General features: G+C 34.6%; 1 non-coding gene across 1 annotated transcript; it reads left to right on the forward strand.

Moving 5' to 3' along the window:
* The first annotated feature begins 58,512 nt into the window (after positions 1-58,512).
* LOC131163160 (small nucleolar RNA R71) lies at positions 58,513-58,618 on the forward strand. The gene has a single exon (XR_009138939.1). It is a non-coding gene; the product is annotated as a small nucleolar RNA R71 (small nucleolar RNA).
* The last annotated feature ends 85,561 nt before the right edge of the window (positions 58,619-144,179 follow it).

The raw sequence follows: 144,179 nt of genomic DNA on the forward strand, positions 1-144,179 counted from the left end.
TAAGGGTATTATTGACGGTTTGGGAGAACCGTCACTACTAATAGGGCATTAGTGACGGATTTGGCAACCGTCACTACTAAAAAAATTTAAGTTCAGACTATTAATGACGAATTTGTAGATTCGTCACTATTGACCCTTACTAGTGACGGTTGACAACTGTCACCAATACTACCTATTTTTAAAGAATTAAAAATATTAGGTTGGCGAATTTATGAATTCGTCACTATTTGTCCCTTATTAGTGACGAATTTGGAAACCGTCACTAATAATTCCTTTTTTTTTTAAACAAATTAAAAAAAAATTCAATTTAGAGTATTAGTGATGATGTTGTATATATTCGTCCCTAATAAGGTACTAATAATGACAAATTTCTATATTCGTCACTAACACTTCCTTTTTAAAATAAAAATAAAAAAATTTAAGTTCAGAATATTAGTGACGAATTTATAAATTTGTCACTATTGGTTTCTTATTAGTGACGAATTTCTATATTAGTGACGAATTTGGACCGTCATTAATGCGATGTTATTTATAAAAAAAATAAACGGAGAGTAGTAGTGACGGTTTTGAAACCGTCACTAATGTCGAGAATATTAGTGACGAATTTGTAAATTCGTCACCATTGGTGTTTTATTAGTGACGAATTTCTATATTAGTAATGAATTTGGACCATCACTAATGCTTTGTTATTTATAAAAAAAATAAACGGAGAGTAGTAGTGATGGTTTTGAAACCGTCACTAATGCCCAAAAACCCTTATTGCTGTCCGCGGGTTATTTTCCCTCCTTCTCCCAGCTTCTTCCCCTTCCCCTGCACTTGCTCCCGCGAATAGAAATCCCACTCGATCTCCCGCTGCTCTCCGTCGCAAGCCATCGTGCCAGCTCCTCCTCTTCCCCTCCTGCTCTGGAGATCGTCTCTCCCAGTCTCCCCCTGCTTTTGATAGACCGCAAGTTCGCTCCAGCTCCTTCTCTTCCCCTCTCATCCTACTCCGGCGATCCTCTAGATCCCTCCCAGTCTCCCCCCTACTCTCGGCAGCAAGCCCAGGTTCTTTTTTCTTTTTATCTTTTTACTTTCAAGCATAAATTTTGCTCATTCAATGTCAAGATTCATGTTGTACTGTTGGTTTTCCTCATTTACTTGAAGGATGAGGGGGCCATGGTTTCTGTTAATTGATGGATCCTCAAATTATCATGCATTTTTCTTTGATTTTTGTAAGAAAAAATGGTTGGTCGTCATCTGTCCCAATCCTACAAAATGTGGAGCAGATTATTAAACTCAGATATTGAATTACCCTATGTGTGTGTGTGTGTGTGTGTGTGTGTGTGTGTGTGAACTTCAAAGAAAAAATGGAAAAAGTAACACCCAGTGCACAAGGCTCCTATGCCATCTAGGGTTCTAGGGTTAGAGTTTCACTATATGCATGAATTAAAAATACAATTGATAAGAAACACACCAATAGTATCAGAAAATATAATGAAATGAAATTCCAGATCAATGTGCAGTCAAATACAAGAAATATAATTTTATTTTTTCGATTTAATGGAAGTAGACTCGAATTCCTTTTCTCAGCAAGAAAAGGAAACTCAAGTAGGAAAGAAAATCATAAGAAAATGAAGATATAAATTCATCCTTGATGAGGTGGTCAGCAATAATTAAGGATGATGAAGATGCATGTTGAGGATGTTTATATAATGAGGTTGTGGATATTAGTGTCATTTGCAGGAAGTACAATGGCAATTTGAAATAGTCCAAAAATTTTAAAAAATGACCTATCACAGTTGTGAAAATAGATACTTCGCAATGTTTAGGGAGGTGGTATAGCTGACAAAGATAAAATTGTATACCTTGCATAAAATAATACATGAAGAATCAGAGACCCCAGCTCTGTTGCCGCGTTCCTTTCTCATCATATATGGCATTTGATTTGAAGTGACGAATCCTGGGTTGCTTTGGGGTCATATGGATATCACCACATTTTAGATATGGTGTAAAAACAGCACTACATTGAGGGGATCCATGTATGACCCACACCACCAGTTATTTCATTATTTTCTGAAACAGAAAAAGCAGCTTCCTCCTTGGTGATACCTTGTTTCACCAACATAGGAACCTTTTCAACCAGTTCTTTTGCCTCCTTCAATCCAAACCTTTTAAGACTTGTGAGAAAAATAAAATATGAATGCTTTAATGGTCTATAATTGTGTGTGTGTGTGTGTGTGTGTGTGTGTGTGTGTGTGTGAGAGAGAGAGAGAGAGAGAGAGAGAGAGAGAAGACCTGAGTGGAATTTTAAGATGTTGACTATATTTGTGAGGGTGGTGAAGACCCTAGGAGAGGAAACTAGTAATTGGGCATCTTTTCTTTCTTTCTTTTATTTTTATTTTTATTTTTTTATTGACATGCTCCACTTCTATATATTTATGGTAGAATATCTTAATTTTTTTCAAGAGGATTAGTGTGGTCCTCCCATCAGACCACACTATTTTACATATATATATATATATATATATATGATGGATTTATAGATAATACAATTTGAAATGGAGAATGGAACAATTTGCACCACATTATTAATTTGTACTCTTTTTCATTGTCAAATGCTCTCTCAAGGCTTTAATAGGTTACTAAAAAGTTAACCTATGGGCAAATTATTTTATATGAACATTTTTCAAATTTATACCCACCAAACAAAATCTTTTCTTTTTCTTTTTGAAATTTTATATACAAATATTGAAAAACTTGAAAAGAAAATGACATTTTGCAATCATTGAACAATTAAAAATGAAAAATATTTTCCACAATTGAATAGACAGTTAATTCTAACCACTAAAATTCTAACAATAGATTGGTATAATTATTCAGCTAAGCTTTGACAATGCTCTCTCATTTTTCTAACATCTAAAATAGCTCACAAATTAAGTCTATCAAATTAAGTCTATTTTACCTAAATAGTCTTTGCATTTCTATTTCCATTATTTGTTCCATTCTCCGTTTCGTTTTCCTTCTCTGCGCTTATAGTATTGATGATAGGTCATGGAAATTTTTGGGATTAAATTCATCAATATAGTATTAAAAACATATTTATCTATATACTAAATGATCATATGAGGATTATTATGATTATCAATAAAGAAAAAAAAAAGGAATCCTAATGTGTTTTTGGTAACAATATGTAGGCCATGTTAGAATCAAATCAAGTAATCTCAAATTCACAAGTTGATGTTAATAAGTTTGTTTTACAATTTGAGTATGCTTATCACATCTACTTGGTACTAATACAATATATTTTCATAGCATACGCATTACAAAGGTGTATTCTAGTTTAGATACTTTCATAGGGCAAGTAGTATTTTGATAAATACTATTGACAAGACAATATGATACTTCTCTATACTTAATTTTTAAAGTATTCTTAGCCATTGGATTGTGAATTAAGCATTGAAAATCTAGAAAGACTTGAGTATGTCCTATCTGTCTTATAGGGTTACTTGTTAGAGAGTACGATAAGCACAATTACATTAAGGATATATAAATTTAGTTACATTGCCTGCCAATTAGATATTCTCTTTAATAGTTATACCAGCAATCATTAAACTTTAGTATTCATTTTTTTTTTTTTGGGTATTTAAGCTACACACACATTTCAATTATATGATCAATGTGTTATCTGAGATTGCCCTTCCAATGAAATTGTAGTATTTTGCTTCAAGGTGATGGAATAATGCTATTTTATTGTGTTTAATTCTATTGCTTGTAAAATTATGCTATTCCTCTATCTATATTTATATTTCTTGTGCAATTCTACTAGTTTTTAGTATTTTGGCATTTCACTTTGGTGCGATATTCCCTTTTTCGATTTAGTAAAAATGAAAGCTATTCTCCATTCAAACTATTTTATATCGAAAATCCTTAAAAAAGGAAACGAGTTTACACCACTTTGAAAAAAATGTCATTTTAAGTCATCCATTGCATTAGATAAAATTGATCGTCCTTACACATATTATTAAAAAACAAATGCGTACATGCAATGCATAGATAAGTTTTATATTCCTCAAAACCAAAGCCTACAATCATAGCCCCTTGCATGTTTTTTTTTTTTTTTTTTCAACTTCATGTATTCATTGAAGCTTAGACCCATCCAAGAATGGTTACTATATATTCATTCCTAATCGTACATGCGAGACAAATCAATTGTTATATTTCAATTGATTATTAGTCATACTATGTTGACTAATAATCACTTGAACATGTTAATTATTTGTTTCACTTACGATTAGTAATGTTTATATTTCAACCATTCTTGGATTGTCCAGTGTGGACAGTTCAGGACATTGTATTTACATTGTTGTCATCATTCGCGCTTTGTCAATTTTCATTATATATTTCGTGCGTGTCTCTACTTGTGTTCTCTAGGTGCATAGTGGGGTGTCGTGACAATTTGTTAGTGATGGAAAACTAGCAAAATTTTCACTTCCCCCATCTCGTGTACTTGGAGATCCATGAGGAGATGCTGCCGAAATTTATAACGACTACGACGAAGGAATTTGAGCGATTAATCGCAATGTAAATGCAACATTCCTAAATGGGATAGGATCTGTACCCTTTAGAGTATGATGGTTGATTATAGGATTCACGATACATGCATGATAAACATTATAAGAATATAATGAACACCATTTACTTGAACATATTATAGGGTAATTAATGAACATGGATAAGAGTTGGATGAACACTCGGGGTAGGTTTTTTCCAGAATACGTGAAAAGGGTACATGATTTCATAGATTTTGCATGTCCTCATGCAGACAAGCTAGTAGAATAAGGTGTCCTTGCAAGAAATTCCAAAACATAACATTCAAACACATTGATCTGATCCATTCACATTTGTTAGACTTTGAAATGGAGAAATGGTACACAAGATGGGCGTTCCATGGTGAAGATTACGTAGTTCAGAGCGATAATGATGATGACGAAGATGAGGGGGCAAATATAGTAGGTGGTGATACACATTCAGAAGGGTTAATCAAAATGTTAGGTGACTTGCAAAGGTCCTTACAGTGGACACGGGTGATGTCAGTGTGTCGCGTACTGGTGATGAAACTACTTTAACGGGTACCATACCTTGTGATCCTAGCATGTTGAATCAACTCAGTAAACCATTTTCTAATCTCATGAGGGATGCATAGGTGCCCCTATATCCAAATTGTAAAAAGTTCTCAAAATTAGAGTTTTTGATAAAGTTGCTTCATGCAAGGACAATGCATGGGTTATCTCAGAGCGCATTCAACATGCATTTAAGCCTAATTAAGGCAGCACTGTCTGATGGTTTCCCAAGTTTGTTTATGAGGTAAAGACATACATGCGTGAATTGGGTCTCGGTTACACTCTAATACATGTGTGTAGGTATGATTGTGCACTTTTTATGGTGAACATGAAAATGCGAACGAGTGCCCAAAATGTGGTGAACTGAGGTATACAACTAATCAGAAGAAAGGTAAAAAGATCCCTAAAAAAGTTTTGCGATATTTTCTATTAATCCCGCGGCTGCAACGATTGTATATGTGCAAAAATACTGCTACAGATATGAGATGGCATCAAGAAAAACGTCTTCAAGATGGAAACACCCTTAGCCGTCGAGCGGACTCCGAAGCGTAAGCCGAATTTGATAAAATGCATCTGTGGTTTTCTAGTGATCCTCACAACATCAGACTTGGCCTTGCTTCAGATGGATTCAATCCATTCGGTAACATGACCAACCCATATAGCATGTGGCTAGTTATAATGATGTCCTACAATATGCCGTTATGGCAATGTATGAAAGAACCTTTCATTTATATGTCTCTGCTGATTCTTGGACCGAGAGCACCTAGTAATGATATTGATGATTACCTGCGTCCTTTAATTGATGAGTTGAAAGAATTATGGGAAAAAGGAGTGGAGACATTCGATGTGGAAACCAGGATAGCATTTCGGATGCATGCTGTAGTCTTGTGGACAATTAATGATTTCCTCGCATACAGAAACCTGTCAAGTTGGAGCACAAAAGGTTACTTAGCATGCTCAGTATGTAATAAGGATGTTGGGTCCTTATCCTTGAAGCATGACCACAAGTTATGCTTTATGTGTCATCGTCATTTTCTATGAACTGGACATCCTTGGAGGACTTGTGGCATCAGAAGCTTCAATGGAAAACCTAAACGAAGGTCACCGCCAAAGCAACTAAGTGGAGAAGAGATATTAAACCAGTTAAGGTTGATCGGAGATGTGAAATTTGGGAAACCACCAACCAGTAGAAAAAGAAAACGCGCTGCGTGGGAGTTGAATTGGACAAAGAGAAGCATCTTCTTTGAGTTGTCATCCAAGAAAGATCTTCTACTACGCCACAACTTGGATGTTATGCACATCAAAAAGAACATTTATGAGAATGTCATTGGTACATTGCTTTATATAAATGGGAAGACAAAGGGCACTGCAAATGCTTGCTGAGATAAGGGCACTGCAAATGCTTGCTGAGATATGTAAGACATGGGAATACGACCTGAGTAGCACCTGTTTCGTGATGGGGAAAAATTCTCATGCCATCAGCTTGTTACACATTTTCGAAGGATGAGAAGAATAAATTCTTCGAATGGTTGAAATCAGTGAAGTTCCTCGATGGATATGCATCGGACATAGCTCGATGCATAAACACGAAGGAAGGGAAGATGCTAGGAATGAAAAGTCATGACTGTCACCTCCTTCTACAACGGGTTCTACGCGTTTTCCTTCATGGAAACTTGACTGAAGATGTTCATTCGATGCTGATTGAGCTGGGATTCTCTTTTAGGCGATTGTGCTAAAAAAAATTGAGTGTAAACGTACTTGAACAGTTAGCGGATGACATCGTGATCATATTATGCAATTTGGAGAAAATTTTTTCGCTAGCATTCTTCGATGTGATGGTCCACCTAGCTGTCCATTTACCAAGGGAGGCCATAACTGGAGGACCAGTTCAATATCGTTGGATGTATCCTATTGAGAGATAAAGTATTAAGTCCTTGTATAATGGTCACGTGATTTCCTTGTTTTTATTTATTTTTTATTGTGTCTACAAGTATATAATGCTACGTAAAATGCACAGGTTCTTGTCTACTTTGAAGGGGTACATATGCAATAAGGCACGGCCGAAAGGTTCAATCATTGAGGCATACATTAACAGTGAATGTCTTGCATTTTTCTCAATGTATCTACATGATATTGACACAATGTTCACTCGTGACAAGCGAAATGTAGACGTTCATGCTATTAATGCCGAAGATGAAGAGCCTAGGAGCTCTATATTTTGAGAAAATGTTCGGTCTCTCGGTGCACGAGTTTACGATTTCATTAATATGGACGACCTAGAAAAGGCTCATTACGTCCTCAACAATTATGATGAAACTGTTCCATATATCGAGTACGTGGTTCCAAACTCCTTATTTTGCATTGTATTTACATATGCATAATTATTTACTTACTTGACATTAACATGTACTACTGTTGCATATAGCAAACATAAAGCTGAACTCCTAACCCAAAATGAACGGAATGTTGACGAAAGACATAAAAATGAATTTATCAACTAGTTTGGGAGTCGTGTAAGTAACAAAAACTATTTGAGTGAGAAGCAATGTATGTTTTCACTATTGACAGTTTATTCTTCTAAACTCCTGTTTATTTAATAGATGAAATTCATGTTTTACAACAAGGAACCAACGGAAAGTAAAGATTTGTACGCTTTGGCATATGGCCCCGATCAACGAGTTAACTGCTACAGCGGTTGCATTGTTAACGGGTTACGATTTCATACAAAGTCCCTCGAACTACATAGAAGAACCCAAAATTGTGGGGTTACGGTGCTAGGCACAGAAGGAGATGAAGAAATTGACTACTTTGGTGTGTTGGATGACGTTATAGAGCTTAGCTATGGAGCAAACAAAGTCGTCCACCTGTTCAAGTGTACCTAGTGGGACATCAACAACAAAAAGACTGGGATAAACACTAATGCCTACTTCACCAATTTTAATTTTAGTAAGACCTGGTATCAAAATGACCCTTTCGTTCTTACTATGCAGGCAGAACAAGTGTTTTACCTTAAAGACACCAAATTGAAGGGTGAATGGCATGTGGCCCAAAAGATTCCTCCCCAAAGTTTGTACACTATTGCAGAAGTTACAGATAGTGAGATGAGTGCCAGTGAGCCTACATTCCAAGAATATAAGCCATTTGTCCACGCAGCAGCGCAATTTGCTACAGATGTTGTCGAAGAAGGCGCTGATCCTATACCATTGCATAGGGATGGTGCCAGGGCAGAACACGTAGGGACTGCTGACATTACAATTGAACCTTCTTTAAACGTTCACTTCATCGATGATGAGGAAACTGATGAGGAAGATGAAATAGGGGTCGAGTACTGTAGTGAAGAGGAAGACACTTTAGAAAGTGAGGATGATACCGATATTGAGGACGTATAGGGGGGTAAGCATGTTATTTTTGTCACTATGTATCTGACATATGTAAATAACTTAAAAATAGATGTATGCTACATCCATCTAATATTTGAACTTCTTATATTTACTTGTCTATTAATTTGCAGATATGGCACCAGGAGGCCGACATTGGAGAAATCCTTTCAGGCACATGAGTACATCGCATGAGGATGATCCGACATCCTCCAGACTGGAGGACCCCGTCGGTCCTGATGTTGTAGCACCATTGTCTGAGCCATCAGAACCTTAGCCAGACATGGATACCACTTATGCGACTGACACGCAGGGTGAGTTGCTGACCGTCATGAGTAGTGTTGGTATGGATACGACTAATTTATTTACATGTCAACTATTGATGATAGTTATTCACGTGTATGGTTATAATGTTGTTCTTAAATTAACTCTACTTTTAGCATCTACGTCCATGGTCAGGTCAGGCCATGGTGCAGCAAAAGAACATGTCACTGAAAAAGCAACTGGATAGGACTAAACAGAGGATTCAGATCGACATTCCTTCAGGATACACCGCCCCACTAAACAATTGGTGCACCACGTGGATGAGGGAGCTCGGCATTATGTGCCGACAGTATGCTCCAGTCACCACATTCAGATAGCCACAGGTGACTCAGGAGCAGCGCATGGTTCTTTACATGTGCATTTTGGTAAGTTCCCAAACCCTATAGAGCTATTTTTAATTTAAATATTTTTTTTTACTTTTAATATACTAGCTAATTAACAACTGTCTAACATTGTAATTATATTACCTATCTATACATGAGGCGTTTGATATGGACATCCTTGTGGATGATCATGTGAGGAGGGCGGTCGATGTCCAATTGTGAAATAAATTTAAGAGCTATCGCTCGAAAATGCGCTCCCGTTTTCGAGCGATGGGAGATGAAGTAGAACCATAGCCATATGATAAGATATCCCAAGAAGATTGGGATGTGGTGTGTCGCCATTTCCGCGACCCGCGCTATCAGATGATGTGTTTGTATTATAATCACTAATTTTTCATAATGATGTCGCTAATATGTCATCATTACATCTTCCTTGTAGGCTATACGTGAAACAAATGCTGCGAATCACAGCAAACTCCCTACGATGCATTGCGGTGGATTGAGGCTATTCGTAAATCATCACCAAGTAATTACTATATATAAAATTATCTGACCATTACATGACATAATACTAATGATGTCATATATGATAATGTAGCATGATCCCGAGATTGGCGCGGAGAAGCCGCTGCCGGATCTATATCAAAGAACACACCAACGGTGATCGGGGGAGTGGTGTGACAATGCGCAGGACAGACATGTAAGGGAAGCAAAAGATTTAGTTTTTTACTTTATTCAAAACATCAAAGTTGTAGTCTTACTTATTCCTTTTTATCATTTTCATGATTAAAATTAGGCACGGATGGTCGAGCTAAGGGATGCATCTGTTTCAGAGGGGAGTTAGCACATGACAGATTTCGAGATCACTTCCCAGGTGCTTGGGCAACGAGCGGGGGCTGGGTGAAAGGTATTGGAAGTGGTTACATCGCCCCAACAACATCATCATCCATGGGTGCGGCAGCTTGTGTAGAGATGGAACGACAGCGTCGAGAGGCCGAGTATGATATGTAGAAGATGGCTCAACAGATGCAGATGATCGTTATGGAGAACGTGGAATTGAGATTGGAGGTCTCCAGCTTTCATGCCCAGATGCAAGCCATGATGGATAGGCAAGCGCGGTTAGAGGAAAGGATGTGCCAATCTGGACTAGATGATGCGGGTTGCTCCCCTGATTAATATAAGGTATTATGATCATAAATTGAGTTTCATGTTAAATCATGCTAGTCTAGAATGCCTCCTGCATGGCGGATGCAGTTGATGTGTATTGCATGCTAGTAATGGATATAGGTTCTCATGTGCCTTCAACTTCTTATAAATGATCTATTTGAACCTATCAGGTGTAGGTTTTGTGGGAAAACGTCCAATCTACAGATGGTATACTGCCGAAATTGTGTTAAAATTTTCCTAGACAAAAAGAAAAGATAGGCTTAGTTTAATGTTAAAATATTTTTGAAAGGATGAGTGAAACTTAGGAATTATAATAAATGAGGCAATGTAGACTTGGTTCATTTAGAACGGATATTCATTTATATCTTTTTGGTCTGGTAAACTTAAAGCATTCATTGCCATGCCGAAATCATTAAAAATATTATATACACTTGGCTGAGGATTTGAAAATTTGAAAAAGGCATCCGTTGAATATATACATAACTCATAGGGAGCATCAGTTTCATAATTATTTAAATTAAATGCTCTCATCATCTCATAATGTTCATGTCCAAATGCCTGGATGAATAACAATACTACACTAAACCTAATACTATCCACTATTCTTTACTATTTATACTTTGAATTTAAGATATGGTTACATGTATTACTTGTAACGTCCTCAAAATTTTCACCATTTTTTTTTATAATAATAATTTACTCCAACACCTACATGAATGGGCATCCTTATGCAGCGAAAAAACATAAATTTCATAACCACACATACATGTATATACAATACCTAAATTCAGTATTTACAACCATAGCTTTATAATACATCTCTTTCCCCAGTGCCCACTACACAAAAATACAAACCCTACGCAAAACTTACCCTCTAAACCAAGGTAATCGATATACTCTCTATCTGCGAGCCTGATCTACACGCTCAGCTGTCTCACCTGAAAAATGGTAATATAATAGGGTGAGACAACGCTCAGTAAGTGGAAATATGCTATTACTAGTGTGTGGCGATCGAGTCATAAACTTATAATAATAATATTTAAAATTGCATCATCTGGGCTCTCTATCATTCATACTGTTATAATATACTAATACAATGAAAACTATAAATCTGTATACGTATATATATAACTGTGTTCTTTTCCTTGAGACTCTGTATGTCATATGATTTGACCCCTCATGACAGGATTGTGCGGCCCGTAGGCGGGACTTAACCTGCTCGGCCTTCCAGGTAAGTCATCATACTCTATACTACCTTAGCTCGGCCAAACTGCATCCACTCCTAAGTGCGGGATTGGCCGCTACCTCGTCTAACCGGCCCCCTCTACCCAGTGTATTAGGGAGCTGCATCCCCTTCGAGCACGGTTAGACGGTACCCACACACTATCTGAGATATGTGGTTGCATTCTATCTGTATATAGCAATGGTACTATGCTCTATAAACTGTATCTATCTGTAATAACTCCATAGGGATATGATACTATATAAGTACATCTATATATATATATATATATATATATATATATATATATATATATATATACCTTTGCTATTTTCATTATGTTTCCAAAATAATCATAACGCTATAATTCTTTATTGTAAATATTGAAAATTCTGAATAACTATAGCATCTCAATGCTATAACTGTATAATTTATTGTTATAAACTGTGTGTTATGGTATTTAGGAAAACATAGGATTCTGTATAAACTATGATATACTGAACTAAATAAATCCTGTATAAATCTATCTGTTAACCATCTGTGAATAACTATATATATACATGCTATATAACATATCATGCTGAAGTACTATATAAATTTTACATCAAGTAAATATCTTCTTAGGCCACACAACATTAAAACATTCGTTCTGTAAAATCTGCATAATAACTAGTATATATATGTATCTATGAAAACTCTTTTAATATTCTTAAAATCCTAGCATAGCATATTTCCCTTACCTTAACTTTGAAAAGCCCCTATAAAATTCTAGCTCTATACTTGCAGGGTTCCTAGCTCAACATCTGGAAAACATAATCCCCCAGAACAAAATATAAGTATTTTCTTACCTACAACATTTCTTATAACTGAGGGAAAGGCAAATACTGAATAAAATGTCTTACCCTGAGATTGGGACGAAATCCAACCCAACTTTTCTATCGATCAGCTCTGACAGACTTGTAAAGAACTTTGCCGGGAGCGTCGTGGTAGCCTCAAAATTTTGATCCGGCGAAAAGCAGGCCTGAAAAAGAAGAGAGAAGGAGAGAGAGTCATAGGAGAGAGAGAGAGAGAGGGGCACTGAAATGAGATAAAAATCCGATTTTTCCTTATTTATACTGTCAGATTCGTCGACAAGACACGTCACCTTGTCGATGAGTCCTTCATTAAATTCGTCGACGAAACCCTGTATTCATCGATGAAATTTAGAGCAGCCCATATCCATCTCTTGGTATTTTCTCATCAAAAAAACCCTATATTCGTTGACGAATTTCTTTATGCACTAGTCAAAAAAACCCTATATTCGTCGACGAATTTCCTGGCAATTCCTTGAAATTGTTATTATTATTATTATCTCAAAAATGCGATGTCCATGTTCATCGACGAAGTTTACTGCCTCCTTCTGTTCCTGTTTCCATTTACCTCTCTCTTTAATATTTAAATATCAGCATTTTCCGGGTTGTTACATTACTATTGTGAATATGCTACATGATTGCATGCTAGTCTAGAATGCCTCCTGCATGGCGGATGCAGTTGCTGTGTATTGCATGCTAATAGTGGATATAGGTTCTCGTGTGCCCTCAACTTCTTATAAATGATTTATTTGAACCTATCAGCTATAGGTTTTGTGGGAAAACGTCCAATTTATAAACGGCATGCTGCTAAAATTGCGTTAAAATTTTCCCAAACAAAAAGAAAAGATAGGCTTAGTTTAATGTTAAAATATTTTTGAAAGGATGAGTGAAACTTAGGAATCATAATAAATAAGGCAATGTAGACTTAGTTTATTTAGAATGGACATTTATTTATATGTTTTTGGTTCGGTAAGCTTAAAGCATTCATTGTTGTGCCGAAATCATTGAAAATATTATATAAACTTGGCTGAGGATTTGAAAATTTGAAAAAGGAATACGTTGAATATATACATAACTCATAGGGAGCATCAGTTTCATAATTATTTAAATTAAATGCTCGCATCATCTCATAACATTCATGTCCAAATTTTTGGATGAATAACAAAACTACACTTAACCCAATACTATCCACTATTCTCTGCTATTTATATTCTAAATTTAAGATATGGTTACATGCATTATTGTCGTGAATATGCTACATGATTGCATGCTAGTCTAGAATGCCTCCAGCATGGCGGATGCAATTGATGTGTATTGCATGCTGGTAGTGGATATAGATTTTTGTGTGCCTTCAACTTCTTATAAATGATCTATTTGAACCTATCAGGTGCAGGTTTTATGGGAAAACGTCCAATTTACAGACGGCATGCTGCCGAAATTGCGTTAAAATTTTCCCAAAAAAAAAAAGAAAAAAAAAAGATTGGCTTAGTTTAATGTTAAAATATTTTTGAAAGGATGAGTAAAAACAATTGCCATGTCTGAGAAAAAAAAAATAAAAATTGCCACGATCTAGTGGCTTTTAAGCTATTGAGTGAACACTATAAATCCCTTGGACTATCTTTAGTTTGCAGAATGCTTATTTCTAGGCATAGAGATAGTTGTAATAGAAGAACTTGATAATTTGTATTAAAAATGTATTATAATGCACAAGTGAAAATTTATAATTTCTTATCAATCATAGTAAAGAGAATACAAGGAATGGGTATAATTTCATCATAGATATACCTTCCATATTCCATGTTGAGTGTAAGAATGATGAATAAATATGAAATGACTATTTTCTCTATTTCTAGATATCTTCTTGTATTCCGTCCTATTCGTAGGAATAGTTATTCAGTGAACCAACAAAACCTCAATGTATTTGGTGAACTTTTATGAGACATCCCACTCATCATCCGATGTCAATTGTTCTCATGTGGTGAGGTGCCCTATTGTTGTTAGTTGTTTGTGGTCAGCTTGTGAAAGTAGCTTAGACTTGTTTAGTTGTCAAAAACAAATTTTTATTTTTCATTTCTAGATTTAAAATGACCAAAATATAACCTTGTTTTGAATTAATATAGAACAAGGAAATGTGCTGACATTTTTTATTTCATTATATTTTGAAAATAGAAAATAAAAATTATTTTCCAATACTAAACTAGATGTTACATTTTCTGATACTCAACGATAAGGGGGGTATCTTTTGCATGGAAAATTTGTCAAGCATCAATTAATACTACTGAATATTGTTGTATTTTTTTTTATTTTTCTTTTATGTTGGGCATCTCAGCTAAATGCATTGGTTAAATGGTTTTACAGATATATTTTGGAGGGGAAAGAGCTAGAATTCTACATGAAGAAGATCCAGAGGAAGAAGGGAAAGAAGGGAAAGGGAGCAAGTGCTGCCTAAAGTTTTGTCGCCTATAGATCGTTTTCATTTTTCTCAATCCCATATCTCATTTTAGGCATTGGACTCTCAAAAGATTTCCAGATGAATTTGTTTGTTTATCTGAACTTTGTTTCTTGTGTTACTGTTCAATGCCTCATTAGAATATATCAGACAACATTGTCTATTGTAGTTTTAATTGTTATTTGAACAAATGGAGTTTTTGTATTTTAATTTGAATTTGTACTAGTATTTTGTATTTGAATTTTGAATATTTTTAAATAATTTTTGTTATCTGAACATATGTTATTTCTTCATTTTAATTGAATTTGTATGAAATTTTGAATGGTTTCAGTTTATGTATTTGAAAATGTAATTATAGATTTTTATATATGAATTCATGATTAAAAAAAAGATTAGTATTAAAAGGTTGTTTGATTGAATATTCATTATTGTGGGCATTTCTCATTGCATTCAAAAGCTTATACTCTCACCCATTTATTCATTTTTGAAAATCATTTTTTGAGAGTAAGCTTGAGTTTTTCCAATTTTATTCCATTAAAAATATTCTTGGGAAACCTCTTTATATCTTTTGGCCTAACAAGGCTTAGAATCTTATTTTGATGATAACGACATAAGGGTACTTAACATGTTGGGTTAAGTGACGTTTCAGGGCTCGAATACTTTCATAAAGATCAAGATCAATTGTGTGAAGAGATTGGATGATGATTATGCTCAGGGACATTAGTATAATGGAAGAAAGAAGCTCAAGATAAATACAAAGAACGAAAACAAATGCATGAAGACTTAAGGCTTAGAAACACTACAAAAAATCAAGGTATTAGTGACGAATCCATTCCGTCACTAATAGTCATAAATTCGTCACTAATACTATCAGTGACGAATTTATGACTATTAGTTACAATTTTAAAATAGTTGCTATATGTGCCTTACTACTAACTTTTAGTGACGAATATAACTTTCATTACTAATAATGGAATATTAGTGACGGATATAATCCGTCACTAAAACCCTAACATCGTCACTATATAGTATAGAATGACTCAACTCAAATTCGTCACTAATAGTAGGGGTATTTGTGACGAAATAGAAATTCGTCACTACTAAAAGAGTATTAGTGACGAATTAGAAATTCATCACTACTCGTAGAGTATTAGTGACGACTTAGAAATTCATCACTACTAGTATGGTATTAGTGCCGAATTAAAAATTCATCACTAATAGAAGCCGTATTAGTGATGAATTAAAAATTCGTCACTACTAGCATTGTATTATTAATGAATCTGAAATTCGTTACTAAAAGTAAGTTATTTGTGAAGAATTCAAATTCGTCACTAATAGTATTCGAGCCCTGAAACATCACTTAACCCAACATGTTAAGTACCCTTATTTCGTTATCATCAAAATAAGATTCTAAGCCTTGTTAGGCCAAAAGATATAAAGAGGTTTCCCAAGAATATTTTTAATGGAATAAAATTGGAAAAACTCAAGCTTACTCTCAAAAAATGATTTTCAAAAATGAATAAATGGGTGAGAGTATAAGCTTTTGAATGCAATGAGAAATGCCCACAATAATGAATATTCAATCAATCTTTAAGTCCAATAAATTTGCAAATGAACAATGAGAATCAATGCTCTCTTTCTAAGATGATTTTTCAACGGAATATGAGAAAGAGATTGAAATATGCTTGTATATGTGGGAATAAAAGAAATAATAACACAAAATATTTTTAGAGAAATTTTAAACTAATCTCTTTTTTATTATGATTTAGAACAATCTATATATAGAGCTCCCAAAAATTATGATCGTTGGGGACACGCTCATCATTTTAAAGAAGTTTAATTAGAAAATTAATAATGTTTAGCACTGAAAATATTGGGCATCCTAAAAGGCTCGGTCGACAGGGGAAAGGGTCGGTCGATTAACCTAGGGAAAAATTTTGAATTTTCTTAGGGGTTCGGTTGACTGAGCATGAGGTTGGTTGGCTGGCCACAGGTGATTTCCTAACCTTCGTTGATTCGGTCGACTGAGGCGTTTCAAAAGACAAGTTGTCTGGTCTTAAGGAGCAAAAATGAGTAAGCCTTAATAAGGATCCCCCTTACAACAAACATAATCTTAACAATATTTGTAATGTAAAACATATATCATATTAAGATAATGAACATATCATGATATCATCAATATATTAATGTCATGCTTAGTTTAATGTCATGTTCAATTCAAGCTCAGAGTTCAAGATCAATATCATACTCAAGTAATGTCATGCTCAGTTTCTCAATTCATATTAATGTCATAGTCTATATTTCCATGCTCAATTTTGCATGTGAAGCTCAATATGGCAATGTATCAATAGAATGCAATAACATACTTTATCATGCTTTCAATGCAACATTGTACTTTATCATGCTTTCATCAAGGCTAAATTGTTGCTTTACCTTATCCTCATTTTGAGATCAATCAAAAAGATAAGACCAATTAGAAAAGCTTACAAATGTGAAGGCATGTAGTCATCATGAGCACAAAATCATAACCATCCAACATGCATAAAAAAATAAAATAACAATTCCCAAAATAGTATGAGAAAAGTCATAAGAGCATAAGAAAGAAAATTGTATTAGAATTATATATTACAGCCAAAATATGTTTAAGCTAAGTAAAACATCTAAGAATCAATTGCATCTTCATCTTCATCTTCTTCTTATGCATCATCTTCACCTTCACCTTCATCTTCAGATAAGTGTAATTATCTTGAAGAGATGCATAATTCTCCAAAAGTGAACTAAAACCAGAGCGCATTTCACCACGAAAATCAGTGAATTGCTTCTAATAGGCAAGGAACCAAGAAGGAGTGTCGTCTGCCTAGGGAGTAGGTTGCTAAGCTGGTTACTGAATAGATGGTTATGGTTCCTCAGCCTGTCGTTGTATCTGACCAAATTTAGGAAACCATCCTTGATCATGTTTTTCATAACCCATTTGCTTAAGTGTGGTAGAGAAAAAAAAAATCATAATGGGTTCTCTTTATGAACAAGGAGGATGGAGTGGCAATTCTAAAATGGATAAAAACAAGATTTAGAAGTGCTCCATATGGAAGAATAACTCAATGAGCTTCTTCTTTAGAGATCATCCATTTCAAAATTAAGCTTGGCAAGTCAAGCTTTTAACCTTCAAGCAAGCACCTTACGACAAAACAATCAAGATAAGAAATGTGGTCTTGTGATTCTACTCTTGGAAAAATATTATACGTAGTAAGCTTTTATAGGATCCGAGCCTGTAAGTTTAGTTAGTTATAAAGTGGAGGATGACCGAAGTATACAGGGCCTTCAGACACAACTAGAAGAAAAAATTCATCATGGGAGAATTCTTGAGCCATAATCCAAGATTTTCTAACGGATGGACACTCAAACTCACCTTGTTTGATATTTAAAATTTTGGCCATTGTTTATGGGGTAAAGGCAGTTGATTTCCCCATGACCTCAGTAGAGGATACCTTGTCTCCTTTGACCATATTTGCATAATATAGTTTAACCAAATTTGGGTTTACTCCCTTAGCTTGATAGGTAATGAACTTCTTCCATCCTAACACTTTGAACATAGGTAAAATGGTGGGAAAATCATTTTCAAAGAGGGTAGTGTCTAATACTTTACCGAAAAATAGGTTTAGCTGATCGAAGATACTCTATGTATAGCTTCTTTGCATGAGGAGTTACAATCCATTTCTCTATGTCATTACTGTCATCGTTCCTAGAAGAAGATGCCTTGTTTCCAATGGTTTTTCATTTGTGGCATGATTGATATTACGAAAAATGAATGGTGAAATACTTTGAAATCGTGTGAGAAAGAAGTAGGATGATGATGTTTGAGGTTTAATCAAAATATTTTGAGTGATGGAAGACTGGTAGATGAAGGAGGAAAAGGTTTAGAAGAAAGGAGAAGTAGGGTTCGTAGACTGAGGATTTGAAAAATTAGGGTTTTTGCACTGTTGGTATATAAACCGCTGTCCGTCAATCGACTAATCTCGAGGAGTCAATCGTCTGACAATTTGTGTTTTTTTTGAATTTTTACCAAATAGTAGCGAGTTAGTGGACTGTGCCTCATAGAGTTAGTTTCCCGATCTTACTGATTTTGAGAACTTTAGCAAGTCAGAGAGGGCTCAATCAACTGTGAATAACTTATCAGTCACCTGACAGCACTTGCTAGCTTAAAATTCATCCAATTTCTCTTCTCTAGACTACTTCTCTACTATGCAATAAACATAGTTCACATCTTATAGAGATAAATCTATCTTATGGAAGAGGTTTTGTAAAGATATCAGCCCATTAATCACTTGTATTCACAAACTCAAGAGATATATCCTCTTTTTACACATGTTCTCTCAAGAAATGATGCCTAATATCAATATGCTTGGTTCTTGAATGAGATACGGGGTTTTTGGAGATATTGATAGCACTGGTATTATCCTATTTTATAGGTATAGCGGAATACTAAAAATTAAAATCTTTTAACTGTTGCTTCATATAGAGAGTTTGTGCACAACAGCTACCTGTTGCCACGTACTCAAATTCTGCAATAGATAGGGCTATGAAATTTTTTTTCTTGGAGAACCAAGACACAAGAGATCTTACTAGGAAGTGGCAAGTACCACTTATTCTTTTTCGATCAATTTTACAACCAGCATAGTCCACATTTGAATAGTTGATCATCTCAAAACATATATCTTTAGGATACCATAGACCTAAGTCGATAGTACCTATCAAATATCTTAAGATTCTCTTGATGGCTATTTGATGAGATTCCTTAGGGGGTGCTTGAAATCGGGTGCACATACATACACTAAACATAATGTCTGGTCTACTGGCTGTTAAAAAATGCGTACTTCCAATCATGCCCCGATAGTATTTCATATCTACCGGTTTTCTTTTTTCATCTTTATCAAAATTTAGGGACGTACTCAATAGGGTCCCCAAAGGTTTTCCACCTTCCATATCGAATTTCTTAATCAAGTCTTTTATGTATTTTGATTGATTTATCAAAATTCCATTTTTAGATTGCTTAATTTAATGTCCAAGAAAGTAAGTCAACTCACCCATCATACTTATCTCAAATTCTTCTTGCATGCACTTTGCAAATTCTTTGCATAGCTCTTCATTTGTACCACTAAATATTATATCATCCGCATATATTTGAATAATGAGTAAATCTTCATTTTTAGATTGAATAAACAATGTGCTGTCCACTTTTCCTCTAGAAAAACCATTTTCCAATAAAAATCCACTTAAACGAGCATATCAAGCTCTAGGAGCTTGTTTTAGTACGTATAATACTTTTGTTAGTCTAAACACATGATCAGGGTAATGAAAAACCTCAAATCCAGGAGGTTGTTCAACATAAACTTCTTCATTTATAAATCCATTTAAGAATGTACTCTTCACATCCATTTGATAAAGTTTAAAGTCTTTGATAGATGCATAAGCTAATAGCATTCTTATGGCTTCCATTCTTACTACAGAAGCAAAGGTCTCCTCATAGTCTATTCATTCTTCTTGATTATATCCTTGAGCTATGAGTCTAACCTTGTTACACACTACTATGCCATTTTCATCCTTCTTATTCCTAAATACCCATTTGGTTCCAATTACTGAATGATCAGCGGGTCTAGGAACTAGTTTTTCAAACTTTATTTCTTTTAAATTGATTTAGTTATTCATGCATGGCTACTATCCAAGAATCATCACTTAATGTTTTATCTATGTTCTTGGGCTCCTCTTGAGATAGGAACATGGAATAACTATTCATATTTTTCAAAAAGGATCAAGCAGATACTCCTCGTGAAGGTTCACCAATGATTTGATCCTTTGAGTGATTTCTTACAAACTTCAATTCTTTAGGTAGTTTGGATTGATCTAGAGGTCTATCATTTGAGCTTGATTCCTAACTCTCATATTTTACTTCTTGAATTTATAATTCTTCTAAATTTTGCTTTATTTCAACTTCCTTGATATCAGATGTTTTAGAAAATGGATTGGCCTCATTGAAAGTTACATGTATTGATTCTATGATTGTGAGGGTCCTCTTGTTATAGATTCCAAAGGCTTTACTATTCAATGCATGTCCTAAAAAGAATCCTTCGTCTGATTTCACATCAAATTTTATTAAGTCTTCTTTATCATATAATACGAAACTGAGAACCTAGGTATTCTCCTAAGAAGGGGGGGGGGTGGGATTTAAAAATTCTTTCCTTACTTTGTATTTAGAAATGCCTTGGTTGAATTTTACTTTCAACATTGTTTACTTTTAGCAAGTAATCAACCCTTAATTATCACATTATTGATAATTAATCAAGTTGAATTAACATTTAATTTCAAGTTCAAATCTTTAAGCTAATTAATTTCAAAAAATCGGATTAGGCTAGATTAGAAATAAAACTCAGATTTCAGTTTCAAAACTTAGAGTTTATTCCTTTACTCTAGTCAATGAAGTATGATTTTCAGATATTGTACTTTTGAAAAATTTCATTTCAAAATAACTTGCTACTATTTTAATCTTCAAATATCAGAACTTCAAAGAATTTATCAATCCAACTGACAAGTTAATGTATGTTGAATTTAAATATGCTTTTAAAACAAGATTCCAGTACTGCCCAAAGTTTAGCAAGATATAAAAATCAACCACGCAGTTAATATACTTGCAAAAAATAAAGAGAGCAGAGAGAAGAACTTAAAACCATATTTTTTGCAAAGTTCGACCTACAGCCTATGTCCTTGCTCCAAGCAAACGCTGCGAGGATTCCAACTTCTTTATCATGAAAAGTTATAACCTCTCTCCTTCTCATCTTGAGATCCTTATCTATCAAGAATACCCCTTTTCGTCAGCCAACAATTAACAACCCTGAATTGTCAAAAAAAAAAAAAAAACACAAAATAACAAATTTGTTGTCGTATAATGAATATTCTCACTTAGTGCTGATTTGTACTAGTTAAAAGCACAATATACTTTATAAAATAATCAATATAAAGAGATGAAGCTCAAAGTAAATATCATCGGGGTTTTTTAGATTTGAAAAATCTCAGTTAGTGTACAAGAACCTCAAGCTTTAATTCAACAAATACTCAACAATAGCTTGTTAGAAAATATCAATAGCTAATTGCTTGTAATTGTTGATATGTGTAATCCTTGAGTTTAGTATGTATTTATAGATAGAAAAAGTAATATTTCATGTTCCCTAAGTTTACTTGTAGTATTCCCCAAGTTTTTACAAATTTTGGTGGCCAATAAATCAAATTTGGAAACTTTCTCTCGTTGTCAAAATACGACAGTCAGTCGACTATATATATGGGTTAGTTGCTTGTCCCATTTGAAATCAACGTATTTTTCAAAAACAGAAGGGTATCAGTCACCCATGCCTTAAGGGTCAATTGCATGTGCCTACTCTGTCTGTTCAGTTATAACAACATATAAATCATCAGTCACCTGAGGGTGACTTGTTAGTCGCCTGGCCTGTTTTTATTTGTCAATTTATTTAGCACTAAATATATCAGTTGCCTGATGGAGTAGTATTAGTCGCCTGACATTTCAAAATATGTGTGTTGACTTGATAGGTCATGCCCAGTTTTGATCATGACAAATACTCTTGGTACCGATGGTTATACTAAGGCTTGCATGCAGGTTCACCATGCACATGTATTCGGATTGAAAGACATACCATAATGGCGTGTGGTGTTTGTGCCAAAGACTGAAGAATTTTGTGCTGTATTTGTATTTATCTTTTATTTTCTTCATTCTGGGAGGTAATAGTTATTATGGACTGTACAACCTGCGTCTTGTAATAATTTTCATCATGCATGATTGATAGGTATGCTCAGAATTGCCATAGGTTGTCCTTAGGGATTGAATGACCTTAGGGATTGAATGACCTTAGGGCACCCTTTGGTCGACCATCGGTCGACCGACGCTAGGTTTTTTGGTGTACTTGAAAAGACCTTAGGTTCCAAGACATATGCACTAATAAGTCCTTATATCACTTATTATATCAGGGGAATCAATTCAAGCAAAAATGGACTTAAATTGAAAATCTTGAGAGGGTTCGGGTGACTGAACCTAAGCCATGTAAAACGGCTCGAGCGACCAAACAAGTCAATATGTTGACTTTGTGTTTGGGCACCCGAACCTGTTTTGAGCGTATCTTCCTCGGGCACCCAAACCTATGTTAGGTTCCTTTTCAACTACTCGAGCGTCTGAACGATCACACTCAAAAAAGGCTCGAGCAACCAAATTTCTTTGTTGGGTTAATCGAACTTGGAACCGGGCACCCGAATTTACAAACAAAATACTACTGACTTGTGTTCATCCGACCGACCATTTCTTCGAGCACCCGAACCATTAAATTTTGGATTTTTGATTGAGTCTGTTCGGGCACCTAAACCTTGTGGGTTAAAATATTTTTGACTGATTTTTTAATGAGGTAAACTGGGTTAATTTTATTAATGGATTTTAAAAGAAATTTAATTATTACCATTGTGTCCCCAACGGTCAAAAAATCTTCTTTGCCTATAAATACCTATTCATTTGTCATAATTAGCAAGGATTAGCATTTTGATTAAAGCCAAAATTCTCTCAACTTCCAAAATCCTATTTTATTCAACACTACTCCCAAATACTCATACACTCCATATTTCTTGATCTTTCAAGTGTTGTGAGTATTTCTAAACTGATTGTGCTTAGTCTTACTAGCTAATACTCTCATTTGGTGCATTGTTTGATTTATTTTATTTGAGAGTATAGCCTTAAGTTCTTCCACTGATTTTACTTGATAAATCTTGTGTGGGAAGACTGAGAAGGTTGTGGTTCTTGCATTGTCATTGCAAGACACCTTAACCTATATTTTTGTGTGCAAAAATCCATTTCAAAGGCTTGTTTTTTAAACAACTCCATTGTGCTTTGTATATTGAAATATCTTATTAAGTTTTTTTGAATCAACTTGCTTAGCATATTTGAAACCCTGATCTGGTTTTGTATCATTCACGTGTTGTGTTTCAAATCATGCTTTGATATACACTCTAGATCTATACTAATAATCTATACTTGATTAAATGTTTAGCACATATTAGAGCATTAAGCATATTTACATATCATTCTTGCTTGCAATACTGATTGAGTTGTACTTGTGCACATATTTGTTTGTGTAGAAGCGTATTTCTGTGTACAAATTTTACACACATTGGTTGTATTCTAGGCATGGGCTTGAAGAGGGAAACTAGCCCTGTTGAATAGTCCCGGACTGACTTAGACCCGATTAGGAAAGTTAGGTACACCATCCTGGTAAGGCGTGTTGGTTGAGGTCAGCCCTTTGAATTGACTTGGTTGTAATCAAAGCTGCTCCACCCGTTAAGTGAGCAGTAGTGGAATCCTTGTGCTGGTGTGGCCAAGGCGGGGACATAAGCAATTTGGCCGAACCTTGATAACATATTGTGTATTGTTTACTTTTCCGCACTTTACTTTTATTGAACGTGTATGTTTATTTCTTGATTGCGTAGACTGACCCTATGCTGTACTACACTATTGATAAAGCTAGCTAACCTAGGTGATAAATTTTTAAATACCAAATTCACCCCCCTCCCCTTTTGGGGTTGCACCAAAACTAACAATGTGCTTTTGACAAATTACTTTCCAAAACCTTTTAGTTTTCATACTTGGCATATTAATTTGAGACTTTTGAAAATTTATTTTCTGGGGTTTTCAAAATCAGGTCTTTAAGTCAATATTGAATCCTAAGGGCTTTAAATACTTATATTAAAAAAATGTGAAGTACTTACATAAGACTTTTAAACAACTGTGACACTTATATTCACTAAGTCTTCATGTATAACTTGACTTCAAGTTTCGATAGTTTTTAGCTTCATAAAATCTTATAGCATCAAGTTTGAGCCTCTTAATAGACTTTGTCAAGCACTTGTTCTTGATTTGAATTACTTTGAGTTACTTGAACTTGAATAGTTAGGTCTTGAATCATCACTTAACCAAACATGTTAAGTTCCTCTGATTTGTTATCATCAAAACAATATTCTAAGCCTTGTAAGGCAAACAATCTCACACTTTTTGATGATGACAAAAAAGGAGTAAAATGGTGAGTAAGCCTTAAAATGACTCCCCCTTACAATAAGCATTAACTTAACAATATTTGTAAGGAATGTCATATATATCATGCATGCATACAAACTGTTAGCTTTACCGTGATCCCAAGAGGGTGAGGCGTATTTTTAAAATTTAATCCCCAGGTAAATATTCTAACAGTAATATATTCACAATCCTATGGTCAATCTAGTGCAAGTAATGTAAATATACACTAGAAAGTAAGTGAATCAATTTAATCAAACACACATGCAGCAGAAAGCAGTAAAGTAAAGGTGACACCCAGAAATGTTATCGAGGTTCGGCCAATTGCCTACATCCCTGCCTTGGCTAACAAGCACAACGATTACCACTATACTTGCTCACTTAAACGGGTGGAGCGGCACCTAAACAAACCAGGTCAATTAACACATGGCTTACCTCAACCTTTACAACTAATCCTTACCGGGTTGGATTACCGCCCCCTCAGACCACGCCTAGAAACACTCATATTTTACAATCAAAGAATATTGGTACAATGATTGTGCTTTCGTGTAAAGCATATATGTACCCAACTACGCTCAGTCAAATACCCAAAAAATGATTTAATATGTAAGCTTAGTGTGGTATAATATTTCAACTCTCAAATATATTTGCTATCAATGTAATGAGTGCGTGAGAGTGTCAACATGCAATCTTTGTATCTCAAGATATTCAATCAATGTGTTCACACAAAGATATTAAGCAAGTCTCAAGGACATCAATCAGCAGGATATTTTAATCATATGAATATTAGATAATGTATATGCTTGGCTTGCAAAAGATATATAATCTTTGGATTCAACAAATGATATGTAAATAAATATTACAACAAAGATTAATATCACATAAACAAATATCTTTTAAAAACTATGTCGAAATAAATCACCCAAGATATTTGAGAATGTTTTTGAAAAAAATTTTGCAATCCGAAAACAAATACAAACTTCCTAATTTATGGCAACGAAAATGCATTACTTGGAAGTTCAATACAAGTCTTCTTAGGTGAGACTTATTAGCAAAACCCCCAAAGAACACTTAGGTTTAGCTCTCGTAAAAATTGAATCAATCAATCAAGGATGGGACAGCAAACCTATTAAAACAAACACTCAATCAACTTACGGAGGATTTAAGCAATCGAAGAGGGTAAGTATGAGTGATTGGAGTATAGAAATTGAGTAGTTGAAAATTTTTGGCTTGAGAGAATTTTTAATATGGTTTGATAATCTTGTTACAAATTTTCCCAAATGAAGGGGTATATATAGACTCCCCGGAAATTATAACCGTTAAGGACAAGGTTGGGATTATTATAAAAGTTTTAATGACATTTAGTTATTTTAACCCTATTAAAAAATAGTTAACCAGGGTAAAAATGTAAGGCACCCCGAGAGCACCGGTCGACCAAAACACTTCCAGTCTACCCAAGTTCATATGGTTCGGTCAACCGGGCCAAAAATGAACTGCCTAGGTCGGTCGACCAGATATGTATGTTGGAGGCGATTTTTCCAATTTTGTGAGGTTCAGTCGACCCATGTCATTTTGAAGTAAGCCTGTCGGTCATCCAGACCGTTGAGTTTCCACACATGGGAACTTGGTCGACTAGGTTGGTGGTATACAAATTTCTCTTGGTCGACCAGGAAGTCAAAATGTTGACTTCAAGGAGGTTCGGTCGATTGAGGTCAAATGAGCTTCAGAAGCTCGGTCGATTGAACTGTGATAAACCGATTAACCCAGACCAAGTTCGGTCGACCAGGGGCAAAATGACCTGTATAGGTCAGTCGACCGAAGGTGCACATTTCGTGAAATTAGTTCCTATTTGATTCCACAATCACCCTATTCAAGTGCCTAATACATTCAAGTGCAATGGTGAGTGTCCTAGGGTCTTTTCTAGGTCCAGTTTTAGTTATTATTCAATTTGAGGTTACCTATTAGACCATGCATGTGATGTGTGTGATTATTGCAAGTAAAAAGCCCTAATTACTATCACAGACCAATTGCATAAATGAAATATATTACAATGTAAAGTAACTAGATCTTCAATCTACACTTTCTCTATGTGGATCTTGATCTTGACAGCCTAGGTTCCTGCACATAGTTTCAAACACCCATTAGATATAATGAGTATTTGTCATAATCAAAACCAGGCATGATCAATAAGGTCAACATTCTCCCCCTTTTTGATAGGGACAAATACAACCGAAAAAAAATATGAGAATAAGCCTAAGAAGGTTCCCCCTATCAATATGCATCCAATTTATTTTAATCAAATTATTTTTGCCCCTCCCTATCTCCCCCTTTTGGCAACAGTAAAAAGGGCTATAAGAGTTAAAAACTCTAGGCAATGGGTATGTGTTATATTTATACATTATAAATTTTGGAAAGATTTTTGAAAAATTTCGACAGAGTGCCGTTCGTAAAGTGAACTTTCCAAAACAAATCCTGTATAAATTGTAACCTAGTTGAGTTTATATATCCTAGTATTTATCCACAACTACTAGAACAGTTCAGTATGATCCAACAATCAAGTATAAATTCTAATATCATTATGAAGTGAACAAAAAAAAAAAAAAAATGTGAATCACAAGCAATAATCAATATGCATAAAGTCCAATATGATCATACAATAGATATAAGACATGTGCACACAAGCAATAATCAACATTCACAATGTTTAAGGCAATAAGATAAACCAACAATGATGTTGGTTGCTAAGACTTATTAAATTTCACTTGAGAGCTCCCCCTAAATTTATGCAAATTATGAAACATCTAAGAAGCTTCTCTACTGTGCATTAAGCCTAATTCACGTCTAATTTGTATGAACCTATCATCGGGAAGTGGTTTAGTGAATATATTTTCCCACTCTTCATTAGTGCATACAAACTCAAGAGTCACATCTCCTTTTTACACATGATCACGAAGGAAGTGATGTCTAATCTCAATGTGTTTAGTTCGTGAATGTAAGATAGGATTTTTAGAGAAGTTAGTTGCACTAGTATTATAACATTTAATTGGTATTGTATGATAGTGCAATCTAAAATCCAAAAGTTTTTGTTTCATATAGAGAGTTTGGGCACAACAACTTCCAGCCGCAATATATTCAGTTTCGGCTGTGGATAAGGCAACTGAATTTTGTTTCTTGGAGAACCAAGAAACAAGATATTGTCCTAAATAATGACAATTGCTGCTGGTACTTTTTCTATCAACCTTACTACTGGCAAAGTCAGCATCTGTATAGCTAACAATCTCAAAGCTAGTATGCTTAGGGCACCACAAGCCTAACTTTGTAGTCCCAACTAGATACCTAAGGATTCATTTAATAGCTTTTAGATGAGATTCCTTAGGGGCAACCTGAAACCTAGCGCACATACACACACTAAACATAATGTCAGGCCTACTAGTTGTGAGATATAGGAGACTTCCAATCATGCACTGATACAATTTTACGTCAATAGGAATTCCTTGCTCATCTTTATCAAGCTTAATGGAACAATTCATAGGTGTACCAAGAATTTTACAATCTTCCATATTAAATTTCTTTAGAAAGTCCCTGATATATTTAGATTGGCATATGAAAGTTCCATCATTAGCTTGTTTAATTTGTAGCCCTAAGAAGAAACTAAGTTCACCCATCATGCTCATTTCAAATTCATTTTGCATGCATTTGGAAAACTCATTACACAACTCATCGTTAGTTGCTCCAAAAATGATATCGTCCACATAAATTTGAACAAGGAGCATATCATCATTTTTGGATTTGATGAAGAGTGTAGTGTTAATTTTGCCACAGGTGAACCCATTTTCCAATAGAAAACCACTAAGCCTCTCATACCAAGCTCTAGGAGCTTGTTTCAATCTATACAAGGCCTTATGCAACTGGTAAAAATGATTTGGATATTTATGATTTTCAAAACAAGGTGGTTGTTCTACATATATTTCTTCATTATTATAACCATTTAGAAAAGCGCTTTTAACATCCATTTGAAACAATTTAAAATTTTTAAAAGCGGCATAAGCAAGTAGCATACGAATGGCTTCTAATCTAGCAACAGGAGCATATGTTTCATCAAAGTTAATCCCCTCCTCCTGCTTGTATCCTTGGGCAACTAGTCTAACCTTATTCCTAGTTACTACGCCATTTTCATATTTTTTGTTTCTATATACCTATTTAGTTCCAATAATTGTGTGATCATTATGTCTACGAACTAGAGTCCACACTTTGCTTCTTTAAAATTGATTAAGTTCTTCTTACATGGACATCACCTAAGACTTGTCATCTGTGGCTTCTTTAATATTTTTAGGTTCTTCTTGGGATAAGAAAGCATAATGATTCACTAGATTTCTTTAGGAGGATCTTGTGGCTACACCACGGGATGGTTCACCTATGATTTGATCTATGGGATGATTTCTAATGAATTTCCAATCTCTAGGCAACTCCTTATTTTCATTATCTTCATATAATTTTCATTTTCTTCTGGGTTTTCACTTGCATTGTTTTCAATAGATAATTTATCTAGGCATTTTCTAATATCAATGTCATCTTCATCATCTTTCTTAGAAAATGGATTAGATTCATCAAACACAACATGAATAGATTCAATGACAGTCAGTGTTCTTTTATTGAAAACCCTATATGCTTTACTATTAAGTGCATAACCTAGGAAAATACCTTCATCAAATTTAGAGTCAAATTTTCCTAAGTGTTCATTATCCCTAAGAACAAAACATTTACAACCAAACACATAAAAATAGGAAATATTAGGCTTATGGTTGTTCCACAATTTATAAGGGGTTTTATTTATTGACGGTCTAATCAACACCCTATTCATAACATAACATGTAGTATTAATGGTCTCGGCCCAAAAATATTTAGGTAAGTCATGTTCATTTAGCATAGTTTTTCCCATTTCTTGCAGTGACCTATTCTTTCTTTCTTTCTGCCACACAATTTTGTTGTGGTCTCCTATGTGCAGAGTTATGTGATATGCCCTCTAAGTCACAATATTTTTCTATGCTCTCATTTTTGAATTTCGTGCCTCTATCACTTCTTATATGAGTTATCTTATATCCTTTTTCATTCAGAATTCTCCTACAAAGTTTGGTGAACTGCTCACATGATTCATTTTTATGTGCAAGAAACAACACCTATGTGAATCTAGAAAAGTCATCCAAAATTACAAAAGCATATGATTTAGTACTAAGACTTTTCACAGAATTAGGTCCAAACAAATCTAAGTGAAGCATCTCAAGTGGCCTAGTAGTAGATATGAATTTCTTTTTCTTAAAACTAGACTTTGTTTGCTTACTCATTTGACATGGATCACAAATTTTATCCTTTACAAAAGACATCCTGGACAAGCGTTAAACTAATTCTTTTCTAACAAGTTTAGACAATAAATCCATCTTAGCATGTCCTAAGCACCTATGGCATAGCCATCTAGCTTATTTACAGCAGAAAAACATGTCACTTGTTGTGAAGCTAAGTAATCAAGAGAAGTGGTACAAAAATTTTCATGACGATCGACAGTAAAAAGAACTTTGTGATATGATTTATTTTCTACTATGCATTTGTCATTTTCAAAAGATACTTTATATTCTATGTCACACAACTGACGTATGCTAAGTAGGTTATGTTTCAGCCCATCAACTAATAAAACATTATCAATAGTAAGAGAGGAATCTTTACCCTCCTTACCTAGCCCAATGATGTGTCCTTTTGCATTGTCATCGAATGTCACATAAACTCCATCCTTGGGAACGATTGAAGTGAATTTTCCCTTGTTGCCGGTCATATGCCGTGAGCACCCGCTATCAAGGTACCACCAGTCCTTGTAGGAAGACGATCTTAGGCAAACTTGCAAAATAAACTAAGTAACTAATGCTGGTCCCCAAATTTTATTGGGTCCACGGGGGTTAGTAGCCAGATCTCCCTTAACTACCCATACTTTCCTGATTCTAGCATGCTTATTCCTAAGTGGACAATCAAATTGAATATGACAAATTTTTTTACATTTAAAACATCTTAATCTAGACTTAGGATCTTTAGGAGGGACATGAGACATTGACTCACGTGTAAAATGTCCTAAGTAAAGATCAGGTCGTCTAATATTTTCAATAGCATTAAAACCAAGACCCTCTTTACTTAAGGAGTTTCTTTGGGCACTAAGTAGTTTTTCAAAATTTCTTTTGCTCTCGGTGAATTTAAAAATGATTTTGGAGCTATCCTCTAATTTTCTCTTAAGCTCAACAATAGCAGCATCCTTTTCTTTTAAAATGGAAGCATGAGAGGTTTGTGTAATATTAAACAATTTTGACCAATTTTCACATTTCTTTTTCAAATCATTATTTTTTTTGGTCATTTTACTTAACATTTTAGATACACGAAGATATTCAAATTGTAACTCTCTAGATGTAGGCATGCCATTAGAATCACAATCATTAGATGAATAATATGAAGACAATGAGCTAAAGGAAGATACCTCATCCTTGTGTGCCATCAAGCACAAATTAGTGACCTCTGAGTCATTGTCGTATGATTCTGAATCACTGCTACTAAGTTTGTCCCATGATGTCTCAGCCTTCACGGCTTTCTTCTTTTTCTTAGCCTCCTTTTTCAGCAGTGGGTAATCTGGTTTTTTGTGCCCGACCTTGTTGCAGTTATAACACGTAGGAGCATTTGATTCTTCTTTTCTTTTGCTGGACCCTCCCTTCTCAATAGTAGACTCTCTATATTTTTTATACGACTTCCTGTTCTTTCTAAAGAATCTGCTAAATTTTCTAGTTAGCATGGCCATTTCGTCATCAGTGTCAGATTCACTACACTCACAAAATGTATTAGTAGAAGTTTTCAATGCAGTCACTTTCTTAGCGCTATTATGCTCATTAAGTCTCTCTTTTATGGCTAATTCATAAGTGATTAGGGAACCTATCAATTCATATAGGGTCATGGCCTTAAGGTTTCTACCCTCAGCAATGGTCGTAGCCTTGGCTTCCCAAATAGGAGGTAAACCTTTAAGGATTTTCCTAATCATCTCATATGTGGGATAGGTCTTTCCTAATGCATGAAGTGAATTTATGATGTGTGTGAATCTAGTGTACATGCTCTGAATGGACTCACCTACATTCATCCTAAATGCCTCATATTCACTGGTCAACATATTTATCCCACTATCCTTCACATCTCTAGTACCCTCATATGTGACCTTTAACTTATTCAATATTTCTTTTGCAGTAGAACATGTCATAATTGTGTTAAATTCATTTACATCAAGACTACAGTACAAAATATTCATAGCAGTGGCATTTAGGCTAACTTTTATATCATCATCATCATACTCATCCTCAATCTTAGGAACCCTATTTGCAACCTCAGTCTTCATAGAGACATAGTTTCCCTTAAAGACAATCCTCCACACCTTCCAATCAGTATTCTGAAGGTAGATGTGCATCCTCTATTTCTATAAGGTGTAATTAACACCACGGAAAATAGGAGGTCATGTAGAAGATGGTCTCTTAGGGGGTCACGGAGCTATGAGCCATAAGTGATACCAATTGTTTGCTTTACCATGATCCCAAGAGGGGGGTGAATTGGTATTTTAAAATTTAATCCCTAGGTAATATTCTAACACCAATATATTCACAACCCTATGGTCTATCTAGTGTAGGTAATGTAAATGTACACCAGAAAGTAAATGAAGCAATTTAATCAAACACACATGCACCAGAAAGCAGTAAAGTAAAGGTGACACACAAAAATGTTATCAAGGTTCGGCCAATTGCCTACGTCCCCGCCTTGACTAAAAAGCACAAGGATTACCACTAAACTTGCTCACTTAAAAGGGTGGAGCCGCACCTAAACAAACCAGGTCAATTAGCACAGGGCTTACCTCAACCTTTACAACCAACCCTTACTAGGCTGGATTACTGCTCCCTCAAGCCACACCTGGAAACACTCATATTTTACAATCAAAGAATATTGGTACAGTGATTGTGCTTTTGTGTAAAGCAGATATGTACCCAAATACGCTCAGTCACATACACCACAAAATGATTTAATATGTAAGCTTAGTGTGGTCTAATATTTCACTTCTCAAATATATTTTCTATCAATGTAATGAGTGCATGAGAGTGTCAAAAAGCTATCTTTGTATCTCAAGATATTCAATCAACGTCTTCACACAAAGATATTAAGCAAGTCTCAAGGATATCAATCAGCAGGATATCTTAATCGTATGAATATTAGATAATGTATATGGTTGGTTTGCAAAAGATATGTAATCTTTAGATTTAGAAAATGATATGTAAATAAATATTACAACAAAAATTAATATCACATAAACAAATATCTTTTAAAAAATATGTTGAAATAAATCACCCAAGATATTTGAGAATGTTTTTGAAAAATTTTTTGCAACCTAAAAAAAAAATACAAACTTCCTAAGTTATTGCAACGAAAATGCAATACTTTGAAGTTCAATACAAGTCTTCTTAGGTGAGACTTATTAGCAAAGCCCCCTAAGAGCACTTAGGTTTTTCTCTCATAAAAATCAAATTAATCAATCAAGGATGGGAGAGCAAACCTACTAAAACAAGCACTTAATTGATTACGCATCAAAACTACGTAATTGGACATCTTAACCCGGGCTTTACGGTTTATATTTTTAATTAAATGTCCAAATTTGTTCAATATTTTAAAAAAGTGCCAAAATTATCATTCTTGAACTTTATTGCACTATTTATGAAGTTTTGGTAATTTTTTGTTGCAAGAAAAATCTCGGAAACCAAAACCGACACCTGTTCGTATTTCATGCATAACTTTTCCGTTCGAGCTCTAATCGAGATGATTCAAATTTATAAAGAAAGAGAAAAGTATTATCTACAACTTTTATGTTTTGAGTTTTGCAAGAAAAAGGCTCCAGAAGAGTCAGATTTGTGATGAACAGAGAATGAAAAAAAAAAATATATATATATATATATATATATTACAATTCGGGTTGGGTCAAGTTGCCAGGTCAGCTCCAATTGGGTCGGGTCAAACCGGGTCAAGTCTCTCACACGGATCTTAGGGCAAGCCTCCTCCTCTATTTATTCTTTGTTTTTTCCCCTGTTCTGCGTGTGCCCTGCGCACCAACACCTTACCCAGCATCCTCTCTTCTTTTCTTGTTTTCTCTTCTCTTATCTTCTCTTCTCTTCTTCTTCCCCTTCTCTCTTCTCTTTACCTTGATTTTATTCCTGTCCTCTCTCTCTATTTTCTATTTTTCTTTCTTATTCCCTACTCTCTGCTTTCTCTCTTCCCTCTCTTTCAATTTTTTTCAACTCTCACTCTCCCCTTCTCTGTTCCCGACCTCTTCCTTCTCTTCCCTATACTTTCTCTTCTCTCTTGCTCATTCTCTCTCCTCTAATCTCTTCTCTCTGCTCTCCCTGAACTCCCCTCTATTTTCTTCCAGCCCAGCTAAGCACTTTGCTCCAGTTGGAGCCACCATAACAGCTTCAGCTTCCCTCTGCTGCTGCCATACCAGCTACCACTGAGAGCACCACAGCCTTCCATCAGCCTCGGCAACATAGCATGATAGTTCCAGCCGAGTTCCTCCACAGCATCTTTAACTCTGGCAACATTAAATCATTTGGCCACTTCAGAGCTCCCAATAACCAGCAATCTTCCACAGCAGAGGACAGCAGCCACCATAGCAAATCTAGCAAGCCAAGCACCCGAGAACACCACAGCATATCCAGCAGACCCGAGACCAGGTGCCCGCCCAGCCACCATCTTCAACACCTTCAAGCCTCTGCTCCTTGGCTCACCATGGCTTTTTCTCTCTCTCTCTCTCTCTCTCTCTCTCTCTCTCTCTCTCTCTCTCTCTCTCTCTCTCTCTCATCTTCTCTCTATCATTACTTTGATTGTTTATTTAATATTCTCTTAGTCAAATTTTGCTATAGATTTAATTAATATTTGAATTATTTAATTAGTTTGGTAAAGTTTTAATTATTTAATTTTTATCGTGTTTTGTCTTCATCGTTAATAGTTTAATTTTGGTTTGAAGTTTTATCTAGTTAAAGGTTTGATTTTGTTTTTGTGCGTGAGTGTTTAATTAAGTTTCCATTGCGTGTTTTAATTCTGTATCCAAAGTTGTCATCTTTAATTAGTGCGTGGTCCAATGTTTCCTTGAGTAGGTTAGGGTTTCCATTTTTGCTCTTTAAATTGAAGCATGCTAGTTTTAAGACTTTAATTTAAGTTTTTGTTTAAGTCTCCAAAATTCTGAAAAACCCCGAATCTAAACTGAGTTCAGTACATTTTTATTTTCGATTGGACGAATGTAAATTTTGAGATTAAAAAGCATTCCCTGAGGAGACGATCTAGCCCTTGGGCTTAATATTACACGACGTAACTCCTATACTTAGGATAGCTTTCGAGCTGCTCATTTTTCGAGTGAGTCATTAATCAACTTACAGAGGATTTAAGCAATCAAAGAGGGTAAGTATGAGTGATTGGAGTATAGAAATTGAGTATTAAAAAATTTTCAGCTTGAGAGAGAATTTTTAATTGGGTTTGCTAATCTTGTTACTAATTTTCCCAAATGAAGGGTATATATAAACTTCCCTGAATTTATAATCGTTAGGGATAAGGTTGGAATTATTAGAAAATTTTTAATGACATTTAGTTATTTTAACCCTGTTAAAAAAATAGTTAACCACAGTAAAAATGCAGAGCAGCCCGAAAGCACCGGTCGACCAAAACACTTTCAGTCAACCCAAGTTCATATGGTTCGGTCGACCGAGCCAAAAATGAACTGCCTAGGTCAGTCGACTAGACATGTATGTTCGAAGTGATTTTTCCAATTTTTTGAGGTTCGATTGACCAAGGTCATTTTGAACTAAGCCGGTCGATCGACTAGGCCATTGAGTTTCCACACGTGGGAATTCGGTCGACTAGGTTGGTGGTATACAAATTTCTCTTTGTCGACTAGGAAGTCAAAATGTTGACTTCAAGGAGGTTAGGTCGACCGGGGTCAAATGAGCTTCAGAAGCTCAGTCGACTGGATTGTGATCAACCGATTGACCCAGACCGAGTTCAATAGACCAGGGGCAAAATGACCCGTATAGGTCGGTCAACCGAAGGTGCACATTTTGTGTAATTAGGTCTTATTTGATTCCACAATCACCCTATTCAAGTTCCTAACACATACAAGTGCAATGGTGAGTGTCCTAGGGTCTTTTCTAGGTCCAGTTTTAGTTATTATTCAATTTGAGCTTACCTATTAGACCATGCATGTGATGTGTGTGATTATTACAAGTAAAAAGCCCTAATTACTATCACAGACCAATTACATAAATGAAATATATTACAATGTAAAGTAATTAGGTCTTCAATCTTCACTTTCTCTTTGTGGATCTTGATCTTGACAGCATAAGTTCATGGAGATAGTCTCAAACACCCATTAGATATAATGAGTATTTGTCATAATCAAAATTGGGCGTGACCTATAAGGTTAACAAAAACTTAGTGTAAATTTCAAGAATCAATTTCATACTCATGTATCAAAATCATATCAAGATTTTTTCTTTATATATCACATCATAATTCATGTTCATGCTTAATAATATCATGTTTAGTTCATGCCCAGTTTATCATACTTAGTCAGTTTATAATTATGTATCATGCTTAATTGCTCAATTTTTGCTGCCCAAAAATACTCCCCTTTTTTATATCAATCAAATAGAGTATAACATCCAGAAAAAGCATATAAGTATGAATGGCAAAAAACAATCATAAGCAATAATCAATAACATGCTTAAAAAGATACACAATAAGTCTAAAATGCATGTAAAACAACAACAAACAACCAAACATAGTACACAAAGTTGTGTTCAATACAGATTCAAATTGGTCAAATAAAAATAAATCTGAGCATTTCTAACATTTGCATCATCATCAGACTCTTCATCTTCTCCTTCTTCTAAATCTTCTTTGTCACCATCGTCAGACTCAGCTTCCATCGGAGCCCTTCCATGTGAAGAGGAAGTGCTGATCATATACTATTCAATCTGGCCAAGTCTCTGGTCTAGAGAAGTATATTTTTCCTGAAGAGAGATGTAATTAGAACGCATTTTGGTACTGAAGTCCACGAATTGCTAATGATAAGTAATAAACCATGATGGCACATAAGTCAGAGGTGCAGCTTGCTGAACCTAAGAAGGAGTTGGGTCGAGTATCTACCTACGGCGTCTGCCATGTTTAGGAACCGATTCTTGGTCCCGTTTTTCATAATGCATCTGTTTTAGAGTCATAGTTGAGAAGATGTCATAGTGGGTTTTCTTAACGAATGTGGATGCAGGAGTAGATACTGGTAAATGTGCAAAAAAAATATTTAACACTCCACCATATGGGAGAATGACACTATGTGCTTCTTCCATGGTTACCATCCATTTTAAAATCAAACTCGGCAAGTCCAGCTTCTTTCCTTTAAGGATGCACCACATGAATAAATAGTCCAAATAGAAGATGTAATCATGAGATCTAGCTCAAGGTAATATGTTGTAGGTAATGATTTTGAGCAGAATCTGTGTCTGAAGGTTTAGTTGATTGTCTAGTGGAGGGTGTCCAAAATATATAGGGTTCTCCTTCATGAATAATGGCAAAAAATTCTTGTGGCGTGAAGTCTCGTGCAATTATCCATGAAGGTCCAGTTTGAGGACATGCAAACTCTCCTTACTAGATATTCATGATTCTAGCTAATGATTCGGGAGTGAGAGCTATAGAATTTCCCATTACTTCAGTAGAAGTAACTGTATCACCCTTAACCATATTGATGTAAAATAACTTAAACAAGTTGGGGTAGTACCCTTAGCTTGATATGTGACAAATTTCTTCCATCCAAGGGTATTAAATATACGTAATATTTTAGGAAAATCAGTGTAAAAGAAGGTGGTAACCAGAATCTTACCGAAAATTGGTTCCATCGAGCGAAGATGAGCTCAGTATAGTTGCTTGGCATGTGTAGATACCAACCATTGCTTAATTGAAGAGCTATTGTATTGTCTTGAAGACGATCCTTTTTTTCTAGCAATTTTTATTCTTAGCATTTTGATTTTGAGAGCAAATCGAATGGTAGAAACCCTAGAAATCCGAAAAGGAATGATGTAGGGTGATGCGTTTTGAAGTTTAATCAAAGGATTTAGAGTTTAGGTGCACTTAGGTTCAAAAGGATAATGAAGGGAAGAGAGAAGAAAAACAGAGTCAGTTTATTGGGGGCTTGAAAATTTAGGGTTTTTCGAGTGTGCGGTACTTAAATTGCTGTCAATTAGTTGACTGACTTCGATAATGTTAGTCACCTGACTAGTGTAACTCTATATATTTTTTAGACAGAAGCGAGTCAGTTGAGTATGACTAAAGAGTCAGTCGCCTGATGAGCTTTGTTCTTCTAATTCTACTTCACTACTCATTTAATATCCTCTCTAAATAACTTCTCTGCTATGTAGCAATCCTAATTTTCTTCTTATAGATATAAACCTATCTTTGGGAAGAGGTTTGGTAAAAATGTCTGCTCATGGGTCACTTGTGTTTACAAACTCAAGGCTTATATCTTCTTTCTGCACATGATCTCATAGAAAATGATGTCCAATATATATGTGCTTGGTTCTTGAGTGAGATATAGGGTTTTTGGAAATGTTAATGGCACTTGTATTATCACACTTTATTGGTACAACCGAATACTCAAAATTAAAGTTCTTTAGTTGCTACTTCATATAAAGAGCTCATGCACAACAACTTCCTGCTACCACACACTCAGCTTCAGCAATAGATAGGGCTACAAAATTTTGTTTCTTGCACAATCAAGACACAAGTGATCTTCCTAGAAAATAACAAGTACCACTTGTGCTTTTTTCTATCAATTTTACATCCAACATAATCTGCATTCGAATAGCTAATCATTTCAAAGCTTGTGTATTTAGGATACCGTAGCCCCAAGTCAATAGTACCTATTAAATATCTTAAGATTCTTTTGACGGCTATTTGGTGAGATTCCTTAAGGGCTGCATGAAATCGAGCACACATGCATACACTAAACATTATGTCTGGTCTACTAGCTATCAAACATAGTAGATTTCCTGTCATGCCTCAATAATACTTCATATCTACCAGTTTTCCTTATCAAGAGTTATAGATGTACTCATTGGGGTTCCTATTGGTTGGCTACTTTCCATATCAAACTTCTTAAACATATCCTTTATATATTTTGATTGATTTATGAAGGTTCCATTTTTAGCTTGCTTAATTTGAAGTCCTAGGAAGTAAGTCAATTCTCCTATCATACTCATTTCAAATTCATTTTGCATACACTATGAAAAGTCTTTACATAGATCTTTGTTTGTAGCACCAAAGATGATATCATCCACATAGATTTGGATAATGAACATATCATTTATCTTTGATTGAATAAATAGTGTGCTATCCATCTTTCTTCTAAAAAAGCCATTTTCTATTAAAAATCCACTTAGATGCTCATACCAGGCTCTGGGAGCTTGTTTCAGTCCATATAGTGCTTTTTCTAATCTAAATACAAGATCAAGGTTATGAACATCCTCAAAACCTAGAGGTTGTACCACATAGACTTCTTCATTTATAAATCCATTTAAGAATGCACTCTTCACATCCATTTGATAGAGTTTGAATTCTTTGTCAGATGCATAGGCTAATAACATTCTTATGACTTCCATTCTAGCTACGGGAGCAAAAGTCTCATAGTAGTCTATTCTTTCTTCTTGATTATATTCTTGAGCAATTAGTCTAGGTTTATTTCTTACTACAATTTCATTTTCATCCTTTTTATTCCTAAATACCCATTTGATTCCAATTACTAAATGATCAGTGGGTCTAGGAACTTGTTTCCAAACTTTATTTCTTTCAAATTGATTCAACTCTTCTTGCATAACTACTATCCATGAATCATCTTTTAACACTTCATTTATATTTTTGGGTTCCTCTTGAGATAAGAATACATAATTGCTGCAAAAATTTCTTAAAGAAGTTCTTGTTGATACTCCTCATGAGGGTTCACCAATGATTTGGTCCTTTGGATGATTTCTCACCAACTCCCATTCCTTTGGTAGTTCTAATTGGTCTGCAAGTTCATTTTCAGAAGTTGAACTTGGTTCATTGTTCTTGTCCTTTGCTTTTGGAATTTTCAATTCATCAAGTTTTTGTTTAATTTCAACTTTTTCAGTCTTCAGCGTTTTTGAGAATGGATTAGCTTCATCAAAGGCTAAATGAATAGATTCTAAGTTTGTGAGGGTTCTCTTATTGTAGATCTTGAAGGCGTTACTATTTTGAGCATAGCCTAAGAAAATTCCTTCATTTTATTTCACATCGAATTTTCCTAAGTCATCTTTATCATTTAATACAAAGCACTTGCATCCAAATATATGAAAGTAAGATATATTTGGTCTTCTTCCTTTCCATAGTTCATAGGGTTTCTTATCTAGTCATGATCTTATGGAAACTATGTTCATCACATAGCATGCGGTATTTACTACCTCAGCACATAAGTACTTTGGTAAGTTGTGTTCATTTAGCATTGTCCTGGCCATTTCTGGGAGGGATCTATTCTTTGTTTCAACAACTCCATTTTGTTGAGGAGTTCGAGGTGCTGAAAAATTATGGCTTATTCCATGTTCATTACAAAATTTGTCAACTTCCTTATTTTTAAATTCCCTTCCTCGATCACTTATGATATTTAGAACTCCATAACCTTTTTCATTTTTTATATTTTTACATAGATTGATTAACATATCACAGGCTTCATTTTTGGAGACTAAGAATAGTACCCCTATAAACCTTGAGTAGTCATCAACTATCACGAAAGCATATTACTTTCCACCTATGCTTTGAGTTCTAGTAGGGCCAAATAAATCTAAGTGAGTAAGCTCTAAGGGCCTACTGGTGGAAATATGTTCTTTCTTTTAAAGCTAGTCTTAGTTTGCTTTCCAAGTTGGCATGCATCGCAGATTTTGTCTTTTACAAACTTAGTACAGGGTAGTCCTTTGACTAAGTTTTTCTTAGCTAGTTTAGAAAGTAAATCCATACTAGCATGTCCTAGTCTTCTATGCCACAGCCAACTTGCTTCATTTATAGCTGTTAAGCATGTGACTTCTTGAGAGATCAAGTTTTCAAAATTTATGCAGTATACTTTATCAACTCTTTTTGCAATGAAAAATATTTTATTCTTATCTTTGTTTTCAACTATGCATTTTTTTCATTTTTAAATATTATTTCAAATCCTTTATCACTTAGTTGACTAATGCTGAGTAGGTTATGTTTTAACTCATCTACTAGTAAGACTTCATCAACAATTAAGTATGGTTCTTTATCTACTTTTTTGATACCGATTATTTTACATTTTGCATTGTCTCCGAAGGTGACATATCCACCATCCTTAAACATTAATGTGGTAAACTTGGACTTTTCTCTGGTCATGTGTCTTGAACACCCACTATCCAAGTACCATTTGTCTTTTGATGGAGTGGTCCTGAAGTATACCTACAAGAAGGTTTCAAGGTGTTACTTTTTGGTATCCAGACCTTCTTAGGTTTTTTCAGTTTTAGTTTTAGCTTAAGCTTTTACTCTCCATAATTATTTGATTTTAACATTTTTTCTTTTAAATGAACAATCAAACTTTATGTGTTCCTTTTTCTTGCCCAGGAAGCAAATGGTATGTTCATAAGCATTAGTGGAGGATGTGCTAGCATAGTATTTTGATTCCTTTACAAAGTACCCATGTAAAGATTCTTTTTCCTTTTGTTTTCAACTCCATTGAATCCTATTCCTTCTTTGTCCAAGGACATTCTTTGTAGTCCAATAAGTTTATCAAAATTTTCTCTCTCTAGGTAAAATTGTAAATGATTCTATTTTTTTTCTTCAATTTTACTCTTGAGTTCAGATACCTATGAGTTCTTTGTATTTTCATCATTTATTTGTAGCTTTTCTAAATCTTCAGACATTATATTTATTTTACCAGTGAGATCATCAATGTGAGAGTCTTTTTCTTTTCAGCAAATATTAAGGTTTCTAGCTGGTTCTTTAGCTTTTCATTTTATTCTTTCAAAGCTATGTTTCTTTTAGTTACTTTTATAAACCTATTATGTAAGGCAAATAGTTTAGCTTGAATTTCTCTATATGAAGGCATACTATCACATGAATCACTGCATGACTCATCACTAGATTCTTCAGATGAGCTAGTATAGGAGTTTACCTCATCATCTTTTTCCATGAAGTAGATGATCGCCATGTGTTGATCGCTTGATTCATCCTCTAATTCACTTGAGCTCGAGTCATCCCATGTAGCTTTCATTGACTTCTTTTTCTTCTTCTTAGCATCTTTCTTAAATTGTGGACAATCAGGTTTAATATGTCCAACTTTCTTACAATTATAACAAGTAGGGGGTTCGTTCTTTGTTTCATTTTTACTTGTTTGCCCTTTTTCGGATTTTGAACCTTTAAACTTTTGAGTGAACTTTGTTTTCTTTTTGAAAAGCTTTCCAAGCCTTCTAGTGATGAAGGTTATATCACCATCTTCTAATTCATTATCTTCTTCTTCACTAGAGCTATCTTTAGCAGCCTTAAGGGCTATTGATTTCTTGCTTTTATTATTCTTAGAATTTCTTTCATTTATCGTCATCTCATAAGTGAGGATCGATCTTATCAATTCATATAGGGAAGTATTTTTCAAGTTTCTTCCTTCTGTTATTGCAGTTGGCTTAGGTTCCCAAATTGGTGGTAGTCCTCTAAGGATTTTTCGAATCATTTCATAAGTTGAGTAATTTTTCCTTAAGGCATTGAGGGAGTTAATTAAATGGGTGAACCTAGGGTACAATTCTAGTGATGGTTTCATTCGGGTTCACACTAAAGGCCTCATACTCGCTTATGAGCATGTCAATTATACTATCTCTAACATCAATCATTCCTTCGTAGGTTACCTCTAGTTTATCCCGTATTTCTTTGGCTAATTTGCATCCCATAATTCTATTAACTCATTTACGTCAAGAGCACAATATAGTACATTCATAGCACTTGAATTTACTTGCAACATCTTAAGATCATTGTCAGTCATCTCTTTTCTCTTCTTTAGGTATTTCTTTACTATCCATGGTTTTAGTAGGGATAAGGTCACTATGTGTGGCAACTTTCCATGCTTTCCAATCCATAGTTTGTAAATGAATTCTCATTCTTTGTTCTGAAAAGGTGTAGTTTACATCGCAGAAAATAGGAGGTCTATAAGAGGATTGACCCTTGGAAAAGGCACATACACCCAGGTGTGCCATAGGGATCTTTATGTAGCTTCTTGTTTAAGATCTACTACAACCTAGGGCTCTGATACCAATTGAGAATCTAGGTATTCTCCCAAGAGAAGGTGGTGAATTGGGATTTAAAAATTATTTCCTTACTTTGTATTTAAAAATCCCTTGGTTAAATTTTACTTTCGTTAGTGTTTACTTTCAGCAAGTAATCAACCATTAATGATCACGTTATTGATAATTAATCAAGTTGAATTAACATTCAATGTCAAGTTCAAATATTTTAGCTGATTAATTTCCAAAAATCAGATTAGGATATATTAGAAATAAAACTCAGATTTGGATTTCAAAACTTAGATTTTATTCTTTTACTCTAATCAATTAAGTATGATTTTCAGATATTGTATTTTTGAAAACTTTCAATTTAAAATAACTTGCTGTTGTTTTAATCTTCAAAAAATCCGAACTTCAAAGAATTTATCAATCCAACCAACAAGTTAATGTATGTTGAATTTAAATATACTTTCAAAACATGATTCCAGCACTCCCCAAAGTTTAGCAAGATATAAAAATCATCCATGTAGTTAATATACTTGCAGAAAATAAAGAGAGTAGGGAGAGGATCTTAGAACTGGATTTTTTACAAGGTTTGGTCTGCATCCTACGTCCTTGCCCCAAACAACTGCCATGAGGATTCCAACTTTTTTATTAGGTAAAGTTACAACCTCTCTCCTTCTCAGATGGAGATCCCTCCCTAACAAGAATACCCCTTCTCATTAGCCAATGATTCAACAACCATGAATCGTAAAAAATAAAAAAATAAAAAAAATAAAACAAACAAATAAAAAATAGCAAACTTGTTTTCGTACAATGTATACTCTCAATTAGAGTTGATTTGTACAAGTTAAAAGCACAATATACTTCATAAGATAATCAATATAAAGAGATGAAACTCAAAGTAAATATCATAGGGTTCTTTAGATTTGAAAAATCTTAGTTAGTGCACAAGAACCTCAAATCTTAATTTAGCAAATACTCGGCAATAGCTTGTCAGGAAATATTCAGCAAGAACTCTTTGAATGTGTGAGAATTAGATCAATAGCTAATTACTTGTAATTTTTGGTATGTGTAATCCTTGGTTTTAGTATATATTTATAGATAAAAAAAAAAGTAATATTTCGTGTTCCCCAGGTTTACTTGCAGTATTCCTCAAGTTTTTAAAAAGTTCAGTGGCCAAGAAACAAAATTTGGAATCTTTATCTCACTATTAAAATACAATAGTCAGTCGATTGTGTATATGGGTCTATCGACTGTGTATAGGGTGTCAGTCACCTGTGACCTAAGGGTCAGTCGCCTCTACCTATTCTGTCTATTCAGTTAGAACAACAAATAAATCATCAGTCCCCTGAGGGTGACTTGTGAGTTGGTAGGCTCACCAAGGCTTGGGTCCTTAACTACAAAAGATAATATTTATAAAACCTAACTATTCCCAAGTTCAGTAGAAATTGGGGAAGTTAGGTGTCAATCCATATGGACTAAACCGTGCAGTTGTTAACCTTTTCTCAATCAGTTTGTTAATGCCTTGTGTAAACAGAAAGTTAAAAAAATTATATTTTACAATCGGTGAAATCTAACCATTTATAGGAAAGCAAGTAGAAACTATATTACCCTACTCCTACAAAGCAGTGCTGAGATTGTGATACAGGTGCTGGACTTCTTGCCTCTAACTACGTTCAACCAGGAATACATAAGAGTACTAACCTGAGCCATCTCAGGCTAAAATAGGAGAGGGTCATTCAAGGGCACAGGGTTGCAAGGGTGCACCAATTGTCCAGAGCACGGTCGAGAACCGAAGTATTCTTTGTCTCAACAATCACGAACACCTTTGTGTATCTATAGGCAACTACTTATCATGACTGAAGCAATAATAGTGTTATCCCTTATTGTGACCATTAATCATTCATCAAAACAATAAATCAAAAGTGGTAAAGGAAAGCATGTAAAAGAAAGTAGTAAAGAGAAAGCACATAAAAGATCAATCCTTTGTATTCTGTACGTCTATCACCAATGCTAGAAGGAACAAGAGAATGATCATGTAATATACACGGAGACTACAAAAATGCCGTCGGTTGTCACAAGCCCTCATACACTTTGTGCACACACTAAAATAGGAATTGAAATCTAGTATACTCCTACTCTAACTTGGCTCTCAATGACATCTTAGGTCTCTCACTAACCTAAGAGAGGCCAAAAGGGAACCCTAAGCTCATGATCATAGTGAATACTTATAGGCTCTAGGGTTTACAAAGTTTTTTTGATAGTTTAGGAAAGTCTGCAGCAAATCTGGCATAGAAGATCATCCTATTGACCAAGTCACTCCTATGTCTTCCTTGTGCGCGCCCTAATCGATTCTCTTAAAAAAACAAGGATTTGAATCTTCAGCATTGTTGACTTAGTCGCGCTATGAAGTCTTGCTAGTCGGTTGATGGTCGAGGCTTGCAGGATCTTGAACTTCAGGGAATCTTAGGCACTCGACATCGTCACCCCTCATGATCTCTCTTGTCAAACACTTTGTCGAGGCTCTTAGTAATTATGATCTCGGTTCTTGCTCTGTATCTCGACGTGGTCACCCTGGAGAGTCACTTGGTTGAGGACTTGGTCGATCCTTGCAGCAATTCTTCATCAGTCTGAACCTGGGAACTACGAGTAAAAACTAAGTCGCCCCTCTTATGCTGCTTGTCCCACTACTTGTTTGAGCAAAGCCTTATTGTCCTTTGATGATTCAGAGCTTCAGGAGTTTGGCTAAGAATCTGATTTGAGCTTTGTGTACCTCCAAACTCTATCTTAGCTTCTCGTACACCTAATTTCTTGGTTTTAACTTATTTTTCATGAAAATACAAACAATTTGTGTTAATCTTGCTATATAAACTCTTGTATCTACATGGCATCTCATAAATTCAAAAACACACGTCCACATGACTCATAGCACTTAGGGGTCCTTGAGAGCCCCTAGAGAGCACCCGCGGTGACTATGACACCTTATGAGGTACTGCTCAGCCATTTTTTGTTCTTTTGAGTTTTGATGTCAACTTAAAGTTTTTGAAACTCAACTTTCCTAAAAACTAAGATGTAGTCCCAAGAGGGGGGATGAATTGGGTTTTAAATTTTCTTTTAATTCCCTTCAAGAATCTTTAACCTCTTTTAAATATTTTTAATGAATTCTTCTTTTCTTGTTGTTTTATCAAATACACAATAGATATTCAAAACAAAATTCAATCCACAACCACAACACAAGTACTTAAATAATGAAGTAACCAATCAACCTTTCAATCAACCACACTATCCAAACCAATCAAACACATTCAATCAAGATATATGTTGCAACTTAATGAAAATTCTCAGCTTTTTCAACTTGTGTGCAGCCCTGTTGTTAATGCAATCCATTTGATAATGAATTAGCTTTCTCAATCAACACAATATTCACACTCTTCCCAAAATTTAGAATTGAAATAAACTCTTAGTTAATTTATCTTTGGGTGTTAACCAAGTAACATACCCCCTTATGGTTTCCGCAAAGTATGGTTTAACGAACGTACTCCCTTTCGGTTACCGCAACCCAAATCAAAATTAGACTTTAAGTTTACTTGATTTTCAAATATATGTAGTATATATGATTACCAATTAAACCATCCACACAATTTATATGTGCTTAAAATAACGAGTAAGGAAAATAGAGAGTGAGACCGGGATTTTTATGAGGTTCAGCTTATACCTAGCCTACGTCCTCGCCTTTGACAAACTACCAAAGGATTCACTAAAATTAGTTCCTTTTCCAAGCAGAACAACACCGTTTACACCCTTCTTCAGGAGGCTAGAGCCTACCTCTCCAAACGATGCACCCTCCTTCAGTCACTCCTTCAAATAGGCTAGAGCCTGCCTCTCTAAGCAATATCCCCTTGCTTAGTATATGATCGAAACAATCCTTGTAATCATCAATCTACAAGATACAAATAAAATAGATGTACAAAGAATGCTCTCACAAAGAGCTGGTTAGTATAACTTTAGCACAATATACTAAATGTAAAAATATCAATATGAAATAGGATGAAACTCAAGTGTAAAATTCACCAATATCCTTTTTAGATGACGATTAGCAGTAGGAATTCAGAGGAGTAAGGATCAGCATTTCAAAATATCTCAGCAAAAGAGTTTTGCAATGAGTGAGCAAGAGTACTTTGTAAGAACAAGAATGCTTTCTGCTTCTCAATCAGAATTTTCAATTCTTGGCATATTTTGATTTGCAGAACCATGTATTTATAGCCTTTCAAAAGGGTTTTTGTGTTACCCAAGTTTACTTGGAATATTTCCCAAGTTTTTAGAAAATTTGGGGCTCAAGCAACTAATATTTTAAAAATAAAACATTTAAAAAATTTTTTCTGTTAATAGTGTTCAGACGACTAACCTTCGAGTTCAATCTTTTGAAGTTCCTTAGCCTTTGAAAATTTTGAACTAGATAGAGGGTCAGATGACCGAGTTGAGGGTCATACGACTAAGGTGTCGAGTTCAGATGACTGAACTTAGACTTCAGTCTTATGAGGTGCTTCTGCCAGTTTCTATCTTCCACCACAAATTCTTCAGACGACTGAACTTATTCTTCAGATGTCTGAAGTTATGCTTCAGATGATCGAACTTAGAGTTCAGTCTTCTAAAGTTGCCACTTCAGGCTTCTGAATAGAAACTTCAGTGTACTGAGGTACTTGTTTTCTGATTTTTCAATTCCAATTCAAAACATGGTTTGCTCTCTTTATTTAATCTTTTATAAAACATTTTTCGGGGATTTTAAATAGGTCTCTAAGTCAAGTAATTCTCTTAAAGAGCTTCAAAATATTTCGAACGATATAAAGAATCCTAAGAGTTTTCACATTCTAGGTACTTGAGTCTTCATGCTTTGTCTTTCTTTAAGCTCTCTCACTTTGTTTTTCTTTGGCTTTTTTGGCTTCTAACTTTTCTTTGGCTTTTAACTAATTGTCCATGTCCTCATTTTCTTCAAGCTTTAAAATATCATGTTTAAATCCATGCTTTGACTATTTTAAGCTTCATTTGATCCTTGTGAACACTTTGACCTTGCTTTCTCATAAATGATCCCTGAAATAACATTACTCACACAAATATGTTAAGTTCCACTTGTTTGTTAGCATCAAAACAAGATAACAAGATTTTAAGCCTTGTAAGGCCAACAATCTCCCCTTTTTTGATGATGACAAACAAGGAGCAAAAATTTGAGTAAGCCTTAAAAAGGCTCCCCCTTTCAATAAGCATCATTTTAACAAATTTTTTTAATCTCAAGGTCATTTTCAAAAATATTTTCACGTATCATGCTCATGTATCAAAATCACATTATTCAATATCAATATCAATCAGTATCAAGTACGTATCCTCCTTTTGATATATCATTTCAATAAGCTTCCAATTTTTACTATCATGCTCAATTTTCAATTTTTGCCCAAAACTTCTCCCCTTTTTGACATCAATCAAGAAGAGTAAGACTTTAAGTACTAAGGCTATGAGAAACCATAAAAAGTATAGTACTTTAAACTTTAGCATACATAATAATTCATGATACCAAATATTTATTCCGTGATTCCAATTTAATAATTAGGGAAGAAACATAATACAAGCAATAAGTCATAATACTCCCCCTGAATTTAATACATTCAGATTTGATACCAATTATGCTTTTAAGTTTATTATCCATGCTTCATATATTGATTCGTATCTTGTATGTTCTCAAGAACACAATCATCAAATACCAATATCATGTTAACATCATCAATATCATAACATGCTCATGACTTCAATTATGCTTATCATTCTTAAATATCAATTTGTGATACCAATTGAGCCTTTTAAATTATGATACCAATTAAAAATTTTAAAATGTTATACCAAAAATACTTTATAGATACCAAAGCTAATATCATATTGTGCATAGTTCATGGATATCAAAAATATCATTCATAACTCATGGATACCAATATAAAGAGTAGCACAAGACAAATTCATCCACTTGATTCATTATTAGCATGCATAGTCAAAAATTAGTTTTATATCAAGATTCATGCTCATGCTCAATAATCTCATGCTCAAACTTCATACTTCTTATATCAAGATTTAGCTTCATAATCATGCTCAAGTTTGGAATATAATGAGCCATATATTATTAATATGAGTCAAGTCATGATCATACATGTAGTATATATAGCAAATTAGCACAACATGTATTTCATTTTCATTTGCTTTGTCATATTGCTCAAGTTGTCTTTGAGTATCTCTCATTCTTAAAATATTTCTTATCAAAATATTCATGTTATATGCTTGATTTTTTATTTTATATGAATTTTCCCTCCAAATTTTAAAACTTTCTATTTTAAGCTTGTATGAATCATCCATTGATTTTGGCCAACAATTTTATTTGTGTTTTTATTTGTTCTAATAAATTCTTTGAGATTTTTAAGGCCTTTTATCTAGGTACCCATACTTTTTTGGGTCCAGAAGGTTTCATAAAGGATGTTTCTTTTACTCACCATATTTTTTTTGTTTTCACACCTTTCCTCTTAAATGGACATTTAAACTTTATATGTCCCTTTTTCTTACATTGATAGCATATAGTGTTAGTGTAGGCATTAGAAGATGCGCTAGCATAATCTTTGGATGCTCTTGAAAAATATCCTATGTAAAGATTCTTTTTCTTTTTATTTTTAATCCCATTAAATCCAATGTCTTATTTGTTTAAGGTCATCCTTTGTGAGCCTATCATTTTGTCAAAGTTTTCCTTTCCTTTTGTGAAGCTATAAATGATCTTTTCTTTATCTTTAATTTGATTTTTGAGATCATTTATTTCAATGTCTTTCTTGTTATCAACCTTCTTTAGTGATTTCTATAATTTTTGAGATAATTTTCTGATTTTATCCTCTAATTCAAAAATATATATGTTTTTCTCATATTCCATAGAGGATAGGGATCGAAGGTCTTCTATCATTTTTTCATTCTTGCTTTCTAATTCTTTAATTTTCCAGTCTCTACTTTTTTGTCAAGGCTTCATTCTTACTTTCTATTTTCTTGAGTTTTGAATCTTTATCATTTTCAGCATTCTTAATTGATTCTAGCTCTTTCATTATTCCATCGTTCTTTTTTTTTCAATGATGTGTTTTTTTTATTTACTTTGATTAGCATCTCATGTACTTTGAATAAAATATTTTGTAATTCATCATAAGATGGCATATACTCATCATTGAATTCATTTGATGAATCACTACAAGAATGATCTAAGGATTTGGATGACGAGGTTTCCTTATTGTCCCAAGCCATAAAACAAGTATAAGCAACCTCTTGGTCACTTGATTCACATTCTATAGTACTTGTACTATCCCAAGTAGTGGCTTTCATGGCCTTTTTGTTTTTCTTCTTAGACTCTTTCTTTAGTAGTGGATATTCCAGTTTTATATGTCCAGCTTTGTTGCAATTATAACATGTGGGGGTTTTATTTTTAGATTTCTTTTTTCTAATTTCTTCTTCCTCCTCTTCATCTGATTCAAACTTGGATTTTCTTTTGAATTTATTTTTCCTTTTTAGTATCTTTGCAAGTTTCTTAGATATGAAGGATAGTTCATCTTCATCCATTTCTTCTTCATTACTAGAGTTTTCTTTTGAGGTTTTAAAGGCTATTGACTCTTGGGCTTTGGTTTTTCCACTCCTTTCATTCATTGCCATTTCGTATGTGAGGAGAGAACCTATAAGCTCATATAGGGAAGTGTTTTTAAGGTTTCTTCCTTCCGTTATGGCAGTGGCTTTTGGTTCCCATATAGATGGCAGCCCTCTAAGAATTTTCCTTATTATCTCATAAGTGGTGTAGGTTTTTCACTTGTAAGCATATCAATCCTATTATCCCTGACATCTATAGTGCCTTCGTAAGTGACTTCTAGCTTGTCCCATATTTCCTTAGCCGATTTGCAAGCCATTACTCTATTAAATTCTGTAGCATCTAAAGCACAATATAAAGCATTCATAGCACTAGAATTAACTTGCAACATCTTATGATCTAAGTCTGTCATATCATTTTTCTCCTTGGGAACTTATTTTCCATCTATTAGTTTAAGGGGAATTAGGTCACTATCAATGACAACCTCCCAAGCTTTCCAATTTATAGTTTGAAGATATATTTGCCTTCATGTTTTTTTTCAAAAAGTGTAGTTATGTCCACAAAAGATAGGAGGTCTAGTTAAAGATTGTCCCTCTCCAAAGGGAGCTACGCCTAAGTGAGCCATTAGGATATTTTTATAGCTACTAATTATGATTTGCTATAACCCCTCTTTGATACCAATTGAAAACTAAGATGTAGTCCCAAGAGGGGGGGGTGAATTAGGTTTTAAAATTTCTTTTAATTCCCTTCAAGAATCCTTAACCTCTTCTAAGTTTTTTTAATGAATTCTTGTTTCTTATTGTTTTATCAAATACACAATAGATATTCAAAAAAAAAAAAAATTCAATCCACAACCACAACACAAGTACTTAAATAATTAAGTAACCAATCAACCTTTCAATCAACCACACTATCCAAACCAATCAAACACATTCAATCAAGATTTATGTTGCAACTTAATGAAACTTCTTAGCTTTTTCAACTTGTATGCAGCCTTGTTGTTAATGCAATCCATTTGATAATGAATTATCTTTCTCAATCAACACAATATTCACGCTCTTCCCAAAATTCATAATTCAAATAGACTCTTAGTTAATTTATCTTTGGGTGTTAACCAAGTAACGTACTCCCTTATGGTTTCCACAAAGTATTGTTTAACCAACGTACTCCATTTTGATTTATGCAAACCAAATCAATATTAGACTTTAATTTTACTTGATTTCTAAATATACGTAGTATATATGATTACCAATTAAACCATCCAAGCAATATATATGTGCTGAAAATAAAGAGTAAGGGAAAGAATGAGTGAGACTAGGATTTTTACGAGGTTCAGTTTATATTCATCCTACGTCCTTGCCTTTGGCAAACCACCAAAGGATTCACTAAAATTAGTTCCTTTGATGGGCAGAACAACACTGTTTAGACACTCCTTCAATAGGCTAGAGCCCGCCTCGCCAAACGATGTACTCTCGTTCGGTCACTCCTTAAAATAGGCTAGAGCCTGCCTCTCTAAACAATATCCCCTTACTTAGGCAAGGATCCAAGCAATACTTGGAATTCTCAATCTACAAGATACAAATCAAACAGATGTACAAAGAATGCTCCCACAAAGAGCTGGTTAGTACAAATTCAGCACAATATACTTAAATGTAAAGTTATCAATATGAAATAGGATGAAGCTCAAGTGTAGAATTCACCAATATCCTTTTTAGATGAGGATTTGTAGTAGGAATTTAGAAGAGTGAGGATCAACGCTTCAGAATATCTCAGCAAAAGAGTTTTGCAATGAGTGAGCACGAGAACTTTGTAAGAACAAGAGTGCTTTTTTGCTTCTCAATCATATTTTTCAATTCTTGGCATATTTTAATTTCCAAAACCATGTACTTATAGGCTTTCAAAAGGGTTTTCGTGTTGCCTAGGTTTACTTGGAGTATTTCCCAAGCTTTTAGAAAATTTGGGGCACAAGAAACTGATATTTAAAAAATAAAAATTAAAAAAAAATTTGCTCATTAACAGTTTTTAGACGACTGAACCTTCGAGTTCGGTCTTCTGAAGTTCCTTAGCCTTTGAAAATTTTGAACTAGATACAGGGTCAGACAACCGAGGTTGAGGGTCAAAGGAATGAGGCGTCGAGTTCAAACGACTGAACTTAGACTTTAGTCTTCTGAGGTGCTTCTACCAGTTTTTGTCTTTCACCACAAATTCTTCAGACGATCGAACTTAGAGTTCAGTCTTCTAAAGTTGCCACTTCAGGCTTTTGAAACAGAAACTTCAGTCTGCTGAAGTACTTGTTTTCTGATTTTTGAATTCCAATTCAAAACATGGTTTGCTCTCTTTATTTATTATTTTATAAAACATTTTCTACGGATTTTAAATAGGTCTCTAAGTCAAGTAATTCCCCTAAAGAGCTTTAAAATATTTCAAATAATATTTAAACATTAAAGTACTTACATAAAGACTCCTAAGACTTTTCACATTCTACGTACTTGAGTCTTCATGCTTTGTCTTTCTTTGAGCTCTCTTACTTTGCTTTAATTTGGTGTTTAACTAATCATCCATGTTCTCATTTTCTTCAAGCTTTAAAATATCATCTTTAAATACATGTTTTGACTCTTTTAAGCTTAATTTGATCCTTGTGAACACTTTGACCTTGCTTTTTCGTATATGATCCCTGAAATAACATTACTCACACAAATATGTTAAGTTCCACTTTTCTATTAGCATCAAATCAAGATAACAAGATTTTAAACCTTGTAAGGCCAACATTTCCCTTTTTCTAAATATTCTTTGTGTACTAGTCTTATTTTTGCATTTTCTATCCTAGAGGTGATATCAAGTAGGGAGATAGAAAATTAGGTCTTGTAGCCTACTCAATATGTGATGGCTGAGCCATCCTTAGAGATAAACTTATTTCATGGACTCCTGTTTGATCTTAATTCTCATTGGTGGTATGAAGACAACAAAAGAAGTGTAACGATTTTCCTAACTAACTATGAAAAGAGAGAAACTGAAAAATAAGTGGAAGAAGAAAAAGAAATACTCCACATTAATATGCAACGTACAATAAAAGTAAAGCTAGAGACACAACACATGTTTTACACATACAAAGACTCTTCAGCAGCCCAATTCCTCAAATATATTCATGACTGGTCTTTGAAAAGGTTGATCTAGGGTGTTCTTGGTTGGATATGTCGAGCAAGTGAGAAGATGCTAGGGTGAAGGACATGAGACCTCACAAATAGGCTGGATCCCTTTTCTCAAACTAGTCCACTCCATACATTTAGTGTTTGTTCCTTACAATGTGTGGGATGTTTGATCATGACACTCCACTTCAAATATGATGAGTGAACCCATTTTTTTGAGTGTTTTTGGGAGTCTACCAAGGGCTGAGTCAAGATGACTATTTTATAGGTGTCCTTGGATGTCTTTCGTGTAAGGAGTCATGCACTTTACACATGCTTTGTAACTTCACCTATTTATACTTGAATTCATATGGCTACATTAACTCTAAATTGTAATTGTTGGTTGGCGTTATGTGAGGATATTGTTCTTAATAACTATATAATGATGAGACTTGCATGAATAACTTGCTTCAAAGTTGAGTGCATAGCAGAGTTGTGAAGGAATGAGCTCGCATGTAATTAGGTGATATTCTTGTATGTGAAATGGTATATCTATGTTGTATGTGTATTTTCATTTTATGTTCATTGAAACTGGTGGTTGTGGGTATTGCCCTAAAAACCCTCAAGAGTCTAGAACTTGTCCACTAGGATCAACTTAGGGGTTTAAAGCCTTGTTTTATATGGTAAATGCAACCGTGTTTCCCACAAAAGAGGAGCTAAATAGGATTTGGTAGTTTTCTTAGTCTTTCCTTTGCTCGAGGACTAGCAAAGTGTAAGTTTGGGGTTGTGATGAGTCCCTAAAATGCATGATTTTAGACCCTCATTTACCTTTGTTTATCCTCATTTTATTATGCATTTACCCAGAGTTATCAATGTTCTGAACTATGCAAAGGGTATAAATTAGTGTTAGTCATGGCATATTCCAAGTGTTCACTAAAAAATTTAAATTTCTATCAATTTGTGCTAAAAGATGCCATGCAGTGTGTCCTATGCCCTATCCCCAACTTAGAACTTCAGTGTTGTCACTGAAGTATAGAAGGAGAGAACCTGGTGTGCATGGGAGGAAATACCACATGGTGCAAATAGAAGCACTCTATGTATCTATATCAAACATATAGAAACCAGCAACAACATGGATGCAAGAAGACACTGTAGCACAAAATACATCTAAAGCATCCAAAAACACTATGTATATTTCATTCACGTCAAAAGGCAGTACAATCAGTTAGGAGCAGTGCAAGTGGTTGGCCTGCCAATCAAAAACATGATGTAAGGAAATAAAGGAAAAGAAAAGAAAATAAAAATAAGCAAAAAAGTGTCGCAGAAGCACAATACACGAATCAAGAGAAATCAAAATGACTCTATAGATCTAAGTTGGAGTCAAAATCTAAATTAGATGAAAATAGCAATGGTTTGGCTAATGTGGCATCACGAGCTAGCACTGTCTCTCTCAGGTACCGAAGCTGATTGAGGAAAATATGAGGACATAAGCAACGTGGCAAGAAAGCCTGGAGTGGCATTTTCTGGTTAGGCAGGGCCACCGGTGGGAGTGATTGATATGATGGGAAGGGATGCAACAGCTTTTGTTGGTTAGGCTTGGCCGCCAGGGGTTGGACAATAGGAGGTGGCACAGAAGAATGCAGCAGACGCAACTGCAAGTTTGCAGTCGGTAACCATTGCATCTTTAGGGACTCTACTGAATCCTAGTCGTGGGGCCGATCCCCGTCATGAGCTTTGTCGCATCCGTATGCATGAAGCCCTTACTGCCCCCAAAGCTTCTTCCTATGCTCTTGAAGTTAGCTGACCCATTGTCGAAGAACGTCATCTTGGTAGGGCCCGAAGCCACAGACATTTGACGGTGGGTTGAGACAAGTCCAGAGATGAGTCTTGGGAAAATTCTTGCCCTGGGATAGGTAGAGAAGACATTTTTGAAGTTACACTACAGACAAATGGCTATCTAACTTAGATATGGTGCATCGGGGACCTAGTGACAGAGAGGGGTGACGACAATCACCCAAGTCACAACAATTGGTAGGAGTTGAAGAGTCAGGTGTGGCACTAGATTTTAAATGAGTTCTAATCATCCCATCCAAGTCGCACCAGCTCTTGTATTGGTCACACTTTAGTGTTTTGAACAATGGGCTATTAATTGGGAACTAGGTCGTGTGCTAGCTCAATGATGGTAGCGATCATGGTTGAAACATTCAATATTTTCAAATTTTAGAATAAGCAGGGGCTGGACAAGGTCGCCCATATTGTGCAAGTTGCCCTTCTAGTTATGCCCCAACGTTTCCTAAAGCTTATTCTTAAGACACTAAAGCCTGCTAAACCTACAATGTACACTTTAAGGAATCAAAAAGAAAAAAAAAATCCTTGGGTTGCCTCCCAGAAGTGCTAAATTTACCGTCTTTAGCAAAATGCATCAATGCTCATGTCGTACTCAACTTGGTTCAACAGGGAAGTTGTCCTCCCTTCTATTCTTGCCATCCCCTTTTTTTCATACCCCCAACTTTTCCTCTAGCCTCCAATCTGAATCATGAATTACAGAAGATTGCCTATACAGGTCCTTCAGGTTGGAGGTGGGGAGGCTTTTAGGCTAAAGTGTATCTTCCAAAGGGTCCCCCACCACTGAATTGAAGGGTCCTTTTCCCCAACATTTATATCAATTGAGTCAGTCCTTAGCTTGGATGACCATTAATGGGTATTGCAGAGCATGAAATACATTCAACCAAAGTTGCCTATGGCCCAAAAAGATATCCATGATACCTACCCTACATTGAATACATGCATTAGCCGTGGCTAAGAATGGTGAAGGACAGGAATCGGATTCTTGGAAAGCTCCATATCTAATATGATGAAATCAATAGGGTATTAGATTTATCCCACTTTGACCACCACATCTTCTACCATACCTCAAGGTTCTTTAAGGAATCCATCAGCAAGACTCATTGTGATCAGGGTGGGCTTCAGCTTCCTAAGGTTAAGTTGATGGTAGGCCGAGTATGGAAGGATGTTCATGCTCGCACTTAAATCTAAAAGAGTCTTATCAATAGTATGATTGCCGATGTCACATGAAATGGTTGGTGTACCGGGGTCTTTTAGTCTAGGAGGAAGGTGATTTATGGTCATTAAGCTCCTGTGCTTGATCAACCTCACTTGTTCATTCATAGATTCCTTTGATTCTTTCTATAACCTATACAGGTCCCTGATGATTTTTTCATTCCTAGGTGTTTTCATCATCGCATCCAAGAGGGGCTTGTTGGCCTGAAGCCATCTAAATGCGTCCAAAATGGACTTAGTTGTGGCTCCCTTCTTAGCTGAACAAGGCATAGGAAGAACTATGGGGCATGGTGCTAGAGAGACCTGAAAGGCCCTAAAGGGGGCATAATGTGGCTTGGTCCCTCCAAGAACGGATAACGAAATATAGGGGTTATGTTTTAAACTACAAGAATCGACATTGAGTGTAACCCTCTCCTCTTACTCATTCTCCACCTCGCTCAGTTGCTCATTAGCCCGTTTATCTACCATCCTCCCACTTTGGAGAGTGGTCAATGCTAGGACCTGCTCGAGGTATGATGAGGAGCCAGTGTCTAGTTCACATTCCACCCCATATTGTCACTTTGGGTTTGCTAAAGGCTGACTTGGCAATTTTTCTTCATCTCTCCAGCTCAAAACGGTAACTGGTTGCCCTAGGGTGGTTTCTAACTTCACGATAGACTGAGAGTGGGAATGAAGGAGTTGTTGATCTATTTGATGATCAACTTCAATGATTTTAAGGGCTTTCAGCACCGTCTCTAGAAATGTGTCACACTTACATTGGGAGGGAGACGACTATTGAAAGGTTGAAGATCTGGGGGCTAAATCAGGATGATTTTGAAAATTTTAGGATGGACGAGGAAGTGAAGCATTAGGGGCTTGTGGAGATATTTGGGATTTGAAACCCAAAGCTTGCGATCTCCATGATAAATTGGGATGCTGTTTCCACCTAGGGTTGTAGGTATTTGAATAGGGGTCGCCTATCATACCAATTGTGGGTGGTTTTCATTTCCTCTTGCATAAGTTCAGGCTGGGAAGGCGCATGTGGGCAATTATAAAATGTATTGGAAGGATTAGAGTAGATTGCTCAAACCTCCGCACCTGCCATTTTATGCGATTGCGGTCCTAAGGACAAGCATTGATCTAACTTTTTGGATATGGAGTGTAGGGTAAGGGCTAGGCCATGGCTTGCTGGCAACTCATAAACTCCCTTAGGTTTAGAAGTGGATGGGTTGGGGGGTCTACGAGTAGCAACCATATGTTGCTAAAAATTCTTAACTAGGTTCTCGAAAAGTTCCTATGCCTCATTCTCATGCTTTTTTAGGAAAGTACCTCTGCACGAGGCATCAACCATGGACCTATCTCGCTAAGCTAATCCTTCATAAAATTTTTGTATTGATTGCCACTTGGAGATCTGATGATGTGGGCATTTATGAAGTAGGTTCCTGAAAAGCTCCTAGGCCTTAAAGAAAAGTTCGCCATCCATCTATGTGAAACTCGTGATTTCGCTTTGCAGTTGGTTAGTCTTCCCAATTAGGAAGTACATTTTCAAGAATTCATTCTACATGGTGGCCCAATTGGTCATCGAGTTTGGCTCTAAGGACTTCAACCGATATTTGGCCTCATCCATCAAAGAGAATGGAAAAATCCTAAGGTGAAGGGCATCATCACTAAAATTAGATATACAGATAGTGGAGCATATCACCAAGAACTCATCTAGATACTGATAAGGATTTTCAGTGGGCAGCATCAAGATGATTGAAGTCTTAATCTCGAATTGTGTCACCTAAACATCCAAGAACCGAATGCAAGATGGCGAGGTGTATGCATTAGGCACAAAATAATCCCTAAAAGGCTGAAGGGGTTGCTCTCCAACCACGGGTAAGGAGGGAGCTAAGGGTTCCGTGATTTGTTCAATAGGAATCGATGGGTTATTTTTGGCCATAGCTTTCAGTTCAGACAACTCAGCTTTCTCTGGATTAGAGATAAGTTTCCTAAGAGACCTACGATATTTTTCAATCTTGGGATTTATGGGAACTATCTCAAGTTCCAAGGAACGTAGACCAAACATACATACTTTAAGCACAAAGATGCAAACTTCAACATGTAACCAATAAAATAAAAAAAAAAACAAAAATATATACAAACAAAGAAAAAATATCCTAAAAGAGGGATTGGCTAACAACTGTACCCCAGTCTCCGACAACGGCACCAAAATTTGGTAGGCTCACCAAAGCTTGGGTCCTTAACTACCAAAAATAATATTTATAAAACCTAACTATTCCCATGTTTCATTGTAAACCTTTTCTCAATCAATTTATTAATGTCCTACGTAAAAAGAGAGATAAAAACAAGATATTTTACAATGGGTGAAATCTAACCAACTACAGGAAAGCAAGTAAAAACTATATTACCCTACTCTTATAAAGCAGTGCTAAGATTGTGAATTAGGTGCTAGACTTCTTGCCTCTAACTACATTCAACTAGGAATACATAAGAGTACTAACCTGAGTTCTCTCTAGACAAAGCCGGAGAGGGTCGTTCTAGGGAACAAGGTAGAAAGGGTGCACCAACCGTCCAAAGTACGGTAGGGAACTAGAGTATACCCTATCTCAACAATCACGAACCCCTCCGCGTATCCGTAGCCAACTACTTATCCTAACTAAAAGAATAGTGTCGACTATATGAGTCCTATCATGTTTTGATAATGACAAATCACTTGGTATTTGACCTGTGAAATTGAGTTTGTGAACCTGATTATAATTTAGAATGCACGAACGGTAAGCTTGATTTGGAAGCCACAACGAATCTAAAGTACATATCACTTGGCCCAATCCATGGAACTAGAAGAATAAAAGGATGAAGAAGAAAGCTTCAAGTCCAAGATCTTCAATGGGAGTGGTTATTTAGAATTGATTGTATTTATATATGTCATATGATATAATTCGAAGCTTAAATATACACTAAATAGACCTTAGGACTCATGCATTTCATGAAAGATACATTTACATTAGTTATATGTTGAATAAATTTTTAGAGGAAAAATTTTAAAGGCCTCTTCGATGAACCCCATGGCCTCGTCAATGAACACATAAAGGCCACTCGGCGATGAACAGTTTTCTCTCGTCGACGAAAAAATATCGAGAGCCCAAAAAGTTTAGACAGTGCTCTCATCAACGAATGCATGGCCTTGTCAACAAACTAGTTTTGTACACTCCTCAAAAAATGTACCCTTTCGTCGATGAAGGTCGCGGTGCTAAACGGCATCTCAACGAGGATACGCATGGAATTTACTTAATCTAAATGATCCAACAACCAGAACTTAATCTAGGGTTGAGAACACATACAAAAATGATCTCTAAACCCTAGAAGAACACTTTTTTGCATATTATTGAAAGCCTTGAACTTTTTGCCTACATTTTGAGAGCCTTGAATCCTACTGCTAAGAATCTTTGCTTGCATTCCAAAGAATACACATTTGTCTGGGCATTCTCATCATCAAGATTCAAGTGAATACATACACAACTTCTGCTAATCTAGATTTGATCTTGAAGTTTGGAAAAATCTTTCATTGAGTATTCAATCTATTATTAAACGATATTCTTCTCCATTAGTTGTTTATATAAAAATATTCTTGGGAGTAAGACACTTATTTCCCCATAGTTATTTATTTAAAAAAAAAAAATCTTTTGGGAATAGCACTCTTAAGATTGAATCCTTGTGATATTCAAAGTTACATCTTTATACAAAGAGTTTTACATTATTGGTGCAAAAAGTACTTTAAAAACTATTTTTTTTAGATCTTTATTATATCCAAAAACATATCTTTATTCAAAGGTTTAATCTACAAGTTATTTGATAGTAAGAACTTAGATCTCCATATTATTCAAGACTTTTTTTAAAGTTCTTATTTGTTATTCTTGCATAAAGTGAGTTGAAATCAAACCCTAAGATCTCCAAGGTTTTTATTTTTAAGAAATTTTTTGGGAGATATTGATTAACAATAATTTTGGGAAGCATCACATTACTTATATAATGATCTTATCATTACACACATATTGAGCTTCATTATTTTCATATGAGTATGTACTAGAATTTCTATTGTACTCACTAGCTTGGTTAGAAGAATTTTGAGTTTTGCAGAAATTGTAATCTTTATATTGTATTCACGGTTCGAGCCGTCAACCAGGGTTGAGGAGGAAGTTACACCTCTTATAAGCAGCAGATTGTAAGGAAAGCTCTATCCCAGTTAAAGGAGCAGATTTTTAGTGGAATCCTTAAGTGGGTTACTCAAGGTGAGGATGTAGGCTGGGGTAGGCCCTCATAAAAATCGAGTTTGCATCTCTCTTACCCTTACCTCTATTTAATTTCATTATTTTGGTGAATATTGTGAATATTTTAAATATATAGTAGGTCTACAAAGTAATTAGGATGCTTAAAGATATACAAGCTACAAAAGTTTCCCAAAAATATTTATTAAGAAAATATATGGGAGAAACTTTAAGCTTACTCTCAACGATAATTTATAAATAAAAGCTTATGTGAGAGTTAATTCTTTTGAATGAAATAAATGCCCAAACACCTTCTTTCAACAATTCCTCAAATGCAATCGATTTGCAAATGAAAGAAGTGAAAGGATAGATTAAAGCTCTCTTAGAACAAGATTTTTCAAGTATAAATGAAGAGAGTATAAGAAATAAGGCACAAAATATTTGAGAGAATATTTGGGCTAATCCTTGCTAATTATGCTTATGAAAGAGGTATATATAGAGTTCCCAAGAAAAATGACTATTAGGAACATAGAGGGTATTTTAAAATTATTTAATTAAAAAATTAAACATGTTTTAGTACTGAAAAATGATCAAACCCGAGAGGTTCAATTGACTGAGCAAGGTCTTGGTCGACTGACCTCGGGCGATTTTCCAAACCTTCGAAGGTTCGGTCGGGTGGCCTAAAGATTCGATCAGTAGAGCCTTGAAGGCCGGTTGACTGAGCATGTTTTGTTCTTCCATGACTGATCGACTGAGCTTTTAAATATGGCAAAAAAAGGAAGTTCGGTCGACTGGTGAATGCACTGATTGACTGGCCTTAAAGCGTAATTTAAATTTTGCAAGGTTCGGTCAATTGAGGAAACTTAATTAAAAAAATGGTCGGTCAACTGAGCTTTGTAAAAGTTTGACTTCTGGCCTAAGGCGTCATTAGTCGATTGAGCCAAATAAAGTAGTCAAGAGCCAGTCGACTGAGGTATTTCTGAAAATGAGTTTTAGCCTAATTTGACTTTGAAGTTATTCCAAAAACATTTGTATGATTGTAATTTTTATAAAAAAAGGTCTTTGATGAAAGTGTTGGTCCCTAAGGTTTATCTATAGTCTATATTCAAGCTTAGCATCATATCATATGGAGCATGCATTATTACAAGCATATCTAAATGCAATTACAAATAAGAAACATGTTATCTTCTTCTTTCGCACTTCACTTTCCCATGGAATACGCCAGGAGTATGAGCTTTAAGTCCTTTATTGGATTTCATGTTTAGTCTCCTTATGTGTGTGTTGAATAACATACCTATTCAAATGCTAAATACACACATAAGGTACTTGTGTTTTGTCAGCATCAAAATAGGGATTGGACTCAAAAAGTCAACAACAGACTTAGAAAGAATTTGATGATTTTGAAGTGGGCGAGGAGGAGGAGCAGTGGGTGATTGTTGAGGTCTTTGAGCTTGAAAACCTGGAGCTTGTGGCTTTTAGGAGAAGTTAGAATGTTTACTCTACCCATGATTGTACTTCTTAGAGTAGGGATCATTGGTTGGCATATTGTACCAATTATGGGTGGCTTTAACTTCTTCTTGCACAAACTCAGGTGTGGGAGACACATGGGGCTAGTTATAGCAAGAATGAGAGGGGTTAGATCAAATGGCACACACCTTAGGTGATTGTCCTATGAACAAGACCTGATCTAATTTCTTAACAATGGTGTGCAAGGTAGGTACCAGGTCTAGGTCGATGGCTAATTCATAGACTCCTTTAGGATAGAAGAAGAAGTTTGGGAGGGTCTACGTGTAGCAATAGCATACTACTGAGAATTCTTAGCAAGGGCCTCAAAGAGAGCCCAAGCCTCATTCTCATGCTTCATGAGGAAAGTACCTCCACAAGATGCATCAACCATGGACTGGTCATGCTCAGCTAATCCTTTACAAAAAGTTTGAACTAATTACCACCTAGGGACATGATGGTGAAGTATTTTATGCAAGAAGACCCTAAAAACTAAGATGTAGTCCCAAGAGGGGGGCTGGATTGCATTTTAAAAAATTTTATTTTAATTCCTTTTAAGACTTCTTAACCTCTTTTATTTCTTTTAACCAATTCTTGACTTGTTTGTTTAATTTATCAATCACACAAGAACTTAGTTCCCTTTTTTACACTCAACAACACAACTATTTAAACAATCAAGTAACCAATCAATCAACCAAATCTATTATCCAATCAAACACAATATTCCAAACCGAGATATATAGGATACAAGATTTTAGCTTTTATTTGTTTGTAGCCCTGTTGTTAATGCAATCCCTTTGATAATGAATTAGATTTCTCAAAGTGATTTTGAACTAAAACATTCACACTCTTTCCAAAATTCAGAATTACAATAAGCTCTTAGTTAATTTATCTTTGGGAGTTAACCAAGTAACGTACTCCCATATGGTTTCCGCAAAGTATGGTTTAACCAATGTACTCACTTTCAGCTTACGCAATCCAAATCAAAATTAGACTTTAAGTTTACTTGATTTCCAAATATATGTAGTATATATGATTAAAAATTAAAACATTTATGCAATTTATATGTGCTAGAAATAAAGAGTAAAGGAAAGAAAGAGTGAGACCGAGATTTTTACGAGGTTCAGTTTATACCTCGCCTATGTCCTCACCTTTCACAAACCACCAAAGGATTACTAAAATCAGTTCCTTTTCCAGGAGCAACAACACTGTTTACACACTCCTTCAAAAGGCTAGAGCTAGAGCCCACCTCTCCAAACGATATACCCTCATTCGATCACTTCTTCAATTAGGCTAGAGCAGCACCTATCTAAGTGATATCCCCTCACTTAGCCAACGATCTGAACACATCAAATCATCCAAGAACTACAAAAGGTATGAAGTAATCTCTACGTACAATAGAACTCTCAAAACATAGTAGATTAGTACAATTTCAGATCTAGGTACTTTAACAATTTAACTACCATTAAGAAATAGAATTGAAGCTCAAATGTAAAATTCACCAAGGGTTCGTTTGTGATTTGAGAGAACTCAGTATAAGAACCTTAGGTTGGTGTTTTAGCAGGAATTCAGATGATTTCTCTTCAGCAAGAGTTTGAGAAATATAGAGCTTTAAGATAGATTGAGAGATTTGATGCAAGTATGGTGTGTGATTGCTTCTATGTAAATTTCTTGGGTTTAAAAGAGTATTTATAGGCATTTTAGAATTAGTTTCCTTGTTTCCCAAGTGACTTGGAGTGTCATCCAAGTTTTAATAACGTCCATATTTGAAAAACAAATTTTTGAAATTTTCCCATTGGAGTTTAAAAATTCAAAACCCGTGGAGTCAGTGGCTGGAAAGGCGACTGGGTAGTGTAATTTCACATGGTCAGTTGGCTAGACAGGCAGCCGATACCTTTCTGTCTCCAAGAAATTAAATTAGGAAATAAGTCAGTCTGCTGGCATGACACAGTTCATTTTTTGTCAGTCAGTTGGGTACTTTTAGTTTATTGAGTCAGTCGGCTGGACAATTATTTCAATTGGTGTTTCTCTGTCAGTCAACTGACTGAACCAAAGTGTTTCTGGTTCGTTGGCTGGGCAAACCTATTATTGATTTTTCCTCTTTGGTTTTTCAAATTTAGTTTTGCTCACTTATTTTGATCTTTCATAAAAAAAAAAATTAAGGGTTTTAAAATAGATCTCTAGGTCCACAAATATCCCCTAAAGAGCTTCAACAATATTTTTAAATATTAAATCATTTACATAAAGACTTCTAAGCTTTTTTGTAATTCTTAAACACTTTAAGTCTTCATGCTTTAGTCTTTTTATCATCTTCAAGCTTTAAGATACATTTCGTTCTCTTTAATATCCATGCTCTCATTATCTTAAAGCTTTAGTCTTTTGATGCTTAACTACTCGGAGAAGCTTTCAGTTGACTTGTCTTTGATTTTCGGCTTTCATCCATGACAAATGTGAGTGTTGAGTTATGTATTCCTGAAATAGAGTCACTCAACGGCATATGTTAAAACATCTTCATTTGTTATCATCAAAACAATATAGAAAAGCCTAGTTAGGCCAACAATCTCCCCCTTTTTAATGATGACAAATGAGAGGCAAAGATGAGGATAAACTCCCCCTTACTTTATGCATTCTTTAACAATGAGATATTAAATTCATATGGAGATGTTCAATATGCTCAAAGTCATAAATATTCCACTCATCAATTCCATACTCCATACACATCATTCCATACATCAAACATCATCATACATACACATATCAACATAAATGTTCCATACATAACATTTCCATACATCATACATAGTACTTCAATCTAACACTTCCATCTTTGCTTTTCACTAACTCTCCCCCTTTGGACATCAATCAAAAAGATGGGCAAATAAACAAGCAATGTGACCAAGCTAAGTGTTTTATCATATTACATGCCGAATTCAAAGCAAAAAGTTATAAATATTAGATTTTCAAGAAACACATTAGATTTTTAAGAAGCACATCAGTTATCATCAGCTTCATCTTCTTATTATCCTAATTCATCATCTTCACCTTCTTTAGAACCATACTCCACTTCTGTGTCTTCCTCATCATCACCATTGTCATTTTGGGAGTCCTCTTCATGACTTCCAACATTACTAGCAGGAGCATAACTAATATCCATAAGATCAGAGGGACGAGAGGAACTGGCTAAATGCTTTTCAATGCGACCAACACGTTCATCAAGGGAGGAATAATTTGCTTGACGAGCTGAGAAGTTCGTTTGAAGGGATTGGATTCCCGTTTGCATGTTTTGGCTGAGGCTTGTGAATTTTTGGTAAAATGGATAAAACCATGCAGGAGAACCTGTAACGGGAGGAGGTGGATGTGCTTGACCACCGCTACCCTTGATAATCCATCCATCATCATATTTTTCGTACCCCATTAATTTAAGAGTTGTGGAATTATAAATACGATAGTGGGTACACTTTACCAAGAGATCGAAGGATGAGGATATTTGAAATTTTGCAAAAAGCATGTTTAGGATGCCTCCATAAGGAAGGGTAACTCGCCCTGCCTCTACATGTGATAGCATTCATTTGAGCATAAGGCTCAGGAGGTCTACTTTCTTGCCCTTGAGCAAGCACCACAAGATGAAACAATCGGCATATGATATATAGGCATGGGATCCAGCTTGAGGAAGGATATTATACATAATGATTTTTTGTAGAATTTGAGCCTGAAGATTCAAATGCTTATATAATAGAGGCTTATCAAAAGAGACGGGTGTGTGTTCTAATACCAACGGAACAAATTCTTCCAGAGTGAAGTGTTGTTCTAGAATCCAAGATGTGCCAAATGTAGGACATTCAAAATTGCCATTTGGAATTCTAAAAATTTTAGCAAGAGATTTGAGAGTGAAAGTTATAGATTTTCCCATTACATTGGTCGAAAGCCCATGTTCTTCTCTAACAAGACTGGCGTAGAAAATTTTGATAAGATTCGGGAAGTGGCCCTTAGTTTGAAAAAGTACAAAATTTTTCCATCCTAGGGCTTCGAATAATGAAATGATATGCGGGAAATCAGAGGTGAAGAAGGAAGTGTCAAGAATTTTACCTAGGAGTGGTTCCATCATGCTTAGTTGATTGCGATAGAAACTCTTGGCATATGGGGCAACAAGCCATTGCTCAATGGTCATATCTTCAGTGTGTTGAGTCAGAGTGGAAGCTTTCTTATTTCCAACTGATTTGATCCTTGGCATTTTGAAGTTTCTTAATGGAAAACTGAAGATGTTAGTGATGGATTTCAGAAATGGAAGATTAAATTTGGTGGTTTTTGGAGGAGAAGGAGCTAAGGAAAGGAAGAGGACGAAAGAAAGGAAGAGGAGAAACCCTAAGTTAGTTGCCTGACAACTCGAATGACTTGTGTTTTTATAAATAAAGTTAGGGTTTTTCCCGGATAACTGCTCTCTGTTTCAAAAACTGCAGCTCAGTCAGTCAGCTGGGTCTCGGGCCAGTTAGTTGACTGCAATGTTTCATAATCATGTCTTTTTGCTTAATAGTCCAAACTCTCTTCTTTATCGATAAGCTCTATTTATTTTATATTTTCTTTTCTTTTAATTTTATTTAAACATCCAAATTTCATGTATCCTAATACTTTCTATTTTATGCTTTGTATGATTTCAGGCCGACAATTTTTTATGAGTTTTAATAAAATAAGCTTTTTATCCTCTATTTTAATTTTAATACATTTTTTTGATGTTCCATAAACCCAATATCAATTGGAATTAAAGAATTTAATATTTAATTTTTGGTACTCATCTTTTCTTGGGTTCAGTTGGTTTAACAAGGGATGTTTCTTTAATTTTGCAAACTTGGTGTTAGTGTAGGCATTAGAAGATGTGCTAGCATAATCTTTGGATGCTTTTGTAAAATAACCAATGTGAAGATTCTTTTTCTTTTTATTTTCAACCCCATTAAATCCAATGCCTTCTTTGTTTAAGGTTATCATTTGTGAGCCTATCATTTTGTCAAAGTTTTCCTTTCATTTTGTGAAGTTGTAAATGATCTTTTCTTTATCTTCAATTTGACTTTTGAAATCATTTATCTCAATATCTTTCTTGTCATCAACCTTTTTTAGTGTTTCTCTAATTCTTGAGATAGTTTTCTTATTTTATCCTCTAATTCAGAAATATATGTCTTTCTCATATTCCATAGAGAATAGGGATCGAAGGTCATCCATCATCTTTTCATTCTTGCTGTCTATTTTCTTGATTTTCAAGTCTTTTTCTTTTTTAGCAAGATTTTTAGCTTCTAATTCTTATATTGCTCCATCATACTTATTTTCTATTTTTTTTTTTTTTTTTGAGTTTTGAGTCTTTATCATTTTCAGCAACCTCACTTGATTTTAGCTCTTTCATTTTTCCATGGATCTTGTTATTCAATGATGTGTTTTGGTTAGTTACTTTGATTTGCATCTTATGTACTTTGAATAAATCATTTTGTAATTTATCAAAAGATGGCATACACTCATTATTGGATTCATTTGATGAATCACTACAAGAATTATTTAAGGACTTGGATAAGGAGCTTTCCTCATCATCCCATGCCATTAAGCAAGTGTAAGCAACCCCTTAGTCTCTTGATTCACATTTTGAACTAGTACTATCCCAAGTAGTGGCTTTCATGGCCTTTTTGTTTTTCTTTTTAGACTCTTTCTTTAGTAATGGACATTCTAGTTTTATTTGTCCAACTTTGTTGCAATTATAACATGTAGGAGTTTTATTTTTAGATTTCTTTTTGCCAATTTCTTCTTCTTCTGATTTAGAGTCTTGGTTTCTTCTTTTGAATTTGATTTCCCTTCTAAGGATTTTTGCAAGTTTCTTATACATGAAGCCTAATTCATCTTCATCCATCTCTTCTTCACTACTAGAGTTTTCTTTTGAGGCTTTGAAGGCTATTGTTTCTTGGGCTTTGGTTTTTCCACTCCTTTCATTCATTGCCATTTCATATGTAAGTAGAGAACCTATTAGCTCATCTAAGGAGTTGTTTTCAAAAATTTCTTCCTACCGTTATGCCAGTGGCCTTCGGTTCCAATATAGGGGACAGTCCTCTAAGAATTTTTCTTATCATCTCATAGGTAATGTAGGTTTTTCCTAAGGCATTTATGGAATTCATTATGTGAGTGAACCTAGTGTACATGCTAGTTATAGATTCATCTGGGTTCATCTTAAAAGCTTCATATTCACTTGTAAGCATATCAATCCTATTATCCCTAATATCTATAGTGCCTTTATAAGTGACTTCTAGCTTGTCTCATATTTCCTTGGCGGATTTGCAAGTCATTACTTTATTAAATTCATTAACATCTAAAGCACAATACAAGACATTTGTGGCACTTGAGTTTATTTGAAGCATTTTGTAGTCTATATCAGTCATATCCTTTTTCTCTTTAGGAATTTGTTTTCCATCCACTATTTTAGTATGAATTAGATCTCCATCCATGACTACTTCCCAAGCTTTCCAATCCATATGTTGACGATTGATTTGCATTGGTTTTTTCCAAAAAGTGTAGTTATGTCCACAAAAGATAGGAGGCCTAGTTGAAGATTGTCCCTCTCCAAAGGAAGCTACGCCTATATGAGCCATTAAGATCTTTTTATAGCTTCTATTTAAGATTTGTTATAACCCTGCTCTAATACCAATTGAAAACTAAGATGTAGTCCCAAGAGGAGGGTGGATTGGGTTTTAAAAAATTTTCTTTTAATTTATTTTAAGACTTCTTCACCTCTTTTATTTCTTTTAATCAATTCTTGACTTGTTTGTCTAATTTATCAATCACACAAGAACTTAGTTCCCTTTTTTACACTCAACAACACAACTATTTAAACAATCAAGTAACCAATCAATCAACCAAACCTATTATCCAATCAAAGATAATATTCCAAACCAAGATATATAAGATACAAGATTTCAACTTTTGTTTGTTTGCAGCCTTGTTGTTAATGCAATCCATTTGATAATGAATTAGATTTCTCAAAGTGATTTTCAACAAAAAAACATTCACACTTTTTCCAAAATTTAGAATTCAAATAACCTCTTAGTTAATTTATCTTTGGGAGTGAACCAAGTAACGTACTCCTATATGATTTCCGCAAAGTATGGTTTAACCAATGTGCTCCCTTTCGATTTCCGCAACCCCAATCAAAATTAGACTTTAAGTTTATTGATTTTCAAATATACATAGTATATATGATTAAAAATTAAATCATCCACGCAATTTATATGTGCTGAAAATAAAGAGTAAAGGAAAGAAAGAGTGAGACTGGGATTTTTACGAGGTTCGACTTATACCCAGCCTACATCCTTGCCTTTGGCAAACCATCAAAGGATTACTAAAATCAATTCCTCTATTGGGCGGAACAACACCATTTACACACTCCTTCATAAGGCTAGTGCCCTCCTCTCCAAACGATATACCCTCGTTCGGTGACTCCTTCAATTAGGCTAGTGCAACACCTTTCTAAGCGATATCCCCTCGCTTAGCCAACGCCAAACACCTCGAATCGTCCAAGAACTACAAAAGATATGAAGTAATCTCTACGTACAATAGAACTCTCAAAACATAGTAGATTAGTACAATTTCAACTCTAGGTACTTTAACAATTTAAATACCATTAAGAAATAGAATTGAAGCTCAAGTGTAAAATTCACCAAGGGTTCCTTTGTGATTTGAGAGAACTCAGTATAAGAACCTTAGGTTGGTGTTTCGGCAGCAATTCAGATGATTTCTCTTCAGCAAGAGTTTGATCAATATATAGGTTTGAGAGAGATTGAGAGATTTGATGCAATTATGGTGTGTGATTGCTTGTATGTAAATTTCTTGGGTTTAAAAGAGTATTTATAGGCATTTTAGGATTAGTTTCCTTGTTCCCCAAGTGATTTGGAGTGTCATCCAAGTTTTTATAACGTCCATATTAGAAAAACCAATTTTTGAAATTTTCCCATTGGAGTTTAAAAATTCAAAACTCGTGGAGTCAGTCGGCTAGACAGGCGACTGGGTAGTGTAATTTCACATGGTCAGTTGGCTAGACAGACGACTGACACCCTTTTATCTCCCATAAATTATATCAGGAAATAAGTTAGTTGGCTAGCATGACACTATTCATTTTGGGTCAGTCAGCTAGGTATAGTCAGTTGGCTGGGTACTTTTAGTTTATTAAGTCGATTGGCTGGACAGTTATTTCAGTTGGTGTTTCTCTATCAATCAGCTGGTTGAACTAGATTGTTTCTGGTAAGTCGACTGGGTAGACCTCTTATTGATTTTTCCTTTTTGGTTTTCAAATTTAGTTTTGATCACTTATTTTGATCTTTCATAAAAAAAATTTTAGGGTTTTAAAATAGGTCTCTAAGTCCATAAATATTCCCTAAAGAGTTTCAACAATATTTCAAAAGATATTTAAATATTAAAGCACTTACATAAAAGACTTCTAAGCTTTTTGTCATTCTTAAAAACTGTAAGTCTTCATGCTTTGGTCTTTTTCTCGTCATAAAGCTTTGAGATACATTTTGCACTCTTTAATATCCATGCTCTCATTATGTTAAATCTTTAGTCTTATGATGCTTAACTACTCGGAGAAGCTTTCGCTTGACTTGTCTTTGATTTCCGGCTTTCATCCATGACAAATGTGAGTGTTGAGTTATGTATTCCTGAAATAGAGTCACTCAACAACACAAGTTAAAACATCTTCATTTGTTATCATCAAAACAATATTGAAAAGCCTAGTTAGGCCAACAATCTCCCCATTTTTTACGATGACAAATAAGAAGCAAAGACGAGGATAAACTCCCCCTTACTTTATACATTCTTTAACCTAAAATATTAAATTCATGTGGAGATGTTCAATATGCTCAAAGTCATAAATATTCCACTCATCAATTCCATATTCCATACACATCATTCTATACATCATACAACATCATACATACACACATCAACATAAATGTTCCATACATAACATTTCCATACATTATACATAGTACTTCCATCTAACACTTCCATCTTTGCTTTTCACTAACTCTCCCTCTTTAGAAATCAATCAAAAAGAAGGGGAAATAAACAAGCAATGTGACCAAGCTAAGTGTTTTGTCATATTACATACTGAATTAAAAGCAAAATGTTATAAATATTATATTTTCAAGAAACACATTAGATTTTTAAGAAGCACATCAGTTATCATCAGCTTCATCTTCTTGTTCTCCTGATTCATCATCTTCACCTTCTTCAGAACCATGCTCCACTTCTGTGTCTTCCTCATCATCAACATTGTCATTTTGGGAGTCCTCTTCGTCAATCCCAGGATTACTAGCAGGAGAAAAACTAATATCCATAGGATTAAAGGGACGAGAGGAACTGGCTAAGTGGTGCTTTTCAATGTGACCCACACGTTCATCAAGGGAGGAATAATTTGCTTGAAGAGCTGAGAAGTTGGTTTGAAAGGATTGGATTACCATTTGCATGTTTTGGCTGAGGCTTGTGAATTGTTGGTAAAATGGATTAAACCATGCAGGAGGACTGGTAATGGGAGGAGGTTGATGTGCTTGACCTCCACTACCCTTAAGAATCCCTCCATCATCATATTTTTCATACCCCATTAATTTAAGAGTTGTGGAATTAAAAGTACCATAATGCATACGTTTTACAAAGAGAACGGAGGATAAGGATATTTGAAATTTTGAAGAAAACATGTTTAGGATGCCTCCATAAGGAAGGGTAACTCGCCATGCCTCTACATGTGATAGCATTCGTTTGAGCATAAGGCTTAGGAGGTCTAGTTTGTTACCCTTGAGCAAGCACCACAGGATGAAACAATCGACATTTGATATATAGGCATGAGATCCAGCTTGAGGGAGGATATTATACGCAATGATTTTTTGTAGAATTTGAGCCTGAAGATTCAAATGCTTATATAATAGAGGACTGTCAAAAGAGACGGGTGCGTGTTCTAATACCAAAGGAACAAATTCTTCCAGAGTGAAGTCTTGTTCTAGAATCCAAGACATGCCAAATGTAGGACATTTAAAATTTCCATTTGGAATTCTAAAAATTTTAGCAAGAGATTCGGGAGTGAGAGCTATAGATTTTCCCATTACATTTGTTGAAAGCCCGTGTTCTTCTCTAACAAGACTGGCATAGAAAATTTTGATAAGATTCGAGAAGGGGTCCCTAGTTTGAAAAAGTACAAACTTTTTCCATCCTTGGGCTTCGAATAATGAAATGATATGCAAGAAATTAGAGGTGAAGAAGGAAGTGTCAAGAACTTTACCTAGGAGTGGTTCCGTCATGCTTAGTTGATTGCGATAGAAACTCTTGGCCTGTGGGGCAACAAGCCATTGCTCAATGGTCGTATCATCAGTGTGTTGAGTTGAAGTGGAAGCTTTCTTATTTCTAACTAATTTGATCCTTGGCATTTTGAAGTTTCTTAATGGAAAACTCAAGATGGTAGTGATGGATTTCGGAAATGGAAGATGAAATTTTGTGGTTTTTGGAGGAGAAGGAGCTAAGGAAATGAAGAGGACGAAAGAAAGGAAGAGGAGAAACCCTAAGTTAGTTGTCTGACAACTCAAATGACTTGTGTTTTTATAAATAAAGTTAGGGTTTTTCCCAGCTAAAAACTCTCTGTTTCAGAAACTGCAGCTCAGTCAGTAGGCTGGGTCTCAGGCTAGTCGGCTGACTGCAATGTTTCATAATCCTGTCTTTTTGCTTAATAGTCCAAACTCTCTTCTTTATCAATAAGTTTTATTTACTTCATAGTTTCTTTTCTTTTGATTTTATTTAAACATGCAAACTTCGTGTATCCTAATACTCTCTCTTTTATGCTTTGTATGATTTTAGTCCAACAATTTTTTATGAGTTTTAATAAAATAATCTTTTTGTTCTCTATTTTAATATCAATACATTTGCATGATGTTCCATAACCTCAATATCTATTGAAATTAAAGAATTTAGTATTAATTTTTGGTACACATATTTTCTTGGGTCCGATTGGTTTAGCAAGGGATGTTTCTTTATTTTTCCAAACCTGGTGTTAGTGTAGGCATTAAAAGATGTGCTAGCATAATCTTTAGATGCTTTAGTAAAATAATCCATGTAAAGATTCTTTTTCTTTTTATTTTCAACCTCATTAAATCCAATGCCTTCCTTGTTTAAGGTCATCCTTTGTGAGCCTATCATTTTGTCAAAGTTTTCCTTTCCTTTTGTGAAGTTGTAAATGATCTTTTCTTTATCTTCAATTTGATTTTTGAAATAATTTATCTCATTATCTTTTTTGTCATCAACCTTATTTTGTGATTTCTCTAATTCTTGAGATAGTTTTCTGATTTTATCCTCTAATTCAGAAATATATATGTCTTTCTCATATTCCATAGAGGATAGGGATCGAAGGTCTTCTATCATCTTTTCATTTTTGCTTTCTAATTTCTTGATTTTCAAGTCTTTTTCTTTTTTTGCAAGATTTTTAGCTTCTAAGTCCTTTATTGCTGCATCATACTTATTTTCTATTTTTTGAGTTTTGAATCTTTATCATTTTCAACAATCTTACTTGATTCTAGCTCTTTCATCATACCATCGATCTTGTTTTTCAATAACGTATTTTGTTTAGTCATTTTGATTAGCATCTTACGTACTTGGAATAAATCATTTTGTAATTCATCATAATATGGCATACACTCATTATTGGATTCATTTGATGAATCACTACAAGAATTATTTAAGGATTTGGATGAGGAGCTTTCCTCATCATCCCATGCCAGAAAGCAAGTGTAAGCAACCTTTTGGTCTCTTGATTCACATTTCGAACTACTTGTACTATCCCAAGTTGTGGCTTTCATGGCCTTTTTGTTTTTCTTTTTAGACTCTTTCTTTAGTAATGGATATTCCAATTTAATATGTCTAACTTTGTTGCAATTATAACATGTAGGAGTTTTATTTTTGGATTTCCTTTTGCTAATTTCTTCTTCTTCTGATTTAGAGTCTTAATTTCTTCTTTTGAATTTGATTTTCCTTCTAAGGATTTTTGCAAGTTTCTTAGATATTAAGGCTAGTTCATCTTCATCCATCTCTTATTCACTACTAGAGTTTTCTTTTGAGGCTTTGAAGGCTATTGTTTCTTGGGCTTTGGTTTTTTCACTCTTTTCATTCATTGTCATTTCATATGTGAGTAGAGAACCTATTAGCTCATGTAAGGAGGTGTTTTTCAAATTTCTTCTTTCTGTTATGGTAGTGGCTTTTGGTTCCCATATAGGTGGTACCCCTCTAAGAATTTTTCGTATCATCTCATAAGTAGTGCAGGTTTTTCCTAAGGCATTTAGGGAACTTATTATGTGAGTTAACCTCGTGTTCATGCTAGTTATAGATTCATCTGGGTTCATCTTAAGAGCTTCATATTCTCTTGTAAGCATATCAATTCTACTATCCCTAGCATCTATAGTGCCTTCATAAGTGACTTCTAGCTTATCCCATATTTCCTTGACCGATTTGCAAGTCATTACTCTATTAAATTCATTAGCATCTAAAGCACAATACAAGGCATTTGTGGCACTTGAGTTTATTTGAAGCATTCTGTAGTCTATATCGGTCATATCCTTTTTCTCTTTTGGAATTTGTTTTCCATCCACTATTTTTGTAGGAATTAGATCTCCATCCATGACTACTTCCCAAGCTTTCCAATCCATATGTTTAAGATTGATTTGCTTTGGTTTTTTCCAAAAAGTGTAGTTATGTCCACAAAAGATAGGAGGCCTAGTTGAAGATTGTCCCTCTCCAAAGGGAGCAACGCCTGTATGAGCCATTAAGATATTTTTATAGCTACTAATTAAGATTTGTTATGACCCCGTTCTGATACTAATTGAAAACTAAGATGTAGTCCCAAGAGGGGGGCGAATTGGGTTTTAAAATTTTTTTTTTAATACCTTTTAAGACTTCTTAACCTCTTCTATTTCTTTTAACCAATTCTTGACTTGTTTGTTTAATTTATCAATCACACAAGAACTTAGTTCCCTTTTCTTACACTCAACAAGACAATTATTTAAACAATCAAGTAACCAATCAATCAACCAAACCTATTATCCTAATCAAACACAATATTCCAAACCAAGATATATAAGATACAAGATTTGAGCTTTTGTTTGTTTGCAGCCCAGTTGTTAATGCAATCCCTATGATAATGAATTAGATTTATCAAAGTGATTTTCAAAAAAAAACATTCACACTCTTTCCAAAATTCAGAATTCAAATAACCTCTTAGTTAATTTATGGGAGTTAACCAAGTAACATACTCCTATATGGTTTTCGAAAAGTATGGTTTAAACAATGTACTCCCTTTCGGTTTCCGCAACCCAAATCAAAATTAGAATTTAAGTTTACTTGATTTTCAAATATACGTAGTATATATGATTAAAAATTAAATCATCCACGCAATTTATATGTGCTGAAAATAAATAGTAAAGGAAAGAAAGAGTGAGATCGGGATTTTTACGAGGTTCGACTTATACCCAGCCTACGTCCTCGCCTTTGGCAAACCACCAAAGGATTACTAAAATCAATTCCTTTGTTGGGCAGAACAACACCTTTTATACACTCCTTCGGAAGGCTAGAGCCCGCCTCTCTAAACGATATACCCTCGTTCGGTCACTCCTTCAATTAGGCTAGAGCAACACCTCTCTAAGCGATATCCCCTCGCTTAGCCAATGATCTGAACACCTCGAATCGTCCAAGAACTAAACAAGATATAAAGTAATCTCTACATAAAATAAAACTCTCAAAACATAGTAGATTAGTACAATTTTAGCTCTAGGTACTTTAACAATTTAAATACCAATAAGAAATAGAATTGAAGCTCAAGTGTAGAATTCAACAAGGGTTCCTTTATGATTTGAGAGAACTCCGTATAAGAACCTTAGGTTGGCATTTCAGTAGCAATTCAGATGATTTCTCTTCAGCAAAAGTTTGAGCAATATAGGGCTTTGAGAGAGATTAAGAGATTTGATGCAAGTATGGTGTGCGATTGCTTGTATGTAAATTTCTTGGGTTTAAAAGAGTATTTATAAACATTTTAGGATTAGATTCCTTGTTCCCCAAGTGACTTGGAGTCCTCAATGTTTTTATAACATTTATATTTAAAAAACAAATATTTGAAATTTTCCCGTTGGAGTTTAAAAATTCAAAACCCATGGAGTCAGTCGGTTGGACAGGCGACTAGGCAGTGTAATTTCATAGGGTCAGTCAGCTGGATAGGTCTCCCAGAAATTAAATCAGGAAGTAAGTTAGTCAGTTGGTGTGACACAATTCATTTTGGGTCAATCGGCTAGGTACTGTCAGTCGGTTGGGTATTTTTAGTTTATTGAGTAAGTCAGCTGGACAATTATTTCAGCTGGTGTTTCTCTGTCAGTCGGCTGATTGAACCAGAGTGTTTCTTGTCAATTGGCTGGCGTGACACAATTCATTTTGGGTCAATCGGCAGGGTACTGTCAGTCAGTTGGGTACTTTTAGTTTATTGAGTAAGTCAGCTTGACAGTTATTTTAATTGGTGTTTCTCTGTCAGTCGGCTGACTGAACTAGAGTATTTCTTGTCAGTCGGATGGGCATACCTCTTACTAATTTTTCCTTTTTGGTTTTTCAAAATTTGTTTTGCTCACTTATTTTGATCTTTCATAAAACATTTTTCAGGGTTTTAAAATAGGTCTCTAAGTCCATAAATATCCCCTAAAGAGTTTCAACAATATTTCAAAAAATATTTAAATATTAAAGAACTTACATAAAGACTTCTAAGCTTTTTGTCATTCTTAAACACTTTAAATCTTCATGCTTTGGTCTTTTTCTTGTCTTCAAGCTTTAAGATACATTTGGTTCTCTTTAAGCTTTAGTCTTTTGATGCTTAAGTACTCAGAGAAGCTTTCATTTGACTTTTCTTTGATTTTCGACTTTCATCCATGATAAATGTGAGTGTTGAGTTATGTATTCCTGAAATAGAGTCACTCAATAGCACATGTTAAAACATCTTTGATTGTTATCATCAAAATAAAATTGAAAAGCCAAGTTAGGCCAATAGGCCCTAAAGCGTTCCCAGGTCTTGAAAAATTGTTCCCTATCTATTTGTGAGAAACTAGTGATTGCCTTCCTCAAGTGGTTAGTCTTCCCAATGGGGAAGTACTTTTTTAGGAATTCATGTTGCATGGTGGGCCAGTTGGTTACCTAGTTCGACACTAAAGAGTTTAGCCAATATTTTTCTTTGTCCTTCCGAGAGAATGGAAATAGTCTCAATTGGAGAGTTTTATAACCAAAGTGAGGGATACGAGTGGTTAAACAAATTTTGAGAAATTCATCTAGATGCTTGTATGGATTTTCAGTCAAATTCCCAAAGAATTTGGGAAGCATCGAGATGGTAGACGTCTTGATTTCAAACTACGTCGCCTCAACATCCATAAATCAGATGCAAGATGGCGAAGTGTATGCATTGGGTGTGAAGTAGCCTCTAAGAGGCCGAAGAGGTTGCTCCTCCGCCATATGTTGGCGAGGAACCTGAGGTTCCAGGTTGTGAAAGTAGAAACCAGTTGACGTTCAGCCATGACTTTGGGTTCAGAGGACTCGCCTAACTCGGGACTAGAGGTAGATTTCCTAATTAACCTACGGGATCTCTCAATCTTAGGGTCCATAGGCACTAAGTCAGGATCCAAAGAGTGCAAACCCAGTATATACACATTCAGCACACAATCAAGACTTTAAGTATCAAACAAAAATTAAAAACAAAAGAAAAGAAAGAAAAACAAAACACGTAGTACTCTAAACTAGAAATTGGCTTACTACAATAACTAAGTCCTCGACAATGACACCAAAATTTGGTATGCTTGCCAAGGCTTGGGACTTAAACTACCAAAAATAATATTTATAACCTAACTAATCCCAAATTCTACTATTATAACCTAACTAATCCCAAATTCAGTGGAACAAAGGAGTGAGTTGGGTGTCAAACTTCTAGGACTCAATGTAATTGTTTACCAGTTCTAACCTAATTTACTACGCTTTGCATAAAAGGAAAATGATGAGATTGGTGGTGCTTCTTTTAACTACGAAAGAAAATAAATCACATTAACACTACTCCTAGAAATTAGGTCTCAAATTATGAATCCAGCTTAGGCTGTCGTTCGTGATAGTTATGTCCGATCAGCTATCCGTACTAGGTTAGACGGTCAAATGAACCATTCGAGTGGCATAGGGTAGTGAAGGTGCACCAGTCGTCCAGAGCATGATCGAGAACCAGGGTATACCTTATCCAATTAGCAAAATAACACCCTACATGAACCATAACCTATTATGTATAAGTGACTGAATCCCTAGCTATGCTATCCTATTCCCTAGGATTTCATCACAATCAGAGAAGTAAATATGCAAGGAAATTAAAGACATGGTATTTAAAGTGTAGAATAAAAATCAAAGTAGAGTAAAGAACATGTATTGAAAAAAATTTCAATTATAGCTCAAAGGCTTATCATTAGTAATCAGGATTACAATCGAACACCAACTATTTATGTGGTAGCACCCAAAACTTGAAGGTTGTCACATGCCTTCGAAAAATATAAACACGAACCAGACAAGAAACTGAAAGGAAAGCTATAAATCTAATCTAAGTGGAACCCAAAGGTTCTCTAGATCTATCACTAACAAAATAGGAGCCAAAGGGGAACCTTAATATCGTATTTGAAGCTAGGTTTTATACCCAAAAGTGTTTACAAGCATTTGAATTCAAATTAGGAAACTTTTATAGAAAATATCGCGAAGAAGATTGTTGGGCTCGTTCCTGGTGACCTGGTCACACCATCTTCTTCCCCTAGTTGGGCTTTGGTTGAGACTCATGAGAATTCTAGGGTTCAAACTTTAGGCTTTGTTTACCTAATCGTGCTTATAGGACTCTTGGTCACACCACTGGTCGAGACTCTCAGGATCTCAGCTTTAGTCAATCTCTATTTAGTCAACCTAGTGGCCCCTCACGACCACTTGGACGAGCCAATGGTCAAATCTCTCAACATCTCAATTTCAGTCTAAACCTTGGAGTCTTCTTTCTATGACCTTGTCACCCTTTATGCTCATTGGTAGCACCATATGGTCAAGCAAGGTCTTGCTTGCTTTGATGAACTAAGGCTTTGGGGGCTTGGTTGAGCATCTGATTAAGCGTTGTGCTTCCTAATTACTCCCCTGGCTTCTTGTATTGCCTAACTCCTTAGTTTTAACTTCATTTTCTTGGAACATGAACAAACCATACATAACTCCGAACTATGATAAGAAAGGGTAAATATAAGATAAGTGAGAACAAAACATAGGTAAATAATGGCCTAAAATAGTGCATTTAAGGGACACATCACTACCCTTACCCAATGGGCTTTGACAAAGTACAGATTGAGCGGAATGGTTCACATGCCCCCAAAGACCTTGTCTCATGGGAGCTAACGATACTACACCCCTATCTATTCCTAAAAGGGAAAAGCCCTAGTATAGGGTTCATAAAAGTATAGTACTTAGAGAAAAAGCCTATCCCTTAATCCCAACACATCATCACATCTGGAACATACTTATCCATTAATTCACAATATACTGAAAAGAGTTGTATACATAGGTAAAATATTCATAAGTACACAGCAATTATTCATATTTACAAGTAAAATATCATGGAGTAATAAAAAAGACCATTAAATTCATATTTGGCATAATTCATAATTAATTAATTACTCAACTCTCTAAATCCCAAGTGGATTCACCAAGCTATCGCAATGTCTCGGAGAAGGGTCCGAAATGGCGAGGAATAATAATAATAAAAGTTTGATGGAGTTGCCACCAACCTGTTATTTTCCTAGGTGTGGTTACCTCACCTAATTACTTCTTGTTGATTGATCTCTAGATTAATCCTAAGGCCAGGGAACCAGTGGTCTTGCTTTACATTTACCAGAGTTATGCGAGGATTAAGGAACCAGTAGTATCATTCTACATTTACCAGAGTTATGCAAAGGGAATGTACTAGCACCGCCTACACCCGTTTTAAGAACAGTACCTAATTAATCATGAATTATTTTAAAATTGAATCTAATGTTCTTTAATTAAATTCCTAAAAAAATTAAATAAATAAAATACAAAATAAGGTGTGATTTATGAATGTATAATAAGACCTCCAAAGGAGGAGATCTTAATAGATAAAACCCCTTCAAAACTAATATAGGTGAAGTCTGAAATACATTTTTTACCAATTGTTTAGTCATTAAGATGCACACGCAAAAAAAAAAAAAAAAGGACTATATATAGATAATAATTAAAAAAAAAATCATCAAATTTGAGAAAAAAAAAAAGTCTTAAAAACATTCCTAGGTTTCCAAAATGTTTTAAAAAATTTTTCTAGAAATTTTCCAACATTTTTTTTCCCATTCTAGGATTTTTTTAAAAAATTTCTCCATTTTTTTAATTTTTATTTTCCATTTTTTGTTATCTGAGTCAAAATAACTCAAATAATTTTTCATTTATCTTTTTTGTTTTGTAAATATTTTTTGTTGATATTGTTTTGATTTTTTACTATTTTCTTGATTTTTAAAAATAAAAATTAATTTAAAATTAAATAAAATGAACGTGCAATTCAGAAAAGTGAGACTCGTTCAATTGGTTTGAAATGCGCTTGACCCATTTGGGAGAGAGTGGCCATGTAACAGCAATCGGTGGCAACACGTGACACTATTTAATTATTTATTTAGGTTTTTTTTTATTTCCAACAACAGGGATCATCAGCATGACATCACCCGCCACATGGCAGACACCAATTAACTATGGGAACTTGGCACGGATGAATGACGTGACAACGAACTAGCCGTCTAGAGAAAACACACATGGGATGCCAAGATTACGCCACGTCGTTCCATAGATACGCAGTCCTAGTTATGCCATGTTTCACTGTCCGTACAGTGACATGTGTCCCACTATTTATTTATTTTTTGTTAAAAAAAATTTAAAGCTCAATATAAAGAAAACCTTTTTTTGTTTATTTTCTTTTTCTTTCTCTTTTCTCCCAAACTTTCTCTTTTGAATTCCTCCTTCTTCCTCTTTCTCTCTGTCTTCTGTCTCCTCTCCCTCTCTTTCTTTGGTCTACTCTCTCTCTCTCTCTACCCAGATCCCTCTCTTTCTTTTTTTCTGCACAGATATCTCCCTCTTTTTGTTCTTTCTCATTCTTCTCTCTGTCTTATACTCTCTCACAAACTTCTCTCTCTCTCTCTCTCTCTCTCTCTCTCTCTCTCTCTCTCTCTCTCTAAAAGCTCTCCTTCCTTTCTCTTTTTCTTAGGATCCAAAAAGGGATTGGGGGTTGATTGACTTGAGTTCTAACCTAGGTTAGATTCTACTCAGGTTTGGGTTAAGGTTAGGGTTTGGTGAAGGTTAGGGTTATGTTAGTTCAGCTGGGTTAGATTAGTTGTGGGATCTTGGGCTAGGTTAGCCCAATTAGGCTGTGAACATATGGAATCTGGGATTGGGCCAACACATTAGCTAGAGGGATATTGGGATTATTAGGTTGTGGTTGAAGGACTTAACTAATTAGGTCAGGGTCAAAAGTCAATGGACCTAGGTTAGAATTGGTCGTGGGTCTCGAGTCTTCAGGTTAGCTAGATAAGATCTGAGTCAAGTTAACCCAAATTCAGGTCGGATCTAGGGCATTTGAATCTGGGTTATTGGATCCGAATATGAATATTGGAATCGAGCTAGCCAACATTCAGGTTTGGGCATTCCAAATTCGGTCAAATTTTGGATTTGTACTTGGTATAATTTGAGAATATCTATTTAAACATTAACTACAAAATTCAAAACTCAATATTTGCTAAAAAGCTTTAAAAGGAATAATGTGAAATTAATGTCCACTTACCTATTTTTATTTCTCTACTCTTCAATTCTTCCTTTTGTTAACTCTTGAAGTCTCTTCACTGCTGCTCCTTTACTGCTTTACAATTCAAGCTTCACATCCAAATCTCCATACTTGTCTTTTTAATCCTTACAATGCTTTCAAAAAAATCTCTCAATGAACAATTTTCTCAATCATTGTTCACTATCTATCTGTGTTTGTATGTCCATCCCCCTTCCTCCCTTAGAAGCCCACTATTTATAGGCTTAAGGGATCCAATTCAATCAATTTTAACATCATTTAATTAATCAACCCAATTTAAATTGATAGCTCAAATTATTCTTGCATTAAGCTATGATTTTACTCACGTGTTACTTTTACAAATTCCTACATGTGTAATTCCATTTTTTTTTTTCCATTTTGTGCTTGCGGGTTTAAAGATGCCGACCCACTAAATTTTTTTATGCATTTTCCTTCTCTTATATATATTCAATTTTTTTAATCTTTTTTCCATGTATTTAGAAATATATCTGTATTTTCTCATTTTATTGAATTAATGAATTTTGCCTAATTTTGTGTTGTATAAGCCCTAAACAAAATGGAGTGTCTACAATAATATTTACAATTGTCAAAACTTAACTAGTTCATCACTTATTATTTGCACATTCTCTAATTTGACAACTAGGATCACTCAACCTTCACAAACAAAAAATAAAAATAAAAATTAGTGGCCATTAAATTCGTTTAAGTAAAGCGCTATACTCTTTCATTTTATTCTAACCAGTGAATTTTCTCATGGGTAGATATTCCCAACTAAAAAAAAAAATTAAAAGAAAAAATGTACCTACATATAAAAGCATGCCCTTTAAAATAATTAAAAAAAATAAATTGTGGCGGTTTGAAAAATAGCAACGTCTATGATAGTAGGGGGTGTGAAAACGTGCAGTGCAATGATAAAGGCATTACCATTTCCCAAAAAAATGTATTTCTTGCAATCACCAAAGTCCTTTTGTTGAATGGTAATAATAAGGACGGAGACTGATTGTTTGGTTAACTTCCATTAAGTAATAGAGTGCCTAACGTAATGTAATAATCCTAGCTTTTTGACCTTAAGAATGGCATGCATATGAAACCAAATCCCATTCTCACGCAACGATTATAAGAATAATGAGATGGGTTTTGTTGCCTTTGCCTAATCGCTGTGTAGTGAATGAATGGGTACTTTGGTTGTTATGTGCTTTTTTTCTTTTTTTTTATGGATATCGTTAGGGTGTCCCCAGCTGGCATCTACCAGATTATCCTGGGATGCATCACAGCCGAGACTAATCTCCACGCCCGACAGAACCCACCCCAAGACCCTGTAGGGAGGTAAATCGGGATTTGCTCAAGGCAGCAGGAATCGATCCCAAACAGCTAACCTGGGTCACAGGCTCAGCCGGGTCGCCCTTGCCACCCGAGCCAGTGCCCGGGTGTACTTTGGTTGTTATGTTGGACTTGCATTTGGTGGTAGTGCATCTGGTAAACTCATAATTAAGCAAGTTAATTAGTAGGACATAATAATAATAATAATAATAATAATAATAATAATAATAAATGGGAACATGTTAGGGACTTTTTAAAGAGAGGTATGGATGGGCAATGCATAACAGAGGAAAATGTCATTTATCATAAGTGACATCATTAAATAGATTGTGTGTATTAGTAGATTTATATCTAATTATTATTGAGAGGCTTGTTTGCTTTTTGAAATTAAAGTGAGTGCATGCTATGTCACACATGAAAACTTACCGGCATGATTTTATCATTGAGAAGAAGCATTTTAAATTGAAATAATGACAGTTTAAGATTGCTTCTTTTCTAGCTATGTTTAAGTTTATTTTCCAAATAAATGGTTTAAAGTTTTGAGAAGCAATATTATGTTTCTAATTTTGGAATAAAATAAGATGTGAGTGGAGTAGTTACTTTATAAAAATATAAGCATGAAATCTGATAACATCATTGAGTTTTGAAAATATGATATTCTACCCGCATATTTTTTTTTTTTATTTAAAAAAAAAACTACCAAGGAAATTCCTAAAATTTAATTTTATTGACAAAGTGAAGCCTTGTGTTTGTCACCACTTAAGTATATGTGAAAAATATAAATTTTATTCTTACTAAAATGACATTTTAAATTTTTTTTTTCATTCAATTGTGATAGAGAAATGACATTAATTTAATAAATTGAGTTAAGAAAATCTACCAATTAAGTGTAATATTATGAAAACCAAATGGTAAGGAAACTCTGGTCCTTGAAATGATCATTTCGATTGGTTTGGCTCAACCATTGACATTTGCAACAACATAACTCAAATATTATTTTTAAAAATAAAATAATTAAAAAATAGAAATTATTTTATAAATCATAAAGAATGCCTATAATTGTAATGCTAGCTACAAAATATTTTTTGATCAGATTAATAACTGACCTACTTTTCGCGGCAGGGTGTATGTTATATTTCGTAATATAGCAATCCTAATAAAATTGAAAAAAATGATGAACTAATGACTTGAATAGACTAACTCAAACTATAAGATCTATAAACTAATATAAATTTGAGTGGTTTCTTTATCTTATCAATTTATTATTTACATTTTAGACATAGAAAAACTAATGTTCAATTTTATAATTTTAGTTTATGACATATGAACTTTAAATTTTTAATTTATGGTTTCCCCTCAAACTTGAAATTTGCAAATATTCAACTATATATATATATTTAAGATGTGTTTAGTCACTTAATTTGTATAAAAATTGTATATAACAAGTGTTCCGGAACTTAATAATTGTCTAAGTTCATTTTCCTAATTTATTAGTATTACTTTTTAACTTTTCTTTTTCATATATTTTTTAAATTGTGGAATAATAATATAATTATATTATCATACTTATGTTAATTAGTTGACTTTAATCAATTGGACCGATTAACTAATCACTTGGATGTACGATTAATTTACGAGTTCAATTTTTTTGTTAAAATGCAATTAAATTTGCCCATTTAATTTATTATTTTGATTTCATTTTCCTAATTTATCTAATCAAAATTGAATGAAAAAGTAAAAATATCATTTTACGAAGGTAAAAATTCATTTTCACTTAAATGTAATAGTTGACTAATGGAAGGTTCTTTTTGTACAAAAGATTAAATCTCAAGGGTTATTTGATAGTTATCGCAAAGTCCTGAAAAAGGGTCCGGAATAGAAAGGGGTGATAATAATATTGTCAATTCATTTGAGTCGCTACTAACCTATTATTTTTATAGGTACTGTTAGTTCACTTCATTCCTACTTGTTGATTGATTTCTAGATTAATCCTAAGGCCAAGGAACTAATAGTCTCAGTCCACTTTTTTCCAAAACTGTGTTCGAAAGTAGTGTTATAAGAGGGGAAGGTATTAACATCCCTTACACACCCGTTCTATAAATGGCACCTAATTAACTATGAATTATCCCAATTTGAATCTGATAGTCCTTAATTAACTCCAAAACAATCCAATAAACATCTAAAATTCAAAAGTAAATATAAAATCAAATGCGATTTAGGAATGTCTAATAAGTCTTCCAAAACTAGAGGATATTATCAAATAACTCCCCCACAGAATTAGTATAGGTGAGGTTTGAAACACCTCTTTACCTTTTGTTTTATCACTCGAAAGAAAATATGCACAAATAAGAAATTTATACAGGTACTAAACCTATAAAACGATCATAAAAAATAAAAAATAAAAAAGTGGAGAAAATTCTTTAAAAATCCTAGAAAATTGTAAAAAAAAATCCAGAAAAAATCTAGAAAAATCTTTCGGTTCAAGGAAAAGGAAGAGGCGGGAAATGGTGGGCCACCACATTTTTCTTTTTTTCATTTTTCAGCGTGACCTCACCAAACACGTGGCAAAAAGAGAATGGACAAGAAAGTTGGAAATGGATCATTGGCGCGGCAGTGATTTGACTATGCAAAGAAAATATAATTTGGATGGGCCCTCCAAATGTGCAGTCCTAATTGTGCCACATATCACCATTCATACGTTGACATGCATTTGTATCTTCTTCTTTTTTTGAAAATTTAATATATACTATCCTTGGACTTGGGTCAAGTTCTCAAGTCAGTTATCTTGGACCCGGGTTAAGTTGACCTATGTCCTAGGGTTAGATCTGGGGTAGTCGGGTATGGCTATGCAGATTCAAGTTTTCAGACCTAATTTTTTGGGTATAGTTGTTCAAATTTAGATATTTGGGCCAGGTTTTTCAATACTTTTGAATCAAAATTTATGGTCAGTTCGGGAGGTTTTGAAGTTTTTGTTGAGTCTCTGGCTTCCAAATTTTAGGACCATGTTTGGTGAATTTGAGACTAAAATTTCAAGGACTTGAGGTTTTTGTTCAGAGCTTCTAGAGTTTTAGCCTTGAGGGGATGGGTGAATGGCCAAATTGAAGCCTCTAAAATTTTCATTTTCAAAATAAAATTCAATAAATTAATTTGATTCAACACCTTACTTAATCATGCATTTTACCGCTCACTACTTATTGAACATTCAGTTCAAACCAAGCATTAAAAATGAGACAAAATATATAAGATACCTACTATTAGCTTTGGTGTATTCACAAAAGGGGCGCGAATTGGGTATTTAAAATTTCTCTCCTAGGTTAAACTAATGGAGCAACAAATATTACTCAACCTAGGGTTTGTCTATGCAATTATAAACTCAATCATTCACAATAGTAAAATACATCCCTGTGCTAGAATTTAAAACGCAAAAATTAAAAGCACGCACAAGAAATGTTATCAGGGTTCGGCCAATGTGCCTATGTCCCCGCCTTAGCTCGCAAGCCCGAAGATTACCACTATTGCTCACTTAATGGGTGGAGAGGTACTGATTACAATTAAGTTAATTCACGAGGCTGACCTCAACCTACACCTTACCAGGATGGTGCACCTAACTTTCCTAACTGGGTTTAAGCCAATTCGGGACTATTCCATAGGGCTAGTCTCCCTCTTCAAGCCCACGCCTGGAATACAACAAATGTATGAAAATATACGTACACGGAAATGCTTCTTACACAAGCACATATGTACCACAAAGCACAATCATAAATCAATGCACACCAAACATGTAAGAACGATGAGCTCAGTGGTGTATATGTGCAATCCACACTCAATTCAATGATAATCTCAAGTATGCACAAGAGTGTTCAAACAAGCTAATCTTTGAAAGCAAAGTACATAAAATCTCAATATCAGATTAGTGTTTCAAAGATGCTAACAATAATATGCAAACGAATTCAAAAATATTTTCTCAAATTGTATCAAGCACAAGAGTTGTTTGAAATCAAGCATTGTATTGCACACAAAAGTTATCACTTAAGGAATCTTGCAATGACAATGCAAAGATTCTCAAGCTAATGAGTTTTCCAAACACTAGATTTATCAAGTTAAATCTGTGGGAAGAACCCTAGCCAAACTCTCAATACAAAAAATCAAATAATCCAAATTTCAATGAGAGTATAGAGCTATTTAGAATGAAACACTAATAATCTAAACACTCTCTCTAAGCTTGGATGAACAAAGAAAATGAAGTAGGAGAGTATTTGGGAGTATTTGAGAAATATAGGCTTTCGAAAATTTCAGAGGATTTTTCACTAATCACTTTGCTAATTTCTCACTAATCCATACAAATGAACCCCTATATATAGAAATGGTAAAAACCATAATCATTGGGGACATCTAAGGAATTATTAAATTTGTTTTAAAATGGTTTAGAAAAAATAACCCTGTTTAACCGTCTTAATCATGGTAAAAATACAAAACAACCCAAGAGTTTCGAGTGGCTGACCCACGGTTCGGTTGCTCGAACATACTCAATGAAAAAAATGGCTTTTCAAAGTTCGAGTGCCCAAGTAAAGGTTCCGTTTGTTGAACATATGCGATTTCCACATTGTTCATGGTTCGGGTGCTTGGTCTAAAGTTCGGTTAACTGAACTCATGTGTTCAGTCTCATGAGGATGATTTGAACACTAAGGTTCAGGTGCCCGAGTGGGTGGGAAAGTACCTGACAGAGGCTCGGTCACCCGTGGAAGATACGTTCATTTTTGTTTCGGTTTGCCAAACTTAGGTGAACACTTTGACCCGTCCACGGTTCGGTCGACCGAGGTAGTTTGAACTGTCAGGTTCAGTCGCTCGAATGCCTTCTGATTTTTACCTAAGGTCATTTTCTTTGCACTAATCTTTCCTTGATAATATGAGAACTATGTTAGGGCTTTATGCACTTAAGTGTGGGAACCTAAGGTCCATCTAAGTTTATTATGAAATGATCCCAAAAATCTGATCCCTAAGGTCTGTTTATGGTCTTGAGCTTATAAGTTCCTACATGCATGATGCACATCAATTATTATAGAAAAATCCTACTTTACTATTACATACCCAAATTAAACATGATATGAATTACAACACAAAATAAATCTTCTAGGTCTTTAGTTTTCAAGTCTTCATGTGCCATCAAATGATCTTACTAATATGAGCCTGCACACAAACTTGACAAACATCAAATACTAAGAGTATTTGTCATTATCAAAACCGGGTATGACCCATAAGATCAACACGTACATCTAAAACCCCCTTCTTTACTATTCCTAATGTTGCTTCCTTTTATTTACTCCTTCCTATACTTTTTCCAAATCTCGTGCTATTGCTTTTTTCTTTGCTGCTTCTCGGTCACTCCCAATTGTTGAACTTTGGCTTCTATTCACTCTCAATTTTTTAGACCTTTCTCTATTTCTCTCTTTTTTTTTTTTCAAAATTTTCAATCTCAAGCTCGCACCCTATCCTATCTCACTCATTCTCATATATTTTCCTTCTTTTAATTTTTTTTTATTCTTTTAAATGCTCTATTTATAGGCTAGATTGAGAACCTTCAATTAACTAAAATTGATAAATCAAATTTAAAACATTTTTTTTTTTTTTTGCATTTTCATTTGCAATCACTAATATATTATTAACTAAAATTTCTCTCGTGATGTGTGTGCAAGTGTAAGGATAGTGGAGCTCACCCACCAAATTTTCATTTTCATTTTTATTTTTATTTTTTATTTTTATGTATTTTTAATTAATTTTTATTATATTAGTAAATATTTACAAAACAATATACAAATTGGAATTGAATGAGAGATCATACCTAGGAAAAGACCCAAGAGGGCACTAAAATTAAAAACAAGAAAAACCCAAATTTCACTATATAGTGCCTCAAACCAAATAAAGGCATGAGACACAAAGTTTGTACTTTGCATTATATGGCAAAATTCTAGCAAAAGAGAATGTGTGGGTTTACAAAAAAGTGCATGGAATCTAGGTCAATTCAACAAACTTACAGGGTATGGTGTAAATTGTTATAGTATATGAAGAGATCACTATCCTAGATTTGGGAACTATACCACATGCCTCCACGGTAGACAACCATCACAACTTGAAAATGACCACCTAGACTTGGGAACTAACACCACATACCTCTAAGTTAGATAAAACAACTTGAAAATGACTACTTGGATTTGAAACTAATGCCTTATGCCTCTAAAGTATACAAATTGATGGGGATCAACAATCTTTGGCTATCTCCTTTACTAATATGGTGACACGTGGATGACCTCCCTATGTCCACTATTATTTATAATTGTTTTATAGGTACACATGAGACTACTTGAAGATCATTTTACCTTTTTGATGGAAGAATTTTGAAGACTTTATTATTATGTTGGATTCATATTTTGTTTGGACATTTTATTTCATGACTATTAGGTGTATGAAGACGCAAGTGAAGATGTTGAAGCGAAATCCACTTAAAGACCCATTATGGGCCCCACATGGCTTGTGGGCCACACAATGTTATGCTCCATGGGCCCCACACCGTTTCAAGCCTCTTTTTGGCACATGTTTGAGTCTCAAACTTGAATTCTAATAATGCAAGACAACTAAGCTTGAGTTGTGTGTCTATGAGTTGGAATTCCTTGTTTTTTTAGTTAGTATTAATTGTGTTAGGTTGTCTTTAGTGTGAGAGTTATTGGGAGTGTTTAATGATTTTTCGCCCATGCTTGTATGAGAGTTGTGAGAGTGTATAATGCTTTGCCCCCCATTCTAGTTGTTATATCCTTTCTCATTGTAAGACTCTAATTAGTCTATGTTTGAATACTAAAGAAAACTCCATTGTTGAAGCTTGAAGCATTGTCCAATCTTGTGATTGCATAGTGTGAGGCTACACCGTTCTCGTCGAAGAACAAGACATAACCATCGCCCCATGCTCCCTCTCACCCACACGGCCTCCCCTTCTAAACATCCACACGCCCTTCTCTCTCTACATATCCATACCCACTTTCATCTTTGTATTTCAAAGCTTGATTGAAGGACTTCTGGTGTCGTCTAAGAACATGTTGAACAACATCAAATTATCAATCGATTCTCTTGGGTAAACTCTTACATTTCTTGAATCCTTGCTTGATTGTGTGAGCCATTGCTTGAAGCCTAAAATCCCATATTAAAGGAGCCCACTTGAATCCTTTGTTTTCAATATTATCAGTTGCTAATATCAATGTTAAGTTGTTAAATAAAAACTTACATTCTTGAATTTTGAAAATAACATCTTTTTGTATAAAAGCTTGATTACTTGATAAAGGAAGACTTGGGAGTTAATTTTAGTATAAAATCATACACTTTTTCAAAAATCTTACATCACGTGAATCGTCACATTGTGTTTAGTTGATTGAATTCTTGAATCAAAGTGTTCATGTGTATGTGCTTGCTTGAGGGTTCATCGTAAGACTAGGCTGACCATACCTATCGTACATCATCTTGGTATCAGAGCCCAGGGTTAGGCGAACCCTCAAAGTCTCATTTTCCCCAAGAGCAGCAGGAAAATAGTCTCTGTCTGAAACAATCGACTATTTGACCCAAACAGTCGACTGCTTAACTTAAACAACCGACTACTTGGCTTAGGATAGCCCACACATATTTTGAATTTTGAATATTTGGAACGTTAGTTTGGTTGGGTTTTGAGCAAAAACCTTCGAGTAAGAGGATTGTTTTTTGATGGTGACCCAAATCGGGAATCGTTATTCGTGGTCCTAGGAATGATGTTGAATTTTCGAGTCCAATCCCATTTTGATAATGACAAACCACTTGTATCTTTTGTGTGCATTCAGTGCTTGAGAAGGTTTACAACTTAGCACACACATAAGGTAAAGGAGAAATGGAAGCCAATAAGGGAGTCAAAGCACATACAGCTTGGCATATTCCAAGGAAAAGTGAAGAACAAAAGAAGTGAAAACATACATTTTTATTTGTATTGAATTTAGATTTGATTGTAATATTGCATGTCTTGCTTGGTATGATTGAAAGCTTAATGGACCATAGGATGACCATAGAAAGACCTTACGACATAAAATTATTTCTTACAAAACCTTTTTCATAAATGATAAAATCATACTAAGGTTTTGAAATAGTTTTGAAGTCAAAAATAGGGCTAAAACTCAGCTTTTCAAAGTGCCTAGTCAACCGACATCTACAACCTAGTCAACTGGTAATAACACACGACCAGAATTTCAATTTTTTCAAGGCTTTAGTCGACTGACCCTTTCATGTTTTAAAAGCCCTAGTCGACCGACCAAACCTATAAGCCATATTTCCAAAACCCCACTCAACCAGCACTTGATGGCCTAATTAGCCCTAGTCAATTGGGCAGTGTTTTTAGGCCAGAATTATATGCCTAGTCGATCGACCCAAAAATACCATTTTAAACCCAGATGACCGGCCTAATGATCCGGTAGACTAGATCTTGAGCCCTAGTCGACCGAACCTCGATGATTTTAATATTGCCTTGGCCCAGTTGACCAGAGTCACTACCAGTCCACCGAACCTCTCGAGTTTAGGCAATTTTGAGCTCCCAATGGTCGGAAATTTCAAAATAAAATATTATTTTATTCCTCCAACAGTCAGAAAACGGTCACGTTATGAAAAACACTATAAATAGCTTGCCTAATGCTTTTAAAACTATTGTTGAACATATTGATAAATATTATTTGATTTGTTGGGCATTTATTTCAAGAATCAAAGCTCTCTTTCTCTCTTTTATTGCAAACATATTTTGAAGGGCAAAAATTCTAGTTTCTCCTACATTTTCTTTTGAAAAATCATTCTTGGAGAAATTATCTTTTGATCTTAGAACTTCGAAACATTTTATTTCAAAGATGATATATTCTCTCACTCTCTTCATTCCAAACAATTTTTGAGAGAAGCTTTGAAAGTGGAATAGTGATCCCAAGAGGGGGGTGAATTGGGTTATTAAAGATTTAGATTCCTTTTTAAGAAATTCTTAAGTTTCTTGATTTATTAATTCCCAAACCAAAACTTAAACACACAACTTATTAAACAATTCACACACCAAAACTAAAACTCACCACAAGTTAATTTAAAGCTTAACCAAACAATTAAACAAACAATAATTCAACCAATCACAAACCAACAAAAATGATGCAACACTTTGTGCACTTTCAGCTTTTGTTAGCAGTCCTGTAAATTGTTATTCAAGCAGTGTTTTTGAGTTGATTTTATTGTGTTCTCTTAATTAAGATTTTCGCAAATTAACCAACGTACTCCCTTGTGGGTTTCCAAAAATGGTTAATTGAAACGTACTTTCTTTGAAGTAAGAGTCTTCTTTTAATTTAGCATTTGAAACCTACAACCTACACTTTGCATACACAACCAATATATATAGTGCTAAAATTAAAAGAGTAAGGCAAGAAGAACACCACATTTTTATGAGGTTCGGCTTATCCCCAACCTACGTCCTCGCTTTTGGCCAATACCACAAAAGGATTTCGCTAGTATCACTCTTTCCGGGTAGAGCAAACCATTTACAAATTTCCCTCTTTAAGGGCAGAGCACCCTATCCAAGCGATTCCTCTTGCTCGGTCCAACGATCCAATCACCTTGGAATCGTCAACAATCTACAAGAAAATAATCAAGAGATTTGTGTGCACAAGATACTCTCCAATAGAGCTTATTAGTACAATAGAAAAAATATATACTTCAAAGTAAATCAATATGAAATTGAAATTGAAGCTTAAGGAGTTTTACCACCATTTGATTCTTTCAATGAATGAAAGATGTAGACTTGAAGCACAAACTCAGTGATTGAGAGGCAGCAATACTCAGTGAAACTCGTGAGCAATATGTGAGTAAGAGAGCTTTTGAATGATGAGAGTAATTAAGAGAGTTTGAGAGCTGAATTTGATGCTTGCTGAATAAAATCAAAGGCCTTGTGGGGCTACTTATAGATTTTGAAAAGTGACTTACTTGATCCAAAAGTTTACTTGGAGTAGTGTCCAAGTTTTAGACAAATTTGAGCCACAAGCAATCAATTTTAAAAACTTTACCATTATAAAAAATTTGAATTTTCTCGCGTGGCAGTAGCCTGTCACTTTAAAACTCAGTTTTAAATCAAAGGCAGAAGGGTGGCAATCGCTTGGCAGAACCCAGTTAGGCTTATCAATTTACCACGTCAGGCACCTGTCAAGGTCTGGTCAGTAGCCTGACGACCTTCTATTAGTCCATCTTAAAAACACTAAATATGTCAGCCTACTAAGGGTTTTCAGTCAGGCTTCTGTCTAGTTCAAAACACTATTTTAAAGATTTTTTTGCAAAAACTTTATTTGCTTCTCAAACCATGAATTTTTGTTTTCTTTAAAAAATATTTTCCAATATTAAATTTTAGGTCTCTAGGTCTCTTATACGTAATGAGTTTCAAGGAATTTCATATTGGAGTATACTTGAAGTACTTACATAATAGTTCCTATAGACTTTCAATTCTTGAACTCCTTGAAGTCGTCATATATGAGCCTGTTTGCTTTGAGTCCATTAAGTCCTGAATTTCATCTTGCTTTCATTCTTGATCACTTGAATTGATGTAAGCTTTTGAAATATTCCATGTGATCATATGTATGCTGAGAATTTATGACTTTGAACTTCCAAGATCTATTTCAACTTTGAAGCATATTAAATTTCCTTAGTTGGTTATCATTAAAATAAGAGTCGTATGCGTTGTTAGGCCAACAATATCCCCTTTTTTGATGACGACAAATAAGGAGCAAAAAGAGAGTGAAACTTAAGAGGCTCCCCCTTACAATAAGCATAATTATTATCTTCAAAGTGCATTTTCAAAAGTTCATTATAGCATTAAGTCCATAAGATATCTTGCTCATCAAAATTCATAAGACATAAAATTCATAGGATATCATGCTCATCAAAATTCACAAGTTATAAAATTCATAAGATATCATGCTCGTCAAGTAGGTAATCTTGTTTTGCTCATAATGATACTCCCTTTTTTGACATTATTCAGAAAGGAGAAATACAAAACATAATAGACATGTAAGAGCATATACAAAAGAAGAGTGTACAATACATCCATAGTAAGCAAAAAGTGAGCAAAAAAAGTCATAGTTATTAAAATCAATAACATCACAAAAGATAGATATCTAAATTAAGTATCATGATCAGATCCTGTAACATTATCTTCATCATCTTCATATTCTTCTAAGTCTTCTTCCTTAGTTCCTTTAGATTCCTCAGTAGATTGTTCTTTGGAGGCTTCACCACTCTCCTCATTTTCCTCAGATTCTTCATCAGATTCTGCATCACTAGGCAGAGCAGAATTGATATCCATAGGGGTTGCACCCTGGGAGGAGCTAGTAATATGTTGTTCTAATTTTTCAAGAAGCTGATCGAGTGATGAATACTAATATTATACACTAGTGACCTTCTTCTGAAGTGAATTAAGGCCAACTCTCATGTCATTACTAAAGATGGAGTAATGATGATAGAATGGGAGAAACCATGAAGGCATATCTGCTTCCTGTGGAGTAGGGATAGGGTCTTCTAGAGCTGTTTGAGGTGGTATATTCCCTCTATAAAGCAATCCTTGTGTATATTTCTTATAACCCATCAATTTTAGAGTAGTGAAGGAAAATAGGTCATAATGGGTCCTTTTCACAAATTTGTAGGATGCTGTGATGACTTGGTAGTGTGCAAACAACAAGGATAAAATCCCACCATAGGGAAAAACAATGTGTGGAGCTTCTACCTTCATTAGCATCCACTTAATCAGAAGACTAGCCAAATCCAACTTTTTTCCATTGAGCAAACACCACATGACAAAACAATCTAAGAATGAAACATGGTTATATGATCTGGCTCTAGGCAAAATATTATAAGCAATCAGTTTGTATAGGATCATGGCTTGAAGATTAAGTTGTTTGTAAATTGGGGGATTGCCAAAGTATATGGGTTGATCTTCCATGACAAGTTGCAAAAATTCTTGTGGAGTAAAGTTTTGCTCCATAATCTATTATTTTTCAACAAGATTGCATTCAAACTCTCCTCGTTTTATTCAAAACAGTTTGCTTAAGGACTGTCATGTGAGAGTGATTGAGTGTCCCATGAGATCAGTGGAAAATCAAATATCTTTCTTCACCATATTGGCATAGAAAATTTTTGTCAAGTCAGGATAATATCCCTTGGCTTGGTTTTGAATGAACTTGTCCTAGCCAATATCTTTGAATAATTCTAAAATTTTGGGAAAATCAGACTCAAAGAAGGGAACATAAAAAACTTTTTCGAATATGGGAGTAATGTTCTGAATATGGTTTATGTACAATGATTTTGCATGAAGAGAGGTTAACCATTTTTCGAGAGAAGGAAGCCTTGTCTTTATGTCCGGTCGTCTTTGTTCATGGCATAGTGATGAAAATCAGATACCATAAACCCTAAAATATGAAGGTGTAGGCATCGATGTAGTGAAGTGGTGAAGGAGTTTGGATGGATTTGTGGAAGGAGAAAAGTTAATAAAGGAAGGAGAGAGGGGTTTGGAGATGGATGGAACAGAGTCAGGTGGTTGTTGTGTTTAAAATGAAATATTTTTTGCATTTTAAGTAACTCGCCGCGAGTTTGGCACTTGCAACTCAATGAGTCAGGCGCCAGATGACTCATTATCATTAGGCAGTAGCCTGACAGGTGCCTGCCTTTCAGGTGGCAATCGCTTGTTGTGCAGGCTGCTCTAAATTTCTTTCCTAAACAACTTCTCGAGCATGTAACATCCCTAATTCATGTCTAATAAATACAAACTGATCCTAGAAAAGTGGTTTTGTGAAAATATCTGCTAATTGATCATTTGTATTTATAAACTCAAGGGTTATTTTTTCTTTTTGTACGTGATCTCTCAAAAAGTGATGTCTAATATCAATTTGTTTTGTTCTTGAGTGAGATACTGGATTTTTTGAAATATTTATAGCACTTGTATTGTCACACTTAATAGGAATTGTTTGATATTCTAGAGTAAAATCTTTTAATTGTTGTTTCATATATAGGCTTTGTGCACAACTCCCAACTGCAACATACTCAGCTTCAGCAATCAATAAAGCTACTGAGTTTTTTTTCTTTGAAAACCACGATACAAAGGAATGTCCTAGAAAGTGACATGTGCCACTTGTTCTTTTTCTATCAATCTCGCACCCGACATAGTCAGCATCCGAATAGCTAATCATTTCAAAACTAGTGTTCTTGGGATACCATAATCCTAGATTAAGAGTTCCTATTAAGTATCTTAGTATCCTTTTAATAGCAATTTGATGTGATTCTTTGGGAGTGGATTGAAATCGAGCGCACTTGCATACGCTAAACATTATATCTAGTCTACTTGCTGTTAAATATAATAAGCTACCTATCATGCCTCTATAGTGTTTTGTATCAATATATTTTCCTTTTTCATCCTTATCAAGGCTTATTGAGGTGCTCATGGGAGTCCCTATAGTCTTGCTTCCTTCCATGTCAAATTTCTTCAGTATGTCTTTTATGTATTTAGTTTGATTTATAAAGATTCCATTTTAAGTTTGCTTAATTTGTAATCCAAGAAAGTAGTTTAATTCTCCCATCATGCTCATTTCAAACTCATCTTGCATGCATTTTGTGAATTCATTGCATAAGTTTTCATTTTTTGCACCAAATTTTATATCATCAACATATATTTGGATTATAAGCATGTCTTTTTTTTTTTTTTGGATTTTATGAATGAAGTACTATCTACCTTTCCTCTTGAGAAACCATTTATCTAGTAAGAATTTACTTAACCTTTCATACCAAGCTGTAGGAGCTTGTTTTAATCCATACAAAGCTTTGGTTAATCTAAATACATAATTTGATTGTTTTATGTCTTCAAATCCTAGAGGTTGTTCTACGTATACTTCTTTATTTATATATCCATTTAAGAATGCACTTTTAACATACATTTGGTATAATTTGAATTTTTTGTAGGATGCGTAGGCTAATAACATTCTTATTGCTTCCATTCTAGCTATGGGAGCAAAAGTTTCGTCATAATCTATTCCTTCTTATTGATTATACCCTTTTGCTGCAAGCCTAGCTTTGTTTCTAACAACTATACCAATTTCATCCTTTTTATTTCTAAATACCCATTTAGTTCCAATAATTGAATGATTTTTAGGTTTGAGTACTAATTGCCATACTTTACTTCTTTCAAATTGATTTAACTCTTTTTGCATAGAAATTATCCAAATATCATCTTTTAAGGCTTTTTCAACATTTTTAGGTTCCTCTTGGAAGAGAAATGCATAGTAATTACATAGGTTTTTCAAAGATGATCTTGTAGTTATTCCTTTAAAAGGTTCTCCTATTATTTGGTCTTTGGGATGATTTCTTTTGTATTTTCATTCCTTTGGCAATTCAGAATTTTCTATAGGATTATCATTTGGAGTCTCTTCAATGATTTCTTCTTTCTCTTTATTTACTTCTTCAATATCTAAATTCTCTAGTTTTTGTAAGGCGTCATCTTTCTCTTCAACGTCAATTGTTTTAGTATAAGGATTAGCTTCATCAAAAGTTACATGGATTGATTCAATAATTGTGAGTGTTCTTTTATTGTAGATTCTATAGGTTTTGCTATTTGCTTCATATCCTAGGAAGATACCTTCATCCGAATTAGCATCGAATTTCCCTAAATTATCTTTGTCATTAATTACAAAACACTTACATCCAAATACATGAAAGTAGGCTACATTGGGTCTTCTTCCTTTCCATAATTCATATGGAGTTTTGTTTAAGCTCGATCTTATGGACACTTTATTTATCACATAACATGCAGTGTTAACCGCTTCAGCCCAAAAGTATTTAGGTAATTTGTTTTCATTCAACACAGTCCTAGCCATTTCTTGAAGTGTCCTATTTTTTCTTTCTACAACTCTATTTTGCTGTGGAGTTCTTGGTGCTGAAAAATTATGTCTAATTCCATGTTCATTGTCGAATTTTTCTACATCTTTATTATTGAATTCTCTTCCTCGATCACTTCTAATGTTTGTAATGCCATAACCTTTTTAGTTTTGAAGTCTTTTACATAGGTTTATTAACATATTGCATGATTCATCCTTTGAGGTCAAGAAGAGTACCCATGTACACCTAGAGTAGTCATCAACGATGACGAAAGCATATTGCTTTCCTCCTAGATTTTGTGTCCTAGTTGGTCCAAACAAATCTAGGTGAATAAGTTCTAATGGTCTGCTAGTATAGATATGTTTCTTTTTCTTAAAGCTAGACTTAATTTGTTTTCTAGTTGACAAGCATCACATATTTTATCTTTAATAAAACTTTGTACTAGGAAGTCCTCTTACTAAGTTCTCTTTATCTAATCTTGACAATAAGTCCATACTAGCATGTCCTAGTATTCTATGCCATAACCAACTAGCCTCGTTCATAAACACTAAGCATGTAATATTTTAAGATTTCATCTTTTCAAATTTTATGCAATACACATTGTCAATTCTTTGAGCAATGAAGAAAACATTGTGTTTTTCTCTATATTCAGCAACACATTTATCTTGTTTAAAGGTTACATCAAATCCTTTGTCACTTAATTGGCTAATTCTTAATAGATATGTTTTAACCCTTCAACTAATAATACATCATCAATAGTAAGGGAAGGTTTTTTACCTATCTTATCAATCCCAATGATTTTGCCCTTAGCATTGTCTCCAAAAGTGATGTATCCACCATCTTTTAGCATTAGAGTGGTGAATTCTGATCTATCTCTAGTCATGTAACATCCACTGTCCAAGTACCATTTGTCTTTTGATGTGGTTTTCCTAATGCAAACCAACAAGAAGGATTCAATGTGTTATTTTTAGGAATCCAAACTTTCTTAGACTTCTTAGATTCATTTTTTTTTTCTTTAATTTTCCATACTTTCTTTACTCTTACACCCTTTCTTTTAAATTGTCAATCAAATTTAATGTGTCCCTTTTTCTTATGTAGGAAACATGTAGTTTGTTGATAGATATTGTCTGAGGAAGTACTTGCATAGTATTTTGACTCTTTGACAAAATATCCCATATAAAAATCTTTCTGTTTTTATTCTCTAGTCCATTATATCCAATTCCTTCATTGTCTAACGATATTTTTTGTTTACCAAACAACTTTTCAAAGTTTTCTTTTCCTTTGATAAAATTGTATATTATTTTCTCTTTATCTTCAATTTTTTATTTAAGATCCTTAATTTCTAAGTCTTTCTTATTTTGACCATTCACTTGTAATTTAACTATCTCTTGAGATAAGTCATTTATCTTTTTCATAAGTTCATCAATATGTGAATCTTTTTCTTTTTCAACTGATTTTAGTGTGTCAAATTGATTTTTAATTGATTCATTTTGTTCTTTTAAAGCAATGTTCCTTTTTATGACTCTTACAAATCTATTGTGTAAAGCAAAGAGGTCAGCTTGCATTTCTTTATATGATGGTATACTATCACTAGAGTCACTACATGAATTATCACTAGATTCATTTGATGAATGGTAGGAATTTACCTCATCATCATGTGCCATGGAGCATATTGAAATTAGGAATAGCTTCCCAAGAGAGGGGGGGGGGGGGTGAATTGGCTTTTTAAAACTTTCTCTTTAGTTCTTTTAAAATCCTTAACTTCTTTTGTGATTTAACCAATTCTTTGACTTGTTTATTTATTTTGTCAATCAAATAAGAACAATCAATCAACAATACAATTAAACACAATTAAATATTCAATCTTCAACCACACTTTGAAAGTAAGAACAATCAAACAATTAATCACAATTTCCAAACAACCACAACCAGTTTGATTGCCAAATATAAATTTACTTCAGCACTATAAGATTAATGAAAGCATTGAAGATTAGTATATGTAACTTTCAACTTTTATGTTGTGCTCGGCCCTGTAGTAAATATGAGTTTGAACAAAGCCCTGTATACATAAAATTTCTTCTTCAATATAAAAACCAATTACTCTTTCCAAACTTCAGAATTCAAATAAAGTCTTAAATTAATTTATCTTTGGGATGTTTAGCCAAGTAACATACTCCCGTATGGTTTCCGCAAATAATGGTTCAACCAACGTACTCCCTTTCAGTTTCTACAACCCAAATCAAAATCAAACTTTAAGGTTTGCTTGATTTCTAAAAATACGTAGTTTATATGATTTTAAATTTAAACCATCCACGCAATTTAAATATGTACTGAAAATAAAGAATAGGGAAATAGAGAGTGAGACGGAGATTTTTACGAGGTTCAGCCTATACTTAGCCTGCGTCCTCGCCTTTGGCAAACCACCAAAGGATTCACTAAACCTAATCCATTGACGGGTGGAACAAAACCTTTACAAGCGATACCTCATGCTCAAACATTCCTTCACTAAGCTAGAGCTTGCCTCTCCAAACAATGTCCCCTCTTTCAGTCACTCCTTAATTAGGCTAGAGCCCGCCTCTCTAAGAAATGTCCCCTTGCTTAGCCAATGATTCAAACAATCCTTGGAACGTTAAAGAACTACAAGAAACAAGATATAATATGCGTACAAATATACTCTCACAAAGAGCATGTTAGTACAAGTTCAGTGCTATATACTTCAATGTAAAATATCAATATGAAATAGAATGAAGCTTAAGTGTAGAATTCACCAATATCCTTTTTAGAAGGGGATTAGCAGTAGGAATTCAAAGGAAGAAGGATCAGAACTTTAGAATATCTTAGTAAAAAAGATTTGCAATGAGTGAACAAGAGAGCTTTGGAAGAATAAGAGTGCTTTCAGCTTCTAAAACAGATTTTTCAATTCATGGATGTATTTTGATTTGAAAAACCATGTATTCATAGACATTCAAACTTATTTCCATGTTGCTAAAGTTTCCTTGGAGTGTTTCCCAAGATTTTAAAAAGTTTAGAGCCCAAGAAACAAATATTTAAAAATTAAAATTTTTAAAATTTTTGCCCATTAATAGTGTTCAGATGACTGAAGTCTTGGGTTCAGTTGTCTGAGGTGGTTTTGCCTCTTTAAAAAATTTCAACAAAAGTCTTCAGATGACTGAACTTAATCTTCAGTCATCTGAAGTTATTCTTCAGACTTCCGAAGTTATACTTCGGTCATCTAAAGTGGCTCTGTCTGCTGTTCAGTCAGCTGAAGTTCCTCCCGTGAACAGTGTTCAGTTAGCTGACAGCTGTGACCACGCTTCAGTATTTTGCTCATAACTTTTTCTATATAACTCCAAATTGGGTGTTCTTGGTGTCCACATAAATCTAAAATAAAATCCTATAACTTTAATGTTGAACACCATCTAATATAAGGAGTTTTAATTAGATAAAAATGCACCTCAATGTGGATGTATAAAAACTGATAGCATTTGGAAAAACCTCCTTTTGGTGCTTTTCATTCCAAAAATAATTTTAACCTTTTGAAATATATTTTGACCTTATGAAAATATTTCCAAGTATTTTAAAAGGTATCTAGGTCCAATAAGTTAACTTAAGAGCTTCATAATATTTCAAACGATATTTAAACATTAAAGTACTTACATAAAGACATCTAAGACTTGACATTCTAAACACTCAAATCTTCATGCTTGCTTTGACTCTTTCTTGGTCTTCAAGCTTTAATATTCTTTGGACTTTCTTACTTTGCTTTTCCTTGGCTCTTTTGACTTTAACATTCCTTGGCTTTCAACAAATCATTCATGTCCTCATATTCTTCAAGTTTTAATATATCATCTTTAAATCCATGCTTTGACTCTTTTAAGCTTCATTTGATCCTTGTGAGCACTTTGACCTTGCTTTCTCCTGAGACAACATTACTCACACAAATATGTTATGTTCCACTTGTTTGTTAGCATCAAAACAAGATAACAAGATTTTAAGCCTTGTAAGACCAACAATCTCCCCTTTTTTGATGATGACAAATAAGGAGCAAAAATTTGAGTAAGCCTTAAAAAGGCTCCCCCTTTCAATAAGCATCATTTAAAAAATATTTTCACGTATCATGCTCCATTTTTGCTACCTAAAACTTCTCCCCCTTTTGACATCAATCCAAAAGAGTAAGACTTTAGGTACTAAGGCTATGAGCAATCATAAAAAGTATAGTACTTTAAACTTAAGCATGCATAATAATTCAAGATATCGATTATTTATTCCATGATTCCAATTTAATAATTAGGGAAGAACCATAATACAAGCAATAAGTCATAATACTCCCCCTGAATTTAATACATTTAGATTTGATACCAGTTATGCTTTTAAGTTTATTATCCATGCTTCATATATTGATTCATGTCCTGTATGTTCTCATGAACACAATCATTGAATACCAATATCATGTTAACATCATCAATGCTTGTCATTCTTAATTATAAATTTGTGATACCAATTGAGCCTTTTACATTGTGATACCAATTAAAATTTTTTAAATGTGATACCAAAAAAAAAAAAAAAAAATTTTTATAGATACCAAAGCTAATATCATATCATGCATAGTTCATGGATATCAAAAATATCATTCATAGCTTATGGATACCAATATAAAGAGCAGCACAAGACAAATTTATCCACTTGATTCATTATTAGCATGCATAGTGAAAAATTAATTTTTTATCAAGATTCATGCTCATGCTCAATAATCTCATGCTCAAACTCTATTCTTCTTATATCAAGATTTAGCTTCATAATCATGCTCAAGTTTGCAATATAATGAGCCATAAATTATCAATATAAGTCAAGTCATACGCATGTAGCATATAGCATGTTAGCACATCACATAAGTAGAGAGCTTATCATATAGGCATGTAAGCATGTAACATATAGGCTTTCATTCTCAAATATCTTCTTCGTAATCAAGGTACTTAAGTAATAAGCTCAATTTGATTATTTCTTAATATTTTCTTAATTTAAGCCTTGTAAAGAATCTTCTTATGATTTTGAACCAACAATGCTATTTTCTTTATGCTTATATGAAGTTATTATTTCACTTTTGGTACCCATACCTTCTCGAGTCCAGTTGATTTGTCAAGAGATGTTTCTTTTATCTTCCATACTTGTTTTTTTTTTTAACGCCTTTCCTTTTAAATGGACATTCAAATTTTATATGCCACTTTTTCTTACATTGATAGCATATGGTGTTAGTGTAGGCATTAGAAGACATGTTTGCATAGTCTTTGGATCCTTTTAAGAAATATCCCATGTACAGACTCTTTTTTTATTTATTTTCAACTCCATTGAAACCAATGTCTTCTTTGTTTAATGACAGTGAGCCAATCATCTTATCAAGATTTTCCTTTCCTTTTGTAAAGTTGTAAATAATTTTATCCTTATCTTTGATTTGATTCTTGAGATCATTTAACTCTATGTCTTTCTTGTTATCAACCTTCTTTAATGATTTCTCTAGCTCTAGAGATAATTTTCTTATTCTATCCTCTAATCCAGAAATATACATATCTTTCCCATATACCGTAGAGGATAGGGATCAAAGGTCTTCTATGATTTGTTCATTCTTGCTTTCTACTTTCTTGATTTTCAAGTTGTTTTCTTTTTCAGCAAGATTTTTGGATTCCATTTCTTTCATTGCTGATTCATACTTATGTTCTATTTTTTTAATCCTTGAATCCTTTTCTCTTTTATTTTCTATTTCAGCATTTCTAAAGGATTCTAATTCTTTCATTATACTTTCATTTTTATTCTTCAATGAAGTATTTTGTTTATTTGCTTTGATCAGCATCTTATGTACTTTGAATAAATCATTTTGAAGTTCATCATAAGATAGCATACCCTCATATCTTGATTTATCACTACAAGAATTATTTGAAGATTTAGTTGAGGAGCTTTTTTTGTTATCCCATGCCATAAAGTACGTGTAGGCAACCTCTTGGTCACTTATTTCATTCTCCGAACTACTTGTACTATCCCAAGTAGTGGCTTTCATGGCCTTCTTGTTTTTCTTTTTAGACTCTTTCTTTAATAGTGGGAATTTTGGTTTTATATGTCCAATTTTATTGCAATTATAGCAAGTAGGGGTTTTATCTTTAGATTTCTTGGTTCCAATATCTTTTTCATCTGATTTGGAGTCTTGGTTTCTTCTTTTGAATTTGTTTCTCCTTCTAAGGATTTTTTCTAGCTTTTTAGATATAAAGGCTGCTTCGTCTTCATCCATCTCTTCACTACTAGAGTTTCCTTTTAAGGCTTTGAAGGCTATTGTTTCCTGGGCTTTGGTTTTCCCACTCTTTTCATTCATTGTCATTTCGTATTTGAGGAGAGAACCTATAAGCTCATCTAAAGATGTGTTTTTCATATTTCTACTTTCTGTGATAGCGGTAGCCTTTGGTTCCCACATGGAGGGAAGGCCCCTTAGAAATTTTCTTATTATCTCATAAGTAGTGTAAGTTTTTCCTAAGACATTTAGGGAATTTATTATATGAGTGAACCTAGTATACATACTGGATATGGATTCATCCGAGTTCATTCTAAATGCTTCATGTTCACTTGTAAGCATATCAACCCTATTATCCCTAACATCCGTTGTTCCTTTATATGTTACTTCTAGCTAATCCCATATCTCCTTAGCTGATTTGCAGGCCATTACTCTATTAAATTCATTAGCATCCAAGGCATAATATAAAGCATTTATAGCACTAGAATTTGTTTGGAGTATTTTATAACCTTGATCGGTCAAATCTTTCTTTTCTTTTGGGATTTGTTTTCCATCTACTATCTTAGTGGGAATTTGATCTCCATCTATAACAACTTCCCATACTTTCCAATTCATCATTTGGAGATAGATTTGCATTCTCTTTTTCCAAAACGTGTAGTTCAAACAACAAAAGATAGGAGGCCTAGTTGAAGATTGTCCCTCTCCAAAGGGAGCTAAGCCTGTGTGAGCCATTAGGATCTTTCTATAGTTACTTGTTAAGAATTACTATAACCCCGCTCTGATACCAATTGAAATTAGGAATAGCTTCCCAAAAGTGGGGTGAATTGGTTTTTTAAAACTTTCTCTTTAGTTCTTTTAAAATCCTTAACTTCTTTTGTGATTTAACCAATTCTTTGACTTGTTTATTTATTTTTTTCAATCAAATAAGAACAATCAATCAACAACACAATTAAACACAATTAAATATTTAATCTTCAACTACACTTTGAAAGTAAGAACAATCAAACAATTAATCACAATTTCCAAACCAACACAACCAGTTTGATTACCAAATATAAATTTACTTCAGCACTATAAGATTGATGAAAGCATTCAAGATCAGTATATGTAACCTTTGGCTTTTATGTTGTGTTCAGCCCTGTAGTAAATATGAGTTTGAAAAAAGCCCTGTATACATGAAATTTCTTCTTCAATATAAAAACCAATTACTCTTTCCAAACTTCAGAATTCAAATAAACTCTTAAGTTAATTTATCTTTGGGATGTTTAGCCAAGTAACGTACTCCCATATGGTTTCCGCAAAAATGGTTCAACCAACGTACTCCCTTTCGATTTTCGCAACTTAAATCAAAATCAAACTTTAAGGTTTGCTTGATTTCCAAATATACGTAGTTTATATGATTTTAAATTTAAACCACCCACGCAATTTAAATATGTACTGAAAATAAAGAATAGGGAAAGAGAGAGTGAGACAGAGATTTTACGAGGTTCGGCTTATACCCAGCCTACGTCCTCGGCTTTGGCAAACCACCAAAGGATTCATTAAACCTGTTTTGTTGACAGGTGGAACAAAACCTTTACAAGCGATACCGTATGCTCAAACACTCATTCACTAGGCTAGAGCCCACCTCTCCAAACGATGTCCCCTTGTTCGGTTACTCCTTAATTAAGTTAGAGCCCGCCTCTCTAAGCAATGTCCCCTTGCTTAGCCAACGATCCAAACAATCCTTGGAATGTCAAAAACAAGATATAATATGCGTACAAATATACTCTCACAAAGAGCAAGTTAGTACAAGTTCAGCACTATATACTTCAATGTAAAATATCAATATGAAATAGAATGAAGCTTAAGTGTAGAATTCACCAATATCCTTCTTAGAAGAGGATTAGCAGCAGGAATTCAAAAGAAGAACGATCAACACTTCAGAATGTCTTAGCAAAAGAGATTTGCAATGAGTGAACAAGAGAGGTTTGGAAGAACAAGAGTGCTTTTAGCTTCAAAAATTTTTTTTTAAATTCATAGATGTATTTTGATTTGCAAAACCATGTATTTATAGACATTCAAACTTGTTTCTATGTTTCTAAAGTTTCCTTGGAGTGTTTCCCAAGATTTTAAAAAGTTTAGAGCCCAAGCAATGGATATTTAAAAATTAAAACTTTTAAAATTTCTGCCCGTTAATAGTGTTCAGATGACTGAAGTCTCGGGTTCAGTCTTCTGAGGTGGTTCTACCTCTTTAAAAAATTTCGGCAAAAATCTTAAGATGACTGAACTTAATCTTCAGTCATCTGAAGTTATTTTTCAGATGTCTGAAGTTACACTTGGTCGTCTGAAGTGGCTCTGTCTGCTGTTCAGTCAGCTGAAGTTCCTCTCGTGAATAGTGTTTAGTTGGCTGACAATTGTGACCCCACTTCAATAGTTTGCTCATAACATTTTTTGTATAACTCTAAATTAGGTTTTCTTGGTGTCAAAAGAAATCTAAGAGAAAATCCTATAACTATCATGCTGAACACCTTTTAAAATAAGGAGTTTTAGATAGCGAACAATGCACCTCAATGCGGATGTTTAAAAATTGACAGCATTTGAAAAATCCTCCTTTTGGTGCTTTTCATTCCAAAAATAATTTTAACCTTTTTGAAATATATTTTGACCTTATGAAAATATTTTCCAAGTATTTTAAAAGGTATCTAGGTCCAATAAGTTAACTTAAGAGTTTCATAATATTTCAAACGATATTTAAACATTAAAGTACTTACATAAAGACTTCTAAGACTTACATTCTAAACACTCAAATCTTCATGCTCGCTTTGACTCTTTCTTGATCTTCAAGATTTAATATTCTTTAGGCTTTCTCACATTTCTTTTCTTTGGCTCTTTTGACTTTAACAGTCCTTGGCTTTAAACAAATCATTCATGTCCTCATATTCTTCAAGTTTTAATATATCATCTTTAAACCTATGCTTTGATCTTTAAATCCATGTTTTGACTCTTTTAAGCTTCATTTTATCCTTGTGAGCACTTTGACCTTGCTTTCTCTTGAGACAACATTACTCACACAAATATGTTAAGTTTCACTTGTTTGTTAGCATCAAAACAAGATAACAAGATTTTAAGCCTTGTAAGGCCAACACATATGTTGGCCACTTCTTGATCACTTGATTCTCTTTCAAATTTTCTTGAGCTAGTGTCATCGCAAGTAGCCTTCATTGCCTTCTTTTTCTTCTTTTTGGCATTCTTTTTGAGCTGTGGACAATTAGGTTTAATATATCCTACCATTTTACAATTGTAACAAGTGGGTGGTTCTTTCTTGTTTTCCTTTTTACTACCTTCTCCTTTTTCATTTTTTGATCCTTTAAACTTTCTAGCAAACCTTTTATTCTTCTTAAAGAAATTTCCAAACTTCTTAGTAATGAATGCTAGTTCTTCATCATCTAGGTCACTTGACTCTTCCTCTTCTTCACTAGAATTTTCCTTAGCTACCTTAAGGGCTATTGATTTTTTATTCTTGTTAGTATTTTGTTCATTCATATCCATCTCATATGTAAGTAGAGATCCTATAAGTTCATCTAGAGAAGTGTTCTTAAGATTTCTTCCTTCCGTAATGGTTGTGGCTTTAGGTTCCCAAATAGGTGGCAGCCCTCTAAGAATTTTTTGGATCATTTCATAGGTTTGATAATTCTTTCCTAAAGCATTTAGGGATTTTATTATATTTGTGAACCTCGTGTACATATTAGTTATTGTTTCATCCAGATTCAACCTAAAGGCTTCATATTCACTAGTCAACATATCAATCCTATTGTCTCTAACATCTATGGTGCCTTCGTAGGTTACTTCTAATTTGTCCCAAATTTCCTTTTTAGATTTACATGCCATGATTCTATTGAATTCATTAATATCAAGAGCACAATACAATGCATTCATAGCACTAGAATTTACTTGCAGCATCTTATGGTCATTATCGATCATGTCTTTTTCTTATTTGGGTACTTCTTTTCCATCTACAAGTTTAGTAGGAATTAGGTCACCATGTGTGACAACTTTTCATGCTTTCCAATCCATTTTTTGAATATAGATTCTCATGCGTTGTTTCCAAAATGTGTAGTTAAGTCAACAAAATATGGGTGGTTTAGTTGAGGATTGACCCTCACCAAAGGGAGCTACTCCTATTTGTGCCATTTAGATCTTTATACAGCTTCTAGTTACGATTTACTATAACATGGATCTAATACCAATTGAAAGTGGAATAGTGGTCCCAATAGGAGGGTGAATTGGGTTATTAAAAATTTAGATTCCTTTTTAAGAAATTCTTAAGTTTCTTGATTTATTAATTCCCAAACCAAAACTTAAACACACAACTTATTAAACAATTCACACACCAAAACTAAAACTCACCACAAGTTAATTTAAAGTTTAACCAAACAATTAAACAGACAATAATTCAACCAATCACAAACCAACCAAAATGATGCAACACTTTGTGCACTTTCAGCTTTTGTTAGCAGCCATATAAATTGTTATGCAAGCCCCGTTTTTGAGTTGATTTTATTGCGTTCTCTTAATTAATATTTCTACAAATTAACCAACATGCTCCCTTGTGGGTTTCCACAAACAGTTAATTGAAACATACTTTCTTTGAATTAAGAGCCTTCTTTTAATTCAGCATTTGAAACTTGCAACCTGCACTTAACATACACAACCAATATATACCGTTCTGAAATTTAAAAGAGTAGGTCAAGAAGAACACCACGATTTTACGAGGTTTGGCTTATCCCTAGCCTACATCCTCACCTTTGGCCAATACCACCAAAGGATTCCACTAATAACACTCTTTCCGGGTAGAGCAAACCGTTTACAAATTCTCCTTTTTAAGGGCAGAGCACCCTCTCCAAGCGATTCCCTTTGCTCGGTCCAATAATCCAATCACCTAGGAATCGTTAACAATCTACAAGAAAATAATCAAGAGATTTTTGTACACAAGATACTCTCCAATAGAGCTGATTAGTACAATAGAAAAACTATATACTTCAAAGTAAATTAGTATGAAATTGAAATTGATGCTCAAAGAGTTTTACACTGGTTGATTCTTTCAATGAATGAAAGAATTAGACTCGAAGCACAAACTCACTAATTGCGAGTCAGCAATACTCAGTGGAATTCGTGAGCAATATGTGAGCAAGAGAGCTTTTGAAAGATAAGAGTAATTGAGAGAGTTTGAGAGCTGAATTTGATGCTTGGTGAATAAAATCAAAGGCATTGGGGGCTATTTATAGAATTGGAAAAGTGACTTATTTGATCTCAAAATTTACTTGGAGTAGTGTCCAAGTTTTAGACAAATTTGAGCCCCAAGCAGTCAATCTTAAAAACTTTACCGTTATAAAAAATTTGAATTTTCCCACGTGGCAGTATCTTGGCACTTTAAAACTTAGTTTTAAATCAAAGGAGGAAGGGTGGCAGTCGCCTAGCATAACCCAGTCAGGCTTCTTAATTTACCATGTCAGGTGCCTGTCAACGTTTGGTTAGTAGCCTGATGGCCTTTTGTCTATCCATCTTAAAAACATTAAATATGTTAGCCTAGTGAGGGTTTTCAGTCAGGCTTCTGTCTAGTTCAAAACACTGTTTTTAAGATTTGTTTGCAAAAACTCTATTTGCTTCACAAATCTTGAATTTTTGATTTGTTTAAAAAATATTTTCTAGGATTAAATTTTAGTTCTCTAGGTCTCTTATACCTAATGAGCTTCAATGAATTTCATATTGGAGTATACTTGAAGTACTTACATAATAGTTCCTATAGACTTTCAATTCTTGAACTCCTTGAAGTCTTCATATATGACCTTGTTTGCTTTGAGTCCATTAAGTCCTGAATTTCATCTTGCTTTCATTCTTGATCACTAGAATTGATGTAAGCTTTTGAAATATTCCATGTAATCATATGTATGTTGAGAATTTATGACTTTGAACGTTTAAGATTTGTTTTTCCTGAAACAACACAACTTTGAAGCATATTAAATTTTTTCTACTTTGTTATAATCAAAATAAAAGTCGTAAGCCTTGTTAGGCCAACAAATTTCATAATTCTCCGACTCCTTTTGAACATCCTCTTTGGAGAAAATATTTATGAGTTGGTTCTTGAAAAACCTTTAGCCTATATCCACTTGCATATATATTTTTTGAGGGCCTTTTCTTTTTGTGATATTTTCCAAAGAACAATTTCTCCCATATTCTCTATTTTGAAAAACCTTTTTGGATAAATTCTTTGAGTCATTCAAGAGCTTTGAGCATATATTTAATTGATATATATATTCTTGCTTGAAAGGCTACTTGAGAAAGGCTTGAGCTCATATACACTTTCATATATTTTGTTTGAAAGCCTTATTGCTTTTGTTTGTACAAAGGTCAATCATTTTGAGAAAATCACACATACTCTATTGAGCTTAAAGCATATCATTTGAGAGTGCTTATAGAATTTAAAGGTGCACATCTCAGCTTATTTGAGAAGCATTTGTTTGTACAAAAAATTTTATATTCAAATTTGTGTCCCTATGGTTTGGTTAGTGAACCGTGTTCCAAGCATGGGGTATCACCTGAAGAGGAGGGCTCCATCCTCTAAGGAGCGTGCTAGGCATGTGGTATCATCTGAAGAGGGGGAATCCACCCTATAAAGAGATTTGTAAACGTCTTTGCTCCGCCCAGTTAAGTGAGCAAGATAGTGGAATCCTCAAGTGGGTTAGTTTGAGGCGAGGACGTAGGCAGGATTTGCCAAACCTCATAAAATATTGTGTTTGTGCTCTCTCTCCCTTCTCCCTTTTTTTTAGCACTTGCATTTAAATATTAAATTCGTTGTGATTGTTATATTTGCTTTAAATATTTACGTGCTTGAATTTTTGGGGGGACCTAAGATTGATTTGAAAAATCTTAAGCTTAAGTTATACTTATAATGATTTGTAAAATTATGGGTAAATTGACCTAGATTTTTCAAATACCCAATTCACCCCCCCTATTGGGAATACACCATTCCCCACACTTGGTATCAGAGGCAGGTTGCAAAAAGTTTAAACATTTTTGTTAAAGATCGCAATGACACTTGCTAGTGTATCCCCATTTTGTGAGGGACAATCCTTTACCAACCCTCCACTTTTTTATGGTGTAGATTACACCTCATGGAAATAAAGGATGAGCATTCTTATAAAATCTATGGATTGGAGGGCCTAGCGAGTGATTGCTCAAGGGAATTTTATACCTATGAAAATCGTAAATGATTTAAAAATTCCCAAAGTTGAAGATGATTTAAATAAGCATGATATTAGTTTGATGCAAGAAAATTCAAATGCCATGGATATCTTATATCGTACTATAGATTCTAATTTTTTTTCTTGAAATCAAGACATGTAAATGTGCAAGGAAAATCTAGAAGACCTTGGTTGGAGATATGGAGGATCCAAAGAGAAGGAGATTAATACTCCAGCTGTTTCAACTATAAATGATTATGAGAAAGCAACTTGTTGCTTAACTCCATTAGTTGATAAGGAGGTACATGTATCTCAATCTCCTTCATTAAATATATCATGTGATGAATCCTTTTATAAATTTAGTGATATTTCTATTAATTATGCATACAATGATTAATGTGATGATTGCGTTGACTTTTTGAGCCCGATCCCTATTTTGATGCTGACAAAGCACTTGAGTCTTATCTGTGCATTGAGTGCTTGAACGGGCCTATAGTTTAGCATGCACATGTGATAAGGGAAGAAAGGTAGCCATAAAGAACTTTGACCTATACAACATGGCATATTTCATGACGAATCAGAAGAGGAAGAAAGAAGAAGACATTTATTTTTATTGTAATTGCATTTAGGACTGTCTATAATAATGTGCTTTATGCATGATGTGGATGGATGCTAAGAATGACCATAGATTGACCTTAGGGACCAACCCTCTCATAGAAAGACTTTTGCATAAAAGATTAAACTCACACCAAGGCTTTAAAAATGTTTTAAAATACAATTCGAGTTAAAAATCATTTTTTAAAATAAGCTCAGTCGACCGACTCCTTCATATAGTAAGTGCCTTAGCCGACCAATAAGAACAAAAGGGTAATTTATTACAGCCTAGCAGTCCGACCATTTTTTAACTAGAAGTGCCCAACCGACCGACCATTGGTCTAGCAGACCGAATCATGAGCTAAGTCAACCGGCCAAGCGTTTTTGGCTCGATCGACCATTCGTTTGAATTTGCAAGCTAATTCTCAATCATTTGGGAATCACCCAGATCAACCAACCGACACTTCTCTTAGTCAACCGACCTTAGTAGAAAATTTGAATTTTATACATGGGTCAACCGATCAATGATTTCTACGATTGACCGAACCTCTTGGTCTGCTTAATTTTTAAGCACTAAAATGCAATTATTTTTATACCAAAAAAATTCTAAAATGTCTAACAGGTCCCAAATGGTCATATTTTTCCCAAACTCTATAAGTACCCCCTCATTACTCATCTTTCGAACTAATGGCTAGATTATAAATCCTCCAAAAAGAATTTTTTTGTGCTTTATTCATTTTTACTCTCTTTCTCTTAATTCCTTTGAAAAATCATTTTAAAGAGAGCTATGCTTGTTCTTTTACTTCTTTCACTTGCAAAATTATTGCATTTGAGAGTTGTTTAAGAAATCATTCATTTTGGTGTATATATTTTAAAAGGCATTTACTCTCTTAAGCCTTTACTTTTGAAAAACATATTTGAGAGTAAGATCAAACGTTCTCCACATATTTTTTCTTGATAAATATTTTTGTGGAGAAATTGTATAAAGGTTGTAAATCTTTGCTCATCCATTGCAAGATTCATAAGCCCACTTTTGATTATTTGAAAAAATCTTTATGAGCTAATTATCCTTTACTTCTCCTACATTTGTTTTGAAATATATATTTGAGAACATCTTTAAGAGTAACTTGAGCATATTTTCATCTATGGAGACGCAAAAATAATTGGGATAAAACAAGTAGATGCATATTGATAGGGGGAGCCATTGTTGGCTAATACCCATATTTTTTCTTGTTGAATGTCATCATCAAAAAGAGGGAGAATGTTGACCTTATAGCTCATGCTCGGTTTCAATAATGACAAATACTCATTATATCTAATGGATATTTGAGGTTGTGTGCAGGAACTTAAATTCAAAAATGGAAGAAAGTGAAGATTGAAGACCCATTTTTTTATGTTGTAATATATTTCATTTATGTAAAGGGTCTGTAATAGTAATTAGGGCTTTTAGTCTATAATAATCACACACATCACATGCATGGTCTAATAGGTGAACTCAAACTGAATCATAAATGAAACAAGACTTAAAAAAGACCCTAGGAAACTCACACACTCACTTGTATGTGTTAGGCACTTGAATAGGGTGATTATTGCATGAAATAGGACCGAAATGCACAAAATGTGCACCTTCGGTTGACCGACAATTCAAGTTCATTTTGCCCATGGTCAACCAACCCTGAATCGGGTCAACCGATTGACCACACCTCGGTCAACCGAACTGTGTAGTTCATTTGGCCCCAGTCGACCGAGCCTCCTAGGAAGTCAACATTCCTAGTCGACCAAGAGAAAATTGTATACCACCAACCCGGTCGACCGAACTCCCACGTGTGGGAACCTAACGGTCTGGTTGATTGACCAGTATAGTTCAAAATGACCCTGGTCGACCAAACCTCACACATACTGAAAAATAGCCTTTGACATACATGTCCGGTCGACCAAACGGGCAGTTCATTTTTGGCTCGATCGACCGAACCCCAAGAACTTGGGTTAACCGAACTTGTTCTAGTCGACTGGTGCTCCCGGGTTGGACTTATATTTTAACCATGGTTAACTCAGTAAAACAGGTTTAACATAATTAAGAATCATTAAAACTTTTCTAATTATTTCAACCATGTCCCTAACGGTTGTAACTCAGGGGTAGTCTATATATACCCCTTCATTTAGAATGATTAGCAACCAGATTAGTCAACCTTACTAAGAAATTTTCTCTCAAGCTCAAAATTCCTTCTACTTATTTTTAAACTCCCTTCACTCATACTTACCTCCTACTATTGCATAAATTCTGCGTAAGTTGATTTGAGAGATTGATTGAAAGGTTTGCTCTCCTTGGTTTGTGTGGTTGATACGATTTTCTAGAGAGCCAAACCTAAGTATTCTTAGGGGACTTCACTAATAAGTCTCTCCTAATAAGACTTTCATTTTATCTTCTGAGATTGCATATTCATTGCAACATCTTGAGAAGCTCGTATTTCATTTTGGTTACAAAATATTTTCTAAATCATTTTCAAATATCCATTGTGTTTTATCTTGAAAAATATTTGGAGAGATATTTGTTTACGAGGTGAAAATCTTTGTTGCAATATTCTTTGAGTTATATCTTCTGTTGAACACAAAGATTGGATCCCTTTTTGCAAACCAAATTTATATGTTGCTTAAGATTTATTTGATTGAAATATTCTGCTGATTGAAATATTTGAGAGTAGATTGATATCTTTGTTTGAGCATTTAAATTGAATACATATTATGATACAAAGATCATACTGGTTTGCACTCTCACGCACTGATTACATCAATAGCAAATATATATTTGAGAGTTGATATATTAAACCACATTGAGCTTACATATTATATCATATGGTGGTGTATGTGATTGCACTTAACTGGGTACATATTTGCTTTACTTGAAAGCATAATCACTGTACCAATCTCATTGATTGCGAGTACACTTTTGTATTTCTAGGCAAGGGCTTGAAGAAAGAGACTAGCCCTTTGAAATAGTCTCGGATTGGTTTAGACCCGGTTAGGGAAGCTAGGTGCACCATCCTAGTAAGGTGTAGGTTTAGGTTAGCCCCGCTAATTGACTTGGTTGTAAAGGTTGAGATCAACCCTGTGCTAATTGACCTGGTTGTAATCGGTGCCGCTCCACCCGTTAAGTGAGCATTTAGTGGAAATCTTGGGCTTGCGAGCTAGAGGCAGGAACGTAGGCACAGTTGACTGAACCCCGATAACATATCGTGTGCCTTGTTTATATTTCTACACTTTATATTTACCGCACATGTATGTTATGGTGTGAATGATGCGCTTGATTTAAATTTTCGCACATTATATTACTGGAGTATTTGAAATTGCATAGAAAGTTGTATTATACAGGTATTTCATTTAACCTAGGAGATAAATTTTAAAATTCCAATTCACCCCCCTCTTGGGAATACACCAATTAGAGCCTCGTTGCCCTAGACTTAAACGTTTTTGCAAAAAGATCGCAATGACTCAATTTGATGTATCCCCATTCGGAGTGGGACAGTCACCTTTCAGTCCTCCTATATTTTGTGGTGTTGATCACACCACGTTGAAAATTAGAATGAGTATTTTTATAAAATCAATGAACTGGAGGGCATGGCATGTGATTGTAAATGGAATTTGTATGCCTGTAGAAAATGATATCAATTCAATGCATGCAAATTCATATACCATGGATTTTTTAGTATTGTGCTTTAGACTCTTATATTTTTAATGAGTTTATGGCATGTAGAAATGCGAGGGAAATCTGGGTTGAGCTGGAAAAGAGATATGGAGAGACCTAGGAAAAGGAAACTATCACTCCAGAGATGTCATGTTCTGATGATCAAGGAGTGGTAAGTAATAGGGATAGTGCATCAACAGAACATGAGGTATATGATTCTCACTCTAGCTTGTTTGAGGATTCATGTGTTGCATGCTGTGTTGCTACATGTGTTGAATCATCTATTGAATACTGTGATATTTCTCTTGATGATGCGTGTGATGATTCTTATGCTGAATTCTATGTTGTGTCATATGATGAATCATCTAATATTCCCTATGATAATACTGTTGAGATTACATGCAATGATTCACATAAAAACTATGACAAATCGTATGATGAATCATGTGCTGAATTGATAAATCAAAGCATGCCTTCACATGAAAAGTTAGATAAAACTTTATTGAAAATGAATAAATTCCTAGCAAAGTTATCTAGGCAGAAATCCATTTTGAAAAATGAAAACAAAAGCATGGCAAAGCAATTAAGAAAATTAAAAGATTATTATGCCATCTTAGAAAAGAGAAAGATGAAGAAGATATTGAAATTTATCTTCTTAGAAGAAGAAATGGATGATTATTCTAGAGCTTCACTCGAAATTAAAAATGAAAAGAATAATGATAATAAACCATTAAGAGTTAAAAAGAAAAACATTTTTCAGAAGGGTTCATCTTTAAATCCAATTTTCATGCCTCATTGAGCAAAAACATAATAAATAAGCATAATATTTTATGTATATTCAATACCTACTTATCTTGCAAAACTATGTGGCACATATGGTTTAATTGCTTACTTAGAAGTGCCACAGGCTTAGAAAAGGAAATGAAATGGATAATCAGCAAAGCAAACCCCGTAGGTCTTAAGGAAAAATGGATTTAAATTAATATTACTTTATTAAATGTCTCCTTAGATCCTAAGCTTAGGTTTAGCTGGTTGTGATGACTGTAGGCTTAGGAAGTGTTTTGTACTTAAACTGAAAATTCTTAGTATATGTATTCACTATACACTTTTTCCATACTAAGAAATTGAATAAAATTCACTTCCAAATGGACTAGGCATCTTTGTTAGATAAATATTTCTAAATGCTTAACCCATGCTAACATGAAAATCACAAAGTTAAGCAACTGTTGTCCTTTGCACAAAATTGAGTGTTAGGGTTCTATCATATATCATATATCACTATGCCTTAAACTCACTTTTGAATATGAAAAGCCTAAATCAAAATCAAGTCATCACTCTAGGCTTAAAGCACTATTGATCATAAATGACTAATATATATTGAGTGCTTCTCATAGCTATAACCAAATTAGAGACATCCATTAGGGGATTCAAGTTTCACCGTTAAATCAAAAATTGCCTTTGAGCTTAAATTAAAAATCCTCTAATTTTGGTTTATATCCTCCATAGGAAATCTTTACCTTACCACGATCACATCAGGTAAAGATCCATCCTCTTATTGGTTTGTATCCTTGCTCCAAATTTGTGATCATACCTAAAGGATACTTTCCAATCACCAAAGAGCAATGTTCCAAAATTCATACTCTTCTAGTTGCTCTTTATTTAAATTGTTTGAACATTTCCTCTTCCATGCAAATATCTTGAATCATGTCCATTCATAATGAATACTCTTTGAACATAACTTAAATTTTAACTTTTCAAGAGTATTAATCCAAAATTTCTTTTATAAGCTCTCAAATCATAGAGTCATATCCTTTAGAGCTTTATGTACTTAGAGATGAGTTGAATGGCTAATATGATTGCACTAGGTTTCAAATCTAGATGATGAAATGAAATTTGAAAGAGACCCATGCATGTGTAGTTAAAATTCAACGCCATTCGATCTTGTGCCTCTCACACATATTGAAATTTATATCGAGAGAGGCAATATTGGCTTAGTTCAATTAAAGAAATATCTATTGTAACTTTGTGGTCTTCTAAGCCGAAAGCATTCATGCCAAGTCTAAATTCATTGAAAATCTTAGTAACATTGGCTAAAGAAAGTTGATTATTAAGAAAAGGCATAAATTGAATAAGTGCACAACTCAGGGGGAGCATTTCTCTTCATGAATATATATATTAAATGCTCGCATATTCTTATATCGTTTATGCGTTATTTCTTATTTGTGCATAGCATTGCAGCACACTATCCATGATTTGATTAATGGTTAAAATTTCTTTGAAGGATAGTTTATATCTCTATTATTGAGCTATACTGAATATCTTGAGTTGATTATACTACAAAATTGCATGCCTATATTGAAAGCCTCTTGTATGGTGGATGCAATGATATAATTTGCATGCTAGCTTTGTCTATTAGGTTGTTGCTTGCTTTACATGGTTTATCTGTTGAAAATAATGCACTATCAAGTATTGGTTTTATGGGAAATTGTCCTATCTATAAATGACGTGCTGCCAAAATTTTGACAGGAATTTTCCCAAAAAAAAAAAAAAACCTTGTGCTAATAATGATTATGATAAAATTAGTTGTTGACCTTTTAGGTCACTCCCAATTTTGTTAATGACAAATACTCATTGTATTTAATGCATGTTTGAGGTTATGTATAGGAACTCTAATTGGCAGATCATAATGGTTGCACAAAGAAGAGATTGAAGTTGAAGACCCAATATATATGTTGTATTGTACTTCATTTTTATTCAAAGGGTCTGTAATAGTAATTAGGTTCTTTGGCTTGTAATAAGTACATGCATCACTTGCATGATTTAATTGGTAAGCTCAAAATGAAAATGACCTTAGAAAGACCTTAGGGATTACCCTTCGGTCGACCGACGCTAGATTTTTTCGATGTCTTCAAAAAGACATAGAAATGACCTTAGGACACTAACCATTGCACTTGTATGAGTTAGGCACTTGAATAGGGTGATTGTTAGCTTTATCATGATCCCAAGAGGGGGGTGAATTTGTATTTTTAAAATCTATCCCCTAGGTATTCCTCCTAACAGCAGTATGTTCACAATCCTATGGTCAATCTAGTGCAAGTAATATCAGAAATTAAATAAAGCAGTTTAATCAATTTCACAAGCACTAGAAAGCAGTAAAGAGAAGGGTGATAGACATATATGTTATCGAGGTTCGGCCAACTGCCTACATCCTTGCCTTGGCTAACCAGCACAAGGATTATCACAATAACTTGCTCACTTAAACGGGTGGAGCGGCACCTATACAAGCCAGGTCAAATTATCCCAGGGCTGACCTCAACCTTAACCAATCCTTATCAAGCTAGATTACCGCCCCCTCAGGCCATGCTTGGAATATCTCAGATATACAATCAAAAGGTACAATATTGGGGTGATTTCACGTAAAGCAAATTTGTACCAAAAATGCGCACAATCACAAACACCACAAATGATTTAAAATGTAAGCTCAGTGTGGTCTAACTAGTTCAATTCTCAAAGATATTTTCTATCAGTGTAGTGAGTACGTGAGAGTATCAAATGTGTTCACATAGAATACCAACCAAGCCTCAAGAATATCGCTCAGTAGAATATCTTTATCACATGAATATGTATATGCTTGGATTGCAAAATAGATAATCTTTGTATTCAGCAAATGATATATACTTGAATAAATAGTGCCACAAAGACTAATGTATCAAACACAAATATCTTTTCACAAATAGTTCAATAAAGATTTCACAAGATATTTGAGTGAGTTTGAGAATGTTTTTGCAAACCACAAACAAATACAAAGCTTCCTAAGATATTGCAACGAAAGTGCAATACTCAGAAGCTTGGCAAAGTCTTCTTAAGATAGGCTTATGAGAAAAGCCCCCTAAGAATACTTAAGTAATGCTCTCAAGAAAATCGATTCAAACAATCAAAGAATGAGAGCAAACTTATCAACACAATCACTCAATCAACTTACAAAGGCTTTTGGAAATGGAAGAGAGTAAGTATGAGTGGATTTAGCAAGAGTATGAGAAGTAGGATGTATTTAGCTTGAGAGAGAATTTTTGAATATATTTGCTAATCGATGCTTAATTCTCCCAAATGAAAGGGTATATATAGACATACTAGGATTTTTGACCATTGGGGACCTATTAGGGATTGTTAGAAAAGTTTAATGACATTTAACCCATTTTAACTCTATTTAAAAAATATTTAACTGCAGTAAAAATTAGGGCAACCCGAGAGGTCCGGTCGACCAGGACAAGTTTGGTCGACCAAGTCTCATATGGTTTGGTCGACTAGGGGACCTTTGAACTAAGGGCTCGGTCAACTGAGCCAATTTGAACTGGTTGGTTTGGTCTACCAAACCGCTGGGATTTCTCCCGAGGAGCCTCGGTCGACCAGGTAGTTGGAGTTCATTTTTCTCTCGGTCGAATGGATGGTCAAACTTTTGACCTCAGGGGGTTTCGGTGGACCAAAGCTTTTTGAACTACCTGGTTTGGTCGACCAGGGCCTTGGTCAACTGTTGACCCAAGCATGGTTCGGTCGATCAGGGCAGAATGAACTGCCTGGTTCGGTCGACCGAAAGTGCACCAAGTGTGCATTTCGGTCCCGTTTTAATGTACAAAGATCCTAATGAGGGGCCTAACAAACATAGGTGCAAATGAGTGTGTCCTAGGGTCATTTATGATCTTTCTATGGTCATTTTTAGTCTGTATTTGGTTTGAGCTTACGTAATAAATTATACATGTGATGTGTGTGCTTATTACAAACCAAATACCCTAATTACTATTATAGACAAATTTCACTACTGAATATTACAATTGAGAGCATAAATTTGTCTTCAAGCTTTGAGCTTTCACGTGCCATCAATGTATCTGCTAATATAGACCTGCACATGAACTAGATGTTTATTAAATACAGGAGTATTTGTCATTATCAAAACCGGGCCTGACCTATAAGGTCAACATTCTCCCCCTTTTTGATGATGACAAATACGATTGGCAAAATATAGGGTTAAGCCCAAGAAGGCTCCCCCTCATAATGTGCATCCAATGTATTTTAAATAAACCCATTATTTTTGCCTCTTTCCATCTCCCCCTTTTGGCAACAGAAAAAAGGGCAACATGAATGAAAATCCTAGGCAATGGGTGATTATTACATTTATGCATAATGAATTTTGGAAAGATTTTTGAAAAATTTCGGCAGAGTGCCGTTTGTAAATTGAACTTTCCAATAGACATCCTATATAAACATAACCTGTTTGAGTTTAAATTTCCTAACAGTTTATCCACAACTACTCAAACAGTTCAGTATGGTCCAATTGCGGCAAATAAAATATCAATATGAACATGAATTGTACAAATTGTGCAGCACAAAAGAGAAGCAATGTAAGCATACAATAGAAATATGAACTATGCACATAGTCAATAATCAACTTTCACAAAGCCTAAAGCACGAAGTTAAGTCAACAATGGAACTAGTTGCTAAGAGTTGGAAAGTTCCTATGACAGAGATCCCCCTAAGATTATGCAAGATATGAAACATTTAAGTTTAGGAAACTTCTCTACTATGCATTAAGCCTAACTCACATCTAATTTGTATGAACCTATCCTCGGGTAGTGGTTTAGTGAGAATATCGGCCCACTGTTCATTAGTGCATACAAACTCAAGAGACACATCTCCTTTTTGCACATGATCACGAAGAAAATGATATCTAATCTCAATGTGTTTAGTTCGTGAATGTGAGATAGGATTTTTAGAGAAGTTGATTACACTAGTATTATCACATTTAATCAGTATTGTTTCATAGTGCAATCCAAAATCCACAAGTTGTTGTTTCATGTAAAGAGTTTGGGCACAACAACTTCCAGCCGCAATATATTCAACTTTGGTTGTGGATAAGGCAACTGAGTTTTGCTTCTTGGAGAACTAAGAAACAAGAGATTGTCCTAAGTAATGATAAGTACCGCTAGTGCTTTTTCTATCAACCTTACTACCAGCAAAGTCAGAATCAGTGTAACTAACAATCTCAAAGGTAGTATGATTAGGGTACCACAATCCTAGTTCAATAGTCCCAACTAGATACCTAAGGATTCGTTTAACAGCTTTTAGATGAGATTCCTTAGGAGCAGCTTAAAACCTAGCACACGTGCATACACTAAACATAATGTCGGGCCTACTAGCAGTGAGATATAGGAGACTTCCAATCATGCCACGATATAGTTTTACATCAACAGGGATTCCTTGCTCATTTTTATCAAGCTTTATGGAAGAGTTCATAGGTGTGCCAAGAATTTTACAATCTTCCATATTAAATTTCTTTAGCAAGTCCCTAATGTATTTAGATTGGCATATGAAAGTTCCATTATTAGCTTGCTTAATTTGTAGACCTAAGAAGAAACTAAGTTCACCCATCATGCTCATTTCAAATTCACTTTGCATGCATTTGGCAAACTCATTACATAGCTCATCATTAGTTGCTCCAAAAATGATATCGTCCACATAGATTTGAAAAAGGAGCATATCATCATTTTTCAATTTGATGAAGAGTGTAGTGTCAATTTTGCCACGGGTAAACCCATTTTCAAGTAGAAAACCACTAAGCCTCTCATACCAAGCTCTAGGAGCTTGTCTCAATCCACACAAGGCTTTAGATAACCAGTAAACATGATCAGGATATTTATGATTTTCAAAACTGGGTGGTTGTTCTACGTATACCTCTTCATTTATGTAGCCATTTAGAAAGGCGCTTTGAAACAATTTAAAATTTTTAAAAGCGAAAAAGGCAAGTAACATACAAATGGCTTCTAATCTAGCAACAGGAGCATAAGTTTAATCAAAGTCAATCCCTTCCTGTTGGTTATACCCTTGGGCAACTAGTCTAGTTTTATTCCTAATTACTACCCCATTCTCATCTTTCTTATTTCTATATACCCATTTAGTTCCAATGATGGTGTGCTCATTAGGCCTAGGAACTAAGGTCCACAGTTTGCTTCTTTCAAATTGGTTAAGTTCTTCTTGCATGGACATCACCCAAGATTCATCTTCAATGACTTCTTTAATATTTTTAGGTTCTTCTTGGGATAAGAAAGCGAAATGATTCACTATATTTCTCAAGGAGGATCTTATGGCTACTCCACGGGATGGTTCGCCTATGATTTGATCTATAGGTTGATACTAATGTATTTCCAATCTCTAGGCAACTCCTGATTTCCGTTTTCATTATCTTCAAGTGATTTTTCATTTGCTTCTTGATTTTCACTTGCATTATTTTCAATTGACATTTTCTCTAAGCATTTTCTAATATCAATATCATCTTCATCGTCTTTATTAGAAAATGGATTAGACTCATCAAACACAACATGAATAGATTCAATCACAGTTAAAGTTCTTTTTATTGAAAACCCTATATGCTTTACTATTAAGTGCATAACCTAGGAAGATGCCTTCATCAGGTTTAGAGTCAAATTTTCCTAGATGCTCATTATCTCTAAGCACAAAGCATTTACAACCAAACATATGAAAATAGGAAAATTAGGCTTATGGTTGTTCCATAATTCATAATGGGTTTTATTAATTGATGGTCTAATCAACACCCTATTCATAACATAGCATGCAGTATTAATAGCCTCAACCCAAAAATATTTAGATAAGTTATGCTCATTCAACATTGTTCTCCCCATTTCTTGTAGTGACCTATTCTTTCTTTCTACTACACCATTTTGTTGAGGTGTCCTAGGTGCAGAGAAGTTATGTGATATGCCCTCTAAGTCACAATATTTTTCTATGCTTTCATTTTTGAATTTCGTGCCTCTATCACTTCTTATGTGAGTGATTTTATATCCTTTTTCATTCTGATTTCTCCTGCAAAGTTTGGTGAATTGTTCACATGATTCATTTTTATGTGCAAGAAATAACACCCATGTGAATCTAGAAAAGTCATCCACAATTACAAAAGCATAAGACTTACCACCAAGACTTTGCACAGAATTAGGTCCAAATAAGTCTAGGTGAAGCAACACTTTAGGGTCTAGTAGTAGATATGAATTTCTTTTTCTTAAAATTAGATTTTGTTTGCTTACCCATTTGACATGCATCACAGATTTTATCCTTTACAAAAGACATATTAGGAAAACCTTTAACCGATTCTTTTCTAACAAGTTTAGACAATAAATCCATGCTAGCATGTCCTAAACGCCTATGCCATAACCAACTAGTTTCATTTATAGCAGAAAAACATGTCACTTATTGTGAAGGTAAATTGTCAAGAGATGTAGTATAAACATTTTCATGTCTATTAGTAGTAAAAAGCACTTTGTGATCTATTTTATTTTCTACTATGCATTTGTCATTTTCAAAAGATACTTTATATCCTATGTCACAAGATTGACGTATGCTAAGCATATTATGTTTCAGTCCATCAACCAACAAAACATTATCAATAGTAGGAGAGGAGTCCTTACCAACCTTACCTACTCCGATGATGCATCCTTTGGCATTGTTGCCAAATGTCACATAGCCTCCATCCTTGGGAACAATTGAAGTGAATTTTTCCTTGTCACCGGTTATGTGTCGTGAGCATCCATTGTCTTAGTACCACCGGTCCTTGGAGGAGGATGATCTTAGGCATACCTGCAAAATAAGCTAAGTGACTTATGCTCGTCCCCAAATTTTATTGGTTCCACGAGGGTTAGTAGCAGGATCTCCCTTAACTACCCATACCTTCCTCTAGCATGCTTATTCCTAAGTGGACAATCAAATTGAATGTGATCAATCTGCTTACATTTAAAACATTTCAATCTACACTTAGGTTCTTTAGGAGGAATATGAGATTTTGACTCACGTGTAAAATGTCCTAGGTAAAGATTAGGTCGTCTAACATTTTCAATACCATTAAAACCAAGAAACTCTTTACTTGAGGAGTTTCTTTGGGCACCAAGTAGTTTTTCAAAATTTTCTTTGCCTTTGGTGAATTTAAAAATAATTTTGGAGCTATCCTCCAATTTCCTCAAGCTCAGCAATAGTAGTATCCTTTTCTTTTATAATAGAGGCATGAGAGGTTTTTGCCATATTAAACAATTTTGACCAATTTTTACATTTCTTTTTCAAATCATTATTCCATTTTGCCTAACAATTTTGAAACACGAATATATTCAAATTGTAATTCTCTAAATGTAGGCATGCTGTTAGAATCACAATTATCAGATGAATAATAAGAGGATGATGAACAAAAAGGCAGTACCTCATCCTCGTGTGCCATCAAGCACAAATTAGCGACCTCCGTGTCACAATGATCCGAATCTGAGTCGCTGCTGCTTAATTGGTTCTATGAAGTCCCAGCCTTCATGGCTTTCTTCTTTTTCTTAGCCTCCTTTTTCAGCAGTGGGTAGTCAGGTTTAAAGTGCCCCACCTTGTTGCAGTTGTAGCACGTAAGAGCATTCGATTTTTCCTTTCTTTTTCTGGACTCACCCTTCTCATTAGTGGAGTCTCTGTATTTTCTAAATGGCTACGCGTTCTTCCTGAAAAATTTGCTAAACCTTTTGGTTAGCATAGCCATTTCATCATCAGTGTCAGATTCACTATACTCACTAGATGTGTTATTAGATGCTTTTAGTGCAGTCACTTTCTTAGCCCTGTTATGCTCATTAAGTCTTTCATTTATGGACAATTCATAAGTGATCAAGGAACCTATCAGTTCATCTAAGCTCCTGGCCTTAAGGTCTCTACCCTCAGCAATGGCTGTAGCCTTGGCTTCCCACACAAGAGGTAAGCCTCTAAGGTTCTTCCTGATCATCTCATATGTGGGATAGGTCTTTCCTAATGCATGCAGTGAGTTTATGATGTGTGTAAATCTAGTGTACATGCTCTGAATGGACTCACCTACATTCATCCTAAAGGCCTCATACTCACTGGTCAACATATCTATCCTACTATCTTTCACATCTCTAGTACCCTCATATGTGACCTCTAACTTATCCCATATATCCTTTGCAGTAGAACATGCCATGATCCTGTTAAATTCATTGACATCAAGACTACAATATAAAATATTCATGGCAGTGGCATTAAGACTAACGACTTTCATATCATCATCATCATATTCATCCTCAGTCTTAGGAACCCTAGCTGCACCCTCAGTTTTCATAGGGATATAGTTTCCCTTAGAGACAATCCTCCACACCTTCCAATCAGTATTCTGAAGGTAGATGTGCATCCTCTGTTTCCAAAAGGTGTAATTAACACCACTAAAAATAGGAGGTCATGTGGAAGATGGTCCCTCAGGGAAAGGGGTCATGGAGCTATGAGCCATATGTAATCTTTTTGCAAAATAACAACTAGTCTATGCTATGTGGCTTTGATACCAATTGTTAGCTTTACCGTGATCCCAAGAGGGGGGTGAACTGGTATTTTTAAAATCTATCCTCTGGGTATTCCTCCTAACAGCAATATGTTCACAATCCTATGGTCAATTTGGTGCAAGTAATATCAGAACTTAAATAAAGTAGTTTAATCAATTTCACAAGCACCAAAAAGCAGAAAAGAGAAGGGTGACAGACATATATGTTATCGAGGTTCGGCCAACTGCCTACGTCCCCGCCTTGGCTAACTAGCACAAGGATTATCACAAAAACTTGCTCACTTAAACGGGTGGAGCGGCACCTATACAAACGAGGTTAAATTATCACAGGGCTGACCTCAACCATAACCAATCCTTACTGGGCTGGATTAACGCCCCCCTTAGGCCACGCTTGGAATCTCTCAGATATACAATCAAAAGGTACAATATTAGGGTGCTTTCACGTAAAGCAAATTTGTACCACAAATGCGCACAATCACAAACACCACAGATGATTTAAAATGTAAGCTCAGTGTGGTCTAACTAGTTCAATTCTCAAAGATATTTTCTATCAGTGTAGTGAGTACGTGAGAGTAGTAATAATAGTTTGTGTATTTCAAAATGTTTCAATAAAATGTGTCCACATAGAATACCAACCAAGCCTTAAGAATATCACTCAGTAGAATATCTTTATCACATGAATATGTATATGCTTGGATTGCAAAATAGATAATATTTGTATTCAGCAAATGATATATACTTGAATAAATAGTGCCACAAAGACTAATGTATCAAACACAAATATCTTTTCACAAATAGTTCAATAAAGAATTCATAAGATATTTGAGTGAGTTTGAGAATGTTTTTGCAAACCACAAACAAATACAAAGCTTCCTAAGATATTGCAACGAAAGTGCAATGCTCAGAAGCTTGGCAAAGTCTTTTTAGGATAGGCTTATGGGAAAAGTCCCCTAAGAATACTTAAGTAATGCTCTCGAGAAAATTGATTCAAACAATCAAAGAATGAGAGCAAACTTATCAACACAATCACTCAATCAACTTACAAAGGCTTTTGGCAATGGAAGAGAGTAAGTATGAGTGGATTTAGCAAGAGTATGAGAAGTAGGATGCATTTAGCTTGAGAGAGAATTTTTGAATATATTTGGTAATCGATGCTTAATTCTCCCAAATGAAAGGGTATATATAGACATGCTAGGATTTTTGACCGTTGGGGACCTATTAGGGATTATTAGAAAAGTTTAATGACATTTAACCCAATTAACCCCATTTAAAAAATATTTAACTGCGGTAAATATTAGGGCAACCCGAGAGGTTTGGTCGACCAGGACAGGTTCGGTCGACCAAGTCTCATATGGTTTGGTCGACTAGGAGAATTTTGAACTAAGGGCTTGGTCGACCAGGAGAGGGCGATTTTCCAATATTTCGAGGTTCGGTCGATCAAGCCAATTTGAATTGGCCGGTTTGGTCGACCAGACCCCTGGGATTTCTCCCGAGGAGCCTCGGTCGACCAGGTAGTATGAGTTCATTTTTCTCTCGGTCGACCGGATCGTCAAACTTTTGACCTCAGGGGGTTCGATTGACCAAAGCTTTTTGAACTACCTGGTTCGGTTGACCAGGGCCTTGGTCAACTGTTGACCCAGGCATGGTTCGGTCGACCAGGGTAGAATGAACTGCTTGGTTCGGTCAACTAAAAGTGCACCAAGTGTGCATTTCAGTCCCGTTTTAATGTACACAGATCCTAATGACGTGCCTAACAAACATAGGTGCAAATGAGTGTGTCCTCGGGTCATTTATGATCTTTCTATAGTCACTTTTAGTCTGTATTTAGTTTGAGCTTACTTAATAAATCATACATGTGATGTGTGTGCTTATTACAAACCAAATACCCTAATTACTATTATAGACAAATTTCACTACTGAATATTACAATTGAGAACATAAATTTGTCTTCAAGCTTTGAGCTTTCACGTGCCATCAATGTATCTGCTAATATAGACCTGCATATGAGCTAGATGTTTATTAAATACAGGAGTATTTGTCATTATCAAAACCGGGTCTGACCTATAAAGTCAACAGTGATAGTGGAATGAAACAGGATTAAAATTCACAAAATGTGCACCTTCGGTCGACCGACCTTTCAAGTACATTTTCAGCCTGGTTGACCAACCCTGAATCAGGTCAACCATTTGACCACATCCCGATCGACCGAACTCTTGTAGTTCAAATGGCCCCGGTCGATCAAACCTCCTTTAAGTTAACATTTTGACTTCCTGGTTGACCGAGCGAAAATTGTATACTACCAACCTAGTCGACTGAGTTCCTACGTGTGAGAACCCAACGGTCTGGTCGACCAACTAGTATAGTTCAAAATGACCCTAGTCAACCGAACCTCAGACATATTGAAAAATCGCCTCAAACATACATGTCCAGTCGACCAAATAGGCAGTTCATTTTTGGCCCGATTGACCGAACCCCAAGAACTTCGGTCGACCGAAATTGTCCTGGTCGAGTGGTGCTCTCAGGTTGGACTCATTTTTTTACTGTGGTTAACACTTTTAAACGAGGTTAAATTAGTTAAATATTGTTAAAACTTTCCTAATTATTCCAACTATGTCCCTAATAGTTATATTTCTGGGGAAGTCTATAAATACCCCCTAATTTGGAATAATTAGTGGTGGATTAGCAGGCTTGTTTAAGAAAAATCCTTTTAAATCTCAAAATCCATAATACTCATATCTAAGCTCCATTCACTCATACTTGCTTTCTCTCATTGCAAAAAATATTTGTAAGTTGATTGAGTGATTGTTTTGGAAAGGTTTGCTCTCCTTGTCTTGACTAATTGATTCCATTTTCTTGAGAGCAAAACCTTGAGTATTCCTAGGAGACTTTATTAATAAGTCTTGCCTAAGAAGACCTCGTTCGATCTTCTGAGATTATATATTCATTGCAACATCTTGAGAAGCTCGTATTTTATTCTAATTGCAAAATATTTTCAAAATCATTAACAAATATCTATTGTGTTTTATCTTGAAAAATATTTGAAGAGATATTTTTTTATCAGTTGAAATCTTTGTTGCAACATTTATTGATATATATATATATATATATATATATCATTTTCTGAATACAAAGATTAAACATCTTTTGCAAACCAAATCTATATATTGCTTGAGCTCTATACGATTGAGAAAATCTGTTGGTTGAAATATCCAAGGATTGGTTGATATCTTTGTTTGAGCATTTAAATTGAATACATCTTGTGATATAAAGATCATACTGGTTTGCACTCTCACGCACTAATGATTATGCGCCGAAATTGCGTAATTGGACGTTTCAACCCGGTCTTTACGGTTTATATTTTTAATTAAATGTACAAAATTGTCCAATATTTTAATAAAGTGCCAAAATCATCATTCTTGAACTTTATTGCACTATTTATGAAGTTTTGGTAATTTTTTGTTGCAGGAAAAATCTCGGAAACCAAAACCGACACCTGTTCGTATTTCATACATAACTTTTTCGTCCGAACTCCAATCGAGACGATTCAAATTTCTAGAGAAAGAGGAAAGGATTATCTACAACTTTTTGTTTTGAGTTTTGTGAGAAACGGGCTCTAGAAGAGTCAGATTTGTGATGAATAGAGAATGAAAAAAATGAAAAAAAATATAATAATTCGGGTTGGGTCAAGTTGCCAGGTCAAACCCAATTGGGTCGGGTTTGTTCCAGCAGGTCATAGGGTTCCTTCCCTCCTATCCTATTTAACCCTTCTTTTCCCCTGTTCTGAGGTGTGCCCCGCGCACCATCTCTCCCACTCTCTTCTCCTCCTTTTTCTTTTCTTCTTCTTGTCTTTGCATTCTCTGTTATCTTTTTTTATTTTCTCCTACTTAATCTTCCTCTCATTCTCTTTTTTTTCCCAGCTAATCTCTTTTCTCCCTCTCTAATTTTTCTTTTCTTTTCTCTCCTTGTCCTCTCCCGAATCTCCTCTGCACAACTCCCATCCCACTCCATACCAGCAGCAGACTCGAGGCCAACTGCTGCAACCAGCTTCTCCACGCCTCAAAGCACAGCCGGCTGTTCCTCTCCTCTGCAGAAGCCTCCAAACAGTAGGCCCCCTGCTGCTATACCAGCTACCACGTGAAGCCACACACTAGCCCGGCCACTCCAGCAACAATAGCCCATGAGCCACCAAGCCACGCAACCACAGCAGCAACTCCAGCCCCTGTTTAGCCTGCAGCAGATCACCACGAGCAGCAACAGCAGCAGCAGATACTTGAATACCCGAGGAGATTCTTCATGGCACAACAGAGCCCTCGGCCTCCAGCAACAGCAGCCCCTCGGCCATCCTTCCTCAGATTCCAAGACCAGCACAACCCGAGCCAGAACAGAGCAGCCCTCTCTCTCTCTTTCTTATTTCCTTTTCTCTTTAATTACTCTCACCTTTAATTAGTCATTGTTAATTTTCAGTAGAACTTCTATTTATGTTTTGAGGTTTCAAACTTTGTTGGATGATTCATAGTTAATTCTCTTTATTTCCTTCTCTTCTCAAAGTGATATTAGTAATAGATTTATTTTTATTTTTATTTTCTTGTTTGTCTTGTTTGCTTGAAGTTTTTTTTATCATTGATTAAGGTATAATTCGGTTTCTTGAAAAATAAAAAAATAAAAAAAAAAGAAAATAAAAAAAATATCTTTCTTGGAAATTAAATTAGTTGTTTTCCTTAAGATTCAAAAATTTGTTGAGTTTTATTTAGTTTAAGATTAATTTTTTTCTAAGTCTGTTTTTTTTTTTTGTCTTTCCGTTATTGTTTAGCTGTTAGAGTTTTAACTTTTGTTATAATTATTGTTTGCGTAAAAAGGGGTTGGTTCTTGAGTAAAAAGTTCATCTTTAGGTTTTCCTTGTCTGCATGTTTTAATTCCGGCTTCAAAGTTGACATTTTTAATTAGTGCATGTTTGATGTCCCTTAGGTAGATTAGAGTTTCTATTTTTATTGTTTACTTTAATGCCGGCTAGGTCTAGGGTTTTAATTCGTGTGTTTGTCTAATTTATCAAAAGAAATCCCAACAATTTTGAAAAACCCCGAATCTGAACCAAGTTCAGTACCTTTTTAATTTCGATTGGAAAAATGTAAAATCTGAGATTAAAACGCATTCCTTGAGGAGATGATCTAGCCCTTGGGCTTAATATTACACGACAGAACTCCTATACTTGGGATAGCTCTTGAGCTGCTCATTTTTCAAGTGAGTCAGCTGATTACATCGATTGCAAATTTATTTGAGAGCATGTATTAGATCACATTGAGCTTACATATTATATCGTATTGGTGGTGTATGTGATTGCGCATAACTGGGTATATATCATCTTTACCTAAAAGCATAATCATTGTACCATTTCATTGATTGTGAACATACTGGTTATATTTCCATGTATGGGTCTGAAGAGGGAGACTAGCCTTGTGAAAAAGTCCCGGATTGGCTTAGACCAGGTTAGGAAAGCTAGGTGCACCATCCTGTTAAGGTGTAAGTTGAGGTACGCCCCGCTAATTGACCTGGTTGTAAAGGTTGAGGTCAGCCCCTTAATAATTGACCTGGTTGTAATCGGTGCCGCTCCACTAGTTAAGTGAGCATTTAGTAGAATCCTTGGGCTTGCGAGCTAGAGTCGGGTACATAGGCACAGTTAGCCAAACCCCGATAACATATCATGTGCCTTGTTTATATTTCTGCACTTTATATTTACCACACATGTATGTTATGGTGTGAATGATGCGTTTAATTTAAATTTCCGCACATTACATTATTGGCGCATTGGAATTGCATAGAAAGACCCTAGGTTGTATTATACGGGTATTTCATTTAACTTAGGAGATAAATTTTTAAAATTCCAATTCACTTCCCTCTTGGGAATACACCAATTCTAATAATTGGTATTAGAGCCTCGTTTCACTAGAATTAAAAATTTTTGAAAAAAGATCGCAATGACTCAATTTGGTGTATCCTCATTCGGAGAGGGAAAGTCACCTTTCAGTCCTCCTATATTTTGCGGTGTTACCACGTGGAAAATTAGAATGAGCATTTTTATAAAATCAATGAACTGGAGGGCCTGGTAGGTGATTGTAAATGGAATTTGTATGCCCGTAGAAAATGATATTAATGTATTGCATGCAAATTCAAATGTCATGGACATGCTATATCGTGCTTTAGACTCTAATATATTGCTTGAGATTATGACATGTACGAATGCGAGGGAGAACTGGGTTGAGCTAGAAAAGAGTTATGGAGAGACCCAAGAAAAGGAAATCATCACTCTAGAGATGTCATGCTTAGATGATCAAGGAGTGGTAAGTGATAGGAATAGTGCATCAACAGAACATGAGGTATATGATTCTCATTCTAGCTCGTTTGAGGATTCATGTGTTGAATGTTGTGTTGTTACATGTATTGAATCATCTGTTGAATACCATGATAATTATGTTGATGATGCGCGTGATGATTCTTATACTGAATGCTATGTTGTGTCATATGATGAATCATCTAATGTTCCTTATGATAATACTGTTGAAATCTTATGCAATGATTCATATAATAACTATGAAATATCTTATGATGAATCATGTGCTGAATTGATAAATCAAAGCATGCCTTCGTATGAAAAGCTAGATAAAACTTTATTGAAAATGAATAAATTTCTAACAAAGTTATCTAAGCAGAAATCCATTTTGAAAAATGAAAACAAAAGCATGGCAAAGTAATTAAGAAAAGTAAAAGATTATTATGCCATCTTACAGAAGAGAAAGATTATGAAGATATTGAAAATTATCTGCTTAGAAGAAGAAATAGATGATTATTCTAGAGCTTCACTCGAAATTAAAATGAAAAGAATATTCATAATAAACCCTTAAGAGTTTAAAATAAAACCATTTTCAAGAAGGGTTCATCCTTTAAATCCAATAGTCTAGCCTCACTGATGAAAAATAAAATAAATAAGCACAATCTTTTACGTATATTCAATACGTGCTTTTCTTGCAAAACTATGTGACACATGGTTTAATTGCTTATTTAGAAGTGCCAGAGACTTAGAAAAGGAAATGAAATGGATAATTAGCAAAGCAAATCCTGTAGGAATTAAGGAAAAATGGACTCAAATTAAAACTATCTTCTAGTTAATTTTTCCTTTGTTCCTAGGTTTAGGGGTTGTGATCACCATAGGCTTGGGAAGTGATTGTTGCATAAAATGAAAATCTTAGTATACACACTCACTAAACTATCTTGTTATACTAAGACTCTTTATCCACTTCCAAATGGACATGACATGTTTGCCTTGTACTTAATTCTAAATGCCTAACCCATGCTAACATGAAAATCACAAAGTTTAAGAAACTGTCGTCCATTGCACAAAATTGAGTGTTAGTGTTCTATTTTATATCATATATCACTATACCTTAAACTCACTTTTGAATATGAAAAGTCTAAATCAAAATCAAGTCATCACTCTAGGGTTAAAGCACTATTGATCATAAATGACTAGTATATATTGAGTACTTTTTCGTAGCTATAAGCAAATTAGAGGCATCCACTAGGGCATTAGTCCCTTTGAGTTAAAATTTTAAATCCTTTAATTTTGGTTTAATCGCTCCATAAGAAATCTCTGCCAAACCACGATCATATCAGGTATAGATTCATCCTTTCCATGGTTTGTATCCTTGTTCCAAATTGTGATAATATCTAAAGGATACTTTCCAATCACCAAAGAGCATTGTTCACAACAGTCACATATCCTATATGCTCTTTGCCCAAGCATGGGCATGATTACCATCATAGAAATATTTTGAGAAATGTCCTAAATACTCTTTTGTACTCATTACTGAGTTAAATTTTCAAAGAGTATTTATTTATCTTCCCTTCACAAGCTCTCAAATCATTGAGTCATATCCTTTAGACCTTTATGTACTTAGAGATGAGTTGAATGGCTAATATGATTGCACTAGGTTTCAAATCTAGATGATGAAATGAAATTTGAAAGAGACCTATGCATATGTAGTTAAAATTCATAGCCATTCGAACTCGTGCCTCTCACATGTATTCAAATTCTTAAGAATAGAGGCAGACATAGGCGTATCATCTTAATGAATATTCATTACGACTTTTTGGTCGGACAAGCCTAAAGCATCTCACGCCAAGATTAAACCATTGAAAATCTTATAACTCTTGGCTAAAGAAATTAGAAATTGAAAAAGGCATTAAATGAGTTAAGTGCATAACTCAGGGGGAGCATTTATAGTTCATATCTATATATATATATATTTGAATGCTCTCATATTCTTATACCGTTTATGCCTTTATGCCTATATGTGCATAGCATTGTCGCACACTATCCATGATTTGATTAATGGCTAAAATTTCTTTGATGGATAGTTCATATCTCTACTATTGAGCTGTACTGACTATCTTGAGTTGATCATACTACAAAATTGAATGCGTGTATTGAAAGCCTTCTGCATGGTGGATGTAGTGATATATTTTTCATTCTATTTTTGAATATTAGGTTGTTTCTTGCTTTACATGGTTTATCTATTGAAAACAACCAACTATCAGGTACAAGTTTTATGGGAAAATGTCCAATTTACAAACAGCATGCTGCTGAAATTTTGACAGGAATTTTCCAAAAATAAAACTTTGTGCTAAAGATGATTATGATAAAATTTATGTTAAAATATTTTTGAAAGGATGAGTGAAACCAAATATATAATTAAACCTCATCCTAGTATAATCATCAACCATTTAGAAAGGCTCAAATCCATCCCTATAGGAAGCACATAAATGATCCATATGCATCACTTTCATCTACCGAATATCGAGGCTCTTGAGAATACCCTAAACATTATATCTAGTGCTTAAAGGCTTATGATTTGATATGGAGTGCTTTCGAGTCATGAACCTTATTGCATGCCTTAATATATATCTTCTGATGCATTTATGGTCTATAGGGACAACTATACTAATAAAGTCGCAATTGTAAATGACAATTACTCAGTATAGTTGATTTTAAAAATTTAGATTGATGGCTTATACTACTAAATATAATGAAATTAATCTTTGGTTAGTATAAGTAGTTAAAGAATCTAAGCACATACTGAAATTGACAGGGGGAACATCTAAACATAAAATTCTATTTTGTTTTGCTCACCAATATCTTTTAGCTTAGATCTATTTTGAATCAAGTGTGGCATGTGCTTAACTGAAATGATATTGTTGAAAATATGTGTTTGTATTTGCCACATGTTGTTTGTGTTTTCCATATGATCCTTGCTTTAAATTGTTTGACATCTTTAGGATCATTGTGTTTGTGATTCTCTAGTTATATTTTAGTATGTGCTTAATTGATAGACTAGAAAATTTTTACATGCTTGCTTTAAATTAAAATCTTATTTTTCCTGCAAGCAATCCCTAGTACTTGTTGCAAATATCAAAGGGGATATATTTTTAATACCTGTATATATATATATTTTATATATATTCATTATAGTATAACAAGAAATGCTTTTAAACTAAACATGTTTTAGTTCTTGCTTGTGTGCTAAAAGCTTTCATGACTTATGTTATCTATGCTTTAAAATTTTAAGTCATGAAGTTTTTTATTTTTATTTTTTAAATTTACAAAGGATGTTGCATAACTGGTTCATGGATATTACATGAAAATGCATGTGAACTAGTTAGATCGTTTTTATGCTCAAACCTACTATTTGGTATTATATGCCGTGTGCCTTTAACTCAAATCTTCCACGGGTCTTATAATATGTTTCAATTGCAAATGGTTTGTGTATGCTTATGGTCTAACCTTGTTTTCATGTCATTTAAATCATTTAAATGGCAAGTTATATTGTTTGTGTGCTTAATTGCTGAGGTTATCTTTGTCATTTTTTTTTGCATTATATGGCTATTATATTTCTTGAATGACTAAAAGTTATACATCTATTTTATGTATTAAGAATACTGGAACTGTTTGAGTAATTGTGGATAAACTACGAGGATTTATAAACTCAAATAGGTTATTATTTATACAGGATCTATTTTGAAAAGTCTTATTTTCAAACGGCACTTTGCCGAAATTTTTTAAAAACTTTCCAAAACTTATAATGTATAAATATGATATTTACCCATTGCCTGGAGTTCTTAATTCTTATGGCCCCTTTTGCTGTTGCCAAAAAAGGGAGATAAAAAGGTAAAAATATTTGGGTTAAAACTTGATGTTTTATTTCATGCATATTTATAAGGGGAGCCTTCTTAGGCTTATACCCATGTTTTTGCTTGACGTATTTGTCATCATCAAAAAGAGGGAGAATGTTAACCTTATAGGTCACGTCCGGTTTTGATAATGACAAATACTCATTGTATTTAATGCATGTTTGAGGTTATGTGTAAGAATTCTAATTGGCAGATCATAATGATTGCACAGAGAAGAGATTAAAGTTGAAGACCCAATATATATGTTGTATTGTACTTCATTTTTATTCAAAGGGTCTGTAATAGTAATTAGGTTCTATGGCTTGTAATAATTGCATGCATCACCTACATGATTTAATAGGTAAGCTTAAAATGAAAATGACTTTAGAAAGACCTTTGGGATTACCCTTTGGTCCACCGGCGCCGAATTTTTTTGGTGTCTTCAAAAAGATGTAGAAATGACCTTAGGACACTCACCATTGCACTTGTATGTATTAGACACTTAAATAGGGTGATCGTGGAATGAAACAGGACCGAAATGCACAAAATGTGCACCTTCGATCGACCAATCTTTCAAGTATATTTTCAGCCCGGTCGACCAACCCGGGACCGGGTCAACCGGTTGACCACATCCTGATCGACCGAACTTTTGTAGTCCAAATGGCCCCGATCGACCATACCTCCCTAAAGTCAACATTTTGACTTCCTGGTCGACCAAGCGAAAATTGTATACCACAAACCTGGTCGACCAAGTTCCCACGTGTGGGAACCCAATGGTCTAGTCGACTGACCAGTATTATTCAAAATGACCTTGGTTGACCAAACCTTGGGCATACTGAAAAATTGCCTTGGACATACATGTCTGGTCGACTTCATTTTTGGCCCAGTCGACTAAACCCTAAGAACTTTGATTTACCGAACTTGACCTAGTTGACCGGTGCTCTCGGGTTGGACTCATTTTTTTACCGTGGTTAATATTTTTAAATGAGGTAAATATTATTAAAACTTTCCTAATTATTCCAACCATGTTCCTAACGGTTATATTTTTGGGGAAGTCTATAAATACCCCCCCATTTGGAATAATTAGTGGTGGATTAGCAAGCTTGCTTAAGAAAAATCATTTGAAATCCAAAAATCCATAATACTTATATCTAAGCCCCATTCACTCGTACTTGCCTTCAATCATTGCAAAAACTCTCTATAAGTTGATTGAGTGATTTGTTTTGGAAAGGTTTGCTCTCCTTGTCTTGACTAATTGATTCCATTTTCTTGAGAGCAAAACCTTGAGTATTCTTAGGAGATTTTATTAATAAGTCTTGCTTAAGAAGACATCGTTCGATCTTCTGAGATTGTATATTCATTACAACATCTTGAGAAGCTCGTATTTTATTTTGATTGCAAAATATTTTCAAAATCATTTACAAATATCTATTGTGCTTTATCTTGAAAATTATTTGAAGAGATATTTCTTTATGTGTCAAAATCTTTGTTGCAACATTTATTGATATATATATATATATATATATATCATTTTTTGAATACAAAGATTAAACATCTTTTGCAAACCAAAATCAATATACTGCTTAAGCTCTATACGATTGAGAAAATCTATTGGTTGAAATATCTGAGGATTGGTTGATATCTTGGTTTGAGCATTTAGATTGAATACATCTTGTGATACAAAGATCATACTTGTTTGTACTCTCACGCACTGATTACATCGACTAAAAATATATTTGAGAGTATGTATTAAATCACATTGAGCTTACATATTATATCGTATTGGTGGTGTATGTGATTGCGCATAACTTAGTGCATATTTGCTTTATCAGAAAGCATGATCACTATACCATCTCATTGATTGTGAACATACTATTGTATATCCAGACACAAGCCTGAAAAGGGCGACTAACCCTGTGAAATAGTCCTGGATTGGCTTAGACCCGATTAGGGAAGCTAGGTGCACCATCCTATTAAGGTGTAGGTTGAGGTCAGCCCCGCTAATTGACTTGGTTGCAAAGGTTGAGGTTAGCCATGTGGTAATTAACCTAGTTGTAATTGGTGTCGCTCCACCCGTTAAGTGACCTTTAGTGGAATCCTCGGGCTTGCGATCTAGAGGTGGGGACATAGGCACAGTTAGCCGAACCCCGATAACATATCATGTGCCTTGTTTTTATTTTTGCACTTCATATTTACTGCATATGAATGTTATGGTGTGAATGGTGTGTTCAATTTAAATTTCCACACATTACATTATTGGCGCATTGGAATTGCATAGAAAGACCCTAGGTTTTATTATACAGGTATTTCATTTAATCTAAGAGATAAATTGTTAAAATTCCAATTCACCCCCCTTTTGGGAACACATCAATTCTAACATTAGTTTTAAAACATTTTTGAAAGGATGAGTGAAACCAAATAGATAATTAAACTTCATCCTAGCATAATCATCAACCGTTTAGAAAGGCTCAGATCCATCCCTACAGGAAGCGCATAAATGATCCATATCCATCACTTTCATTTATTGAATATGGAGGCTCTTAAGAATACCCTAAACATTATATCCATTGCATAAAGGCTTATGATTTGATATGGAATGTTCTTGGGTCATGAACATTATTGCATGCCTTAATATATATCTTCTGATGCATCGATGGTCTATAGGGACAACTATACTATAAAGTGACAAATGTAATTGACAAATACTCAGTATAGTTGATTTTAAAGAATTGGATTAAAGGCCTATATTACTAAGCATAATGAAATTAATCCTTGGTTAGTATAAGTAGTTAAAGAATCTAAGCACGTAGTCAAATTGATAGGGGGAGCATCTAGAATAAAAATTACTACCCTGTTTTGCTCACCCATATGTTGAGCTTAGATCTGTCATTGAATCAGTTGTGGCATGGTTATATATTAAAATCTCAAGTTGAAATATGTAGTTTTTCCACAGTCATTCAGCTTTGCCATATGATTTTTTTTTTATCTTCGAATATATCTTTAAATTTCATATGGTTGTATTTTTCTAGTCATGAGACGTTTTATGCTTAAATATTCACCAGAAAAATTCTGCTTGCATGAGTTTTAAATTAAAATCTTATTTTTCTAGCAAGCACCCTCAGTATTTCTTAACAATATCATAAGGGGGAAATACACACACACACACACACACACACACACACACACACACACACATATATATATATATATATATATATATAAATATATATATGTAATTTTGGCAAGAATTCCTTTCAAATCAAAAAATTTTTATCTCTTGCCTTATTATCATTATATATTATACATATATTTTTAATTGCATAACTAATTCACGGATCTTACATGAAATGCATATGAACTAGTTAGACTAGTTTATGCTTAAACCTTCTATTTAGTATCATATGTCGTGTGCTTTTAACTCAAATCTTTCATGGGTCTTATGATATGATTTAAACTTTTATGATTTTTGGAAAATTTGGGTCTAATTATGTTTGTTATGTCATTTAAATCATTTAAATGACTGGTTATTTAGTTTTTGTGCTTAATTGCTAAACCCGTCAATGCTTTATACTCTATGAATTCGTTTGTGCCATCAAATGCATGACTACCGTATCTTTTGCATGTTGATAGTTATTTTCATGTTTTGAGAATATTGAATCTGTTTTAGTAGTTGTGGATAAACTGCTAGGACTTATAAACTCAAATAGGTTATTATTTATACAGGATTTGTTTTGGAAAGTCTAATTTTCAAACGGCATTCTGCCGAAATTTTTCAAAAACTTTCCAAAACTTACAATGTATAATTGTAATACTTACCCATTGCCTAGAGTAATTAACTCTTATAGCCTTTTTTGCTGTTGCCAAAAGGGGGAGATGGAGAGGCAAAAATAATTGGGTAAAATAATTGGGCTAAAACAAGTAGATGCATATTGATAGGGGGAGCCTTCGTAGGCTTATACCCACATTTTTTCTTATTGTATTTGTCATCATCAAAAAGGGGGAGAATGTTGACCTTATAGGTCACGCCCGGTTTTGATCATGACAAATACTCATTATATCTAATGGATGTTTGAGGTTGTGTGTAAGAACTTAAATTGAAAGATCTTAATGCACGTGGAAGAAAGTGAAGATTGAAGACCCATTTTTTTATGTTGTAATATATTTCATTCATGTAAAGGGTCTGTAATAGTAATTAGGGATTTTGGTTTGTAATAATCACACACATCACATGCATGGTCTAATAGGTGAGCTCAAACTGTATCATAAATGAAATAAGACTTAGAAAAGACCCTAGGACACTCACACACTCACTTGTATGTGCTAGGCATTTGAATAGGGTGATTATTGTATGAAACAAGACCGAAATGCACAAAATGTGAACCTTCGGTCAAATGGAAATTCAAGTTCATTTTTCCTTTGGTCGACTGACCCTAGACCGGGTCAGCTAGTTGACCAAAACCCGGTCGACCGAACTGTGTAATTCATTTGGCCCCGGTCGATCGAGCCTCCTAGGAAGTCAACTTTTGACTTCCTAGTCGACCAAGAGAAAATTGTATACCACCAACTTGGTCGATCGAGTTCCCACATGTGGGAACCCAATGGTCTAGTCGACTGACCAGTATAGATCAAAATGACCTTTGTTAATCGAACCTTGGACATACTGAAAATCGCCTTGGAAATACATGTCGAGTCGATCGAACGGGTAGTTCATTTTTGGCCCGATCGACCAAACACGAAGAACTTGGGTTGACCAAACCTTTTTTGGTCGACCGGTGGACTTATTTTTTTACCGTGGTTAACTCAGTAAAACAGGTTTAAAATAATTAAGAATCATTAAAACTTTTCTAATTATTCCAATCACATCCCTAATGGTTATAATTCAGTGGTATTCTATATATATCCCTTCATTTAGAACGATTAGCAACTTGATTAGCCAATCTGATTAAGAAATTTTCTCTTAAGGTCAAAATTCCTACTACTTATTTTGAAGCTCCCTTCACTCATACTTACCTTCCACTATCGCCTAAACTCTGTGTAAGTTGATTTGAAAGATTGATTGAAAGGTTTGCTCTCTTTGGTTTGTGTGGTTGATACGATTTTCTAGAGAGCCAAACTTAAGTATTTTTAGGGTACTTCGCTAATAAGTCTCTCCTAAGAAGACTTTCATTTGATCTTCTGAGATTGCATGTTCGTTGCAACATCTTGAGAAGCTCGTATTTCATTTTGGTTGCAAAATCTTTTCTAAATCATTTTCAAATATCCATTATGTTTTATCTTGAAAAATATTTGAAGAGATATTTGTTTACGAGGTGAAAATCTTTGTTTCAATATTCTTTGACTTATATCTTCTGTTGAATACAAAGATTGAATCCCTTTTTGCAAACCAAATTTATATGTTGTTTAAGCTTTATATAATTAAGATATTATGCTAATTGAAAATTTGAGAGTAGATTGATATCTTTGTTTGAGCATTTAAGTTGAATACATATTGTGATACAAAGATCATACTGGTTTGCACTCTTGACTCACTCGAAAAATGAGCAGCTCGGAAGCTATCCAAAGTATAGGAGTTTTGTCGTGTAATATTAAGCCCAAGGGCTAGATCGTCTCCTCAGGGAATGCGTTTAATCTCAGATTTTACGTTCTTCCAATCGAAATTAAAAATGCACTGAACTCGGTTTAGATTCGGGATTTCAAAATTGTGGAGACTTAAACAAAAACTTAAATTAAAGTCCTAAAACTAGCATGCTTCAATTAAAAGAGCAAAAATGGAAACTCTAATCTACTCAAAGAAACACTGAAACACGCGTTAATGAAATATGGAAACCTAGAACATGGAATCAAATATGCGCAATGGAAACTCAATTAAACACTCACGCGCGCAATAAAAACCGGATCTTTAAAAAAATCGAAAGCTCAAATCACAACTACAATCCAAAATTAAACTTTCTTGAAAAACAACTAATTAAATAGATAAATAATTCTAACACAGACTTAATTGAAAGAAAAAGAAAATAAGTAAATAGATAAATAAATATTGTAAGAAGAATAAAGAACCTAAATAAATACCCCAATAAAAAAACATACTTTAATAAAAAAACAAATTCTAAACAACAATCAAAGTCTAAAACAAAAAAACTTTAATACAATTCAAATCATTTTAATCCAATACTCAAGCAATTAATACTAATAAAATAATCATAAAGAAAAGTTGAGAGAGAGAGAGAGGGAGAGAGATGATGCTCCCGGGTATTTCCATAGGTAGCATAATTGCTGCTGCTTGGGTATCCTCGGGTCTTCAAGGGAGCTGCTGCTGGACAAATGAGAGTTCGCCAGAGTTGGAGAGCTGCTATGCGCCGTGGAGTTGCAGAGGTGTTGGCTGCTGTAACTCTGGTGTGGCTGGGCAGTGCTAGAGGAGCAGAGGGGGTCTTCGGCTGGAACATGGGCTGCTACAGCTGCTGTGTTTGCTGGAGTTGTGTGGCCTTCGGTGGAGCAGCTGTGTGCACGGATCGCAGGCAACAGGGAGGAGTGCAGGGTATTTGAGAGAGATTTGAGTTGCTGAAAAACAAAAAGCAAAGAGTAAGGGAAAGGGAAACAGAGAGGAAGAGAGAGTGATATCAAAAATCAGAGAATGAGAGAATGAGGAAGGAGAAAAGCTAAGGGAAAGAGAAGGGATAGGAGAAGAGAAGAAGAAGAGAAAAAAAAAATAGGGGAGGAGAAGAAGAAGAAGAAGAAGGAGAGAAGAGGATGAAGGGAGAATGGGGAGCCCCGGG

This window comes from Malania oleifera, chromosome 8 (genome assembly GCF_029873635.1).
Source record: "Malania oleifera isolate guangnan ecotype guangnan chromosome 8, ASM2987363v1, whole genome shotgun sequence".
In the NCBI taxonomy this organism is placed as follows: Eukaryota; Viridiplantae; Streptophyta; class Magnoliopsida; order Santalales; family Ximeniaceae; genus Malania; species Malania oleifera.